This window comes from Mustela putorius, unplaced genomic scaffold (genome assembly GCF_011764305.1).
Source record: "Mustela putorius furo isolate JIRA1106 unplaced genomic scaffold, ASM1176430v1.1 tig00000430_pilon_pilon_pilon, whole genome shotgun sequence".
Lineage (NCBI taxonomy): Eukaryota > Metazoa > Chordata > Mammalia > Carnivora > Mustelidae > Mustela > Mustela putorius.
Window position 1 is genome coordinate 18,989,345 of NW_025421377.1, and position 133,810 is coordinate 19,123,154.

General features: G+C 36.2%; 2 protein-coding genes and 1 pseudogene across 2 annotated transcripts; 1 reads left to right on the plus strand and 2 right to left on the minus strand.

Annotated features, from left to right (window-relative positions):
• Positions 1–1,411: 1,411 nt before the first annotated feature.
• On the minus strand, positions 1,412–77,645 carry LOC101693146 (transmembrane serine protease 11F). The gene is made up of 10 exons (XM_013062354.2): positions 77,373–77,645; positions 37,616–37,767; positions 35,828–35,946; positions 19,106–19,170; positions 17,329–17,492; positions 15,356–15,394; positions 11,175–11,376; positions 9,144–9,403; positions 7,013–7,155; positions 1,412–2,853 (listed from the first exon to the last, which is right to left on the minus strand). The coding sequence occupies exons 1-10, from the start codon at positions 77,381–77,383 to the stop codon at positions 2,695–2,697; spliced, it is 1,314 nt and encodes a 437-aa protein (XP_012917808.1). The 5' UTR covers positions 77,384–77,645; the 3' UTR covers positions 1,412–2,694.
• Positions 27,703–28,814, plus strand: LOC106007016 (annotated as a pseudogene).
• A 26,554-nt stretch (positions 77,646–104,199) lies between the features above and the next one.
• Positions 104,200–123,256, minus strand: LOC101693414 (transmembrane protease serine 11B-like protein). Its single transcript, XM_013062356.2, has 10 exons — positions 123,070–123,256; positions 116,231–116,346; positions 114,456–114,574; positions 114,290–114,357; positions 111,231–111,391; positions 110,482–110,520; positions 109,785–109,959; positions 106,378–106,637; positions 105,795–105,937; positions 104,200–105,008 (listed from the first exon to the last, which is right to left on the minus strand). The coding sequence occupies exons 1-10, from the start codon at positions 123,075–123,077 to the stop codon at positions 104,847–104,849; spliced, it is 1,251 nt and encodes a 416-aa protein (XP_012917810.1). The 5' UTR covers positions 123,078–123,256; the 3' UTR covers positions 104,200–104,846.
• Positions 123,257–133,810: the final 10,554 nt, after the last annotated feature.

Here is a 133,810-nt window from a genome sequence, read left to right on the forward strand (position 1 = left end):
CAACAATGCCATGAGGTAGATCATTTAATGTCCCATTTGGTAGGTGGAAAACATGAGGTAAAAGACACCTGTGCAAGGACACGCAGTTCTTATGGGGCAGAACCAAAACATAGATAACATCACTCAACATGTCAGATATCAAACGAAAAATAGGACGTACAAATCATGTTTTAAAAATGTACTTTTCCAAAAATAAATCTACTTTTTCATTTTTCAGATTACTTATGGCCTTCTGTTTTTATTTGTGTTAAAATGTTATTGAATTGAATTGAGCATTGAATTATTTAAATCAGTGTACAGTTTCACAGGTACTTAGCAAAAAAGCTATCAGCCTTATGAAATGTAAATATAGTTACACAAAAGCACATATTCATTGTTATAGAACTTACATGGCAGAAATTTATTTTGTAGACAGATTTTTTTTTTTTTGTTTCTACCAAAGACTGTATTTACTTACCTTTTATATAAAAAGATCTGTCTTCAATCAGACACATCTTAAATTTGCTAAATATTGTCCAGAATACTTTGGATATTTTTCTGCATATAAAAGGAAGTGTAAACATTTGTTTTTTTTTTCTGATTTTTCTATTGATATTTAGTTAATAGTAGTCATCAATTCAGAAATTTGGTGACATTTTCTTTTTAATAGGAAAGTGTACATGGATGACATTTTTTATTATATCTTAATATTAAGGCATAAATAACAACTAGGAAATTTTTAAGGTTGTATTTATCTTATTTGCATATATTGCTGCTAAATTCACATACATAGAAATTAACAAAACTTTGTCATTAAAAAAACAGAAAGGTTAGATTTTTCTCTGATAAATCGGAACAAATCTAGCACTTGAGATCTCACATCTGCACCCTGAAGATGAATACTGCTGCTACATGTCTCTAGTCACAGCCCTGGTGACAGATGACCACGCAGCTGCAACTCACAGTCCCAAGTATACTGAGATATCAAAAATGATTCTGAAAATCTAGTAGATCATTTAAGGGTTTTTTTTTTTTTTTTTAAACAGTGTAATTTAAGCATTCTGAAACTACATGATTCTAAGGAAGGGACAGTTTTAAAAAAGTATATTGTTTTATGGAGTCGAAGGTACATTAATAATAATTCATAATAGCTAGTCCATATTGAGAGATTGTGTGCAGACACTGTTCCAAGTGCTTTACTTTCATGAATGCATTCAATCCTCATAACAACCATATGAGGTAGGTACTATTTTTATTCCTATTTTAGAGATGAGAGTGCTAATGCGCAGAGTTGTTAAGAAACCTGTGCAAGGGGGCTCCTGGGTGGCTCAGTGGGTTAAGCCTCTGTCTTTGGCTCAAGTCATGGTCTCAGGGTCCTGGGATCGAGTCCCACATCCAGGCTCTCTGCTCAGCAGGGAGCATACTTCCCCCTTTCTCTCTGCCTACCTCTCTACCTACTTGTGATCTCTCTCTCTCTGTCAAATAAATAAATAAAATCTTAAAAAAAAAAAAAAAGACACCTGTGCAAGGACACACAGTTCATATGGGGCAGAGCCAATATTTAAGTTTGGGCAGCCTGGTTCCAAAGCCTGTGCTCTCTACCACTAGACTCTGAGCTATATTTAAGCCCCAACGTCATTCACTCATTTGACAAATTAAATTAATTTATCTTAAAGCTCACAGAGGCTTTCCTTTCTTCCATATACAGGAAACATCCATGCTGTCCTTAATATATATGAGGTACTGTCCTAAGTGCTTATATAAATCAATTCTCCTGACATGATAGATATCTGACCTGTCAGAGAGCTAAAGACCTACAGAGGTACCAGTTATCATCTGCTGATGTAGTTATTTCTAAATAAATAATTGGATAGCTCATTCCACCAAAAATCTGAGGAGTGTTTTTCCTGCTGTTAATCTTTTGAAAGCAACTCTGCTAGCCTATGTCCCTTCTTTTTATCTTTCTCATACACATGGAAGAATGCTCCCAAGTTTCTTTTTTTTTTTCCTTCTTTCTGGTCTAACTTCAATTGATGTATGAATGGCAAGATGCTATTAAAGAATAAATCAGAAATGTTTCTTAACAATACAACATGCTTCCTGAAGCTAGTTTTTGCATATATAACAATATTAACAGTAAGTTCAGATATACTCAAATATGTTTTAAGTGGCAACTCTTCTTGTTAATGATAATCCTTTGTATTATTATTCACAAACCCAGGCTGGAGTTCAAGTTACATTGCAAATCCGTGTTTCTCCATTCTAGCCATTGAATGAATGTCCAGCTATCAGTCCCAGAATGTTGAAACTCTGAATTCTCAGGGAGTTATATTTTGCAACAAGAGTTACAGGTGCTCCAGGTACAGTGGGTTTTTGGCAGCCTCAGCAGCTCCTCATATCCTGTGAAAAGTGATGTTCTTTGTCTTCCATCGGGGGAAACCATTTGTAAATGCTGATCTTATTAATAAGTATCACAGTTTCTCTTGTGAGTGAGGAGTTGCTCTTATTGCCATTTGCTGTGGTCTTCCTCCCTCTGGGCAGAGAAAGAGTTCAGTCATTTGTATGCAAAGACCACCTTGTGATACTAGATTGGTCTTAGAGGATTTCTTGACATCCAGAAAAACCACTGATCCAAACCACATGGTTATAAATAATATACAATATGCAGGTGTTTCTGCTTCATGGGCCATGGATAGAGTTCATGGACAGTTCACACTAGATTCCAGTCTTGGAGGCAATCCATTCTCGATACTGAGTCACTCTGGTGTAAACCCCAGGTTTTTTGGGAAGAGCACATGATTGTCCCCAACTTACTATACCAACTAAGTACCAGATGTCATGATTATCATAAACCAGTGGTCCACCAGAATCACCCTTGAAAAAACAAAACAAAAATATATTTAAAATTATTAACTCTAATTTAATTTAGGAGGAAGGTCATTACAATCCTCTCTCTTCCACAGGGAGAAGAAAAAGGATATTAGTACATGGTATAGGCATCCAGATTAGAGATAGGTTATATAATGTTTCTCAGAATTGAGATGCAATTTTGTCCTAAACATTAAAGTGCATTGTTTCCCAGAAAGGCTAAACCCCATTCACATGGAATTTTTACGTTACTTCTGGTTTAACATTCTTAGATTTTTTTTTGTTAGTTTGACTAGACACTTCATGCATGGTTTAGTAAGTACGTATATAAAATATTAAATATGAAGTTAACATTTCCAAGAATAGGTGGAAAGTTTTGATGATCTCTGAATATTGACAGGTAGACTCTATATTATAGATTGATTCTTGGTCCCCTTTAATGCCCCTAATTCTAATTTATGCTTGCTTGCTTAATTTTATATAAGCCCCTTTAAATCTGTTTGGAACAAGGACAATTATGTAAATAAACAGATACATATGTAGAGGTTGAAAGAGTGGTCTTAGTAGTTGAACCGTCAAGTTTCAGGACTAGCTCTATTAATTATGGACTAAGTGACTTAGGATAAGATACTTAACTTCTCTGTGCCCCTTCTATCTCATTCATTTGTTCTTTTATCAACTATCTATTGAGTTCCAATTATGTGTCCCAGGCATTTTGAAGGGCATTCAGGATTCAATGATGACTGAAAGTGAATGGTCCCTATACTCATAAACTTGAAGTTTAGGTTATAAAAACATTAAACAAGCCCATAAATAAATGCAAAGTGACAGCTATGATAAATGCTAAGGAAATATACACAGGGGAATGTGACTGGTCAGGGAGGTCAAGAAAGCTTTTCTTGATGAGATGTAATTGAGTTGATATCTAAATGAGTTAACCATGAAAAGGAAGGTGGTGATATAACATGTTCTAGGCAGAGCAAACAACACTACAAATGCTCTGTAGTATGGAGGAGCCTGGTAAATGCAAAAGTCTGGGGAATAAAAAGGGGGACTGAAGAGAAGACAGCAAAGGGGCAAGTGGTGTGTGATGAAGCCGGAGAACTCAGGAGACTAGGTCTTGAGGAACCCTGTGGATCTTTCTTAAAAGTTATATTTTCTATCTTAAGAAAGAAAGTAAGTCCCTGAAGTGTTTTAAGGATTTTGACATGATCAGATTAGCACCTTATTAGAAATCATCCTGACTTTCATTTGACTAATGCAGTCAAGGAGCATAAGCATGAATATAAGGAAATTAGCTAGATGTCTAATTCCTTTAAGGGAGCGGTAAGGAAAAAGTAGGGAAAGGGAAGCAAGAGATGACAGAGATATTTAAGGAGGTAAAATCCTTGGGATTAGGTAATCAATTGGGTAAGGGGTAGGGAAAGAAAGCTAGAGTGCTCTCTGGGGCTTAACAGAGTTAAAGGAGATGTTGTTCCTAGAGACAAAGAAAGAAAATCAGGTGGGGAGGCAGAAAAGCAAAATTAGGTGTACCATTCTGAATTTGAGATACCTTTGAAATATCCAAGGGGAGTTGCCAAGTAGGAGTTGAATATGTAAGTCTGGAGATCAAAGGGGAGGTTGGGACTAAAAGTATAAATTTGTGAATCATCTGTCAAAGGATGGCATTTGAAGCGAAGGAAGAAAATTAGATCTTTTAGAGAGAAAGTATAGCATAAAAAGAGGAGCAGGGACAGAATAGATCAAAATTTAATGGCTAGGTTTAAGAGAATGAACTTGAAAGGAAAGGAAAGAGAAAAAGTAGAGATTCAAAATAAAAATCATTTCAAGCCAAGGAAGACAAGAAAGAGGGAGAGGCAATCATTATTAAACGGTGCTAAGAGGTGGGGGGGAAAGAAAAGAATAGGACAAAATTAACAAGACAGTAAACAACAAGTACTGGAGAGGGTGCGGAGGAAGGGGAACCCTCTTCCACTGTTGGTGGGAATGCAAAGAGAGTCAAGTATTGTATGGTTTTACTTACTTGTAGAGTGTAAGGAATAACATGGGGAACATGGGGAGATGGATAGGAGAAGTGAGTTGGGGGAAATCGGAGGGGGAGACAAATCATGAGACACTGTGGACTCTGAGAAACAAACTGAGGCTTTTGAAGGGGAGGGGGGTGGGGGGTTGGGTGAGCCTGGCGGTGAATATTATGGAGGGCATGTATTGCATGGAGCACTGAGTGTGGTGCATAAACAATGAATTTTGGAATACTGAAAAGAAATAAAATAAAATGAAATGGAAAAAATACATTTATTGGAGGTCATGGGGGGGGTCAGTGGAGACCTCAGGAAGAGCTATTTTGATGAACTGATAGGGCAGAAACCATATTGGGATGGTTTAAAGGGAGGTGAGAAAATTGAGATAATGGGTATGGACATTTCCCCCAATATTTCATAGTAAAGAGATACGATGTGGTGCTGATTGGAGGTGTTATGGGTCAAGAAAAAGTTTTTTTTTTTTTCCCCACCTAACTTACGAGAGATGAATAGAAAAGGATCTAGCTACAAGAGAAATGTTGACTATGAAAAGAGAGAAAATAATGTTAATGTAAACTTCCCCAAAAGGTCAAGAAGAACCTGAGCAGAGAAGGGATCAGCCTTAGAAAAGAGGTTACTTTTCTGTTGTGACCTAAGCTGAAGGTGGATGAAATGGGTTCAAATGAAGGTAGGTCTGCCTGCTTGGTGCTAGGAAGATGAGGAAATTCTCTGCTTATGACTTACATTTTTCTTTGAAAACTGAAAAAACAAAATCATCAGTTGAGAACAAAAAGGTAAAAAGAACCCACAGAAATTAGGGAAAATGGAAAATGTTGGGAACATTCAGAGAGAGGCGGATTTGAAAAAAACAAACAAAAAATAGTAGGATTGTCACTTTTATTGTCTAGAACCTACTAGAGTAGAACCAGTGTGTTCTGTTGTATTTTTTCCAGGAGCATTTGACTTCATAGGCAGAGAGAAAGAGAGATTAGATAATTAAGTTCTTCCAGCTTTGGAACTTTGTCAGACAGAAACACTGAAAAGAGAGATCACTAAGAGAACTTGAAATATTAGCAGAAGTGTTCAGAAAATGACTAATAGTGAAATCTAAGTTGGACAAATTGACACTGGAAGAAAGGATTAATGGAACATGATCAGGCAGAGAAGCAATGGTCTGTAGGTCCTTATGAAGTTGAAGATAAGTGATATTTTATTCAGCCAACAAATTTTTGTGCTAGGCACTGTGTTAGCTCTTGGTAATGCAGTAGTAAATCAAAGAGATACCCCCTCAAAATCTGTGCCTTCATGGAGTTTATATTCTAGTTTAGCAGGAGAAACAATCAACCATCTAAATAAAATATATTGTATATTGGATGATATGAAGACTAGAAGGTTGGGGTGTAACAGAGAGTGCGGCCTAGGGAGCAGTAAGTGTTTGAAATGCAAGCAGGAAGGATTGAAGATAATTGTTAAATAGGAAGATTTGGGGGAATTAGTATTTTTGGAGATGCAACAATTTTGGTGACAAGACTCAAGATCTGACCCTAGAAAGTGACTGAGAAGAAGTGAAGATCAAAGGGAGTTAGGAGGTCTAGTGCCTAATAGTCCAGCATTTCTACGGGTCTGTGTCAGTACTGCAGTCTGGGGATGGACAGGACGTGCTTCAGGTGTCAGGGTCATTGAAGAGTGGTAGGGACAAAGAGAGAGACTGAGAGGCCAGGGGATGAAAACAAGATGCAAGAGAGATGATGCCAAAGCTGAATAAAGTGGTCTTTAGAGGACAGGTTTCTCTGTCTTCTGTTTCCAATTTCATTTTTTAAAAAAAATAACAGAACAGAAGAGTAATTGTTTGAATCAGAAATAGGGAACAATAGACTTTAATCTCCTAATTTATAAAATAGGCATAACAGTACCTCTTCAATTTCCCTATAGTAAATGAAATAATATATATAATGTGCTTAGCACTTGGCTTGGCCTACAGAAGCACTCAATACAAGAATTTTTTAATATTATGATTATTAAATAAACTGAATTCTTAGTGAAATAAGTGATTTTTTTCCTCACCTAGGGGAAATACATGCCGAATTTAGAAATAGCTAATGGAAATTTTCTTTTCCCAGTTTTGACCTTGACTTTGGACTTACTTTACATGCATCTACTTTTCCTTCCATGAATCCAGCACACAGCATTCCCGACGTGATCAAGCCATCATATACATCCTTCCTATTACACACATCAGTGCTTATGGTTTCCACCCTGGCTTGCCGAAGTTTATTTTGTGTGGGTCCTATTACACAAGCAAACATACACATACAAACAAAACATGTATTCTTTGAATATAACTGTATCTAAAACATGGAAAACACATATGTTGTATATTCCTAGGAACAAAAACACAAAAACAAAAGAATGTAAACATTAATTATAATTACTTATTGCCTAATTTCTGTTCTGTATGATAAATGCCTAAATGCAAGGAACTATAAACATACATACCCCAATACTATATCATATTTGTGAATCTTCAAGTTATTAGAACCCCTACAATTATATGTAATAGTGTGTGTATACACTTTTTTCCGTGAGGAGATGGTTCATTCCACTCATCTTGACCAACTGGTACCCTTTTCTATATATGGAAATCAAGGCTAAGGGAAGTACATTTGTTTTCTGAGATAGTAAAAAAGAAACCAGTGCATGAGCTGCACAGAGTTATTTGCCCCATTCTGTGCTATGTGCATTATTTGGGGGTGCCTTGAAGCTTGGGAAACAACCACTGCCCAAGATATGCCAGCAATCTGATGCCAGTACAGAGCAAACCTAGTGGTTATGGGAAGGAAGGAAGTAGCTTAGGACTCCAGAACAAAACTGCTGGTGAGCAGTCCTAAACATGATAAGGGCAGAGAACATAAAAGGAGACTTTTAGCAATATCTCACAAAGTCCAGTTGGACATGCATGGGACATTTGGGAAATTTTACGTATAATAGAGTTTTGTCAAGAAAAGAAAAGCCAGGGGCACCTGGGTGGCTTTGTTGGTTAAGTGTCTGTCTTCAGCTTAGGTCATGATCTCAGGGTCCTGGGATCTAGCCCTGCATCTGGGTCCCTGCTCAGCACGGAGTCTGTTTCTCCTTCTTCCTCTTCACCAACCCCCAGCTTGTGCTCTCTCTCTCTCTCTCTCTCAAATAAATAAATAAATAAAATCTTTAAAAATAAAGAAAAGCAAAGGAAAAAAAGCCAGATTAAGATATATTAGCATTTGTCTCTTACTTTCTTCAGGATGATCTTTGATAGAACCTTAAACATTTCTTATTTCCCACTTTAAAACATTCAGCTAATCTCTCTCTTTAGAGTGGAATGAGCTAATAACTAAAAATTTTCAGTTCTGGTCTTTCATTTATAAAACTTGTTTCTTTCACCCACCCAGGAGCTGAGACCGATGAAAATAAATATATGTTAAATTAACTAATGCAAATGAAAATTCTCAAAACATTCACAACACACTTTTACATTTTTAATCATCAGAAATCCTCATTAAAATGAAGAAACATTTAGACAAAAGATAGAAAGAGAGAGAGAGAAGGAGAAAAAAAGAAAGAAAAGAAAGGAAAAAAAAAGAAAAGAAATGTAAAATGAAAAAAGCTATCAGTGGGTGCCTAGGTGGCTCAGCTGGTTAAGCTTCTGACTCAGGTTTCAGCTCAAGTCGCGGCCTCAGGGTTGTTAGATCGAACCCTGTGTTGCCCTCTGTGCTTAGTGTGGAATCTGCTTGAGATTCTCTCTCTCTCTTTTTCCTTCTCTCCCTCCGCTTCTGCCCCTCCTCCCACCTGTGTGCATACACTCTCTTTCCCTAAAATAAATAAATAAATAAACAAATAAATAAATAAATAAATCTTTTTTTAAGAAAGCTATCAGTAAGATCGTGATCTGAACTGTATGCTAATTAGGAGTTATACATCTGGGAAATGTACAATTTAGAATCATTTACTCCCCTGTAGCCCATAGTATTTTGTCCCTTCTTGTAGCACCTAAAACAGCCTGTTCTTTTCTTCTTTATTAGCTTCTGCCCTTTCTCACCGCTACTATAATTAATTGTGAATTCAACGAAAGAGACCTGATTCCTTTTCCTTTTTTAACCCCCAGATTCCAGTTCTACTCTGGGCCATATACACTGGAGACATCAACATTAATTTTATGAAGAGTTTGAAATGGATTTCCTAGGACAGATCGTTAGAGCTCAGGACAAATTTGCACTAAGTATATTAGGTTGAACTACTCACCATCATCTACAATGGATCCGAAACCTGTGACAAAAACACTTGTTTTAGGTGGCAACTTTATAGATGAATCTGGAAGGCAAACTCTCTGGACTATATTTGAAAACTCAACTCGAGTAGTAAGCTGAGCCAAAGCAATGTCATTTTCATTTGTTTCTCTGTGGTAGTTTTCGTGAACGATAATTTTCCCCAGGCTTCGCTGCACTGCAGGTGGTGTTATTGTTGTACCAAAAGTAGCAATCCATTGACTTGGGTCTTTATTTCTGCAAAAAATGAAAGGTCAGGTTTGTGATGTCTAAGGGCATCCTTTAAAAGAGACTGAGACTGTATTTCTCCCCACTATTGGGATTATGCTCCTGAAAAATCTCTAAACTCACAGTATCCCAGTCTTTCTTCCATTCTCTCTTGAATTTATTCCCATCCCCATCATACCACAGTACTGATTTCTCTTATGAAGGTCACCAGTTATCTCTACTTTATCACACTCAGTGGCTGGTTCCTGTTAGGTCTGTTGTTACACAAAGGCCACCCTGGACCTGCTGAGATGTGCACTTCAATCACTGCATCATATATTCCTCACTAGATATTAATAAATGGACATTCTGGGTTTATTTATGTTAAGTTTATGTAAATAAGTGTCTGTCATGAACTAAAATGGAAGTCACTCTTCAAAACAAGTACAAAGCTTGGAGGACTATGTTAACCCCCCAAATCAGAAAGCCTTTAATTAGTGGAACTCAAGTTCCCCCAAGGCATAATGCTAGTTATTCTGAGGACTGTAAATGTACATAAATGAATCTCTTTTTTCTTCTCTAGTGAGAGAGTGACAATCACATTAAATTCCTTAGGTCATTCTTATTACACCTCTACACATAAAGATAGGTGTAGCCACCTTGGAAAAATTTGGCTGTTACCCTTGGAAGAATGGTCAAGACTCTCCTCATATTACCAAGCACAGTTTTCTCTGAAAGGGAATGTGAACAGTGCCACTGGCCAGGGCTTTACTCAGAGCTTTTGTCTTTTGAGAATTTAAAAGAAACCTCAAGGGGGGCGCCTGGGTGGCTCAATGGGTTAAGCCTCTGCCTTCAGCTCAGGTCATGGTCTCAGGGTCCTGGGATCGAGCCCTGCATCGGGCTCTCTGCTCAGCAGGGAGCTTGCTTCCCCCTCTCTCTCTGCCTGCCCCTCTGCCTACTTGTGATCTCTCTCTCTGTGTCAAATAAATAAGTAAAAATTAAAAAAAAAAAAAAAAAAAAAAAAAGAAACCTCAGGGAGGAAAGATGACGTGTGCTTGACCTCCTGGGGCAACATGGTGCCCCAAGTGCATGCATGTAAATTAACACAGTTGAGTTTTAAAAACTATAGCTGTGAAAGCCTAAGCATCACACTCTTATCAGGTCATATAGGACTAGTCTTCAATACAGTGGGGACAGTGGGACAGGTGATAGGTCCCTCCAGTCATCCACACACCTTTCTGGACCACACAGCCCACATGGGTTCTTAAAGGAAGAGCTCCAAGAGTGATACCCTTTATTTTTTCTTATTTTTAAAGTGACGGTGGATGTTGACAGAGGGAGGCTAGCCCTCTGTTAGAGGCCCTCTACACCTCAAAACTTAAGCCTGCATCCAACTGTATATGTTACTCAGCAGAAAAGAATGATAACAGAAGCAGCTGAATTTTCTCCTTGAGCATGTGGAAGAGCTTATCCTTGTTATGTGTATAACCGTCAGTCCTTACACTAAAATAATTTATGATATAGTAGGAAAGATAACACCAGTGTCATGACAATATAGGAAAATATGTGCTAGGAACCATGAGAGTGATACACACCAAACTTCATAAATATTGAGAAAAGAGAGAGGGACGCGCGTGAAGGGAGTGTAGAGCAAGCGTCGCGCCTTCAGAGGACAGAGCAGGACCCATTCGGAATGGAGTAGACGGGAAACTGCTGAGCGGGACTCTTCCCAAGTGCTGAGTTGGTGACAGGCCACGACGGGGCAAGGAGGTGACAGGCGACAACCGCCCTGCCAACTTACTTGCGGAAGCAGTGAGCTGCTGTGAGCAGCCAGGTGTTACTGATGAGGCTGGCTCCGCACTGATGGCCTGCCCCTTTGAGCTGGAGGCTGACCTGCCACGGCCACTCCCCTTCCAGAGCTGTTTCCCTCCCTTGGACAACCCTTTCGGTAGAGGAGGACGCTGGCAAAGGCATATTTGAAGATGTCATCCTTATTCCACAGCCTGTCACAGAAATATATGTTAGCTCGTTTTCATGAAAAAGAGGAGGAGAAGAACGTATGCTGATTTGCGCTGGGTACCGATGCTTCGGCAGTCCACTGTACCTGCTGCTTTTAACCCCTTCCTAGGACTCAGCATCTGAGGTTAGTCTATAGGGGTCCACCTGATCCTGTTGAGGTTCAAAAGAAATACTAACAGGTCAAGGCCTCCAGCCCGGGAATTAGCTTCTCTATTAAGCATATATAGATGGATAAATAGATAAAACATTTATTGAACATTAAAAATACGTAGATCCTCTACTAAATGTTTTAGGTTAATTATAACAACACAAACGGAGCCTTGGAAAGAGAACTTAAATTAATAGAGGTCACCCAGCTGGTAAGTGACCTTAGAGTCAGAGGATCTACATCAAATTTGTGTGCTCTTGCCCCTGAGAGAGAGCCCAGTACTGAATACAGGTCATGCCTCTCCCTCGACATGAATTTATACATTGCCTTTGCAAGCCTGGACTTTAAATAGTCTTAATAATGGTATTTTTGGTTTTCTAAAACTTTAAAGTCTAGTTTCTAAAAAAAATCTGGTTCCCTGGCAACAAACTCTGAATTTGTTAGAGGTCAATCAACCTCAATAAGATCTGAAAAACATATTGATATATTTTATTAATGCGACTTTTATTTTTTTATTTATTTAAAGATTTTGTTTATTTATGCATTTATATATTTAGTTATCTATGAGAGAGAGAGAGAAAGTAGTGAGGGGGTTAGTGAGGGGAAGAGCAGAGGGGAGGAAGAGGGACAAGCAGACTCTGCTGAGCCCAGAGCTCAATCTGGGGCTCCAGCTTAGGACCCTGGCGGAGATCACGACCTGAGCCAAAATCAAGTCAGATACTTCTCTGACTGAGCCATACATGCACCTTTATTTTTATCTTTTTAAAATAAGCTCGATACCTCATGTGGGGCTCAAACTCATGACCCCACCTTCAATTTTAGTATATGTGCTGCCGAAGCGAGCACATGACCCCACATTCAAGAGTGGCATGCTCTACCGACTAGCCAGCTAGGAGCCCCTATTAATGGAACTTTTAATTATTTATATTTTTATTAAAAATACTAGTTTTTTCAAAAAGGAATTTTCTCAGAAACAGGTTAAAATATATGCCTGAAATCATATTTATAGATTCATCATAATTTTCTCAGAATTAAATAGCTCCAGTTTAAAGTGACCATAAAATTGAACAAATAGGATTTCTGGGTTAATATAATGTCATATTGGTAGTGCCCAGCTTCCTCTTAAAATAGGCATAGAAGTCACACTAATATAAATAATACCTACTAGTTTTGAGCCAGGCCCTATATGTCGTGTTACATATATTTTCTCCAATTTTCACAACAACTGTCTACGTTAGGTGTCATCCTCATATTGTAGATGAAAAATCTGAGTCTATGCTATTTTTCTAGGGCAAAAGGAGAAAATTCATGAAAACTTATGGAAAGATAAGAAAAAAAATTTACAAATTCTGGTAAAAACTGCAATATCCAAAGGCATTTGAAAGCAATTTCTTGGACTACGCAAGCTCTAACCTGGGAACCAGAATTGTGTGGGGAATCCTGGTAAGCCTGACAAAGCCTTTGGCTTCCTGCTGTTGTGATTCCTCGGCCCAGGAAATGAAGCTACACCGCACTTGTTCCTAGCCAAGCAGAAACTATAGTTTAAACCATCCCACTGTGACTCATGAACTCTTTTCTTTTTCTCTATGTAGGCAGAAACCACATTTCCTGGCACACCATCCTATCAGGACATACAGAAAAGATGAGAAGTTCTATGAAAATGCAGTTACCCCATGAACTGGTCTGAATGTGAACCCTTCACATTTATGTTAAAATCCCGACTCTTCGAGGTCATTGTATTAGCAGGTGAGGACTTTGGGAGATGCTTAACTCACCAGGGTGGAGCCCTGAATCCTACGAATGGGATTATGCCTTATTAAAAAGTCCAACTGCCTTATTAAAGAGTTTCCAGAGAGAGGGGCGCCTGGGTGGCTCAGTGGGTTAAGCCTCTGCCTTTGGCTCAGGTCATGGTCTCATGGTCCTGGGATCGAGCCCCACATCGGGCTCTCTGATCAGCGGGGAGCCTGCTTCCCCCTTTCTCTCTGCCTCTCTGCCTACTTGTGATCTCAATCTCTCCGTGTCAAATAAATAAATAAAATCTTAAAAAAAAAAAAAGAAGAAGAAGAGTTTCCAGAGAGATCCCTAGCCCCTTCTGCTCATGAAATCTGTGAGCTGGAAGAGGTGCCTCACCTAGCCATGCTGGCATCCTGATCTGACACTTTCAGCCTCCAGAACTGTTAGCAATTAATTTCTGCTATTTATAAACCACCCAGCCCATGATATTTGGTTATGGCACCAGGAATGGAATGAGATGCCCCATGAAAGCAATTTAAATAGTGAATGGAAGAGCACTGGCATCAGTGCTATATTTGGTGGTGCAAACTGGGAGGTTGATGTAGTTTTCATAAACTCTGCATCTAAGATCAAAAATCAAGCCTGCATCCAACTGTATAGCATGGTTAGGGCCCCCCAAATCAGATGATATATAAAATCAAAAGACAGACACATCTCTGAAAGTTATTTTCTACAAAAAAATTTTAGGGCATGTGTTTGGTATCAGGCAAGTTGTGCAAGAAAAACATGATCTTAACATAATAAAAGCAGCCAAACATAAGGGGAAAAATATACAGTAACGAGAGTACATATAACATAAGGGCTATCTGTAATTAAATAAAACTCAAGAAATCATAGACACATCATAGGAGATATAAAATTCACATGGAAGAAGACAAAACATGACACTAGACAACTGAGATAAGTGGTTTTGGGGAGTACATAATGGGTAAGATCTTTCTGAATGCAGAGGAAAGTCACCTGAACTGGAACTAGAAATAATGATCAACATGGAGGGCAAAAAATGGAACTCAAATAAATCACCTGTGTTCCTGAGGAACAGCAACAAAAATAGAACAATGGGAATGGAAATCATTCATCAAATTTATAATGGAAGAACATTTTTCCAGAACAAGAAAAAATATATATATACAGATTGAAAACATTCATAATATCTAGTCAAAATTCAGTGCAAAATATGATTACATCTCACTCTCTTGGCAAAAAGTTAAAGGGAAAAAGAATTCCTACATTCATCCCAGAACAAAAAAGGTAACCTATGTAAGAATAAAAAATGCAATAGTTTTAGATTTCTTCTCTACAACAAAACACTAGTAGAAAATGGAATAATGTGTATAGAATTTATAGTTAAAGTTTATGACCCAATAATCTTTAAGAAGTTGAGTTAAAGGAAATGGAAGCAGGAAGGCAGAAAATACACATGCCAGATATTTCAGCAAGAATACAAGAAAACTGAGAAATTGTAACAGAAGAAAACCTAACTAGTTACCACTATTAAAATACAACATTAGAAAGAAAGTTATAAAACTTATAGTATCAATAATATGTATTTTTTTTTTTTTACTACTTCCTGCAAGTCATAAAACTTGACATTGTATCTGGGGGGCTCAGTTGACTGAGCTACTGACTCTTGATTTTGGCTCAGGTCATGATCTCAGGGTCCTAGGATCAAGCCTTGCATTGGGATACATGCTCAGTGGGGAGTCTGCTGGAGATTCTCTCTTTCACCTCTCTCTCTGCCTCTCTCCACTCTACTCTCTGTCTCTCTCTGTGTCGCTCTAAAATAAATGTAAAAAAACTTAAAAAAAAATCCTTGATGTTGTATTTGGTATAAATTTTAAAATTTAAATGTTTTAAATATTAAAAATAAGCAGGAATAAAAACACCAAGTGTTTGGTTAAACAAATACATTAGGTGAGAAAAAAAAAAGGCTGTATAAATTCTGCTTCGAACTTTTCTGTGGCTTTTATTCATTATCTTTGTTATGAAACGGACAGTGAATTATGGGTTTTGGAACTTACGGCTGCTGAGAAGATTCCTCATCTTTTTACTGTCAATAGCTGGAATGAAGAAAACATTGAATTAGTTGGTAGAAGAATATGTTCCTGTTTTTGTGTGATTTTGTTCAAATGGTCACTGTAAGAAACGTTTATGATCCAAAGCATCCATATTTCAAGAGTATGATATTTTTCATAGCCAACTAATATATACATAATTCTTATTTGAATTGGTCCAAAATGTATACTTTTATCATAAAATGTAAATAGAGCATTTTTGTTTTCTGATTTTTGCTATGAGATCTAAAAAAGAATTAGGAAATTAGGAAAGAATGCTAAAGATAAATGTCCCTGATTGCCTTCTTTGGGAGCTCCAGTGTGACTCGAGGATGCAACTTCCAATTCCCATCACTGCTTGTGCTCAGTATATTAGATATATCAGCCAATGTGTGTCATGCGTATGCCTGATGGCCAGTGTGGAAAGGGCAGCTCCACGGAAATAAGGGCATCATAGGTCCCTCATAGCCCAATTTCCAGCCCTGGTCTACAAAGGATAGGAATTCACTCAGTGCAGGTTGGTGGCCTTCTCTTACTGAGGATTCTTCCTCAAGATGGATGTTGTAGAAGGTTGAAGCTCAGGCACCAGGAACCCACCCATACCACTTCATGCCTCCCTTCTCTGACATCTTTTTTCCCTTCAAAGTTCTCCTCTTGTTCATTTTAGTTTCCTTGTTTGTTTGTTTTGGTTTGGTGTTTTGTTTTACTCTGGAATATAATTAACACTTAAGGTAGGTACCATACTCTTCATTATTTCTAATTACTTCATGAAAGTTGTCATTAATATGTGTGATGTTTCTATCTCAAAATGGATTTTAAGGATTTTCCTGACTTCCAACAGAGAAATTACCTTTAGATAATCTTTTTCTTAAACTCATGGATGCTTAAGGGGAAAAGACTTTCCAGTCCAAAGGGCAAGCCTTATTTCTTGGTAATAGATCAGAAATAGCTGCCCTTGAAGTACTTAATCAGAACAGTGAACACAACTGGAACACCTGTCTATGAGACTTATGCTAGTGTTTGCGGGGAGGGGTAAGGAGCCAGAAAGGCACAGTAGGTACTGTGTACTGACCTTGAGACTTATCATTTGAAACACATTATTATGCCTTTCTGCTTGGATTCCAACTAGCTGTGAGGTACTTTCAATTTCTTAACATTTTGACCTCATTTTCTTCTACTTTTAGGGAAAACCAAAACTTTTCTGATTTTTTTTTTTTGCAAGGAATAAATGAGGAAATGAATGAAACATCATTTTAAATTGGAAATAATCTAGAGAACCTCTTCATAGATCATGTCAATGGTTTGTCCTCCAGGAGTAAACCTTCATAAAGATGTTTGTTTCCCTGATACTGTAGAAGATAACCCCTGGAAGTGACCTATAAAGACCTCGGGGAGTCAGAACACCTGTGCTTTAGTTTTGACCCTGGGGCTTGCTAATCCTTGAGTCTCAGCTTCTTTAAAATGGCAGAAAATAGGGGCACCTGGGTGGCTCAGTGGCTTAAAGCCTCTGCCTTCAGCTCAGGTCATGATCTCGGAGTCCTGGGATCAAGCCCCACATCGGGCTCTCTGTTCAGTGGGGAGCTGGCTTCCTCCTCTCCCTCTCTCTCTGCCTGCCTCTCTGCCTACTTGTGATCTTTGTCTGTCAAATAAATAAAATCTTTTAAAAAAGGCAGAAAATAATACTTACCTACTTATGCTTTTGAAAAGATTCAACACGGTATATTGGATAAAACTTAGAAATCTTAGCAAAAGCCCTATTCAAATATGAAAATAAATTTCTAAAATTAAAGTTTGCCTTATAGTGAGTTTTTATTTATTTTTATTCTACACTGATATATGTATATCAGTGATGAAGTCTTAAAATGTAAGACACTGACCTAAATTCTTATGAAAAACAGACAGGATTACAAAGGAACCACAAAGATAGTAAAAGGACTTACATGTGAGTGTAAAGGATGGTTTGTTTATAGTCAAAGGCAATTGTTTTGTCTTCAGACTTTGATATAAAATCCTTTCAATTTTTTTCTTGATTTGCTCAGCACTATCAGTAGACGGGTATCGAAACATGAGCACCATAAGAATTTTCACGCCGTGTTCATCTGGACTGAAGAGCAAAAAAGGAGATAAAGCCACCTCTCTAGTCATTAACTACTTTTACCTATTAAGATTCATACTGAATTTAAAAAAACAATGGATGAAATATGTGTATCTCAGATTTCTAAATTATCTCTAGAAATACAGGCTCAGTTTTGTAGCTGAAAAAATTGTTCTTGCTCTTTACTTAGCTCATCGTCTGCAGGGGAGTGGGAGAGAAGGAGATGTTCATGAAATCATGCTTTATATATAGTTAAACAATTTGCTTTTCAAGACATTCTGAGCCATCATCACCAACATCATTTTTCAGCAGTGACACGGGAGAGGCAATGTTCTGTGTTCATGAAACCCAGTTACCTTTGCCTCCTCAACACAGAGGTAGATTTCATTTGCTGGCCTCCTCTGCAGTTTATCAAAACTCTGGTGAATTGTGGGCAATGGAATGTGCGCAGAAAAGATGTACCCCACCTCTTGCCTGGCCCCTCCATGCTTTCACTCTTAGGACACCCTCCATGCTTAGGACACCCTCCATGCTTTCACTCTTCCTGTATTTGCCTACCAGACGCTCAAGTTCCAGTAGGCAATTTCCATTCCACATCTCTCCCAGCACCCATGTCCCTAGTGCCACTTTTGACTCTTTGGATTTTGCCTTGGAAATGAAGGAAACCTTTATTGTGTTAAACCATTTATTTGGGGGGATTTGATGGTCAGTTAATAAGTGTTGGGTAAGTGGATAATTAGAGAAAGCACTTATTAAAGGAAATCTTTTGATAAAGGGAACACATATTCTACTATAATGTAGAGGTCTAGAAAGCCTCCAGTTGCCCTTTGAGGATGATTTGAATCTTAAAACAGATAAAGAATCAAAGAAGGAAGGAAGGAGGAAGGGAGGAAGAAAGCAAAGTAAGGAAGGAACAAAAGTAGAGAGGGAGAGGGAAGAAAAGGCAGGGCCCCTAACCACATGCGTATTTACTCTACCATCAAGAAGTGAAGCAGACAAATAAGTATTAAAAATACTTATATTTGTATATTGATTGATAGCCACAGAAAGAGTTTAAAATTTTTTTTATCAAAATAGGTAGAAAATAAGATATATTATGCCAGCAAAAATGCCAAGCATTTTGGACATCATATAAAAAGTATATTTGAGATGGATTCTAATAATTTATTTGATTCTCTTACAACAAATATATGTTCAATTTATGCATATTGGCTTTTATCAGAACATAAAAATGAAAAGGTATTAAAAATAATAATAAAAATCTAGTGACATTAAAGAAAAACCTTATTGCAGAGAAAGTCATCATCTGTTGTTGTTGGCTAGGCTTAGGATGAGGATAATTGAAAAGAGCTGTTCTAAATTCCTCTTAGCCCTGAGCTGAAGGAACAGGTAAGTTACCAGGGCCATTCGTCCCCTTGCACTGTCTGATAACCGACACTGACTCTTCACATAGAGCACTTTACATCTTCCTATTGTAACTGGGAAATGTCTATGCAGGAGAAGCTGCACTGCTCAGGGTTTATGAAATCTCTGTCTTCCTGCAGAGATTTGCTTGGAGGAGCTGGGTAGTCCTGCTGATGGAGTACTTCTTACAGGTACAGGTACAAACTAAATTTACATACCTCAGTTTGATGACATGAGATTTGATAAACCGACTCCCTCCAGAACGTCGAAATATCCTAGACATCTGGTTAGACAAATCAAACAAGAGAAGTATTCGTGAAAAAAAAAAAAAAAAAAAAAAAAAAAAAAAAAAAGCTACTCCTTGTCTTTTCTAAAAAGAGTTGAGGCAAAGACAGTTTCAGTTTATTCCCAGATTGGAACTGGTTTATCATAGTGATGAGACTAAAAGAGGTTCTAATCCTTGCATAAACAAATAACTTTAACAAAATTGTGTAATTCTGTTAAGCCTCTGTAAAAACAGAGGATAAAAATAGTATCTACCTCATAGAGTTGTTTTGAAGATTAAATGAAATAATGTTTATCACGCATTTCACACTTGCCTGGTGTATAGTAAACTATTGATAATGTTCATTTTGATTAGTGTCAAATTAATTTAAGTATCTATGCTACTTTTAAAGGCAACATCCTCACTTTTAATTACTAATTTAATTTAATTTAACTTTTTGAGAGGAAGAGAGAGAGTGAGCACTTGCGGGGAGGGGAGGGGCAGAGGAAGAGGGAGAGAGAGATAATCCCAATCAGTCTCCACGTGCAGTGAGGAGCCTGATGTGGAGATGGATCTCACCACCCCGAGATCACCACCTGAGCTAAAATCAAGAATCGGACACTCTAGCGACTGAGCCACGCAGGCGCCCCAGCATCCTCACGTTTAAGAAAGCTCACCCTAAATTTGTCTTATTCCCAAATATGGAATCTAGCTCACTATTTGTATCAACTCATTGCTTTCTTAAATGATTACCCCATTACTAAAGCATTTGAAACAATGAGTAACAATGCGTGTCCTTTGACTCTGACGCCCCGTACTGCTTAGTCACCTTTGTGTCGCAGGCAGACTTTCACAATTGGGACCAACTTTGGGAATGAGTTTCACCACACTCCATACCATTAGCATTTTATTACTCAGCTTTTCCAGCCGGAGCTGTTGAAGGTTTGGAGGCTCAGTGAGCCGATTTCCTGGAACCTAATCCCCCAAACCTAATGCCCACTGTTGAGGTTTTGCCTCACAGTAAAAAGCACTGGACTGAGTCAGAAATCAGAAATTACAGGTCTGCAGAAGTTTACACAAGGCCCACCTCCCAGTAAATCTAGCCCCCCTATATGATGTTCTCTGGGAAACGGATAGAATATTGCCTCCCTCCTCACAAGATTTCTCCCTCTCTCTGACTCCTTTAAACTAGTAATAATGCTCAGTAGATTTTATCAACTAAATATTGAATCTTCCTCCCTTTCTCCAATTCCACTGCTGTGGTTTGAATTCAGCTCTTTCGAAACTCATGCCTGGGCCTCTGTAGTATCCCCTCACTGGCACGTTTCTGTGATTCCGCTGTCTTCTCTCTCAGTTGTTCCCCTACAAGGCTACCAACCAGGGTGACACTCCTAAAGTGCAAATCTGAGTATGTTATACTCCTGCTTCAAGCCCAGTATCTCCCTCCGTGTCAGCTCCACAGTCTTATGCCTTCATTAACCCTTGCCCCACCTCTACCTTCAAAGCCTATTTTCTTATCTACTGAATGACTAGCTCTTTCCCAATCCCACTGGGGTTTGGATCACTTTTGGGTTCTGTCACTTATGATTTCACTAAGCTTCTCTGAGCTTATTTTATTTCTATATTCCAGGGAACAGGGAGAAAAACCTGACGTTAAGGTCATCAGCACTTCATATAAATGTTCTCTGAAATTCTGAACTATGCACATGATGGCGTTTGGGGAAAAGATCAAGATTCTGATCATATCAGACTATAAGGAAGTGCTAAGAATCTATTCAAACTAAAATGTGATTATTAGCAAGATGATCGTTCCCTGAGGAGTTGACCTCTGTTTTAAAAATGGGTAGAGTCTGGTAGAGTACAGTATTGGTGTGACCACTAAGAATAGCTTACATACTAAGTCCATAGTACAGGGTATGCATTGAGCCAGTTCCTTTGTTCAAACCCCATGCCACCGTAGGAGTAAAATATTTCTAAAATTCTCATCAACCTCATTTTAAGATAAAGAAATTGTGTCAGGACACTTAAGTAAACGTGTCTACGGTGGCATTATAAGTGCTGGTTCTAGCATATGAACTTGGGGAATCTGGCACGAGATCTTGTGCTCGTTCTTAAGTATAGTAAGTGACACTGAAAACACTTATACTTAGATGACAGATGCTCAGGTTGGTGATGGGTAGAGAGTCCTGGGGAAGGAAACCCCAAAAGAAGACATCAGATACATCTTTTATTCCCAGAATAAAAACCTCATAAAATAACATCTCTTGAGAGATAATTTGTCCCCAGCTTCTGAAAGACTGTTCCTTTTTTGGACACCTAGTCATCATTGTCAGCAATTTCTGGAGAAAATTAATGTACTGCTTATACTTTTCTACTGAGAACTCAGTAACATGACATTTAGTCCAAATTACAAAAACTAATTGAATCCTTCCCTTTTAACAGTCCAAACCTAAGAATAGATTTTTTTTGAGAGATTACTCTGTTTAAAATAAGAGAGTCTAAGCTAAGATGGGGAAAAAGTTCACCATAAAATCAGATCCTACGTGGAGTCCTTGGTTTGAACTCCAGCATCAAAAAACAAAATGACATATTTGACAATACGTGTGACTCTAATAGTACATCCAGTTACTATCCTCCACAAGCTTGGGCTTGCACCTTCCCTCTGGCTGGGAACTACATGCAAATTAAGTCCTCATGAAAGATCAGTAGTTACTGGATGCCGGCTAGGGAATCCCTTTCTAGGTCCACCCATGAAAATAAGTCAGGCAAGTTCTGCAGATTTTCTGCTACTGTCAGGGGAATATGTAACAACAGAGGGTAAATACAGCAATAAAACAAATCCCTGTCCCTTTCTCTTCAAGAAAACTTCCTGCTAGTTCAAAGGGATTTTCCCTTCCTCTGAACTCCTAAAATACTTTTAGTTCATGTCATATATATCTGACAATTATATTCTGTACTATGAAAGCTCTCATATTGCCATATTGTCTTGTTATCCAATCTATCTACTGTATACTCTTTTCCATGCACCAACTTTTAAATTTATTTTTATTATTTATTTTTTTATAAACATATAATGAATTTTTATCCCCAGGGGTACAGGTCTGTGAATCACCAGGTTTACACACTTCACAGCACTCACCATAGCACATACCCTCCCCAATGTCCATAACCTCACCCCCCTCTCCCGACCCCCCCCCCAGCAACCCTCAGTTTGTTTTGTGAGATTAAGAGTCTCTTATGGTTTGTCTCCCTCCCAATCCCATCTTGTTTCATTTATTCTTCTCCTACCTCCAACCCCACACGTTTCATCTCCACTTCCTCATATCGGGGAGATCATATGATAGTTGTATTTCTCTGATTGACTTATTTCACTAAGCATGATACGCTCTAGTTCCATCCACGTCATCGCAGATGGCAAGATTTCATTTCTTTTGATGGCTGCATAGTATTCCATTGTATATATATACCACATCTTCTTTATCCATTCATCTATTGATGGACATCTAGGTTCTTTCCATAGTTTGGCTATTGTGGATATTGCTGCTATAAACATTCAGGCCATGCACCAATTTTTATATACAAACTATATTATAACTCCAATAAGTCAATAAGAGAAAGACAATTACCATATGGTTTCATTCATATGAGGAATACCAGAGAAACACAGTGGATCATAGGGAAAGGGAGGGAGAAATGGAATAGGAAGACATCAGAGAGGGAGACAAGCCATAAGAGATACTTAACTATAGGAAAGAAACTGAGGGTTTCTGGAAGGGAAGTAAGTGGGGGTATGGGGTAGCTGGGTCGGGCATTAAAGAGGGCACATGATGTGATGAACACTGGGTGTTATATGCAACTGATGAATTACTGAACTCTACATCTGAAACTAATGATGTTCTATATGTTGACTAACTGAATTTAAATTAAAAAATAAACTCCAGGGGCGCCTGGCTGGCTCAGTGGGTTAAAACCTCTGCCTTCGGCTCAGGTAATGATCCCGGGGTCCTAGGATTGAGCCCCATGTCGGGCTCTCTGCTCAGTGGCGAGCCCGTTTCATCCTCTCTCCCTGCCTGCCTTTCTGCCTACTTGTGATCTCTGTCTGTCTGATAAATAAATAAAATCTTAAAAAAAAATAAACTCCAATAAGGAAGAAACTGTACTATTTAGAACTTGGTGTCCTTCACAGTCTCACACAAAATAGGTGTACAATAACATTTTCATTAACCAATTGATTCTCCAGTTATGGTTAATTATAAACAACACTGTGAAGAAAAATATGCCCACTTATACATCTCTTCATAACTCTTTCATTATATTCTGTCTCCTTCCTTTTTTTTCTCATTTATTTATTCACTCAGTGCAATTGACTAAGAATATTCTATGTTTAAGGCACTGTGACAACACCGGATAAAAATTATTAAGGAAAAAGTTGTGGTCTCTAGATTCATAGAATAGAAGGATAGACAGTAGTCAACAAAAATACATTAATTATAAGATGTAACTACTAAGAGTAAAGTAACATAGGATAATGACTGGGGGTATATCATGACTAAGTGTTCTCCAAGGAGGGACATTTAAGTGATATCTGAAATATCAGAAGCAATAAGCAAAAGAACAAGATCATGGGATGATCTTCCAGGGGGAAGGAACAGAATGTGCAGAGCATCTGAAAAGAAGGCCAATATGGTTAGAGAACAGTGAGCAAGGAGGAGAGTGCAGAAATTGGAGGAACAGTCAGAACCAGAGCGTTAAATTCTTTGGAGGACTTCATAAAAGGTTTGGATTTTGTGCTAAGTACATTTGGAAGCCACTTATGAAATTTTATGCAAAATAATATATAATATGTTTTTAAAAGATCATCTGGTTGCTATGTAGGCAGGATAATAGAGAGAGCCTGAATGGAGGCAAAGATTGTGGTAAGCTGCCTGGATGAGGCAACACATTAGCTAGGTCCAGGATGGAGACAGTGAATTAGAAGTAGAAACATCATTTGTGAATGGATTAGACATGAGGAGAAGGGAAAATACTATTGTAGCAACTAGATGGACTGTGATGTAATTGGCTGAGTGGAAAAAATAGGAATCAGAGAGTGAGAAAGAGAACAACTTAAGAATTGGATTTAGCTGGTGATTCACAGACCTGTACCCCTGGGGATAAAAATACATTATATGTTTATTTTAAAAAATAAATAAATGAAAAAAAAGAATTGGATTTAGATATAACATCAAGATGCCTATGAGAGATCCAAGTGGGAAATGTCAAGTAGACCACTGAATGCACAAGTCTAGGGTTTAGCGATATCTGGTTAGAGATTAAAATTTTAGAATTAGAGTTATTGTATATTCATCAGTACTCCTCCCCCCCCTTTTTTTTTCCTGCTAAGAGAACCATTCTTTCCTATAGGAAACTCATTCCATATGGTCCAGACGGTGCTAAACTTGCCCCTTTTCCCATCTACCACAAAGGTGACACAGATTTATTCCCTTGGTCACACTGATTAATGTAGGATTGAGGAGATATTCCAACTTTGGCCAACTAGATTGGTTCTTCAAATTTTCCTCCAAGGACTATTATGGAAAATTGTCTTTATCTTTTCAATTAATACCTGGAAACATATGAATATAGAGTTGTAAGCTATATCATCTGCCACGTGGAGAAAGCCTGAAGACATAGTTTGGGCCTCTGAATCCCACCAGACCCGAAGTCAAATGAACCTCTAGATTTTCCCATCATCTCTCCTCCTTCCCTTCCTCCCTTCCTTCTTTCCTTCTTCTTTGACTTGTTCATTGGGTTTCTGCTACTTTCTACCCAAACTGTGCCATTTATTATGGGAATTTACAGAGCAATAGAAGAAAAAGAAGCAAAATCAGGATCATGTCTTGGATGATCTGGAGGCCTAGGCCAATAGGAATTATATTGTCTCTAATCACTTACAAACAAATAATTTTTTTCCTCTTAAGATATTTATTAAGAAGCTGAATTCACATACAGATGATGAATTGTGGTGAAAGAGGAATTGTAGCAAATATTTGTTTGGTAAAACTGCATTTACTGGGCAAACACACAAATGCTCCAACTTCTACAAGTGTTAATTGGTAACAGTTCATACCAACACTTCTCCAGAAGTGCTGTCTTTGTCTGCCCTTGTCTGACTCGAGTACCTTACTTATTGATGTCTGGGAGCTTGTGCTTCGCCTTCCCTGGACAGTCCTTGTTGTATAACAGAAACAGCCCAGCCCTCTCACCTCTGGGTGCAATAATCTTCTGGATTATTCTGAGCATTGATTTTTCAAAGTGATGCTAATGATTCATTGAGGATGTAAAAAATATTAGAACTTCTATTTATATTTACTGTTAAATTTAAAAAAAAGTTTTCAGAGCACTGTCCCCCATGTGGGGAATCCTACCAGGAGTGCACTAATTACCTAATGTCTCCAAGGGGAAATTAAGGATCAGTCTGTTAGAATGATATCTAGCTCAGTGATAGTTTTAGAATAAGTTCTCAGTAATTCCTTGCCATATTGCTTTGAATTAAATAGTCATACTTCACTCATTGATTTTAACATAATGAAATTAATAACTCCTAGTTTAAAAAAAACAATTGTTATCTTGTTTTATTAGGCATTTTTTAACTCTGCTAAAAACAATGGAGCACATATTAATAAATAAATCCATTATTCAAACAAAACCATTCTGTGCCAAACCGTACCACACATCTGGCTCTGAGACTTCAGATGGGCCTTGAGGAAGGGAATGATACCAGAGAAAATAACTATCTGTAATAAACTATTGCTGAACCTAACATTGGAGCACCTAAATATATAAAACAAATATTAACAGAAATGTAGGGAGAAGTAGACAGCAATAAGATAATAGTACAGAATTTTGGTACTCCACTTGAAACAATAAACAGATCATCTAGTCAGAAAATTAATGCAGAAACAGTGAATTTGAAAAATGCTATAAACGAAATGGCCCTAGTGGACATGAATAGAACAATCTACCTAAGAGCAGCAGAATACACATTTTTTCTCTCAAGTGTGCATGGAACATTCTTTAAGATAGATCATATGTTAGGCCACAAAATAAGTCTCAATAAACTTAAGAAGATTGAAGTTATATCAGTTATCTTTTCTGACCACAATGGTATAAAACTGGAAATCAAAAACAACAGAAAAGTAAGAAAATACACAAATGTGGAAATAAAACAGCACATTCCTGAATAACCAATAAGTCAAAGAAGAAATCAAAAACAAAAAATTCTTTAAAAAAATAAAAAGACAAAAAATCTTGAGACAAGTGAATGTGGGTACACAACATACCAAAACCTTGAGCATTGCAGAAAAAACAGTTCCAACAGGGAAGTTTAGAGTGATAAACACCTATATTAAGAAAAAAGAAAGATCAGGCACCTGGGTGGCTCAGTTGGTTAGGCGTCTGCCTTTGGCCCAGGTCATGATCCCAGCCCCACATCAGGCTCCCTGCTCAGTGAGTAGTAAATTTGCTTGACCCTCTCCCTGCCCCTGTCTGCTGGCTCATGCTCTCTTTCACTAGCTATCTCTGTCTTTCACTCTCAAATAAATAATCTTTTAATAAAAAAGAAAATCTCAAATAAAAAACCTAAATTTATACTTTAGGAAACTAGAAAAAAGAACCCTAAAAACTAAGCCCAAAGCTACCAGAAGGAAGGAAATAGCAGAGCAGAGCAGAAATAAATGAAATAGGGACTAGAAAAATAATAGAAAAGATCAATGAAACTAGGAGTTGGCTTTTGGAGAAGGTAAACAAAATTGACAAATCTTTAGTTAGACTAAGGAAAAAAAAAAGAGAAGATGCAAATAAAATCTAATCTCACAAAACAAACTGAGGGTTGCTGTGGGGAGGGGGTTTGGGAGAAGAGGGTGGGATTATGGACATTGGGGAGGGTATGTGCTTTGGTGAGTGCTGTGAAGTGTGTAAACCTGGTGATTCACAGACCTGTACCCCTGGGGATAAAAATATATGTTTATAAAAAATAAAAAATTTAATAAAAAAAAAGAATGAAAGAGGAAACATTACAACTGATACCACAGAGATAAAAAAAAGATGTTAGGAGACTTCTATGTCAATAAATCAGATAAAATAGAAAAAATGGGTACATTCATAGAAACATGCAATTTATCAAAACTAAGTTATGAAGATAGAGGAAAACTGAAGAGACTAAAAACAGAAAGGAAATTTGAATCAAGAATCAATAATCGTGCAACAAAGGAAAGTCCAAAATCAGATGGCTTTACTGGTGAACTCTACGAAACATTTCTTGAACTGATACCAATTATCTCAAACTCTTCCAAAAAATTGAAGAGGGAAGAAATACTTCTAAACTCATTTTATGAGGTCAGCATTACCCTGCTACCAGAGCCAGATAAGGAGACTACAAGAAAAGTACAGGCCAATATTCCTGATAGAAATTGATGCAAAAGTCCTAAAAAATACTAGCAAACCAAATTTAATAGCACATAAAAGGATCACACACCATAATCAAGTGAGATTTATCCCTGGAAGGCAGGGATGGTTCGGCGTAAGTACATTAATAAATGTAATACACTACATTAACAGAATGAAGAATAAAAATCATATGATCATCTTAATGGGGACAGAAGCATTTGATAAAATTCAACATCCTTTACTGATTAAAAACTCTTCATAAATTAGGCATGTGCCTTAACATAGTAAAGGCCATATACGGCAAGTCCACAGCTAACATACTCAATGGGAAAAAGCTGAATGAAAAGTTTTCCTTTAATCAGAAACAAGAAAAGGTGCATTCTCACCACTTCTACTTAACTCAGTTTTAAAAATCTCAGCCAGAGCAATCAGGTTAGAAAAACAAATAAAAGCCATCCAAATCATAAGGGAAGAAAGAACATTCATCTTCCTTTGAGATGGAGGACTTCACTGCGATTATGATGGCCTATGTGCTTGGCTTTGCCTACATTCCAAGGGGTGCAATAGAGCACATGATGCAGAAACTCTCATGGCAGTTCAGTGGTGCCAGGAAAAAAGAGAACCTGCCAACTCAGAGCTCTGAAGTCCACGGTCTGGTGCCTTTTTCCACATAGCCCCTGCAATGATCTGAAAAGCTCAAAGAAGAGGCTAGGGCTTCTCCTACATGGACAGCCAGGGTGAGGTAGCCAGTGCTGAGGAGGAGCTACTGTCAGGGTGCATGTACTCTTGGAGGTGTTCCCACCTTATTCAGTGGAGAAGACCCAGTGGGTGCTGGCCAAAGCTCAGGGAGACTTGGAAGAAGTTGTGCAAATGCTGGTAAAGGGGAAGGAGGAGGGGCCTCCAGCTTGGAATGGCCCCAACCAGGACCTGCCCAGATGCTTCAGAGGCCCTCGAAAAGATGAGCTAAAGTCCTTCATCCTGCAGAAGTACATGATGGTGGATAGGACAGAAGATCAGAAGATTTACAGCCCGTGCTCCCAAGGAGGTCCTCAAGAAGCTGATCCAATACATCAACAACCAGGTAATGAGCACCAAAGTGGTTTAAAGATGTGCAGAACCCTGAGGCCAAGGAGGTGAAGGTCACATACATCAACCTCAAACCAGTACCATTTCCACTGGAGGCATTCACCAGAATCTATCAAAGTCTCCCAGGGTCAGATCCTAGAGGAATATAGAAGCCCTATAACCCCACACAGGACCTGCCCTAACTCCTATCCCCCTTCTTTACCCTGCTTTCTATTCCTTGCCCCACAGCGTTAACTTCCTTTTGGAGCTGCCTGTGGAACAGTAAAGATGGCCCTGAGGATGGGTGGGGACAGGAGAAGTAAGGAATTTGGCTTCATAAAAGGAAAGTGAAAGAGAAAGAAAAAATTTACAGTTAAATAACATAAGAGAATCTTTCACATTTCTGAGAACGTATTACCTTAACAGTCTCTGATGATAAAAAAATAAAAGGTCAATAAATTGTTGTCATCATAAAAGATATTGGAACTAACCAGAAAACCCCTACTTGCTTATTATGTACAAATCCACATTGCATAAAATTTTAATTGTATTCATTGCCCTTTGAGAAATTTGAAGTAGAATGAGATATAGTGAAGAAAAAGGAAAATAAAATATTCAAGTATTTGGAGGTACTCTTATGGAAGGACATTTAGTTTTTTTTTTTTTTTTTTAAAGATTTTATTTATTTATTTGCCAGAGACAGAGGGAGAGAGAGCGAGCACAGGCAGACAAAGAGGCAAGCAGAGGCAGAGGGAGAAGCAGGCTCCCTGCCGAGCAAGGAGCCCGATGTGGGACTCGATCCGAGGACCCTGGGATCATGACCTGAGCTGAAGGCAGCTGCTTAACCAACTGAGCCACCCAGGCATCCCGGACATTTAGTTTTGATTCTAAAAACTAGTTGTTAATTTTGAAATGGTAAACTTTGATTATATGCAAAGATTTTTGTTCAAGATGGCCAATTGACTATATATTCTCTCTTTTTGTGAAAACCCATTAAAATTATATTAAAGGTATGAAAATGGAGGTAAATCTGTAACACTGACAAAAACCAATACGATTTCTTTAGTAGATGACAGATTTAATTATTTTCCTGAACTCAACAAGTGAAGTAAAAATAACTGATAAAATACGATGCAGGAAGTCACAGGCTGGAAGAAGATTTTTCACCCTCAGCAATATTGACATTTTGGGCCAGATAAGTCTTTGTTGTAGGGAGCTGTCCTGTGACTTGAAGGGTGTTTTTGTATCATTCCTGTCCTCTAGACACTAGAGGCCAGGAGCACTCCTTCCAGTGTGACAACCAAAAAATGTTTCCAGGAATTGCCAAATATCTTTTGGGAGACAAAACTGTGAACCCCTGGACCAGACTATGAGTCACAGAAACACAGCCAAGAAGAAAATCTATCTGCCCTAAAAACTTTAGGAGAAACTCAGCACTTAAAAATACCAAATACAAAAGAGAAGGGGCATGAAAAGAGATTACAAAAGCCAGAAATATTTCTATACACCAATAAAAACCAGTAAGAAAATGTTCTTTAAAAGATACTGATTAGGGGCGCCTGGGTGGCTCAGTGGGTTAAGCCGCTGCCTTCGGCTCAGGTCATGATCTCAGGGTCCTGGGATCGAGTCCCGCATCGGGCTCTCTGCTCAGCAGGAAGCCTGCTTCCTCCTCCTCTCTCTCTCTGCCTACTTGTGATCTCTCTCTGTCAAATAAATAAATAAAATCTTTAAAAAAAAAAAAAAAAGATACTGATTAATAATGATAAAAAAGAGCCTCTAATATTACATTTAACCAATGATGAACAAGGCCTTTAAGGAAAATATTTCAAAGTTTTAGTGAAATACAGTAAATATATATAAATAAATGAAGATGTCGATTATTTCTCTAGACCTCTAGATTTACTAATCTCATAATCCAATGTCCTTATTGGACTGGAGAAACACAAAGGTCAGGATGAAGACAAAGATTGCAGCTATGTAGCTATGTGCCAGGGAACACCTGAAGTTACCAGAAGCCGAAAGAGGCAATGAAAGATTCTTCCCTAGTGCCTTCCAAGGGAGCCAGCACTGTTGATACTTTGCTTTCATATTTCTGGTTTCCATATCTGTGAGAGAATAAATTTCTATTGTTGTCAGCCACTAGTTTATGGTAATTTGGTACAACAACACTAGGAAACTAATACAACAGGTAACAACACTTATTGTCAAACTATAGAGGATAAAACATTGTAGCATTGACACAGTGGAAAAAAGGCTGATCAACAGAACAGATGAGAGAGCAGAGCGATATCCTGATACACCCATGGAAACTTGACTAGTGGCAGAAATGGCATGGCAGATCAGGCAAGAAAAGACTGATTGTTCAACCAGTGGTGCTAAGAGAAATGCTTATTCATGTAAGGGGGGAAATGAAATTAAATTCTTAAGTCAAACACATATGCAAATATCAATTCTATGTAGAATAAAGAAGACTTAAATGCAAAAAGGAAAAATGATTTTTTTAAGACTGTGATATCAGTCACAGAAAGGATTTCTTACACAAACACAAAGAACACTAATAATAAAAGAAAAATGATGTATATAACTATACTAAGATTCAGAACACTGTTCATTAAAATGTATTATAAAGAAAATGAAAAGCCAAGCCACAAAATGGAAAAAGATTCATTTCTCAACAGGAAGCATTCATTTCCCAAAAAATGTTTCTCTTTTTCCCAAAAAATATTTCTGAGGATAAATTAAAAGACAAAATTATAAAAGGAAATGGACATATTACAGTGTATGTTCAGTAAAAAGATAAAGAAAAAAAAGAAATAGGCAAAAAATAAAGAGTACTATCTATAAAGGACAAATGGTTGATAACCACTGATGAACATTATTAATAATAGGGAAAATTAAATTAAATTAAATTAAATTCATACTGAGTTACTACTGTACATACATAAATACATACATACATGTATACATACCAACCAGTTTGGCAAAACTCAATTTTGTAGAAAATTTTGATGAGGAGGTAGGGCAACACGAATTCATTCCCTGCTGGTGGTGGTGCAAATGTCTACAAACCCCCTGGAAAACCACTGATCAGAATCTGCTAAAATGAGCAAAACCTATGACCCAGCAAATCATTTGCTTGGTTTATGACCTGGGAAGGCTCTTGCACATGGATAGGAGCGCATGCACTAATTTTCAAGGATGTTAATTAGCTGCATTATCATAATTATAAAAGTGAAAATAGCTGAAATATTTGTCCACCTTAGAATGAATTAATAAATAGTAGTATATTCTTTCTAGGACATTCTACACAGAAGTGAAAATAAATGATGTAGCTATAGTTGCATGCATCAGAATGGGAAAGCCTCAAAGAAATAATGTTGAGTGAAATAACAAAGTCACAGAAAGAAATAATATGATTATATTTACATAAATTTCAAATGAGGCAAAAGTATATAATATGCTATTTGAGTATGCATACCTTGGTAATAAAACAATAGAATGATTAATTCCGAATTCAAAACAGTTTTTAACTATGAAGAAGAGAGGAAAAAGAACATATAGCAGTTTCCTAGATATTGGTAAGGTTCTATTTCTGAAATTTGGTGGTGGGTTCTTAGATATTCACCTTAAAATGTTTTACGCTCTTTCTAAAGTCTAGTGATATCCCAACAAAAATGAATGAAAGAAAAAATACCAAATACCAAGACATATCATTACAAAATCTCAGAAAACAAAAAGGAGTGTACAAAGTTTCTGGAGAAAGAAGAGATTACTGAAAAAGAAACACAACTTCTCGTATAATGAGAAATAAATATAATGAGTAATAAAAGTGAACCAAAGCTTCAGGTGGTCTGAGGGAGAATGATTTTTAATTTAAAGGTTTACATTCAAACTGTCACTTGAGTGGACTGTAGAACAAAAGATTTATTCAACATAAAATAATGAAATGTTCTCTCCCATGCACTTTTTCTTTAGGAAGGTGCTCGCGGACATAACCCACCATTATCAAGGAAAATATGAGATGCAGGAAGCAATGGCTCACACACACTACAGCAATCCTGTTGGGACCCAGGTTACCTCTCTGAAGGGGACCTAGAAAGCAACCAGTTCAAATTGAAGCTGAAAGCATAAAGTTTTGAGAAAGAAGAATTAAAGAAACAGTAAGACTTTGGACATATCTGAGGATATAGTAAAATAACAGAGGACTTAAATGAATGAGTTCTATTCAAAATTGCTTTTGGGAACACTCTTGTGCAGCAACACTAAAAACACTGTTTTGTTAAAGGAAAAGCACTATTTAAATAGCTATGGAAATGAAAATACTATTCATTGCTTTTCTTTTTTTTTTTCAATTTATTTATTTTCAGAAAAACAGTATTCATTATTTTTTCACCACACCCAGTGCTCCATGCAATCTGTGCCCTCTATAATACCCACCACCTGGTACCACAACCTCCCACACCCCCGCCACTTCAAACCCCTCAGATTGTTTTTCAGAGTCCATAGTCTCTCATGATTAACCTCCCCTTCCAATTTCCCCCAACTCCCTTCTCCTCTCTAACTCCCCATGTCCTCCGTGTTATTTGTTATGCTCCACAAATAAGTGAAACCATATGATAATTGATTCTCTCTGCTTTTCAATATTTAGTATCAACCCATATGAAGATTAAATGAAGTACTTTGCTACATTGTTAATACGTCAAAGAAAGGAAAGTACAGTGAGTGGAGGGTTGAAGTGCTACAGTCATCTTTTAATTGAGCTAATAAATAATTATACTAATTCAGTCTTCTTTCTATACAGCTATTCCTTCATTGTTCCAGAATAACTCTTGGAAGCTTTAAGGAGTACACTCTAGGCTAATATACTGGGTTATGCTAAACAAATCTATGGTCTCCACAGACATGGTTTTCATGGGACAAAAATGGAAGACTATTTTATTTGACTTTCTGCTATGGTAGGTAAAGATTTAGTTTGCTAATATACTTTGAAAATTAGAAATGCCTTGATAGATGCACAGTTCTCAAGGGAAAACATGAGAGGCATAAGTAGATTTGAGATTGACATTAAAAATTTTAGATGCAGGCACCTGGGTGGCTCATTCAGTTAGCCATCTTTATCTTGATTTTGGCTCAGGTCATGATTTCAGGGTCATGAGATCCAGTCTGCACTGGGCCTGGAGCCTGCTTGTGAATCTCTCTCTTCCTCTCCCTCTACCCCTCCCTGCCCCAATCGCTCTTTCTCTTTCAAAAAAAAAAAAAATTACAGGTGCCTATCTTGTATGTGATGCTTTACATGCTTTTTTAAAACATAAGTAAGAAAATCATAAGGCAAACATGGAAATCATATATTATTTCTTAAAATTTTTTTTTATTTTTGAGTTTCAGAGCTCTTTATTAATCTTGGAAATAAGTACTATATGAGGTATACAATTTGCAAATATTTTTCTCAGTCTGTGGCTTGTCTTCTCATTCTCTTAAGAGTGCTTTGTAAGAGCAAAAGTTTTAAATTTTGACAAATTAAATTTGTCCCATGTGTCATTATTTTTCTTTTTTTTTAATTTATTTTTTATTTTCAGCATAACAGTATTCATTATTTTTGCACCACACCCAGTGCTCCATGCAATCCGTGCCCTCTATAATACCCACCTCCTGGTACCCCGACCTCCCACCCCCCGCCCTTTCAAAACCCTCAGATTGTTTTTCAGAGTCCATAGTCTCTCATGGTTCACCTCCCCTTCCAATTTCCCTCAACTCCCTTCTCCTCTCTAACTCCCCATGTCCTCCATGCTATTTATTATGCTCCACAAATAAGTGAAACCATATGATAATTGGCTCTCTCTGCTTGACTTATTTCACTCAGCATAATCTCTTCCAGTCCTGTCCATATTGCTACAAAAGTTGGGTATTCGTCCTTTCTCATGGAGACATAATACTCCATAGTGGAAAAAAGACAGTCTCTTCAATAAATGGTGCTGGGAAAATTGGACAGCTATATGTAGAAGAATGAAACTCGACCATTCTCTTACACCGTACACAAAGATAAACTAAAAATGGATAAAAGACCTCAACGTGAGACAGGAATCCATCAGAATCCTAGAGGAGAACATAGGCAGTAATCTCTTCGATATCTGCCACAGCAACTTCTTTCAAGATATGTCTCCAAAGGCAAAGGAAACAAAAGCGAAGATGAACTTTTGGGACTTCATCAAAATCAAAAGCTTCTGCACAGCCAAGGAAACAGTCAAGAAAACAAAGAGGCAACCCACGGAATGGGAGAAGATATTTGCAAATGACAGTACAGACAAAAGGTTGATATCCAGGATCTATAATGAACTCCTCAAACTCAACACACACAAAACAGACAATCATATCAAAAAATGGGCAGAAGATATAAACAGACACTTCTCCAATCAAGACATTCAAATGGCTATCAGACACATGAAAGAATGTTCATCATCACTAGCCATCAGGGAGATTCAAATTAAAACTACATTGAGATATCACCTTACACCAGTTAGAATGGCCAAAATTAGCAAGACAGGAAACAACATGTGTTGGAGTGGATGTGGAGAAAGGGGAACCCTCTTCCACTGTTGGTGGGAATGCAAGTTGGTGCAGCCTCTTTGGAGAACAGTGTGGAGAGTCCTGAAGAAATTAAAAATAGAACTTCCCTATGACCCTGCCATTGCACTCCTGGGTATTTACCCCAAAGATACAGATGTAGTGAAAAGAAGGGCCATCTATACCCCAATGTTTATAGCAGCAATGGCCACAGTCGCCAAACTGTGGAAAGAACCAAGATGCCCTTCAACGGACGAATGGATAAGGAAGATGTGGTCCATATACACTATGGAAATCATATATTCTTATGTTAAAAAAGTTGAAGGAAAATGAACCAGGACAGAAAATCAAGAATTAAAAGTAGGAAGCACATCTGTTTCAACCAACACTTTTCTTGGTTGCTAATTAGTAGCCTACTCTAATCTACATATGTTTAATGGTATATAACTTTAAATATTTTACATATATTAAGTTATTTAATCCTCACAACCATATGGCTTAGATAGTATCCACGTTTTTCATAAGAAGAGTTTGAGGGATGGAGAAACTAACTTCTTACAGCAACCACACTGAAAGTGAAATAGAAAAACATGTGAACTTTTAAAATTTCTATTAGCCTTACCATTCTCTCAATCTGATGACTCCTTTCTATAAACTCTCTTGAGCTTTTCATTCCATAATTTTCTTTGTATTTTATATTTGTGATTTTAAAAGAGGCAAGGTAATAGAATGACTTATCATCTGAAAGGCAAACATAAATAAAAGATCCATGCTTAAATATAATCAGTTTCTATTTTCCCAACCCCAGGAAATAGGTTTACTATAGTGCAATTTATTTCTTCTTGGTACAAAAGTTATTGTGGACATTTTTCAAACATTTTGTAATTGTATTATCGTATCCAGCTAAAATAGAAAATTCAGGCCTCCAAGTACACTTTAGAATATTTTTTTACAGTGTTTATGCATATCAAAATTTTCATACAATTGGACATGCAAAATGAAAAATAAATATTGAAAGCAATTGCTGAAAGTCATATAAAAATGATCAATTTCCTCAAAGAACTATACCACAGATTTATCTTAGGTAAGCTGTGTTGTGAAGATACATTGAACAGGCTATCAGTTTTCTCTATGCTGCTAATAAATATTAGTATTCATTGTTTTCACTTTTTGCCTATTCTTAATTCTCAGCAGTCTACTCTTGACATACCACTGAAAATTCCATTGTCAAGGACAACATTTGTAGTATGTAATAGCTACCTTTTTTAGGGTCTTTTTACTTTTCTTTTTTTAAAATCTTGATTGTTTTTCAGCCTTAATCATATTGCCTGAAACCCCATTTTAGGCTTTGTGGACCCATATTCTAACTTTCTTCCTCCCTGGCCAAACTTCAGTGACCTTGGAGAACTCTTTATTTCTACTGCTATCCTTAGCCACCCGCTGTTCAATCCTTGCTCAGGTCATGTAAATAACCCCTTCTGGGTGAGCCTAGTAGGGATGTCCTCAACCATCAACTATTTGTTGATGTTAAAAGATCAACTAGGTTGGTGTACCTGGGTGGCTCAATTGGTTAAGCCTCTGCCTTCAGCTCAGGTCATGATCCCAGGGTCCTGGGTTCCGGCTCCCTGCTCAGTGGGGAGTTCACTTCTTCTTCTCCCTCTGCTCACCCTGTCTCTCTCTCAAATAAATAAAATCTTCAAAAAAAAAAAAATCAACTGGAGCACATTCACATTTTCAGGAGTTAATGTGAACAAATAGTAATTCCAGTTGGGCAACAACAAACCAAAAGTGATTAGGACCCCTCCACCAACAGGAGTGAGGGGAGATTGGTAAAGAGAAGATGCAGAAGCAAATCAAGGAAATTATTTGATTGGCTATAGCTTAAGCAGCTGCTTTGTATTGGTTTTGGAACAAAAATATGAAACTGGGTACATGGTATGATTTGTCTTTAAAGATTAAGATTTTCACCCTTCTTATTTTAAAGCTTTATCACTTTTAAAAATTTTTATTTATTTGAGAGAGAGGGCAAGAGAGCAGAGAAAGGGAGCACTAGTGGGGCTGGGGGCAGAAGGAGAGAGAGAAGCAGAATCCCAGCTGAACAGTGATCTTGATCCTAGAGTCACGACCTAAACTGAAGGCAGATGCTTAACTGACAGAGCCACCCGGGTGCCCCAAAACTATATCGCTTTTAGATTTGTCTGTCCATGTAATGTTTGTTGCAAGTCTCACTGGCTGGAAATATGTAACACTGAACTCAATACTGGAGCAAACAATAATTTAACATCAGTAAGAGATTAGTAATTAAAATTTTAATATCATGCAAATAGTATTTTTTATACGAGAGAATTTCAAGATATTAAGTCATAGAGCACTTAGCATTAGGCAATAGAAATGTGACCTGGATACTTACCCTGAACAACAAAATGCGTAACAATACCAATTGCAATTCCTATGATTGCTACAATTGCCAAAGTGAAAAGAGCTAGACGTATAGGATCCCAAAACTGCTGTCTTCTTTGATATTCAACTCGTGGGTAATCAGCTTCTGAAAATTCAAGTGGTCTGTGATAATAGAAACAATAATAAAACAATAAGAAAGTCATTATGATTCCACTTTATGTCCACTTGTTACATTCCTCTAAAAAATAGTTTATACTGCTAACTAATAATAGGATACTTAGATCTTGAAAAGAACACAAGGATTTAATTTGTATACACTTTCCCAATACCCCAATCACAGTACAAATTTTGGTTAAAGTTCTACTGATACTGACATTCAAGTGAGAATATCTTCCTATGGCATTTTGTCTGACATATTAGCAATTTGATATTTGAATGGTGAAACACAAAGATTAAGTTATTAAAAAGGTAATTTATAAATAACATTTTCATATTTTAAAAAGGGAGTTTCTAGCAACAGATTTATACAATAATCTCATCAATTCTACTTGATTAAAAATTAAAAAAAAACCTTTATATGTACGAGAAGAATCAATGAAACAAGATGGGATTGGGAGGGAGACAAACCATAAGTGACTCTTAATCTCACAAAACAAACTGAGGGTTGCTGGGGGGAGGGGGTTTGGGAGAAGGGGGTGGGGTTATGGACATTGGGGAGGGTATGTGCTTTGGTGAGTGCTGTGAAGTGTGTAAACCTGGTGATTCACAGACCTGTACCCCTGGGGATAAAAATATATGTTTATAAAAAACAAAACAAAACAAAACAAAAAAACACCTTTATATGAATACTTTTTTAATGACCTTAGGAATTTTCTTAATAATTTCTTTTAAAAGTAGCAACATTACTTTTGAAGACCTGATTATGGTTCTTCATATTTTATTAGCACTCCCAGTGAAATCAGAAATTGTGAATTGTACTTGATAAGACTCCAGTCCCGAAGAAGACTATTTCCATTTGACTTTTACCTATACCTGCCCACATACTACCTCCCCACTCAAAATATCTTGTTATTAAGATTATCTATCTTTTGATTATTTATTAATCAAAATTTGTTAACTTTATTTTCCAAATAACAGAATAATATTCAGTGTTTAATATAATTCAAGTAAGATATTTTATATTTTTAATCTTATTTAACAATATTTATTATAAACTTATTAATTAAATGAGATAATAGCATTCTTAGGATGGTACCTACCACACAACAATGTTTCAGGAGCAGTTCTAGATGCCTAGAGATACAAAGATTTTAAGATATACCTTTTGCTTATTGGAAACTCCACTCTTTTATAAGAGGATACAGACGTAGAATCAAGTAATTAATATATAGTGTGAAATGTGCCAAAATAAAACTTGATGCAGGAATAGAAAGCAATTAACTTTTTGGAGGTCTGTGACAGGATGTTTTATCAGGTGACATGATTCAACTTTGAGTGTTAAAAGTTCTCCAGGCATAAAAAAGGAGAAAAGAACAGAAAAAAAATTAACATGTGCAAAAAAGGGGGAATACTAAGGATGTGAAATGGTATTCATTACTAATATAGTAGTCCCCTTTCATCCCCTGGGAATATGTTCTAAATCCCCAGTGGATGCCTGGAATTGTGAAGAGTGCCAAACCCTGTTTTTTTCCTATACATACGTATGTATGATAAAGTTTAATTTATAAATAAGGCATAGTAAGAGATTGACAATAATAATAAAATGAGCAATTATAACAATACACTGTAATAAAAGTTATATATATATATATGATCTCTCTCAAAACAGCTTACTACACCATGCTCATTCTTCTTCTTGTCATGATGCGAGATGAAAAAAATGCCTCTGTGATGAAATGAAGTAAGATGAATGATACAAGCACTGTGACTAGCATCAGGCTACTACTACTTTCTGACAAGTCAGAAGGAGGATCATCTGCTTCAGGTAGAACATAGGTAACTGAAACCACAGAAGGTGAAGTCTCTAATAAACAGAGGGTGTGGGGGGTGCTACTGTAATTAGCACTGGGAGTGAAAATATAAAATACTGCTTTTGCCCTTGAGGAATTTGTGGTCTCCAAAGTATGTGCATGATTGCATTCTTTCTCAGCACTACTGTACTAGAAAGAGGATATGCCAAGGCTGGTGGGCTGATTGGGTCATGAGGAGTCCCATAACCCAAAGTACAAAGTTTGAAATTGACTCTGCAGAAGACGGGGAGCCAATGTAATCAGACTGAGAATTTAGGATAATCGCAGGATGGGGATTAGAGCAGGAGTGCAGACAGGAAGGCCAGTTTAAAGGTTATTTTGAAGGTCCAGGAGAAAGATGGTGAGGACGATGCATGAGGACCTGAGCCAAGGCCGAAGCAGGGGGTGGAGAAGAGATCAATTTAGCTCCAATTCTTGACATTTGTTGGCTGTTTACTTAGTTGTGGGACAAGGAAAGGATTAATGGCTCCCTTGTTTTGATGTCTAGATAAGTGATTGTGCCTCTCGGCAAGATGAGAAACATTAAAGGAAAAGACAGTGATTTCAATTCAGACATCAATGTTGTTAATAATGACCAATGTGCTATCCTTACACTTGGGTCTGAGCCAAATGGAAAGTACCCATTTAATGCCTTTTTCTCTTTGACTTATTTTATTTCAGTTGTGTCACTGACTCTAATAAAAGAGTCAGTTTGCAGGACTCTAATAAAAGCAACTGTTAAAGTTGACACCACACAGCCCAGAACAAACAAAAATTTATTAGTATCCCCATATACAATACTTCCTTCCTCACCCTAATTGAAGTCTCCATCTACAAAATCTGTGGTATTAAGTATTCTTGATTATTTAGTTTGTGGATATTTTATCACTTTTTCTTTTCTCACTTCCTTTTTTTCCTAAGTTTTGGCGATTTGGTTGTTTTTATCTGAGCCCTTCAAGATGCAAAAAATGACAAGATTCAAATTCTGTCAAATTTGGGGGGTTATAAACACACAGTAAGTCATGATAACATTGCATCATGGTAAAGAAGATTTTTTATTCCTGACATAAATGTTGCTGTTCTTTGAATACATGAAAGATGAATGAGAGGAACACAGTCCAGATCCTACATCCGAATAATCATTTGCATACAAAAGCTAAATAATTCTGAGATGCAACTGTTGGTTCCAGTTCAAGATGGCGACCCAGGAAGATCCTGAGCTCATCTCCTCTCACTGACACACAGAACCTATAGCTACATATGGAACAATGGACTCTGAAAAAAACCTGAAAACTACTTCTCAGAAAGTGAGAAGGAAACCTCATGGAAGTGGCTAGGAGAAGCTGAGATATAATCTCACCATAAACCACAACCCTGGCAATGCATCCCACCACTGGGAGGGAATGCAAAACCTGGAGCTTTTTCTTGAGCAGCAAATGGTTTGAATCCCACACTGAGCATCCCAACTTTTAAAACCTGAGAGAGGAGTCCCCAAAACTTCTAGCTTTGAAAAACAGCCAGGCTCACCTTGGCAAGACTCATGAGTTTGTAACAAACAGATAATGGCTCTAAAAGAGCTCCCTGGGGACTTCTCCGCTCCAGAGACCAGCTATTTCATTCTCATGATTTAACTCCGGTATATACAGCAGACTAAATACATTATCCCAGACCGAAATGTTGTACATAAAAAAGTTCAATCTTATATCTTTCTCTGCAGACAGCCTCACAAATGGTCTGATGAAGAGAACAAACATAACCTCTAATACAGCCCCCTTACAACATGCCACTTGTGTAGAATTAACAATTAAGTCTCAGAGCTACGTCTTCTTTTAAAGGCAGTTTCTTTGATGATAAGCACTGTAGTCATACCTAAATAAATAGGTGAGAAAGCTTGCCTCCTCTCAATAACTAGTTGTACTTGGCTCTAAGATTATTGTATAGAAAATGGCTGACTTTTGGACATATGACACTTCTCAGAGAGTTCAGTCTTAAACTTTAAGGAAGTTTATTTAAGCAACTGGAATTGAGTTGCTTTTCCCCAGTTTCTTTTACAGAACTTTTATTAAAATAGAGACTTTTATAGCAGATAAATTGAGGTTCTAACTAGCATAATTTAAGCAGAAGTATGCAGAAGGAAGTAGACACCCTTTATTATATATCCGCACATTAAACGGCATGTGTGTTTTTTATGTTAAATTGTAAAAAATGAAGATAGTCTATTTGTGCCTAAATTATTATTATTATTTTTTAAAGATTTTATTTATTTATTTGACAGAGATCACAAGTAGGCAGAGAGGCAGGCAGAGAGAGAGGGGAAGCAGCCTTTCTGCTGAGCAGAGAGCCCGATGCGGGGCTCCATGCCAGGATCCTGAGATCATGACCTGAGCCGAAGGCAGAGGCTTAACTCACTGAGCCACCCAGGTGCCCCGGTGCCTAAATTATTCTTATTCCAGAATTCTCAAAGTTAATCCATTTGTATCCTTTTAAAGAGTTAAATTGAAATATATGTAAGCAGGGACACCTGGGTAGCTCAGTTGGTTAAGCATCTGCCTTTGGCTCAGGTCATGATCTCAGGGTCCTCGGATGAGTTCCATGTCAGGCTCCCCACTCAGGGGGAGCCTGCTTCTTCCTATCCCTTTGCCTGAAGCTCCTCCTGCTTGTACTCTCTCTCTCCTTCTCTACCAAAATAAACAAATAAAATATATACTTTTTTTTAAAAAGAAACATATGTAAGCATATATGGTTCAGGTGGACTGTACCAGTCACAGGAGGGCACTCACATGGTAAGAGATACCCCCAAGCTAGAGTAAAACTTCCTTAATCACCAAATACAGCTACTGGACATTATCGAGATGGAATAATTAAAAGAGTCAGATGGCAAAAGAATTAATTTTTAAGTTCATAATTGGGATTTATATTTATATTTATATTCTGCTTGATATAACTTAAGCCATTAATTTATTTATTGGACAGAGAGACAGAGAGAGAGCATGAGAGGGGAGAAGGTCAGAGGGAGAAGCAGACTCCTTGCTGAGCAGGGAGCCCAATTCAGGACTCGATCTCAGGACTCTGGGATCATGACCTGAGCCGAAGGCAGTCGCTTAACCAACTGAGTCACCCAGGCGCCCTACACTGTCTCTTTTTAAACTTTAATCTGTTTTAGTTAATTCAGTTATGAAATTGGGATTTAAAACAGTTCATTACTGAAATGCATTCACATTATTTTTCCCATTTCTAGACTTCATATTACAGAGGATGTGTGTGTGTGTGTGTGTGTGTATGCTTGATTCTCTAAGGTTATATCACTGGGAAGCATTTGTGCTATTATTGAATAATTATTTGTTGGTTTACCATTAGTGTTACTCTTTGTGTTAACACTGATAGACTAATTCTCAGCTTCTCTAATTACTAATTGTAATCTGCTTTTCAGGTCACATACATATATATGTAATAGGTATTTAACAATAACTAATAGAAATATTAAATAAATGAAATATCTCTATTATTTATACTATAGTATTTTATTGGTTGATGCAGAAGCAAAGCTTGATCTATTCCTTGTAAGCTCAGTTATTATCTATGTTCTCTGAACTCCACATAGACTAGAAGCTTTTCCAGTACTTTTTATCTCCCATAGTCTTACTATGTGACTATTGAGTTCATGGCTAAAGGTCCCAAAGTTACATTGTCACACTACCATAATAATTACAATTAGTTTATTGATGTAAAATATGTCAAGTATTTTTAGACAAAGCTCTGTTAGTACTGAGTTTGTACTGAGTACTTTAGTACTCAGTTTAGTTAGTTAGTACTGAGTTTGGAACATATCCAGACCCACAGGATGCATTATCTGGTCAGTAGGGTTGTTATATGTCCTTGTGCTATACTTAATTCTACTTAAGAAACTTTTATTATGTACCTAGTATATTCCTAGCAGTGGGGATAGTATATTCCTGAATAAGGTATTCAGGGAGATTATGGTAGAGTGGAAAGGTATAAAATAATAAAATCAATACAGTGTCATAGGAAAAATAACAGATTTACCAAGTACAGTGATAAGTATACATGGAGGATTGAATAACATAGGTTGTTTAGGAAAGGGACAAGAAGGCCTACAGGAAAGACTTCTTAGAAGATGTGATGACGATCAGGGCCCTTGAAGGTCAAGGGCGTTCTCCAGCACGTGATAGTGGTTAAACACATCCTACTCCTGTTTACTCCTTGCTTGCAAGTAGAACAACTTATCATTATCATAAAAGCACCTTTTAAATAGGAATATGACCACAGAATTTATTGGGAAGTCAAAAAAACAAAAACCAATGAAAAGTATTTTTCACCACCATGCTAATAAAAAACTGATAAAATCAACAGAAGAAAACAATTCATGCATTTTGGATAGAAGATGAGAAGTAAGAAGAGTTTAAGAGATTTTGGAAAACCATGTTAATGACTTAAATAGTCTAATTTAGTTCAGCTGATGGTAGTGTGGTTCTTTCTGAGAAATCTCTTTTTATGGGAAGACTTGCCAATGCTAGAAAATGTGAATCAAAACCTTGTCAGATTATGGGTAGTGAAGGAGAGGAACTCTCCTGTGTCTTCATTGTGGCTGCTGCAGCATTTCAAATAATACAGACATCTATGATGGACACATGGTCTGCTTCCACACTTTGGCTATTGTAAGCAATGTTACAGTAAGCATAGGGGTGCATATATCTTTTTGAATTAGAGTTTTTGTTTTGGGGTTTTTTTTTGGTGAATGAATATTCAGTAGTGGAATTACTGAATCACAATGTATTTCTATTTTTAATTTGAGGAGTATCCGTACTCTTTTCCACAGTGTCTGCACCAATTTACATTTCTTCCAGTAGTGCACGTGGGTTCCATTTTGACACATCCTTAGCAACACGTGTTATTTCTTGTCTCTTTGATTTTAGCCACTCTGACAGGTATAAGGTGATATCTCATTATCGTTTTGATTTGCGCTTCCATGATGATTAGGGATGATGTTGAGCATCTTTCATGTGTCTATTCATATGTCTTTGGAAGAATGTCTATTCAGATCCTCTGCCATTTTTAAATCAAATGGTGGGTGGTTTTTTTTTTTTTTTTTGGTGTTGAGTTGTACAGTTTTTTAATCTATTTTTTTAAACTCTTATCAGATATTTCTTTAGTGGACAAGGGATATATGGTGTGTGTCTATGTGTGTGTGTATGTATAATGGAATATTTTGCAGCCATAAAAAAGAATGAGGTCATGCCACTTGGGACAACATGGATGAACCTAAAAAATATTATGCTAAATAAAATAAGTCAGACTGGGAAAGACAAATACCATATGATTTTACTCATATGTGGCATGTGAAAAACAAAACAAGTGGGTAAACAGAGAAATAATAATCAGAATCATACCTATAAATATAGAGAACCAACTGAAGTTTGCCAGAGGGGAGAAGGGTGGGGCAAAATGGGTTAAGGGGAGTGCGAGACACAGGTGTCCAGTTACGGAATGAGTAAGTCATGAAAATACATTGAAATTGGGAATATAAACACTGCATTTTAAAAAACGCTGCACTGGGAATATAGTCAATGACACCGTTGTAAGAGTGTTTCATGGTGACAGATGGTAGCTACACTTGCGGTGAGCACAGCAAGACTTATAAAGAAGCTGACTCACTATACCGTGTATCTGAAATTACTGTAACATTGTATGTCAGCTATACTTAAGTAAAAAAATATTACAATCAATCAATCAGTAATACAGTCATTTAAATAGTGATGACACATACTTTCATGATGCTTTAGACGTGAGTTTTGAAGACTAGGAACAAAAATGAAAGGACTCTGACAAGAAATGCCCTTTTGTTCAAAAGGCCCATGAGAGCATATCCTAAAACTGTGATAGTAAATGACTATGGCAGCATAAAGAACGAGCAAAGTGGTGGGAAACTGGGGGAATTTCAAGTACGAGTTAGTCATCAAAATTTGGTTCTCTATCAGCTAGAGATTACTGGTTTGGCAGGTAATGGAGAAGGGCAAAGTTTCAGAGTGTGGGCAGAAATCAGATAGCACCCTGCTCCTTTATTGTAACATGTAATAAGTCTGTACATTGCAGGGGGGTGGGTATGTTAATTGCATTAAATCCTCTTTACATAATGTAATAGAATACAAAAGCATATTCTAGGATATTTGTGATAATTTCATGGTCTTTCCAAAACTTCCTTTAAAAAAATTTTTTAGACCTACGATTTCTAGATCCAGCATAAGATCTATTCCCCTTTATAGCTTATCTTCAAAGTCATGGTTGCCATCTTCTAATCACCCAATGCTATAATATCGGCAAGGTCAGCTCCACCTCTGTGAAAGCAGCTACATGAACAATAATATTTGGTAATTTTATTCTTACAAATATGGGAAACATTTCCATAGTTTTTGTGTGTCCTTCAAAAACACACCAGGCTCTTCATAATCTTTTATTTTCTGGATGACTAAAAAAATTGCATTAGAATGATCACATCTTCTGCCTGAAAAAGATTTTATGGTTATTATGGTTGCCAAACACACTGTTAATAAGACACCTTTGATTTAATTCATTCTGTCAACATATGTTCATTCAGCATCTACTTGTTTCAGGCACTATTTTAGGTAGCAGGGATATAGCAGGACTAAAGCTACATTCTCTACCCTCATGTCTCCTGGTTAGGAAGACAGACAGTGAACAACACAAAATCTATATATAAATATGGGGGTGGGGTGGGAGGAAGGTGATCAGAGGAGACGTCTCTGCAAAGATGACATCCAAGCAGACACTACAAAGTGAAGACGGAGTCATGCACATGTTTGAGGAAAAAGTACTATAAACAAAGGGAACAGTAAGTATGGGTATCCTGAAGTGGGAGCAGATTTGGTATGTTGACAGACGCGTGAGAAGGTCAATGTGACCAGGATGCAGTGAGCAAGCAGAGGAGAGAAGCCGAGGTCAGAGAGAGTCACCTAACAGTTCATAACCTAACCAGCCACTATAAGGACCCTTTAGTGTTATCCTGAGTGAGAAGGGAAACCATTATAGAGTTTTGATCAGTGGGCAGAAATCAGATAGCACCCTGCTCCTTTATTGTAATGGACAGATCTTTTTAAAAGCATCACTCTGTAGAGAATAGACAGTGGTAGAGGGAGAAGGTAGCATGAAGAGTAAAAGTAAGGAAGCTTGTTAGGGGACCACTGTAGAAGTTCAGGTGGGAGATGATGGTGGCTTGGACTAGGATGCTAACAGTGGGGAGATCAAAATATATAACTGGACCCAGAATATATTTTGAAGGCCTTGCTGACAGATGTTGCTGACGAATTGGTGCAGAATGTGAAAGAAAGTATTCAGGAGGATTCCAGCATGTTTAGCCTGAGCAGGGGAAAGAAAGATTTTAAGAGGCTGAAAACCCTTTCTCAAATTAGTGCTTCATGGAACTCTACTGTATAACACTGATTTAAAACAGAGCTGTTCTGTAACAGAAAGCATATATGGAACTCTACCAGTGTGTAATTTCCTCACTGAGACACATTCACAAGAATCAACTGCTAAATGTCGCACTGACGTATGAACTCTTTAACATAAGCCTGAAGATTCTGTATGATGAAGCCCCCAACAGCGGTCACACAGCCCCTAATCATCTCTCTCACTTTGGATTCTCCAGCCTTTACCTGCCAGGCACCCAAGGAGCACTTTTTCAAGTGGCACCTCTATAAAGTGTTTTCAACATAGGAAACTTTTGAGCAGGCTTTGACCTGTAAGGAAACAGGTGGTAGACATTGACCTGAGGCATTGATTCCCTTTCTGTCAGAGAGCCTCAGAAGAGATAAAGCAAAGCTGGGATTCTAGAGAATAAAGTCTTGATAAAGAGACCTGCTTCCTCTGAAACCGGTGGCAGATACAAATGTATTTTGGAAGGGACATGAAGGGACATGAAGACTCCTTTTTTGACTTTACCCAGGAATATGTAGATTCTCAGAATTCATGTTAAATATAACTTATTATTACTCCATTTCACTTACTAATGCTAAAGTCCCCTTTATCGTATGACTTCTCTACACCAACCTGTTCTTAAAACCCTTCCTTCTTGGGATACCTTGGTGGCTCAGTCATTAAGTGTCTGCCTTCAGCTCAGGTCATGATCCCAGGGTCCTGGGATCCAGCCCCACATCAGGCTCTCTGCTCAGCAGGAGGCCTGCTTCTCCCTTTCCCACTCTCCCTGTTTGTGTTCCCTCTCTCACTGCGTCTCTCTCTGTCAAATGAATAAATAGATCTTAAAAAACCAAAACCAAAACCCTTCCTTCTTAACTTCCTTGAGGAAGTTCCTCTCACCTTTAAGTAACCTGATGATGGTTTTTAGGAATGCATTCCTAAATATTACATCTATCACACTAGTGATATATCCTTAGGATTATATAAAATGGATCTAATCCTTCTGTTACACATAATTCATTCAACAGGTTCTTACTGAGCACCTACTGTATGCCCAGCACCTACTGTATGCTGAGCACCATTATAGGTCTGATTAAAAAACCTAATTCCCTGTTATCACGTAAATTAAAATTGGGTGAAGACTTCCAGTTTCTTCTACCAGTTCGCCAAACCAAAAGATTAAATGTCCTTACTGCCTAGGGAAGACAGTTAGGAATGGGCTGAGAAAGCATTTCCCAAACATCTTTTAAGAATTAAAAAAATATATATATATATTAATAGGAACTATATAATAAGTGAATATAAATGATGAAAGCACAGATCCCTGAGAACTTTATAACTTTATAAATATTCTTTTTTTCATTCTGACTTTAAGGCTTTGGCTTTGATTAAAATCAACCAAGTAAGTAATGCCTCTCAAAATTAGAAACAGAGCCAAGAATTTATGTTGAATAAGGTTAGTTTGACTCAGTAACATGAAGAAAAGGGGGAAGAGTTGGCTAAGGGCTTAAATAACAAAAGAGAAGTTATTTTGTGGGGATTATATAAACATCCTTTAACAGAATATGACCAATATTATTCAATCTTTTTTATCACTTTCACATAACTTCCTCATTGGGCATTATCTCTGTGTTTGTTCTTAATGTCATTAAATGTTACAAAGAAACCCTCTAAAATTAATTTGAAGTGGATGGAGTGACTCTATCAGATAGTTGATGCCATCAGAATGAGAATGTAAATCTCTGATTATCCTCGGTACTAAAGTAATGTAAATAAAAAGTTTAAGGTAAATGATGTACACTCCTCCATGTACAGCATACATATTTATGTGCTAATCAGGTGTTCTCGAAGCAGCAACCCTGAGGGGAAATTCTTTTTGTGTCTTACACATGTCTTAACGCATTTGTATTCAACCTGAAGCACAGATACACATTAGATATTTTGTTTGGGAACAGTTCTCTCTACTTCTTGCCAAAAAGCCTTCATTTCTGGTAATGCCCATGATTAATAATAACTCTTTAATGACATGGGTCAACTGAGGTTAATAACTTTCCTTAAAACACACACATAGTCAAGCAGAGAGAGTCAATTATCATATGGTTTCACTTATTTGTGGAGCATAACAAATAGCATGGAGGACATGGGGAGTTAGAGAGGAGAAGGGAGTTGAGGGAAATTGGAAGGGGAGGTGAACCATGAGAGACTATGGACTCTGAAAAACAATCTGAGGGTTTTGAAGGGGTGGGGGGTGGGAGGTTGGGGGAACCAGGTGGTGGGTATTAGAGAGGGCACAGATTGCATGGAGCACTGGGTGTGGGGCAAAAAATAATGAATACTGTTATGCTGAAAATAAAACACACACACACACACACACATAGTGAGGAACACTATTATTGGAGAGAAACAGCAACAGAAAATAATATAATATTCCTTTTAAATGCAATTTTGAGTACACAAAAGAACTTGTGAAACTCAGCAATATCCATAGACTTAGACTGCCTCTCTCTAGTGTTTGGCCATGGAGATAGGGCATTAAATCACCAACAATGGCCTGTCTTTCACTGTGGTCCACTCTATGGTCAATTAAAAAGCATAAAGTTTGTTTTGAGTGATTTGAGTTGAGATAAAATATTGTTCTTAGAAGCACCCTCTGGAGCCTGCTACCTCTAAATCCCCATTTTAATGCTTACTAGCTGTGTGACTTTAGCAAGATACTTAACTTTTCTGTGCTTCAGTTTTTTTTTTTTAAATCAGCAAAATGGGTATTATAATATCTACTTCCTTAAAAAAATACTACTTCATAAGTTTCTTGTGAAAGTAAATTGAGACTATATATGTAAAGTGCCATGAGTACTATAAATGTTTTTGCAATTATTAAAATGCCATTAACTTGCTGATTTTCATTTTTAGAAAGGACAACTTTTCCAGGTATAATTCAATCCAAGTGTCTTCCCTGCCTTTCAATATGGTCATTTTCATATGGTCAATTTTGATTCTCACTCCAGCAAAATGTTTTTCTGCATTCTTACCTGACTTTCTTGCTTTGAAAAATGAAATGATTCTAGTAAATTCTAAGGATGGGAATGGAGAGTAACAACAATTCAATTATTTTTCAAAGACAGTATTAAGTTCTCTCAAAAGAGCCATGGTCATCTTGCATTTTGATCCCATTTTTTTCTTTCATGCCTTATTTAGGTTGAAACTTAACAAGTAGAGGTGGTTTCTATATAAATCCTGTAGTATACTAAATGTTTTACTGTAATATAATTAAACCTCAGCACTGTATTTCTAGAATTAGAAATTAGTTATTTTCCCTTTCTTTCCCTTGTTTGCCTAGTCCACATTTTATAGTTGAAGCTTACACATCTACTATCACAATTTCCCTCATCTCAGTTAAGTGTTTCTGAGATCATTCCTTCTATCACATTGAATCTCTAATAAACACGTTTTCTTTCCAAAAATTTTAGGAATACTCAGAGAACAATTCAGACATTCTTGCCTGCTGTACTGAGAGACAATAAAACAGATTGCTTAATACTCGCGGATAGCAGATAACATTTTAATAATCTTTTGTCAAAGAGGTTGCTGCCTGGGTTCTCCTCTAGGATTCTTGAGGTCTCCCGTTTCACCTTTAGGGAGGCAGATTTGTGTGTTTCTTACTTTGCAACATCTCCCCTCTGTCAATCATGGTGTTGGGCAGTTGACACATTTTATCTAAAATTTGTCCAATAATTTACCATGTAGCTATTAATAGTTTCCTTAATGATGAATTAACTAATACTTAGATTAATTTGGACAAGAGAATTTTGGCAAAAATGGGGAAAAAATTTGAATTCAGGACTATGATTCCAACTCTCCAATTGTTTTTGTAATCTACACATTTACCTTTGATAATTAAACCCATAAATAATTAAACTCAGAGATTTGGTTTAAGTCTGTCTCACTATGTTCTTACTGAACAATCAGAATGGAGTGTAAGCTATTCTCTTTGATTTCACTTTTGCACTCTGGCAATTTATCCAACACTCTTGAACAGAAATATTTGAAAAGTGCTTTTCTGATGGTGTTTCTTCTGCTTATATGTCTTCTCCAGCTGCATATTCTCTACTGAGTTGAGAATAAAAGGATAGAAAATGATTATGTGTGTAGTTACATTTTCAAACATTTCATAATTCAAGCTGTCATATGTCCTCATTATTCTGGCTTTGTAATAGTTTATCCTGAAGCACTAAAAAGTTTTAAGTTTGCATCTTTGCACTGAAAGTGTTTTTTGTTTGTTTGTTTGTTTGTTTGTTTTTTGCTGGCAGAAAAATAGACACATAGTCAATGGAACAGAATAGGAACCCAGGAATAGACCCACAATTGCTATGCTCATCTAATCTTTAACAAAGCAGGAAAGAATATCTAATGGAAAAAAGACAGTCTCTTCAAAAAATGGTATTGGAAAAACTGGACAGCAACATTCAGAAGAATGAAAGTGGACCACTTTCATACATCATACATAAGAATAAATTTTAAATGGATGAAAGACCTAAATGTGAGATAGGACACCTCAAAATCATGGAGTAGAACACAAGCAGCAGCCTTTTTGATATCGGCAATAGTGACTTCTTACTGGATATGTATCTGGAGGTGAGGGAAACAAAAGAAAACATGAGGCAGAGGAGTCTAAGATGGCAGAGGAGTATGAGACTTTGGTTTCTTCTGGTCCCAGGAACTCAGCTAGATAGCTATCAAATCATTCTGAAGACCTGAGAATGCAACCAGAGATCTAAGAATAGCTGCAACACTACAAATAGAAAAGCAACCACTTTTTGCAAGGTAGGAGGTGTGGAGAAGTGAATTTTAGGTGATATATAGGAAGTTAAACTGCAGAGGAAGAGAGTTTCCATAAGCCAGGTATTGGAAAGTGATTAAGAGCAGAGTGCAATATCAGAACTGAGGAGTGACTGACAGCTTTTCCCAGAGGGTGCACTAAGGTGTGGGACCTTGAGGTTTTGGCTCTAGCACTGGAGATTGGGAGGCTGTCATTTTCATTCTCATTCTCTAATGCATCAGGGAACAAAAGCTACATAGAACAATCCAGAGTAGATTACTTAGCCTGGTCCCCTGGCAAAGGAGATGCAATTCCACCAGGGCAAAGACACTTGAGAATCAGCACAACAGGCCCCTTCCCCAGAAGATCAGCAAGAACATCCAACCAAGACCAAGTTTACTGATCAATGAGAATGGCACAACTTCAGTGCTAGGGGAATACAGTACATAGAATTTATGGCTTTTTTCCCCCATGATTGTTTTACTCTTTCAATTTTAATTTTTTCTTTCCTTTGTCAAACAATTTTCTATTTTATCAACTCTTTCCTTAAGTCTTTTTAAATTTTCATTTTTATGTTACATTCTATCCTTTCATTGTATTTAATTTTAGTGTGTGTGTGTGTGTGTGTGTGTGTGTATGTATGTTTTTCTTTATAGTTTTAGGATGTAGTTTCTTCTAAAAGACTAAAATACAACCAGAATATAGTATATTGCTCTGCTCTGTTCACCTGTCTTTTTCTTTCTTTTGCCATTCTTTCTTTTTTTTTCTGTCTTTTAATTTTCATTTTTACAGTCACATTCTATTGTTTCATTATATTTAACTTTATTTTTGTTTATATGTGTTTTTCTTTCTTTACAATTTTGGGATCTAGTTTTCTAACAAACAGACCAAAATACACACAGGATCCAGTTTACTGCTCTGTTCTTTTCACCGGTTTGATTATGTTCTCTTTTTTTCTTTTCTTTTCTTTTTTTCAGGTTTGGGTCTCTTTTGATTTGTTTAGTGTATATTTCTCTGGGGTCATTGTTGCCATTTTAGTATTTTGGTCTCTCATTCATCTGTTCTTTTCTGGACAGGATGACAGGACTGAAAAACTCACCTCAAAAAAGTGAACAGAGGCAATACTGACTGCCAGAGAATTAATCAATATGGGTATAGTAAGATGTCAAAACTAGAATACAGAATAATGATTATAAACATTCTAGCTGGGCTTGAAAAAAACATAGAAGATACTAGAGAATCCCTTTCTGGAGAAATAAAAGAATGAAAATCTAATCAAATCAGAATGAAAAAGGCAATTAATAGGATACCAAAAAATGGAAACTCTAACTTTTGGGATAAATGAAGCAGGAGAGAAAATTAGAGATATAGAAGACAAAATGATGGAGAATAAGGCTGAGAAAAAAGAGAGATAAATAACTACAGGATCACGAGGGGAGAATTTGAGGGCTAAGGGACACCATAAAGTGAAACAATGTTAGAATAATTGGGATCCCAGAAGAAGAGGAAAGAGAGAAGGTGGGGACAGATGGTATACTGGAGCAAATATAGTAAGAAATTCCCTAATCTGGGGAAGAAAACAGGCATTCAAGTCCTTCCCTAATCTGAGGAAGGAAACAGGCACAGAGACCTCCCTCAAAATCATGTAAATAGAGGCACCTGGATGGCTCAGTGGGTTAGGCCCCTGCCTCCAGCCCAGGTCATGATCTCAGGGTCCTGGGATCAAGCCCCCCATCATGCTCTCTGCTCAGCAGGGAGCCTGCTTCCCCCCCTGCCCCCCGCCTGCCTCTCTGACTACTTGTGATCTTTCTCTGTGAGTCAAATAAATAAATAAAATCTTCAAAAAAAAATCAATGTAAATAGATCAACACCTCAACATATAAAAATGAAACTTATAAATTTCAGAGACAAAGAGAAAATCCTGAAAGCAGCTCGGAACAAGAGGTCCATAATGAAGTTTGAAATATTAGGCTCGCATCAGACTTATCCAGAGTCCTGGCAAGCCAAAAACGACTGGCATGATACATTCAGCATGCTAAATGTCAAAAATATGGAGCCAAGAATACTTACCCATCAAAGGTTTCATTCAAAATAGAAGGAGAGATAAAGAGCTTCCAGGACAAACAGAAACTAAAAGAATTTGTGATCCCTAAATCAGACCTGCAAATAATATTAAAGGGTATCCTTTAAATGAAGAGAGAGTACAAAAGTAACATAGACCTGAAAGGAACAAAGACAATCTACAGAAATAGTGACATCATTGGTAATACAATAGCACTAACTTCATATCCTTCAATAGTTCCTATGAATGTAAATGTGCTTACTGCCCCAATCAAAAGACACAGGGTATCAGATTACATAAAAAAGCAGGACCCATTAATATGATGTCTACATTAAAAGAAATGGACATTAAAAGAAAGCTGGGGTGACAATTTTTGTATCAGACAAATTAGATTTTAAACCAAAGACTATAATAAGATATGGGGGAGAACAATATATCATAATTAAAGTGTCTATTCAACAAGAAGATCTAACAATTATAAATGTCTGTGCCCCTAATATGGGAGTAGCCAATTCTATAAACCCATAATAACAAAATTAAAGGAACACATTGATAATAATACAATAATAGTAGGAGACACTCACTGCAATGGGCAGATCATCTAAGCAGAAGATCAACAAGGAAATGAAGACTTTGAGTGATTTACTGGACTAAATTGGACTGGAACAGAATACACATTATTTCCAAGTGCACACTGAACATTCTCCAGAATAGATCACATACGGGGTTACAAATTAGGTCTCAACTGGTACCAAAAGACTGGGATCATTCCCTGCATATTTTCAGACCACAGTGCTTTGAAACTGGAACTCAATCACAAGAGGAATGTTGGAAAGAACTCAAATACATGTAGGCTAAAGAGTATCCTACTAAAGAATGAAGGGGTCAACCAGGAAATTAAAGAATAATTTAAAAATTCATGGAAACAAATGAAAATGAAAACAAACTGTTCAAAATCTGTGAGATACAGCAAAGGCAGTCCTAAAAAATAAGTATATAGCAATACAAGCCTTTCTTAAGAAACAAGAAAGATCTCAAATACACAAGCTAACCTTACATCTAAAGGAGCTGGATAAAGGACAGCAAATAAAGTCTAAACCCAGCAGGAGAAGAGCAGTAATAAAGATCAGAGCAGACATCCATGAAATAGAAACCAAAAGAACAAAACAGATCACTGAAACTAAGAATTGGTTCTTTGAAAGAATTAATAAGATCAATACCCCCCTGGCCAGATTTATCATAAAGAAAAGAGAAAGGACCCAAATAAATAAAATCATGAATGAAAGAGGAGAGATTGCAACCAATATCAAGGAAATACAACTAATTATAAGAACAAATTATGAGCAATTATATGCCAACAAATAGGGTGATAAAGAAGAAATGGATATATTAAACTACCAAAACTGAAACAGGAAGAAATAGAAAACCTGAACAGACCCATAACCAACAAGGAAATTGAAGCAGTAATCAAAATCTCCAAACAAACAATGAGTCCAGGGATGGATGGTTCCCAGGGAAATTCTACCAAACATTTAAAGAAGAACTTTCTTCTTTATACCTATTCTTCTGAAGCTGTGTCAAAAAATAGAAATGGAAGGAAAACTTTCCAAATCCTTTTACGAGGCCAGTTTTACCTTGATCCCCGAACCAGACAATACCCCACCAAAAAGGAGAATTACAGAAAAATATCCTTGATGAACTTGGATGCAAAAATTCTCATCCAGATACTAACCAATAGGATCCTACAGTATATTAAAAGAATTATTCACCATGACCGAATGGGATTTATTCTTGGGCTGCAAAGATGGTTCAACATCCTCAAATCAAACAATGTGATACAGTACCTTAACAAAAGAAAGGACAATATTATCCTCTCAACAGATGCTGAAAAAACATTTGACAAATATCAATTTTTGATTAAAACCCTTCACATTGTAGGGATAGAGGAAATACACCTCAATATCATAAAAGCCATATATAAAAGCATATCATGAAAAGTTCAAAGCAAATATCATTATCAATGAGGAAAAACTTTGAGCTTTTCCCCTAAGGTCAGGAACATGACAGGGATGACCACTCTTCCTACTATTGTTCAACATAGAACTAGAGGTCCTAGCCTCAGCAATCAACCAACAAAAAGAAACAAAAGTCATTCAAATTTGCAAAGAAGAAGTCAAACTCTCACTCTTTGCAGATGACATGATTCTCTATGTGAAAAACCCAAAAACTCCTCCCCCAAATTGCTAGAACTCATAGAAGAATTCAGCAATGTGGCAGGATATATAGTCAATATACAGAAATCAGTTGTATTTCTATACACTAACAATGAGACAGAAGAAAGAGAAATTAAGGAGTCAATCCCATTTATAATTGCACTAAAATCCATAAGATACCTATGAATAAAGCTAACCAAATAAGCAAAGAATCTGTACTCAGAAAACTATAACACACTCATGAAAGAAATTGAATATGTTCCATGCTCATGGACTGGAAGAACAAATATTGTTAAAGTGTCTATTCTACCTAGAGCAATCTACACATTCAATGTAATCCCTATCAAACGTGTGGATTAAACTGGAGGGTATTATGCTGAGTAAAATAAGTCAATCTGAGAAAGACAACTATCCTATGGTTTCACTCCCATGTGGAATGTTAGAAACAGTGCAGAGGATCATAGGGAAAGAGGAGGGAAATGGAATGGAAATTGGAGAGGGAGACAAACTATGAGAGACTCTTACCTATAGGAAACAAACTGAGGGGAGGTGGTGGGGGGATTGGGCAATTGAGTGATATGCATTAAAGAGGATAAGTGATGTGATGAGCACTGGGCATTACATGCAACCGATGAATTATTGAACTCTACATCTGAAACTAGTGATGTACTATGTGTTGGCTTAATGAATTTAAATAAAAATAATAAAAAAATAAAAAATAAAAAAATTTTGAAAATAGAGCTACACTACAACCCAGCAATTGCACTACTGAGTATCTACTTCAAAGATACAAATGTAGTGACCCAAACGGGCACCTCACCCTAATGTTTATAGTAGCAAAGTCCACAATGGCCAGACTATGGAAAGATGTCAGATGTCCATTGACAGATGAACGGATAAAGAAGATGTTGTATATATACAATGGAATATTACTCAGCCTTCAAAAAAACAAATCTTGCCATTTGCAATGATGTGATGGATCTAGAGGATATTATGCTAAGTAAAATAAGTCAATCAGAGAAAGACAATTATCATATGTTCTGACTCATATGTGGAATTTAAGAAACAAGACAGAAGATCAGAGGGGAAGGAAGGGAAAAATAAAACAAGACAAAACCAGAGAAGGAGACTCTTATCATAGGGAAAAAACTGAAGATTTTCAGAGGGGAGGGGAGGGGACACGGCAGGTGGGGAGAAGCGATAACTATGTGAGGAACATTAAGGAGGGCACAAGGTGTAATGAGCCCTGGGTGTTATATAAGACTGGTGAATCACTGAACTCTACCTCTGAAACTAATAATAAATTATATGTTAATTATTGAATTTAAATTAGAAATATGCTAAAAATAAATAAAATAAATGTATGTAGAAAGATTAAAAAAAAAAGCAGACATGAACTATTGGGACTTCATCAAGATAAAAAGCTTCTGATAATGAAGGAAACAATCAACAAAACTAAAAGGCAACCTATGGGATGGGAGAAGATATTTGCAAACAACATATCTGATAAAGGGTTAGTATCCAAAGTCTATAAAGAACTTACTAAACACAAAACCAGAAAAATAAATCATCCAATCATGAAATAGAAGATATGAATAGAGATTTTTCCAAAGAAGATATACAATGGTAACAGACAGACACATTAAAATATGCTCAAAATCATTTATCATCAGGAAAGTGCAAATCAAAACCACCTCACACCTGTCAGAATGGCTAAAATTAACAACTTAGGAAACAACAGATGTTGGTGAGAATTTGGAAAGGGAAACCCTCTTACACTGTTGGTGGGAATGCAAAGTAGTGCAGCCACCCTGGAAAACAGTATGAAGATGCCTCAAAAATTTAAAAATACAATTACCCTACAATCTAGCAATTGCACTACTAAGTATTTACCCAAAGGATGGAAAACACTGATTTGAAGGGGCATATTCACCCGAATGTTTACAGCAACATTATCAACAGTAGCTAAATTATAGAAAGAGCCCAAATGTCCATTGACTGATGGATGGATAAAGAAGAAATGGTATATATATACAATGCAGTATTACACAGCCACAAAAAATAATGATACCTTGTCATTTGCAGTGATGTGGATGGAGCTAGAGCTGAAATAAGGTGAAATAAGTAAGTCAGAGAAACAAATAAATATTATGATTTCACTCGTATGTGGAATTTAAGAAACAGAACAGGTGAATATAGTGAGAGGAAGAAAAAAAGGAAGGCAAACCATAAGGGATTATTAATAGTAGAGAACAATTGAGAGTTGCTAGAGGGGAGGTGAATGGGGGATGGGTTAATGGGTGGTGGATATTAAGGAGCACACTTGGTAGGATGAGCACTGGGTGTTTTATGTGCGTGATGAATTACTAAATTCTACTCCTAAAACCAGTAATACAGTATATATTAAGTAACTAAAATTAAAAAAAAAAACTTGAAACAAAAAAATTAAAAAAGAAAAGCCCTTTTGCTTGAAATATTCCTTCCCCAGACATCTCTTTGTCTCATGACATGATTTCATTCAGGTGACCATTTGAAAATCATTGCAGAGAGGATTTCTGATTAATTTAAAATAGCCCATATCAGTTTCTATCTTTTTATTCTTCTTTGTTGTTTTTGTTGTACTTATCATTATTCAAATTATGATGTATATTTACTTATTTTTGTCTCTTCCATTAAAATATATTAACTTAATTCCCGATACATGGTAACTATCAAGTAACCATCTGATGAATAAATGAACTTAACATTTAACTTAACATTTGCTTTCCTAAAAACAATTGCTGCTGTTTCAGTATTTTATTATACAAACCTCTATCAATTTGAGTTAAAAGGTTATATCAAAGGTTATTCAGTTGTTTTCATTATTTTTCAGATATACATACAGCTAAACAAGAGTTACAGCTGTATAGTGTAAATATCTCAAAGGAACAAGCTGTGTCTCATATTGATTTAATATAACATTTAATTTTTTTCTTGTTCACTGCAGTGAATCAGCATCTAAGGGAAATAAATGCCCTTCTAAATTCACCCAGAAAGAATCTGACTCAAAAATTTATTTATTTTTAAATATTTATTATTATTATTATTTTAATTTTAAATTTTTTTGAGAGAAAGAGTGGTGGGGGGAGAAACAGGGGAAGAGGGAAAGAGAGAATCTTAAGCAGTCTCCATACCCAGTGCAGAGCCCAATGCAGGACCCAGTCTCATGACCCAAGGTGAAATCAAGTCAGTTGCTTACCCAACTGAGCCACCCAGGAGCTCCTTTAATAGACCTGTACCCCTGGGGATAAAATATATATGTTTATAATAAACAAATAAATAAATAAATAAATAAATAAATAAAATATATATATATAAATTTTTTTAAAATTTTCCTTTAAAAATTTTAAAAATTTAACTGGAAGCAGTTTATGGAGTACCTGCATCACAACCTTTAGTTGGTATTAGAATATCCCAAGGAGAGAGGGTTATGACACATGGAACACTTTTCTTCACAGAGAAATTTCCCATCAGAGCTTTGTCACCATTAATTTGTATTTAAATATTTAAAATATATTGTAAAGGTTAGAAAGAATTAGTAATAAAACTCTTCCATCAATAAGCATTTTAGCAAAATTTTTGTTATAAATTAATAGTTTTAGTTTTACTTGATAGAACCACAGATGGAAATAGGTTAGTCACAGTAATATTAATACTGAAAACTCATCCTATCAAAAGCTGTTCAGTAGGCTTGTAATAACAAAGTGATATCATTTCAGTCTCTTAGATACACCTCCATTTCATTATTAAAAACAGAGTCATAGCAGTGTAATGACCAAATGTTCTGGTAGCCTCTGATATTGGAAAGAAATTTATTTAAAGATATTAGAAAGAAAATTAAATATGTAACAAGTACACACATTTGCATATTGACCAATAATCTAGTAAACACGTTTTTTAATGCTAACAATGTTCCATTAGTATTCATTCACCACTCTTTTTTACTGAACAAATAGAAACCTACTATATGGTATAAGCCTAAGGATATGTCAGTAAGTGAAACAATGTCACCCTCATGAAGCTTACAATGAAGGTTCTAACACAGTCAGAAAAATAAATGAGTAAAAACTACATAGCATATCAGATGGCAATAATTCCTATGGGAGAAAAATAGAGCAACTTTTGTGTAATAGTGAATTAGGTTGCAGGAGTAAAACATTTAATAGAGTGGTTAAGGAAACTCTCACTGTGAAGCTGGCCTTTGAGCAAGACTATATTGAAGTGAAGAAATAAGACATGCATATGGTAGGGAAAGGTTCTCTTAGGCAGAGGCAACATCTTGTGCAATGACTCTAAATCAGGAATGTGCCGGGTGTGCTTAAGAAGTAGCAAGTGGTAGACATAAAAAAAACTTTATTATTTTTAATTGCTTCAAAAGATAATTGATTGTATTAAGCAAAATTAGTAACAACATATTATGAGTTTTATACACTGTGGGATTTAGAACATGAAAAAAAAAAATGTTTTCCAGAAATAGCCCCAGGGATGGAAGAAAGAAACTGGAAGAATACAGCATAAACTTCTTATATCAGGTGAAGTGGTATAATATTATTTGAAAATAAACTGTAATAATATAAAGATATATATTGCGAATCATAAAGAGATACTTAAAACTTTTAAGAAAGAGTTATAACTAATAGTAGAGATAAAGTGTATAATAAAGTGGAAAAAAATATATAACTGACTAATCCAAAAGAAGGCAGAAAAGAGTGAAAGGTGAAAAAGAACAGATGAAACAAATACAAAGCAATTAGCAAAATGGTTTGATTTAAATACATTGTGATGAGCACTAGAGGTTGTATGTAAACGATGAATCACTAAAGTCTACTCCTGAAGCTAGTATTACATTATATGTTAATTAAGTTGAATTTAAATAAAAACTTAAAACAAAATACCTACATACATACATACAATCGTATCAGTAAGGACACTAAATGTAAATTATTTTTAAAACTCCAATTAAAAGGCAAAAATTACTAGATTGGTTATAGAGGTAAGACCCAACTAAATACTGTCTATAAAAAACCTACTATACTTATAAAGGTATAAATTAAAAATAAAAGGATAGAAAAGTTATGTATTTTACAAAACCAATTAAAAGGAAGCTATAGTGACTCTATTTATATTTGACAAAATTGGACCACAAAAAAAACCAGGGAATTATGGAGAACTAAAGATGATGCATAATAATAAAGGAGGTAATTTTACCAACATAGCAATGATAGAACGATCCTAAATGTGTGTGTAACGAATAACGGAGCTTCAAAGTACCTGAAGCAGATACCATTATAAGTCACAGCAGAAATCAACAAATCCACATTGATAGTTTGAAATATCAACACTCCTTAGTAGCTGATAGAACTGATAGACTGAAGAAAGGAAACAAAATATCTTAGGAACATTATCAACCATCATGCCCCAGCTGACATTTTTAGAACGCTCCATCTAACAACAGTGTAATACATACTGTTTTCCACAGCCTACGGAATGTTTACCAAGAAAAAACACAATCTGGTTCACACCCCAACAAATTAAAAATAAATAAAATCTTAACAGAAGAATCAACCTATAAATTGATAACAGAAAGATATCTGGAAAATCCCCCAAATACTGGAAAATTAAATAACAACTTTCTAAGTAACTGACTTATGGATTAAAAAGAAGTCACAGTTAGAAATACTTTGAAGGAAAAATTATCTAATGTATAAAAATGTGTGGGATGCACCCAAGACAATGTTTAAGAGAAAATTTTATAGCTTTTTAAATTTCTTTTTCCTCTTTTTTAAAGATTGTATTTATTTGTTTGTTGGGAGAGAGAGAGAGCACACAAGCAAGGGGAGTGGCAGGCAGAGGGAGAAGCTACTCAGCAAGGAGCCTGATATGGGGCTTGACCCCAGAACACGGGGATCATGACCCGAACTGAAGGCACGCGTTTAACTGACTGAGCCACCCAGGCATCCCAAAATTTTATAGTTTTAAATTCTTTCAGTATAAAATAAGAAAATGATAGTGTTACCTCTGCCTTAAGACACTAGAAAAAAGTAGCATAAAGTAAACCAAGACAAAGTAGAAGAAAGGAATAATAAAGATAAGAGCAAAAGCTAATAAAATTGAAAATAGAAAAACATAGAATCAATAATCACCAAAAACTTAAAATGACCCAAACACCCATCCACTACTAAATGGATAAATTGTAGTATAACCATGCAATGTACCCTTCCTCAGCCATAAAAGCCAACACGTTATACATGCAACAAGAATGCTAAATCTCTCAATGGTTTTATGATACATACAAAAAACTAAGAAAGAAGTTAGACACAAAAGGCTATATACAAGACTATATACTGTTTGACTCCATCTATATGACCTCTGAAAAAGGTAACATTTTAGGAGCAAAAATCAGAACAGTGATCCCTAGAAACTGGAGCAGGAGTAGAAGATTCACTATCAGTGGGCACAGGTAACTTTATAAGGTAATGGATAAAGTCTGTATCTTGATTGTATACATTTGTGAAAACTCACAGAACTGTACCACTAGAAGAATAAATTTACTATAAAGGAAAATTAGGAAGAAAATTCTCATGAATATAAAAGGCAAATCAATCCTCTGGAGCATCATGCATAATTATAGTGATTGCACTCAAGGAAAGTGCTAATGGACACAGAGTAGGTCCAAAGAAAGGAATTAAAATGATTAAGGGGCCCCTAGAATTGCCATATGAGTTTAGAGTAGAAATTCTAGACTCAAATCTGAAAAGAGTATAATGCTGAGTAGTGTCATTATCAAAAACTTGTTTAATGAATCCCCAAAAAGAAAGTGTTAAAAAGAGTGGTCATCCTTTAAAAATAAAATCATGTGAAACAGAAATTAGGACTTCTGAAAAGAACACTTTATGAAACTCCTTCTAAGAGGTTGTGCTGATGGGAAACATGGTGGAGAAAAAGAGAACTTGTGCATGTTCATAAGTATTGAAACCACAGGGGTGCTTGAGTGTGCAGTCAGTTAAATGGCTAACTCTTAGCTTTGACTCAGTTGTGATCTCAGGGTCCTGAGATCAAGGCCTGCTTCAGGCTCCATGGTCAGCATGGAGTCTGCTTCAGATTCTCTCTCCCTCTGCCCCTCCTACTTGAGCTCTCTCTCTCTCCCTAAAATGAATAAATAAATATTTAAAGAATATATATTGAAACTATCTATGGCAACTAGAAAATATTGTAGGGTATTTAATCTCTAGTGTTGATAACAGGAAAGCAATGCTGATTATTACATGATACACCGTGTCCTGAGGTTGTCACTGGCAACACATTGTTAAGCTGGATGGGCCCTTATAAGTGAAGTTCATGACCTTAAGGACATCCAACAAAAATGATTTATTTAGATGTAAGAAAAGAAGAACTCCTTTTCTTCTGTAACTAATATCTTGATGGGGTTCATGCATTTATGGCAAGTATTCTTGGAAAATCCTGTGTATATTTTGCTTGCTATTTTTTTTTTTTTTTTTTTTTTTTTTTTTTTTTTTTTTTTTTTTTTTTTTTTTTTTTTTTTTTTTTTTTATTTTTTTTTTATTTTTATAAACATATATTTTTATCCCCAGGGGTACAGGTCTGTGAATTTTTTTAATGTTAAGACTCTCTTAGTAAGTCTTAGTCCTTACTTAGGAAGATTACCCTCCTTCATAGTAAGATTATTACTAGGTACAAAGTTAAGCAAGGTTCAGGCCATTCCATCTCCACATGTTAAATTATAACAAGGTGGGGGGAGAAAAATCATAAAAAATACACTTCATTTAAACCTTACTCTATGGCATAAGAACTTTTTAGTGTTCATTACTTTGAAATGTCTGTTCTAGAGAGTAGAGGAAACCTATCACTTTCCCAAGTGGAGAATGGAAGTTTGTAGTTAGGAATTTTCATTTGTTAATTATCTGGAGTATCAGAAGGTATTCCTTAAAGATCCCCTGCAGTTACTCTCAAGGGAAAAGTATTCACATCATGTTCACAGACTGAATAGTCCAATCTCTTTTCGTATTCTTCAGTTAACATGGCAGTAGGTGAAGGTGCCTTCTCGAAATTTTAAACAAATATTTGTCACAATGAAAAGAAAAATTTCTCACTAAAAAAGAAATCTGAGTACCTAACACAGGTAATATTCAATGATTATTTAATGTTATCCTGAATAGAAAGTTGGGTGTCTTTACTGAAAAGCCTTTCTGGTTCATGTTTGCTTTTTTTTTTTTTAATATAATTTTTTCTTTTTTTTATTAACATATAATGTATTATTACCCCGGGGTACAGGTCTGTGAATCACCAGGTTTACACACTTCGCAGCACTCACCATAGCACATACCCTCCCCAATGTCCATAACCCTACCTCCCTCTCCCTATCCCCCTCCTGCCGGCAACCCTCATGTTTGCTTCTTAGAGTTCCCAATCTTCAACTCACTGGACTATAAAAAGAGCTACTAATTATCACTTATCCATGGGCAAAATTTTCTTAAAACACATCCCTACATTTATTTCACCCCCACATAATTAGTGTTAGCTAATCTTGGCCATTCCATACCCCTGGCCCATGGCTGTTCAAGAGTAGACAGACACTTTTTGGCCAATGATATAAGGTGGGGGGAGTTGGTTGGGGGATTTCTAGGAAAGATTTCCTTCCTTTAAAAAGAGTCAAACTCAGGGCCACCTGGGTGGCTCAGTCCATTAAGCATCTGCCTTCACCTCAGGTCATGATACCAGGGTCCTGTGATTAAGCCTCATGGCAGGCTCTCTGTTCAGAAGCCTTCTTCTCCCTCCCCCCTCTGCCCTCCTCTTGTTCATGCTCTCTCTATCTCTCAAATAAATAAATAAATAAATAAAATCATTAAAAATGGCTCCTTTTCTTTTCCTCCAGACACTATGTGTCACTATGTGACTCATGGGACTGCTACAGCTACCTTGCAAGTCTTGAGAAAAGCCAGCCTGGGGACAAAGCTGATTCACTAAAGAACAGCATAGGGGAGAGAGAGAAAGATCCTGGCTCTCATGTAATACAGTTGAGCTGCTAAATCAAATAGGACTAAGATCAGTCCTGTTTTTAGAAATACTGTTATATTAAGTAATTTTTCTTCTTGTGTAAGCCAGTTTGAGGCTGGGTTTTTAATTAATTGTAATTGAAAGCACCTAAACTAATACACATTTTTAAATGTTAATTCCACAGCTTTAACTACCTTCCAAGAATATGCAAAGGGTTTTTCTTTTCCTCCCTAGAATTAAAGATTCAGTTCAAGCCCTATTATAACTTTGATATAGTTTTGATAGTTCAGACACAGGCTTTTGTATTACATGCATATAAAATACTGAAAAAGAAAACTGTATAACCCAAACATTGTCTATATTTTATGCAGTTTGGATGCACCTATTAAAAATGCTTGATATGTTAATTACAAATATTTCTAGCAATTCTTTGAAATCAGGTCTTCAGGATTTTCCTTGGTAAAGAATTTTAATATTTATATATTCATTCAAAAAATAGTTATTGAAATTTTTTACTGGTTGGGGGTAGAATGGTTAACCAGATATATTCATAGAGTTCACAGCCCAGGGGGAAATGCAAACATTAAAAAATATTATAGGAATATCTATATTATTATCATAATGAAAACTGCTCAGGGAAATGCAAGGTGTTCTATGCATATAACATGAAAATTTTATCTAGTGTAGGGATTAGAGAAGATTCCCGGAGGACATTTAAACTAAAACCTGAAGGATTATCTAATTAGGTAGTTAGATGTGCTAATCAGGCAGAGGAAGCAGCACATGTTGGGTGAGTTGAAGTTTGACAAATTCAAATACTGAAATAAGATCGGGATGGATTAAACACTGTGAGTGTGAAAGAGAACAGCCTCAAGTCACTGCAAAAAGATAAACAAAATAATTCCACAAACATTTTTTGTGTATGAGTATTCAAAATTAGCTCTATAAATCTGGGCACTATTATATAAAGTTTATTAATGAATAATAAGAAAAATATACAAAGTTCATCACATTACTCTGAATATTTTTAAAATTTAGTTTTTGTAAAAATATGAGAAAAACAGCATTAACATGGATACCATAGACAAAAAGTATGCAAATTATAGAAATATTACCTGTGATCTTTATACATATAAACATCCTAGCATATTATTAACATTCTTCTGTTCTTTCTACCTATATTTCATATTACTTTATATTATTCTATTACTCTCTTCAGCCATTGATTACATGCTAATTTATTTTTGCTTGTGTGTGTAAAATTTTTCTCCAAAATTGTAAACTCCTAAAGAGCAGAGGTTTCTCTTCTACTTCCAAAAGGCCCTTGCATGGCAGTTATTTAGAAACTCTGGTTGACTTAGAAGATTTCAACTATGACTGAGTCACGATGAACTCCAGATACAGAACTTGCCAGTATTTCATGGAGATAAAGAGGACATAAATCAACATTTGACACACAACAATTAGGAACAACCATAATAACTTCCCAGAATCAAATCAAGAATTCCTGGTCTGACGTTTTATTCTGTTCCCTGAGGCTGCAGAAAAACAATGACACATGTCATCTAATCATAAGGAGAGCAGCAAGACTGTCCCATTAAAGTTTTAAACTTCAGATCAGGTAATAGGCAAGGCATTTACTTTTTTTCCTCAAGTATGATCCAGGAATCCTCTTTTAAAATATTGACATAAGAGAAATTGAAAAGAAAAATGCTAAATTACTAAGAAGCGCATATCACCTCCCCTTCTAAACAGCACGTCCAGCTGATCGGATCTCTACTGGATCTATACCTTCCATGTCCAGTCTCTTCTTTGTTTCATGAAATAGCCTTATGGTCTCTCAATAACTTTTCTTTTAAACTTAATTCCATTTCTTTCAACCAAAATAATTTTACTCAGCCTCATCCAACACAGCATAATATGCTTCTTGAGAAATCACAATCTGCCACTTGTGACCGAGTTTGGGAGAATTTTTTTTCTTTTTTAAAAGGAAGAGGGAAGGCGAGAGAAGCAGAGGCAGAGGGAGAGAGAATCTTAAGCAGGCTCCATTCCCTGCATAGAGCCCCATGTTGGACTCAATCTTACAACCCTGAGATGGTGACCTGAGCCTAAAACAAGAGTCAGATGCTCAACTGATTGAGCCACCGAGGCACCCCTGAGAGAACATCTTAAGGGACAGAATTAAAGTGCTATTAGTGACTGAAAAGCTAAGCATATACTCTCCTGACAAATATTTTGTGTATTTGTTTATGTAAAATACTTTTGGTATGCCAATCTTAAAAAATCTTCAATATTTTGTCTATTATTCAAAAAGACAAAATAGTTATAAAGAGTGCTATTAGTTACAATAAATTTGAACTGCTATATACTTTATTATATATATTTATATAGTATATACAAATTTATTTTACATATATGCTATATAAATATATATATTTATAGCTACTATATAAATATACTTTGCTATATACATATATCTGTATGTGTGTTTATCTGTATATACTGTTTGGTATCTGTGATATATATATATATATATATATATATATATATATATACACATATATGTACATACACACACCACACATTCTGTTTGGTATCTGTGATATATATATATATATATATATATATATATATATATCTGTGATAGATATATCATAGTGTCCTATTGTATTGTCCTATTGTATTGCTATGTAGTTTCTAGCAAATAGAATTGTTATGTAACAGTACATACTATACAATACAATACAAAACTATATAGCAAATAAATTGCTATGTAGTTTCTAGCAAACCAAATAATTAAATACATAAAATTGTTTTTTAAAACGCAGTTACTTTTAATAAGCAGCCAGTGTTCTTTACTTAGATTCCTGTATGACTGACTGATATAAAGGTTTGTATTTCAGTGGTATTTTGCAATCCAGTTCAGTGGGAGGAGGTATGATTAAGATATAAATGTCCTAGATATAGGAGATCAACAATGTTCTCATTTGCAATTAATATAATCTGCATGTTAAATAAACAAAATTAACATGTCCCAGAATCTTTCTGTCACATTTCTGAAGGGCCAAGTATGAAAGAGGTAATGAGTAGGTTGGAGTGCTAGATTGTATATAGAGAAGTTTAAGAGTTTCTCATTCTCATTTTCCCCTCAAATGCTCAATTGTCTTATCACTGATGAATTAACTAAAATATCATGCAACCCAAATGCTATTTCATTAGACTTACACTTCCTTCAAATAGTCATTTTTTATTTTTTGAAGGTCTGAGGATATATTAAGTGGTCATCTGGTAATTAACTAATTGCTATAGTAAAATTATCTAATTCCCAGTAGTTTAAAGAAAACCTATGTAGCTATGGAATCACATAAAATCATTGGATTTTAACTTCTGAACTTTTATTTATTTATTTGTTTATTTTTCTTAAAGATTTTATTTATTTATTTGACAGAGAGAGAGAGAGACAGAGAGGAAACACAAGCAGGGGGAGTGAGAGAGGGGGCAAGGAGCCCATCAAAGGGCCCGATCCCAGGACTCGGGAATCAGGACTGGAGCCGAAGGCAGATGTTTAACAACTGAGCCACCCAGGTGCCCCTAACTTCTGAATTTTTGAAGAAATCTTACAAACTGTATATATAGTTTAAACAGTGTAAATATTAAATTTTGTCTGTGTAAGCATACTTCAGATTCCATTATTGAATTTCATAATCTGATAGATTCTACTTCTATTTTTATGAATGGATCAATAGAAATTTACTACTATATTTACATGAACATCCATTAATCAACTTATAGTATTACATCTGCCTGCAGATAAAAACTCTAAAAAGGAATTACAGCCAGAGGGGAACTTGGGCAGCTCAGTTGGTTAACCGTTTGCCTTTGGCTCAGGTCATGATCCCAGGATCCTATGATCGAGTCCTGTATCTGGACCCTTGCTCAGTGGGTAAGCCTGCTTCTCCCTCTGCCTTATTCTCCCCACTGCTTGTGCTCCCTGTCTCTCTTTCTCTCTGACAAATAAATAAATAAAATCTTAAAAAAAAAACACAAAAAAACCCAGAATTACAACCAGAAAAAAACTTATTTCATAGCCATATGAATATTAATAGCCATATTTCATTAAGTACACTGCAGGATTTAGAATGCAATTCCCATATATTTTCTCCTATACAGTTAAACAGTTAAGTACCATAAATGCAACATTAGTATATGAATCAAAGAAAATGCAATTCTAATAGGTAGATTCCATTCTAAATGTTTATTTCATTTATGTTAATGAATAGGTAACACATAATTAAAGCAGATAATCCAGTTCTAGGCACCTAGAACAACTCCTTACACATTAACCTTGTATCAAAGTATATTTTATTTAAAATTTATTTAATCATTTCCAGAAAGACAGTCTTGAATATAGTATCCTTTATCCTCATTAGTTTAGAGATATGCATGTTCTCCCTGAGTTCCTGATCCACTTTAAAAAAAATTTTTTTTGAGGGAATGTAGCTTGATCTTTGAACCTGAATTCCAGTTTAAAAATATCACACATAGGAGATATGTAGATTAGTTTATTCTCATTGGGTACTAAGAATATAGTCAGTTGGCTTTACTATGTTCCTTGATAATAAATGGAACTCTTTGCAACTCTATTTCAGTCATGCAAATTTCAAACTAATGGAGAGCCCTGAGAGAGTCAGGACAAATCATACAATACAAATAGGTCTACACAACACTACTAAAAATTTGATTCAAAAGCCAGCAGTTTATGAACGAAGCCATTCTCAGTTAATAAGCTGTATCCTTCCATGTTGCCAGTTTCATTTAAGTAATGCTTAACATTTTTAAAAGCTGTTGTCAGCAAGAGAATAGTGACAGCTAATCAGTTAAATAAATAACAATAAAGAGAAATGAATGGTTTTGCCAATTTTAAAGAAGTATTAAATACTGACTAAATTCTTGCTGCTCTTGTTGGGCCAATGGGTAAGGAACACAGGAGCAGTCTTAAGCAAGAAATAGTTGCCCCAAAGAAGATGAATCATGAAAGGCAAGGATTCTAAGTTTATCTTTTCCTTGAAAGAGGGTAAATTTCTTAGGATGACTACTGATAATGCAAAAAAGGGAAGATATTTGTCTCAGCCATTTTATCTGGTAATATCCCAAGTACCCAATCACAATATTCCATGAGTTAATATGTTCTTAAAAGTGGCGAGGTATAAGCAATAGAAAAATAAATTAATCCTTCCTCTATCATGCCAGTAGCAGAAATGGTGGCCAGTAACACTAAAACAACTGAAGTCTGAGTTTAGAAATGAAGGTATAATCAGGGGATAGTAATCATCAAGAAGATGATTATGGAAAGATGAATGATAACAGGGAGAAGAAGATAGGTAGTAGGGCCATAATGGGACAGGAAATGCCTCACTGACTTAGTAGAGAGGAAAGCTAAAATGACAACACTGATGTAGTTTCAAGGTGGTGTCTATGTTATTATGTTCAACCCAGTCTGTAACAGGTCTCTACAACTTCTTCATGTCTACACATATGACCAAAATCATGAGTTCTGTGTGAAAGATGGGAGTAACATAACTGACCTGATTTTTACATTTATTTAATTGATTAATTAATTAACTTATTAATTAAGAGAGTGAAAGAGAGAGCATGAGCAGGGGGAGAGGCAGAGGGAGAAGCAGACCCCCAACTAAGCAGAGAGCCCAACGTTTGGCCTGATCCTATGATCCCAGGATCATGACCTGAGCAGAAGGTGGATGCCCAACTGACTGAGCCAACCAGGGACCCCTAGCGGACCTATTTTTAAATAACTTTTAAAACTTTAATCAAGATGAAGCCATAGAGCCTTACTTTGTATATCTTCTCTTATGATTTGACACTGCCACATTGTACTAAAGGTATCATTCATTCTAAGTCCTTTTACTTATTCAGGTTTATTTGATGAATTATGAAAAGAAGTGGTGCAGAGAATCTGTCAATGGGTATAAAAGGGGGAGATACAAGAGTTAAGGCAATTGTTGGATACCTTATAGATCAAATGATTAACTGGATTTTTTTCCCCCTTTTCTGCTTACAGTAGTTTACAGACACACCCTAAAATCTGTTTGGCACTAGATTTTTTTAAATTTTTTTTATTTTCAGGAGTTAATTTTTGCCAACTTGCTCTATCTTATCTCATCTTTTGATATGTGTGTCCAAGGTTGTTTGACATTCTTGTATCTAAGCCATCCAGTGTTTTTTAGATAGTATGAAGGATTTTTCAAATGTCCTGATAGTTTCCTTAAATCGTGTAATTTTTAAGTTGCATCAGTCATGCAACTTAAAAATTAGTAGATCACACTAATGTATATTTTCTATAGTTATATTTTAAAATAATTTATTTTTATTATATATGAAATACCTAAGTTGTGGGCTGCTATCTTTACCCCATGAGAATGTTACATAAATTACTGAATGCTATATAGTAGCCTGTTTTCAAATATTGAGCAGTAATAAATAATTAAATATAAAATCTTAAAAACTTTGCAAAATAATCAGAGACATTTAAATACATTTTACTACTGGCAACTAAAGGGAATCAGTGAAAAGTCAAAGTTTAGTCGTTTACACTATTGGAAGAAAATAAAAGGTACAGAATTGAAAATAGCAAATAGTCTCTCATATGTCTTTTTTTTTTAATATTTTATTTAATTATTTGACAGACAGAGATCACAAGCAGGCAGAGAGTCAGGAAGAGAGAGGGGGGCAAGCAGGCTCCCTATTGAGCAGAGAGCCCAATGCAGGGCTCGATCCCAGCACCCTGAGATCAGCACCCCGAGCTAAAGGCAGAGGTTTTAACCCACTGAGCCACCCAGGTACCCCTCATATGTCTTTGAATTGACTTCTCAACCTAAATTTCGAATGTGAATGTTCCTGAAAAGTTAAGGATTCAAACGTTTCATAAATAATTAAACCATATAATGAATATATGATTCAAGAGCATGAAAAATTTCTTTCTATTTTTCTCCAAATATCCATCCATTACGTTAACACATTGAACCCCATAGTACTCCAAAGACACAACATCCTTTTTAAAGACTACCACAAATAACTGGACACAGCAACACAGAAGTATTTTCTTGGTCAAGGTACTGGTTTTCATGTCTTCCTACAATTGTTAAATAGTGTTAAGAGGGTTAGATCCTATTTAGATCTTCAGAAGACTTTAGTGGGAAACTTTTTCAATATTTAACATTTTCAAATGCATTTCACAAATTTAGCTTTCATTTATCTGTGGACAAAAGTAGGCTGTAGAGTGTTATCATATAAACTGAAAGTCTATTTTTTAAAAAATGCCAGAAGTTATCACTACCAGGATTTTCACTGATTCCAGAAATTATCAAAAGAAATAAAGCTAAGTAGAAAAGATTTTTGGAAAAAAGCATAAAACCTTTACCTCATACTGATCACATTTTAAATTCATATCCATTTGTTTTAGTTGTTTACCATGTCTCCTCTAAATTGTAAACACCATAAAAGTAGAGAATGTTTCTTACACTCATATACATGTCTATGTGTATATTTATGTGCATGAAATATGTGTAAATATGCTCACATAATATAAACTCACTATAGATATGTGTATATATAGTACGTGTATACATGTATATATGTATATATATTATGTGTGTATGTAATGGGCTACTGGTATGCCATCAGTTAGAATAATAAGCATTAGTTGAATTAATGAATAAATAAAACTATAACATCTAGTCTATAGTCATTTATATGATGTTTTCATCTCTTCTACAATAAATTCCCATGGTAGAAGTTTACTTCAAATGAATTCTCTCCACTATTTAACTTTTTATTTACCTTCTGATTACTATCTTAAATTATCTCATAGGCCTTCTCAAATAGATTTGTAATGAAAGTAAACTCCGGGGTCTTGGGTGGCATAGTCGGTTGGACATTGGACTCTTGGTTTTGGCTCAGATTGTGATCTCAGGTTCATGAGATAGAGGCTCTTGTTGGGCTCCATGCTCAGTATGGAGTCTGCTTGAGAGTCCTGCTCCTTCTGCCATATGTACTCTCTCTCTCAAATAAATAAACAAATCCTTAAAAAAAAAAGTAAACTTGAAATTTTCATTTACTCCAACTTCTCTTTTCTTAGTCTCTGTTCTTCAGCTTTATGTTTATGTTTGGCATATGTTTCCATAAGTCAACAGACAAATGTTGAGGGTCTACATTGGGCCAGGAAATGTGTTTGGCCTGGGAATACAGAGAGCCGTCTGTTAAACTGTGGACTATAATTGTAAATAAATAGTTAACCATACAGAGAAGTGCCAACAGAAGTATTAATGTTTATTTGATTTTTCTTTTTCAGAGAGTGAGTGTGGGGGAAGAGTAGAGGGAGAGAGAGAAAATCTTAAGCAGCCTCCACGCCCAGTGCCCAATGTGTGGCTTCATCTATTAACCCTGAGATCATGACCTGACCTGAAATCAAGAGTTGGAGGCTTAACCAACTAAGTCCCCAGCACCCCTGTTTGTGTGATTTTTTTTTTTTTAACAGGATGGCTGTGCTTCAGGAATTATGAAGACATAATATGTGATGTAAGAGAAAATTTTCACAGTTATTTTGATTAGAATCTTCAAGGAAGATATGGGGTCTCATCAGCCATGAGAAGGAACCCTCATTTTAGGCAGAAGAAACAACTTGTACATAGGCAGTCTCCTTGCCATTCCCTTCATCTAGTTCTGCAACTGTACCAGGAAAGAGTAGAACCACCAGACTACTCTGGTCTACCCTAACTGTTCTCAATCACAAATTATATCATTTCTTCCTTGTGCTTAAATTTTTACTCAACTCTCTTAATAAAGTTCAGAGATTTTAATCTGATATAAAAGGCCCTTCATAGTCTGACTGATCATTCATTTCTTCTCATAATATCCAACCTCTGTTTGCCCATGTATGTTAAGCGTCATGACCTTTGCAAGGGCTGCGTTCTCCTAGCCCAGGATCCCTACTTCCTTCTCTTCCAATAATTCCAAATAGTTTTGGTTTTTTTTTTAGACAAAACTCAATCATTATATGTTCAGAGAAGGCTTTATGAGGTTGAGGAGTTATCCCTGTCACATTCTTTATACTTATTTTTTCATATTTTTCAGATTGTGCCATCAGGGTGTGGCCTCCTGCCACTAAAGTATCTATATTGCTGGTAACCATATCTCTTATTTCTGCCTCACCTGTGGGAGGCACCAAATTTAAGGACTAGTGGAAAAAAAATCTATACTTTGGGATAATTTAAATGGTTTTTAGAGTCTCAAGAAAGTTAATGTCCTCCATATTAACTAGCTATTAAGTTCTTTGAAATCATGGAATTTAAAAGGACTTTAAGGCTAATGCAGTGTTTTTAAAATATTTTGACCATGACCCACAGTAAGAAGTGTTCTATATCACAGCATAGAACATACACATAATCATATATCTAAAACAACAGTTCCACAATACAATACTTAGACTTACTAGTTATGATATAGTAAAAATATAACAAAGTTAATACCAGATATTACTTCACAGTTATTTAATTTAACAAAGAAAAAAACCCAAAATGAATAATACCCAGATAAACTAAGTAACAAATCAATAAAATAGCTTTGTGTTTACTCACAGAAATGACTTCAAGTCCCATTAATGGTGACAACTCCTCCTCCATTTACGTTAATGTAAACTCCCCACACTTTACATGTAGAAGAAGTGAAGTCTTGGAGGTAAGTGACTTGTCAAGACAAGTGAGCACAAAGCTGGATCCAGAACACATCTAAATCTCATGCTAGTACACTTTCCACTACACTACAGTGAGAAGAACGAACTTCTGAGAAGTTATAGCATCTAATTCATTCATTCTTTGAAACTGAGACTCTTTGCCCCTTGAGCAAAATGCCTTTACTAAGGAAGTCAGTGAACCCACTGCCTAACCTTTTAATCTCTATATCACAATCCATTTTTTTGACAGAGGATCTGTGTTAAAAATAATACCGTTCTAGAATCCAGTCAGAAGAGATACTTAATCATAAGAGATACAGAATTATAAACTCTAGATCCAACCTGTTGAGGCTTCAATATAGAAATTTCATGTGTTGGTAATAATACCTTTAGGGTGGGAAAGTGAGTGAATGGAGATGATACCAGAAGTTGGGAAGGGAAGAATTCCACTGATAGAAAAAGCATACCACAGGATTCTGAGCAAAATGAGAATGAGAGAACTTCAAGTTCTTCGCTAATTCTTTAAAACTGAAATTGTTAGGGTACTATAGTTATATGAATGTTTGTTATATATAAAAGTAATTTTTCTATCTGTACATTTTGTCTTACTCTGTCCTTATCTTTGTGAATTAGAAATGACACTTGCAGGGGTTTTTGGATGGATCAGTCAGTTAAAATGTTCTTGATTTTGGCTCAGGTTATGATCTCAGGGTCTTGAGATCAAGCCCCACATCAGGCTCTGCACTCAGTGGGGAATCTGCTTGAGATTCTTTCCCACTGACCCTCCCCCCTCACTCATGTTCTCTCTCTCTCTAATAAATAAATAAATCTTTAAAAAGAAGAAATAACACTTTCTCATATTTAATAAGAAGTATACCTCTTGTGGGACACCTGGGTGGCACAATTGGTTAAGTGTCTGACTCTTTTTTTTTTTTTTTTTTTTTAGATTTTACTTATTTATTTGACACACAGAGAGAGATCACAAGTAGGCAGAGAGGCAGGCAGAGAGAGAGGGGGAAGCAGGCTCCCTGCTGAGCAGAGAGCCCGATGTGGGGCTCAATCGATGTGGGGCTCAATCCCAGGACCCTGAGATAATGACCTGAGCCGAAGGCAGAGGCTTAATGCACTGAGCCACCCAGGTGACCCTAAGTGTCTGACTCTTGATTTCAGCTCAGGTCATGATCTCAGGAACATGAGATCGAGCTGCATGTCAGGTTCTGTGCTCAGTGTGGACTCACCTTGAGATTCTCTCTCTCCCTGCCACCCTGCCCCTCCCACTTGTTCTCCTCCCTCTCTAAAATAAATAAATAACTCATAAAAAAAGAAGTACACCTTTCATATTTAATAAGAGGTACCTATAATATGCTATATCAAGCTGTCCTGAAATGGCCTTTGGAGAGAAGCTCTCTCTATGTGTGAAATAGATCATCTTCCTCAGGCTCATGCTATTATTTCAGAGAGATTTAGGAAGGGCAAGAGCACTCATTATCTAAGAGTGCCGGAGCCTACAGGCTTAAAGTATTACTCTTCACTGAAGACAAAAATCAAATGACTGTACAATTATAATGATCACAGAAACATGACTAAGTTTGAAACCTCAGTCAGCAGACCACATGGGAAATTGGTGTCTATAGAGAAGTCAAGGATCTCTCTGAGAAGAAACAAGGTTAGACTAAGCAGGCACTTGAACGAAATCACTCATATCGAATATTAGTTATTCATTTATGAGTCTATAAAATGATAGCCTGAAATTACCTAAATGTATATACATATACAAATTTATTTACCATAAATTCATTACTTGATCAATTATTTTGGAGTTCAATTGTGAAAAATGTCACATACCTTGTAGATTTTTCTAACTCAATCATTATTTAGATATTTAGATATAAATATTTTAATTTTCATCCTTCATTCATGATACATATAATCTTAATGCTACCACACTTTTCATTATTTAGAACTAAAAATTGAAATTCCAATAAACTCTCCTTTTATATTTCAGGTTTTCCAGATATACTTCACAAAGCAATACAGACAGAAATTTGTACCAAGCTACTGATCATACCAAAGAAATTAAACTATTATAAATCGTTCTCTCGAAGCATAGGTTTTTCTAAATGTTTAAATAGAATATAGTTTGATATGTTACTGCACATCATTTCTATTTCTGTTATTTAGAAAGGAACACATTGGCTCCTTTTGTTTAAAAAATTATTGTGTGTAGAAATAGCAACAAAATAAAACTTTAACCCAAAATATAGTAACGCACATTAAAAAAAAAAAAAAACCCAAAACAAACCAAAAAAAACCATCTTATTTTTAAAGCACTCTTGACCAGCCAGCATTTGTCCTGCCTGTCTCAGGAGTTGTGTCTGTTGGTAACTCTGACTGAGAAAAGCTGAGTACTTACGCGTACATCATGGACCCAGGACTGGGGCAGCTTCTATTCAGTCACCATCTGATCTCTATCAGCCAGGTCAGGACTAGGAGGCTGGAAAAGAACGAGAGTCACTGGCAACAAGAAAGGAAACAAGTCCAACGTGTTTAGTGACTGAGATTTCGAGTCCTGATATAGCCCGATAAGAACATGATCAATTTTGTGCCAGCTAGTTCAACTCCGTGAAGTAATTATTAATACTTCATAGCACAGAGAAGCTCCAAGCGGTGGCTGGCACACAGAGTGCAACTGCTGATGATTCAGAAGACCACACTTTTCCAGTTGGGGAGGTATGATCGGCATTGAGGTGTGGCTCCAATTTGTTTAAAAAAAAAAAAAAAAAAAAAAACAACCAACAAAACATTAGAGTACATGGATGGTACTTCCTTCTTCATGAGAATTGTTATGTCTCTTCCCATGCGGTATGGTGGTGTGGTAAGAACCTGAGCTATGGGCCTGAGACAAGCACCCTGCCACCTTGCTGGTGCGACCCTGGGCAAGCTGCTTAGCTCACTGGGACTTATTTTGCTCAAAAGTAAAATGGCAGGACTGTATTAGCTTTTCTACTGCTGTCCATTTTAGTTCTAAAGATTACAGATTTTATTGAAAGAATTTATTTACCCCCAAAACACAAAAGAAGAATGTGATTGTTTTATTTTTTACTTTTCAATTTTTTTTTAAAGAATAGCTTAGGGGTGCCTGGCTTAGTCAGTTAAGTGTCTGACTCTTGATTTTGGCTCGGGTCATGAGCTCAGGGTCCTGATATTGAGCCCTTGCCCTAGGCTCCACACGCAGGGAGTCTACTGCTTGGGATTCTCTCTTTCCCTTGCCTTCTGCCCCTCCCCCCACTCATGCACCCTCTCTGTCTCCTCTCTTTCTAAAATAAATAAAACTATTTTTTTAAAAATAGTATATTTCATCTTAATGGTGTGTGAATACCTCAGTATTTATAAACAGTCGTTTTAGATAATTGAATTTTTTCAGAGATCTTGGTCTGAATATATGAACTTCTAGTGAAGATAGTAAAGTTTCAGCATGAATATTACAATTTTAAGAGCTGCTTTTAAAGGCTTAGAGCCAGGATATATTAAAGAAAAGAAAGCTTTACATGTGAGTCTTCATTGTTCTTACAGAAAACCTTTATTTAAAATACTATAAGCTATATGAATGTAATATTAACATTTTAATTATAATATTCAACAAAGTCATTAATATGAAATATATTTCCCAAGACATTTTACAAATGGAAAAACCGAGCCAGATTTTCAGTTAGTGTAATCATTGATAATATGACAAAAAAATATAACAATATAATTTTGAAAAGGAATAAAAATTTCTGAGTAAATAGTTCACAAAACTTACTGAAACACTTTACCTATGTTGAAAATTATAACTTAATTTAGTAAAAAATAATTTTATTCTTTGGAGATTTGATTTTTTTTCCAAAAGTAAAAAATCATTAAAAAAATCTAATAAAAAAGTGCTAGAAAAATTACATTAATTTTAATATGCCTATAACACACTATTATTTCTATATTATAATACTGTGCTAACTTGAAATCAGCATCATATACATATGCTTTTAAAATGTTTTTAATGTTTAAATTAAAATATTCTTCATTAATAAATTAATATTATATTTGTATACATTAATATTGTAATTAATGAAAAATTAATTAATGAAAAATTTCTTTCTATTTTTCTCCAAACATCCATCCATTACGTTAACACATTGAACCCCATAGTACTCCAAAGACAGCTCTTTATGTTAGTAAATAATAATACAGAGAAAATAAACTCTTGGCTCTAGTGGAGAAAATTATGCTATACAAGAATCACGTGAGTACAAGAAGCAGCTTTGAGGTCTGGAATGAGATGTGATTTGCATATATTTCTCATATTCATAAATATTCAAAAAAAGCAGCTCAACTCTTTCTCTCAGGAATCTTTCTTCTTATGCCATTCTCTCAAGTTATCTTCTAACTGATGTCAAATTTTCTATTTCTTTCCTTATTTTTGTTTTTTTCCTCTTCTGATTTCAGCGAATATGTAAAATAACTCCTCTTTATTCTCTGAGGTAATATCTTTACCATGGTGGGGTGGCAGCACCCTAGGGCCCTGCGTAAGATGACTGGGTTCACTTACTGGTGCTATTGTCTACTGACTATGTAACGTTTAGGAAAATTCTTAACCTTTCTACATCTTAGTTTCTTTCTCTGTAAAATGAGGATACTACTTGGGCAAAGTTTAAATGAAAGAAAAATGTAAAGAAGTTAAAATAGTGTCTGGTTCATAATAAAGCCCACAAAAATATTAGGTCTTTTAGTCTCTCCAACTCTCATTTTTTTCTAAGAGTAGTGTTACGTTGCTAATTACTTTCAATGAGCTTCAAAAGGGGAATTTCCAAATTCCCATTTATATGGTTTCCCTTTTCAGCTATTTAGTATGTCTGCACAACTTTTAAATTTTTTTAAAAAGATTTTATTTATTTATTTGACAGACAGAGATCACAAGCAGGCAGATAGGCAGGCAGAGAGAGAGGAAGGGAAACAGGCTCCCTGCCGAGCAGAGAGCCAGATGCTGGGCTTGATCCCAGGATCCTGGGATCATGACCTGAGCCGAAGGCAGAGGCTTTAACCCACTGAGCCACCCAGGTGCCCCACAACTTTTAAAATTTTAATTAAATTAATGTTAATTGTAATCTACAATTAAGGATATTGATGGATTAAGGTCCAATTAATGTAGCATTTTTTCATTTTTTAAAAGAATATTCCTTATAAGGCTGAGTAACTATCAGCTAATTCTGAAGGTTGGCAGGCACTAGTTATTTATACTATAGAAGAGAAATTACTACATGTGAATTTTATTTCATTGGTTCTTAGTACCTTCAGCACACCTTGCTCCATGTGTACAGGAACAATACTGGTTTCTATTGCTGCCTTGTTGATTGATTTATTATCAGTCAAAAGACAATAAGTGTATGTTGCAAAATGTCAATAGGGAAAGTCACTAATAAGATGACATTACATTATGACATCAAGCGGAAAGTTAAGATACTCCCAAACTGATCACATTTCTTCAGTTTCCAAAATGAAAGGAAGGAATAGGAAAAAGATAACTTTTAGAATAGAATCTAAAAGGTTTATATACATTTCCCTGTAATTTCAGAATTTATAATAAATTAGTTAAGCTTATGAACTTAATAGAGTTATAACAAAGAAATAGCTTAGCCTCATACTTAGTAATGGCCCAAGGTCTGAGAAGTGGCCTTAGATTTTTATCTTGCATTTATTAAGTCAGTCAGCATACTATTTTGCCATTGAAGAGAAAACATAAGGGGATTTAGTGGAGTTTTATACCTTCCCAAGTATGAGGACTGCCAAAGGGTGATTACACGGAAGGAAGAGACTAACCTCAAAGGTGCCAATGAATTCTATGGACTAGAATGAATGTATCATTGACTTATGGAAAAGGAAACCAAATTGAAGGCCTCCCTTTAATAGATTATAAGAACAAATAGATATTATTTGCCCAGAAAACTGAGGTAATAAAAATTAGAGACACTTACTCTAATATCAACTCATTTACATGTATCATTTCCTTGTGTTTATTAAATTATGGAAACGAGAAGATCAAAAGATGGTAAATGTGCCTTTTTTTTTTCATCTCAAGAAGTAGATTTTGGAGGTTTTCAGCTAGTGTGCAAGCCAATAGGTTTTTTTTTCCCCCTCAGATCCTAATTGTTTCCTTTAGAAAAGTTTTATTTGGAAGCAAAATATATATTTTACATGTAAGGGAAATTATTTTTTTCAATATAAATAGCTCAATTACTTCATTATAACCACCTTCAATGACATAGAAATATTCTATTATGATTTCAATATGACATATTAAGTGATTTCCTTGCTGATAAATATCTGTATTATCTAAGTCCATAAATCTAAGATAATTTATCAGTCTCTACATTTTTTTTTTAAAGATTTTATTTATTTATTTGACAGAGAGAGATCACAGTAGGAGAGAGGAAGAAGAGATCACAGTAGGAGAGAGGAAGGGAAGTAGGCCCCCTGCTGAGCAGAGAGCCCGATGTGGGACTCGATCCCAGGACCCTGAGATCATGACCTGAGCCGAAGGCAGCGGCTTAACCCACTGAGCCACCCAGGCGCCCCTCAGTCTCTACATTTAAAAATATTTCTGCTCAAATTATTTTACAAGTAATTATAAAATATATTTCTGCATCCTTATATGTAGAGTTCACTTTTTTATGCTTTGTGATCCCTCTATCATCGAACTAAATGTTGGGAAACAGAAGAAATGCACGTGGTTATACCGAATTGACTAATAGTAGTAGCACTGAGATTCTGTTTCTAATAATCAGTCATTTATTTTCATTCTTTGGGTGACAGTTTTGGAAAATATTTTATGTACAAACTGTTTAACTCTTCTGAAAAAAAATAGTAGGTTCTGTTGTTCTAGAACATTATATGAACTTCAACTCAAATTTTGGAAATTAAAAAGTATTTTACGTGACAACTGTTTAACTTTTGGGAAAAAATTGGTAGGTTCTGTTGGGATAAAACACTACATCAATTTCAACTCAAATTTTGGAAACTTTTATGTTACACTTTCAGTATATGTATAGTTTACAGATATCCTCTTTCATGATACTTTTAATTCTGGCCTTCTAAAAAGAATAGGACTTCTATGTATAAAAATGGCTTTATAACATCTGTAAGAGCATTTTTACATGGTTGAGGAAGTCTAACAATATGTGTTCCTGAGTTGTAGAGTAGTAGTCCCTAACTACTGATTAACTAAAACCTGTCAGCTTTAGAAAGAAAAAAACTTGAGCCTGATCTCCAACTTGAGTGCTAGATGCTAGGGTAGTCAATTAGGGAAAAGTTGAACAACCTCAAACTTCTTAATACCAAGGATCCTTTCACCAAAAGAGTCTTTCTTTAAAAAATCTGTGTGGCTGTCTGGGTGGCTCAGTGGTAAAGCATCTGCCTTCGGCTCAGGTCATGATCCCAGGGTCCTGGGATGGAGCTCTACATCAGGCTCCCTGCTCTGCAACAAGCCTGCTTCTCCCTCTCCTATTTCCCCTCTCTTGCTTTGTCTTTCTCTGTCAAAAAATAGATATAAAATATTTAAAAAAATTCTTTGAGCATAGGTATAGCATCAGAATCAAATGGCAAATTCCAAAATGGCCATAAATACTATGCCAAAGGAAGAGTTTCCCTGGGTCTTCACAAAGAACGTGCATGCTTCTCTGTCATCAGGAAGATCGGATAATTAATGCCCTGGATCAGTGAAATGGCCAATGAGCAAGGAATGGCTAAATTCATGAATAGCAACAGAAAAAAACTCATGTTGAAAAGCTTTCTAGAAGATATGTTGGACATCATTGTGCAAAACAATGAAGAGCATAGCTCGTGACTATGAGTAAGATTCTGTTTCTTCCGTACTGGTTTCCCAACATCAAGCTGCTGAACTGGGAACTCCACATCTAGGTTTTTGCTTCATCTCTTAAGTGGATGGATCCAGTTGCCCAGGAAACTCTTCCCCCAAAACTGATGCATTTCCTGGCCTCAAAGAGACATAATTGCCTTTCATTCTCTTTATTGGAATTCATTCTGTCTTAGGGCCATGATATGTTTTCTTGATATGTGTGTTCGTGCACAATTAATTGTCTAGAGGACAGCTGGCAGCTTGCTGGCCACAAGTGGCAGTTTCATTCCGACCATTGCCAAAAGGCTGCTGCCCAATTTAACCTGTTTCTTTCCCAGAAGACGATACTTTTAACCTTTGCTAGCAGCACAATGCTGTTTGGTTGACTAGAGTATTTTCTTACTTAGAAACATGATGAGGTTAATAGTTGGAAGTAGAGAAGCTGATACTTTTTCCTCTAGGAGAGTAGCAAAGATATGGAAAGAACAATAAGAAATAACCACAGGAATTCTATAGCAGTGATTCAATACATCTTAAGATTTCTTTACCAGATGTGTGAATGAAGCAATCTTTCATAGACACATATCTAGACTCGTTTTTAGAGTAAAGGGAAAAAATAGAATAGAGAGAAGTAACCTTTTTTTTTTGAGATTTATTCCCTTTTTTTAAATTTTTAAAAAAAAATTTTTATTTTTTATAAACATATATTTTTATCCCCAGGGGTACAGGTCTGTGAATCACCAGGTTTACACACTTCACAGCACTAAAGACAATATAATATAATGTATTATATATATAATATAATATAATATAATATAATATAATATAATCTTTTCAAGATGAGGAGTAGAATAAAAACATGATCAGGCTAGGGGTTCAGTTGACAGGGGCACTGACATTTATTGTTTTGGCTTCCATCATATTTTTATATTCTGCAATTTCACATATTTGGTTAGGTGAATTGTTTATGAATAAAATTATCTAGTTTTAGATAAACACTTCATAGAATGGAACAGGTTGAGTATAGGTAATAAAGAAACAAACAGAAGTTAGACCTATTGAGAAGTGTTAGGTCTTTCAGAGAAGCATGGGAGAAAGTGCATGCTCTTGTTTCTAATACCTTTAATTAATAAACTACATCCAGCCTCTTTCTAAAATGTAATTCTTTATTAAAGTATCACTGAAGTCTCTTTGGATTAATATCTGCTCTTCTGGTCTCTTTTGTCTCCCCATACCACTGCCATAGTTTTGGTGTACAGCATTCCTACATGTTAAAACATGAGCTATTAATATGATCTAATATTTTCTGGTATGCACTTTCAAAAAATAATTAGGTATTTCTCACTTGGAATTAAGCAGACTGAGATAGTCTCATCTTCATCAAATGATACTGGATCTGAGTAAGATGGATGAATGCATTCTACATTCTTACATATTAGCTATATATGTCAGTGACTTTGCAAGGAAAAATGTGTCAAGCTGATCAGCACCCCATAAGCTCCCCCAGCAGGGTTAAATGCAAAGAGACTGTTCTGTGACACAAGTACTAAATAAGCATTTATTTTTCTTCATAATTTTTGAATTGAAAGAAATCCTTTAAGACCTCAAGTAGGAGGTTTTTATTACAGCTCCTCCAGATTTTTTTTTTCAAAACAAATTTCTCTTTCATGAATTAATTAATCCTCATGGCTCTTTAAGACTGTCCTCTATCAGACAATTCCTCAAACTGTATACCCACTTTACTCCCTCATTAAACTGTAGTCCTATAGATGCCTGTTGAGTTCTTGTTTCACTGTCTTATCATAACTATATTTAATCATATATTTAAAAATATTTTCTTCACCACTTATTATGTGCCAGGCATCTTCAGAAACATTTTCTTGGCCATCCACTATGTGCCAGGCATTGTGTCTCTCATATGGCTAAGGCTAAACTGGTAAATGTGACACCATCCTGCTCTCGGAGAATTTTACAGTCTAATCCCTTATCTCAAAGTTAACAAATTTTTGTGCCTCCAGGTTTCTATGTCATTGACGGTGATGCCACCTAATGTCTTAATCACCTACACTCAAAATTTGAAAGGTATCTTTGACTCAGTACTCACTTTAATTCTCTGTGTCTAGCCAATGATTTTGGTAATTATTCCCTCAAATTATTTTTTTGGTCCATATACTCTTTTCTCATCTTAATCTAGCTTACACTATTTTAACACCTTGCCAGCTGAATTCTATGACTCTTGCTCTTTTTTCCTTCCATGTCACCTTCATGCTTATTAAAGACTAATTGTCCATAAACATGACTTTCATCATGTGACTATTTTAGAAAGCTTATAATGGCGCCCATATTTTCTACCTCATCAAGAATGTGCTCAATGAAATTCTAAAATCCTCTGAGAATCAAATTCATCCCAGCTCTATCTCCCATGATACATTGTATCATGAACTTCAAGCCTAATTAAGCATTGTTATTCTTAAAACATGTAATATTCATTCTAACTTTTAATTTCTGTTATTATAACCTCCTTCTCATTGAAGTGTTCTATTATTTTCTCTCACTTAAATATGATACTTCGTAAAAGCTCAACCCAATTATCACCCGCTTAATGAAATCTTTGATAGTTTAGGGTAACACAAAGTGCAGTTCCTGGGTGCAGGTTGAGGCTGCACGGCTCAGTCAGTTAAGTGTCTGCTTTTGGCTTAGGTCATGATCTCGGGGTCCTGGGATGGAGCCTGACATCTGGCTCCCTGCTCAGCAGGGATTCTGCTTTGCCCTCTGTCCCTCCCCCTTTGTGTGTGTGTGTTCTTTCTCTCAAATAAATTAAATAAAATCTTTTAAAAAAATAAAAATAAAATAAAGTGCAATTCTTGGGTATTGACTGCTTTCATTCAAATTCTTGTCCTGCCACTGATTCTGTGATCTTGGTTAAGTCATTTAATCTCTTTGTGCCTCAATTTCTTCACTTGTAAGAGAAAAATGAAAATTGCATCTATCCTTTAGAATAGTTGTGCATAGCAAATGAAATTATGAATGTAGATGACCTGGAAGAGAATCTAACAAGAGTAGTTACTCAATAAACATTACATCATTCTTATAATCAATAATTTAGTTAATAGTGGTATATTGTTCTAGAACTTGTAGCTTCTTCACTGGTAGACTCCTCAAACACTTACAATGTATGATACAGTTCCGTGTTTTTGCTATTATGTGTTCTAGTTTTGTCTCTTCAACTTTATTTGAAATCCAAAAGACCAGAATGTGGATCTTTTCCTTCTGAAGTATCTTCTGATATCTGATATAGACCCATAGTAGATGGACAGTTAACACACATGGGCTAATTTATCTTATTCCATTTCAAACTACAATTAGTATTTATTTTTTACATAACTTCTGAAAATTGGAAATATGATCTTTTTCTCTCTTTTTAATTTTGAAAGTAAAAAAAAAACCTTCATAAAAATTGCAGTTAGCTTTTCAGAACTCTTTATGAACTCCATCTTTCTTGGATGCTAAGTAAAAGGAATCTTCTAATAAATTACACTTGAGAGAAAAATAGGATAGCCATTTCCTCTAAACATTTTCTTTCCTTTATTGGTGGCTGATTTTAGGTATTGCAGTGGCTTATAACTTATTTATAGATGGCTTATAGTCTTCATTGATAACTTGATAATAGAGATTGACTCTGGTATGTAATAACTTGGAATTTCCATTGCCACTCTGAAGCAGTGTCACCCCATGTCTGAAGTCAGGGGTTATAGAAGCAGTCTATTCTGCATGCAGGAAAATAGGAGGGTACTATGTCTGTAAAGAATTTAAAAACAAAAGGAAAGTTACTGAAGTTGGCATGGTCTATTGTGAATGAAGCTGATAGGTACAGTTGTGTACAAGTTTGAGGGTGGATATATATTTTCATTTCTCTGATAAATAACTAAGAGTGGAATGGTTGATTTGTATTGTAAGTATATATGTAACTTTGTCAGAAACTGCCAAATCACTTCTCAAATTGGTTGTTTAATTTTACATTCCCACCAGGAATTTATGGGCATTCCATTGTTCCCAAATGTCCACCAACCGATGAACGGGTAATTGTTGCACGCCAGGTAACAGACTGCTATTTAGCAACAAGAAGGGAACTACTGATACCCTCAACATCACGGAAATAATATCAGAAACACTCTAGTGAGTGAAAAAAGTCAAACATAAAAAGTACTTATTGAATGAGTACATTTATATGAAACCGTAGGAAAGGCAAGTCTAATTGATAGTGACAGAAAGCACATCAGTGGGCGTATGTGGCACAGAGCTGAACATTTAAGGATTAAGTGGATTAAGTGGGAAGGGCAATCTATAATTGATCGTGGTAGGGTGCCACGATATATAACTTTGTGAACACTCACTGAATTTTTATGTAAATTATATTTTGATGAAGTAGATCTTTAAAATTATTTATGTGGTTTAGGGCATGAACTTCAATTTTGTGTATGTCAGTGTCCTGAAAAGAAATGCAATAAAGAACGGTCTTCATTTGAAAAAAAAAAAAAAAGTTGGTGCGGTCATTTTTGTCACCATGCACCAGCAATTCTAAACAACAGTAATTGATAAAATATTCCTCCCTGCTGGGGGTGGACTAGTCCCACTTATTCTCCACCCCCACCTTACCTCCTATATCATGCTCTAAAGTTATCCTTGTGGGCATTAGATTTTTCCTGGTCAGTATTGAGAGTTCTGATACATCTTGGTACAGCTTTTTTCCCTCAAAAATTTTTATTATGTTCTACAGTAAAAATGCATTTTATATCACACATCATACACATATCGATACATATATATGTTTCACAAAACAGCCTTTTGTACTAGCAGATAATAGCACTGATTTTGAAAAATATTGCTCTAATTTGTTCCTTAACCATCCGAACCAAAACTACAAAGACTGTTCTGGAATGAATTAAGTAGTTCCCCTAGGGTCCCATGAACTATTGAAAATTAGATTTCTGATATTGAGAGGTGAAAATAGAAATGGAAGAGCGGATTTACTCTTTTTGGCCTCTTTACTAGACAACAGAGAAAATTGTACATCAAAGTCAATACCCAGGCGGAGAGGTGGGAATCACCCAAAGACCTCCCATCCTTGCTCTTTGGAATTTCCATTTTCAAGTCTGTACCTGACCTGAGTACCATCTTTCAACTTTTCCTCCAAATGTACTTCCTGTCTGAAAACATACTATTATTCTCATTGAATTCTGGCCAATTTCTAATTTCATCCCCAATTCACATAACACTGAAGTTCACTAGTCTCCATCCCTTTTTACACTGTGTGCCTTGTTTCATTCATATCCATTGAGTGTACTAATTCCTTAGGTATTTCTATCGCCATCTATGCATAATTCAAATACTTCTCACCGGGGGTGTTATTTTATGCCCATAATTCATTAATGAAACCAGTCATGATGCAATGCTCGCTGGCCAGGATTTCCTCATGAAGCTGTAGTTAGATTCCTAATCAACAGCAAGATGAGAAGTCTATACTTAAGGATACATCTCAAATATTATGAATTATTCTCTCTTATATACTCTTTAGTTTATGATAGAGACCAATTGTAAACAGGGACTTAATCATTGTTATATAATTTCCAAAAATGTATTATACACAGCTAAAGTTTTATGAAATATATTTAAGTAAAAATTTTAAAGGGGGTGATTTATTCTGAGTTCTACAAAAATAACCATTCAGTTATTTTATACCAAGTGAGAAAGGGACCTTAAATCTGTTTCAGTAAGGATCGTAGGAAGTGATTACAGATTAATATGCATACTTTTTCTAGCTAATTTTAATATAGGCTATCATTTCTCCTGAGTCATGGTTTTTCCCATTGTTAAAATGAGGGATTTCAACATTATATGCTCAGATATATGATTTTATATGTTCACGATAACGTGATATATCAGGAATTGTAAAAAGACATTTAACCATTGAAAGGCTGGTAGGAAAATTACTCTTTGCAGACAACATGATTTTCTAAATAGAAAATCTAATCCTGGGGATAAAAATATATGTTTATAAAAAAATAAAAAATTAAAAATAAAAAATTAAAAAACAAAAAGAAAATCCAATTTAGTTAAGGATTAATCAGCTAAACTAACAAAAGAATTCAAAGTGGCTTGATTCAAAAAGTGAATATAGCAAGGAATAACTTTGTCAGTATTAACCAATTGTGAATAATAAAATCTGAGGCAGGTGGATGGCTCAGTCAGTTAAGCAGTGGCCTTTAGCTCTGGTCATGATCCCAGGATCCTGGGATTGAGCCCCGCATAGGTGTCCCTGCTCAGCGGAGAGCCTGCTTCTCCCTCTCCCTCTGCCTGCAACTCCAGCCTACTTGTGCTATCTCTCTGTCAACAACAACAACTTAATATAAAAATAATAATAAAATAATAATAAAAATAATAATAAAATCTTTTCACAAAAGCAAAAGTGATACCATGTAACTAGTAATAGCCTTAAGAAATGTGCAATAACCACATACAAAAAGCTATACACATTTTAAAGAGAAGAAAAAAACAACAAAGATGTGCAGAAAAAAAATTCCAAAAAGCTAAATGGATGATTTTTATATGTGAAAACTGTTAACACACCTCCTATTGATTAAATGGAATATTTTTTAAAATGTGAAAATTCATATTAGATTTGGAGATGGGGAAGAGGAGAAGTAGAGAAGAGAGAGAAGAAAATGGGCAGGAAACAATTAAAAAAATGAGAGAAGAAACAAAATTCTGAAGATTTTAATGTTCCTTTAGGTATAAACCGCAAGATGGTCTCAGATTGTAGCTCTTCTCATGCTTTTTATCTACATTTCTCAGAGACTTCCATTTAGCCTTCCAATTTCACCCAGATAATCACAGTAAAAATTGTATGGTTTTTACAAAGCAGATATGGCAGCAGCTAGGACAGTACAAGCTGGAGAATTAGGCTTATGTTCCAAATCTGATTTTCAACATTGACTCTTTCCATGTCTAGATTAATACCTCAAAACATTAACTTAATAAAATAGAGCACTCTTAGTGGACTGAGGGAGTGGGTGAAAGTTTCAAAGATCACCAGCTCAAAAAAAATCAGTAATATTGTAAGTCAATATTTTGCATTTAAGATTAAAGATTTCACATATCAGAAAACAGAGAATAAATAGCAGTATACTGAAAAGAATATTTGACTAGGAAACCAGATTCCAGTTCCAGAATTAATCACATACTGACCTTGTATTTTATCTACTTCTCTCTGGGCTTCTGATTTTGTTTCTGCCAAAAGAAATTTTGGACTACCTCATCCCCTGTCTTTTCTATTCTAAAATAATTATACTTCCATGATTTTAATCCTATAACCTATGACAAACCCAAGACCATTTGCAGTAGGGTCAAAGTTCTGATCATCAAAAATGTATCTTGTTCAAGATCCTCAATGTGATTGTGGAATTGATTATGTTAGGTGCTGGGGGCCAGGAGATAAGCATTAATTAGACAAACAAAATATATCACCCAGAGCACTAGCATTATATATTTCAAAGCGTCTGATCTGCACAGTCATCAGATGCATAATCACTATGTTAAATATGTCATGGACTGAGTCACTGAATGAAAAAACAGCAGGTAGTATTTTTTTGTGGGCTTATATATTTTTAAACTCTAGCTTTAAAGCTAATGAATTAGCATTCTATCATTACATAGGTCTGTTATGCTTGACTTCTCCTTTGGAAAGAATTAAATCAGTGGTCCTCAAATGTTTGGGTCTCAAGACACAAACCTTAAAAATTACCAAAGACCTTAAATATAGTTTATGTGGACTACCTATCAATCATTACTATATTAGAAATTAAAACTAAGAAATTTAAAATATTTATTTAAAATAAAAATAAGTCATTTAAAAATATCATTTTTATTTTTAAAAAGCTGAGTTCTAAAAAAATGTGAATCTTATTTTAGGTCTAGGTCTACTTGCTCTCAAACTTACTGTATTGCCATGTGTTGTTTTGACTGAAATATTTTAGGAAAATTCTGTCTCACACAGAGATATAATTAGAAAGAAAGAGTATTTTGATAGGCTTTCAAATAATTATGGATATTCTTTGATTTTACACTAAACATGAAAGAGGTGAGTTGTTGCCATGTAGAATCTGAGAACGTATCAATTAAATTTTTGTACTTTGTTATGTTAAAATCCATCAGTCTTTGTCACACTTGATGGGATCTTTAAATGTGTATGATTTTGTAACATCAGGCATTGGGTCTTTATAAAGTACTGATTCACTTAATTCACATAATCCCCCGTATTCCCAAGTGTTAATACATTTCATTATATAATATCAAGAAACCCATGTTTCTTAACATCAACATCAACCTCATTATAAAAAGTAAGTATGTTGGAAAGCTGTAAAATTTACAGGGGTTATGCAAGTTTTAAAAAATTCTAATTTTCTTTTCTTTTTTTTTTTTTTTAAAGATTTTATTTATTTGACAGAGAGAGAGATCACAAGTAGACGGAGAAGCAGGCAGAGAGAGAGAGGGAGGAAGCAGGCTCCCTGCTGAGCAGAGAGCCCGATGTGGGGCTCGATCCCAGGACCCTGAGATCATGTCCTGAGCCGAAGGCAGCGGCTTAACCCACTGAGCCACCCAGGCGCCCCCAAAATTCTAATTTTCACTTGTGAGTTTGAATTTGATCACAAACAACAAATGATTAGTTTTCTTTGAAGTCACAAACTGACTTTATTAATTTTTTATAAGCTGCCTGTCAAAAAAACTAAATCTAAGTAAATGATGCTGTATGTTAAATAGTAGCTTTTCAGCTTTTTTCAAATATCTAAGAACTTTCCTCAAAACCATTGCACTTCAGCTTGCAGCAGAAATGTTGATGTACGGCTTTCATTTTGTCACCAGGAGTATTAATAAAAAAGCTTGACCATTACACAATGGTCAAGCTTTAATAAAGTTAATACATCAGTAACTTGATGATAACTTCTTCATCAATAACATTCTTAAGTGAAACTGGAATTCTTTTTTTTTTTTTTTTTTTCTGGAATGCTTGAAAACAAAAAATGTAAAGGCAATGTGGTACAGTTTGGTTCCACTGCCTTGATTCATACTAAGGTGCAGCAGTTTTAATCATCATTGTTATTGCTTCAATCAGTACAAATATCAACATGGCAAAACCACTAATGATACTTCAATTTTGATGTCAACAGTCCATGAGAGTCTCAGGGATATCCCAGGAGTCCTTAGTACACACTGATCTAAAGTCTTCGAACAAATAAATGCCATTATAAACCTCCCAAGATATTTTTAAAGTTGACTTTAAAAAAACATTTTTATGCAATAAATTGAAATGCCTCATAATTCAAGGTTCAAGGAGAGAGAATAAAATTTGAACAAGACAGATTTAGAATGCCAGCAAAAGAAGTAAATTTTTAAAAGTCATGTCATAGTAAACTATAATAGGGCATAAGGAGGACAGCAAATGGACTTTAGAAATATGTGTTTATTCCTTTTAACCATTGCTTGCATACCTTGTAGTTTATAGTCTTGAAATGGTTCCGTCATTAGACAGTTTCTACTTCTTTGGCTGGCAGCGGTTGGAAATGGTCCAAAATGCAACTCTGGAATCCTGTCTCTGGCATCCAGAATACATAAAAGTAATGTAGAGTTAACCTCCTTCTCCCAGAACTTCACCTTTAAATCTGAGTCAGACAAGGTCCTGGTTTCAAAAAGGTTCTTGCCAATTTGAAACTAGTCACATGCCATCTTTTTTAGCCAATCACAGGGCCATGCTAAAAACAACAGCTGGTCGATTGAGACATCATTCCAACACACCTGTAATCACCACTATCATTTTCGCTGACTCTCTACCAGAAAGTTCTGAGGATGGCACATAATCCCATCAAATCTTACAGCACCCAACATGTAGAAAGAAAAAATTATGTTCACTCTACATAAGGATTACCCAGTTTGATCCAAGCCTCACAGTGAGTCAAAAGTTAAAATACTGATGTAAGAATTTGGATATGGGATCTTTATTTCAAGAAATGCCTTTTTTTTTTCTTATTCATATTCTTTATGTGGCTGAAGGAAATGAATAGGAAATAACCTCTACAATTACCATTTTTAGAGTGTTTTTCGCCAGTACATAAAATGGCTTTGTGCTATTAACTATCTGTCAGTGAAACATTACAGTATGGAACTAATATTTATTCAGCTCTTATTTCTGTAAGACACGCTTTTAGGCACAAAAGCTTTGAAGGGTTTGGTAGACATTGTTATTACATAAATTAAATTACAGTACTTTTAGCATTTGGTTAAAATATCTAATTCAAAACGTTGGTGTAAAAATACCCAAGAAAAAAAATCTGTAGCTACCGTTTGGCTTTAAATTATTCCTAATTAACAAAGGAAATATGTTCCAGCTACTACACACGATGCTCTTAGTATATCTGAGGCAGTAGTAGATTGTATCTAATACTTGAAACATGAATCAACTAGGAGTTACATGACTCCTCAGCAGCTGCTAATTACAGGGCAATGACTGAAAACTACTTGCTGAATCCTTTACTCTTTCCAACAAGTCAGGATTCTAGTTCTCAGGGCTCAGCCTTCAGATATTTCTCTACCACCTTTACTCCTGACTTGCATGAACTTCCTTTGTGTCAAATACGCTCTCGATATATGCATGATTCCCAGACTCACATTTCCAGTCCGGACCCCTTCTCTGAACCCCAGACTGGCATATCCAAATCTCTGCTCAACATACTCATGTTTCACCAAACATCTTATATTTTTTAAATAGATTTTTTTTTTTTTAGATTTTATTTATCTATTTGACAGAGAGAGATCACAAGTAGGCATAGAGGCAGTCAGAGAGAGAGAGAGAGAGGAGGAAGCAGGCTCCCTGCCAAGCAGAGAGCCCGATGCGGGACTCGATCCCAGAACACTGAGATCATGACCTGAGCCGTAGGCAGCGGCTTAACCCACTGAGCCACCCAGGTGCCCCACCAAATATCTTATATTTAACGTGTTCTAACCTTAAATCAGTTTGCCCTAACCTTCTGGACTGCTTCTTCCCACTCAGTCTCAATTGCAGTAAACTGCACCACTCCTCATCCAGTTGGTCACGACAAAAATCTTGAAGCCATGCTAGACTGTTTTCCACATCCAGTCCATTAGAATATCCTCGTCTCTATCTTCAGAATTCAGATCTCACCCCTTGTCACCATCTCTACCTATACCACACTAATTAATAACCTGATCATCAGTCATCTGAAATATTGCATTTCCTCCTAAGCATCACTGCTTCTGTGATTAGCCCCGTTGAGCAGTCTACCCTGTATACAACAATTAGAGTGATCTCATTGAAATACTAGTCAGATTATGCTGCTGCCTTGCATTAACCCCTCACATGTCTTTTCAGCACAGTTCGAATAACATTGCTTTATCTTGGCATACAAAACCATATTTGATCGTGCCCTACTACTTCTCTGTTCTTTCCAACCTAATTTTCACTCGGTTCCAGCCATGCTGTCCTCAGCCTTGGCAGTTTCTATACTCTCCCCTTTGAAACTTTTCCTGGAGATACTTACAAGTCTCACTCCTTCATTTCTTTCACATCTCCACTCAAATGTCACCTCATCAAAGGCGCTTCTCTGACCATGTTCTCTAAAATAGTGGCTCCAACACTCTCTATCCTCAACCTCTGATTACTTGTTTTTCTTAGCATTTGTAGCTTGTTATCTCTGTCTCTGTCTACATATGTATCACACACATATATGTATATATATATATCCATTTATTATTCAGTAGAGTGAAAACACAGATCATTGCCCTTTTAATGCTTACAACAGTGCTTAGCACATAGTTGTAAATATTGATGAAGTAACAAATGAATCAAGTACTCATTCATAAGGACTTTGTACAGAAACAGTATACATAATATCTAATTTCTGAGATATCTTCACTAGCTGTACCTAATGGCCAGTTCTTTAATAATAAAGTGCTAGAAATTAATGCTGGAACCACATATATAACACCAATGAATTATATATATATATATATATATAATATATAATATACACTCATTATTTCTAGAAACACACACACACACACACACACAGACAAGCCAAGTGAGAACAAGTAGAGGCTATTTATTCAGAGTTTTTATAAGAAGGGAGTCAGAAATTAACATTTATTTGTGTTTGGTTGGCTCAAGGACAGGCAGAGCAGGGAGAAATTGTAGAAAGGTTAAATTAAAAGTAAGGCAGCCTATTTGATTGGATAAGGGTGCATATTTAGTTATCTGTGATTGGTCCTATGTTGAAAGTAGAGGAAAATATTAAAGAAGTTCTCAGCTATTAATCATATTATTAATCAAGTCCTGGTCATCTGGGGCTAATTGCTTATTTGGCCTCTTAGATGGTCATTGTACATAGTGAGTTGGCTTTCTGGGCTGGTTGTTGAAGGGAATGTGTAAGAGTTGTATATAATCTGCCCATTGCTTACTTGTATATTCAGCCTATAATCTGCCCATTGCTTACTTGTATATTCAACCTATAAGCAGGTAACTTTCAAAAAGATACATATAATACATTATATATTTGAAAAATATTTTTATAATTATATTTTTAATCCCCTTTAATATTTTTGTTATCTTTTAAGTGTCTGTAGTTAAAGAACAACTCTAGGTATTGCTGCTAGTGACAAATATCTAGAACAAATAGGCTCATTTAGCAATGGTAGTTAAAATTCTGTGTTCAAGAATTTCTTATTTAAAATTTCTTATTTAAAAATATCTATAACAACAAAAATAAGATGAAAAACATATTCTATAGAAGCTTATAAGGATATAATAGAGTGAGACAAGATTAGAAGAAATAATAGTCAAGAATTTCCAAAAACTGAGGGCATAAATCTTCATATTGGAGAACCTAAACAATTGAAAGCAAGATAAAGTGCTTTTATAAGTTCTCATCTATAGAATATTTCTTAAGTAAAACTTAAGAATGCTAAAATATTAAAGAACTTGTAAAACTCAACACCCCCAAAATGAAAAATCTAATTTAAAAAATGGGTGGAAGATGTGAATAGACATTTTTCGAAAGAAGACATACAGGTGACACATGCTCAGCATCACTGGTCATCAGGAACTACAAATCAAAATTACAATGCAATATCCCCTCACACCTGTCTGAATGGCTAAAACTCACAGTATGAGAAATAACAGGTGTTGGCAAGGATGTGGAGAAACATTCTTCATTTTTTTTATTCTCCTAATTCAAGGGAATGCTCTTGCACTGTTGGTGGGAATGCAAAGTGGTACAGCCAGGCTGAAAAACAGTGTGGAGTTTCCTCAGAAAGTTAAAAATAGTACCACTCTAACACTCAGCAATTACATTACTAGGTATTTACTCAAAGAACACAAAATACAGATTCAAAGGGATATATGCACCCCATATTTATGGCAGCATTATCTACAATAGCTAAATTATGGAAAGAGCCCAAATGTCTATTGACTAATGAATGGATGATGGAGAGGTAGTTTATCTACTCAATGGAATACTACTCAGCCATAAAAGGGATGAAATCTTTCCTCTACTTTCAACATAGGACCATTTGCAACAACGTGGTTGGAGCCAGAGAGTATTATGCTAAGTGAAAGGTCAGTCAGAGAAAGACAAATACCATATGATTACACTCAGATGTAGAATTTAAGAAACAAAACAGAGGAACAAAGAGAAAAAGAGAGTCAGGCAAACCAGGAAACAGACTCTTAATTTGTGGAGAACAAACTGATGGTCACCAGAGGGGACGTGAGTAGGGGGATGGGTGAAATGTGTGAAATGCGTGAAGGAGCGTACCTGCCGTAATGAGTGCCTCGTGATGTATGGAATTGTTGAATCACTATATGGTACACCTGAAACAAATACTACACTATATATTAGCTAATGGGAATTTAAATACAAATTAAAAATAAAAATTAAAATTCAAAAAGAATAAAAAATAGAACTACCCTAGGATCCAGTAATCACACTACTGGGTATTATCCAAAGAATTCAAAAAACAGTAGTTCAAAGGGATACATGCACCCCTATGTTTATAGCAGCTTCTTTACAATATCCAAAATATGGAAGCAGGCCATGTGTCTATCAATTGATGAACAGATAAAGATGTGATATATATACAACAGAATATTACTCAGCCATAGAAAAGAATAAAATCTTGACATTTGCAATGACATGGATGGAGCTAGAGTGTATCATGCTAAGTGAAATAAGTCAGTCAGAGAAAGAAAAATACCATGATTTCACTCATATGTGGAATGTAAGAGACTAAACAAATGAGAAAGGGGGAACAGAGAGAGACAAATCAAGAAACAGACTCTTAATTAGAGAGAACAAATTGGTGATTACCAGACACGAGGTGGGGAATGGCATGGGTTAATTAGATGTTGGGATTAAGGAGGGCACGTGTTGTGATGAGCACCAGGTGATGTATGGAATTGTTGAATTACAATATCATACATCTGAAACCAATAATGACGCTATCAGTTAACTAACTGAAAGTAAAATAAAAAAAGAATCCAAACAACCGGTGTCATGTAACTGGTGGAAAACACTGGCATACATATTTGCATGTGAGTAAATATTTGAGGAAATAAGGGTGTGACAAAATATAGTTCCAGAGCAGTTCCTAATTTAACCAAGATTTGCTGATTTCCTGTTGCTGTCCTGAGCATTTTCAGTACTTTTTTCCCTTAATCCTAACAATGCTGTGAAGTATACACTATTATTCCCATCAATCTGGAAAGAAAACTAAGATCGGGGAGATTGAGTAAATTTCTCAAGCCACAATATAACTAACAGAATTGGAATTGAAATACAATTTTTCTCATTGGATAGTTGGGGATCCTAAGATCCTCTCCCATTAGACTTTCTTCCTGAAGTCAAATCCTCATCACCATATTAAAGAAGATCATCAAAGGCTTTAAACTGTAAAAACAGAATCTTTGTGGACTTGGTTATAGTTATTTGATTGAGAGGCCAAAGAGGAACAGAAGAGAAAAATCATATATAACTGGGGAACTTGGGTGGCTCAGTGGGTTAAAGCCTCTGCGTTTGGCTCATGATGATCCCAGGGTCCTGGGATTGAGCCCCTCATCGGGCTCTCTGCTCAGCGGGGAGCTTGCTTCCTCCTCTCTCTCTGCCTACCTCTCTGGCCTACTTGTGATCTCTGTCCATCAAATAAATAAATAAATTCTTAAAAAAAAAAAAAAAAAAAGAAAATCATATTTACTGGGCTCCAGATAAAAATGGAAGTTGCCCTAGGAGAACTGTGACAAATTTCCTGATTCTGACTTCTGCATTTCATAAGCATGGTGGGTAGAAGGGAGTTAAATATGTACCTACTGAGGTCATTTGCACTGAAAGTATCTTACTTGATTTGCAAGAGGGTAGGGTTTAAGATTTTTTAGAAACAGACAAATCAGAAATAGTTCTGATGTAGCAATAGGTCAGTATATGGATAAACAGGTTGCCCCATAAGTAATTGTTTGTTTGCTTACTATTATAATTTATATTAATCATACTATTCATTCACGGTCAATATCCAGAGAAAATCTGCTAATACACTGTTTAAAGAATAACAGCCAGTCATGAGAGAAGAAAGGAGAGAAGTATGACCCCCATTTCCATTCCTGTTATAGGACGAAAATGAAGTGGACCCTATCAAACTCTTGGGAGAAGGAAGTTCAGACACACAAAATACTTTAGGGGAGCCGTCAACTTTTCCCCTATAATTTGTGATAACCTAACTGATGTGTGTGTGCAAATGTCAGAATAAAGGTCAGAGAACCTAAAAAATATGACAGGGATTCAAGTAATGTAACACATATTAAAAACTCAGATATCTCCTGACATAATACTATATATTGAGCACTTCGGGTCATACCAAATTTCTCATCAAATAGTCAGTGTATCTTTTGATAACCTGCTTGCTTTATACATAAACACAGATCTTGTTTCCTGCTGTACTGAGCATTTAAGCAATCTCACAACATGTATTCATTGTCTTATGATGACTGAGGTTGCAGGAGTTCAAAATGTGTTGTCACTTGGGTGACTCAGCTTCCAAGTGACAATACATATTACCTCATTTTAGATAACGTCTTAGAGGTTTAACCTGTCTTGGGTTAGAAGAGGCTCTGATTAACGTCTATATCATTTGAGCACTGGAACAAATAGCTATGCTGTGTACTTATTTCTCAAAAGCAGGGTTCTTTCATATGTTTAAGCTGCATGCTTCTAGAACAGAGACTTATTTCCCTCCTATGTGTTTCATACTTTGGGACAATTCTTCTGCGGCAACTCTTATATTAATAAGACATTCTCGTTTCAGGCAAAGAGCTAATGATAACTATAAAGAAGAAGTGAAGGGTCTTCTGGTGGTATTTTAATTTGAGTTATTCATGAAAATGAATGCTTATAACATAATCAATTAATTTGTCTTGTGGTATGTGCTTGAAACTAGGACTTTGCAGATGTGTTTATTTATTCAGCAAATATTTACCTAAAGCCCACCATGTAGAGATACTGTTCTAAATGTTGGAGTGATAGTAGTGAATACAATAGAGTTCTTGTCTCTATGGGAGCTTATAGTCAAAAAAAGGAGACCGAGGCCCACCAAGGCCTTGCTTCTGTAACAATAGATCACCTCTCCTTGTGGAGGAAGGTGGTTTACTACATGCTAGGTGCTATGTTAAATGCCTTATATTTGTTAGGTTATGTACAAGACTTGGTACCATTATCATTTCTACTTTGTAGACAAAGACATGAGGGCCTGGGAAATTTAAGAAACTTGGCAAAGTTCTACAGCTGGACAGTGGCAGGGACAGAAATACAACGCAGGTCTAATGATTGCTAGGTCCACGCTTTAAACCATTTCTCCAGTGTGCCTGTACTGCGTTCAGTGTGCTGTTCCACTTTAAACTTGGTGAATATGACGTAATATACAGGAACGGTAATGCCATTAAATAATGGATGAGCAGAGGATGGGGAACTCATATGTGAGTCAGACAATGAAGTGTGCTGATGTTAAGTTTATGGGGCCTTAAATTGTTTGGAGTGGTCAAAGAAGCAACTGGAGATTTGAAACAGTCTCCAGGTCTAAGCCTGGAAGTTATTACTGCTGTCATGTACTTGAATTTACTGTGTATTTACACTTTCCCTCCACTAGATCATGTGGTTTTTAGAGCAGAATCCATTTGTAAATACGTATACCTTTATTTATCATGAAACTTGATATTGTCATTTGCAAGAACGTTCTTGACACTTTCCTTTAAAATGAAACTTAATCTGTGCTCTTCCCCAAATCATATTTAACCTCTTCTAATGTGTGTGATGGCACCTTTATAAAAATTGTGCCCTCTGGGCTGTTAGCTATCTTCATTTATTTGATACTTGGTACAAATTGATAAGACCATGCGCAAATCATCTCTATTTGTATTTTTTGATTACCAGAAAAAAGGACTGGAAGGGAGGTTTTTACTTTGTCTTCTTTCACCTCCTCATGGGACTATACTTTGTCCATTTATGAAAGGTGTCAAGTAAGTATGAAAGTTTGACATATATGGAAGCCATGTGAAGTGGGCTACTTGGGTTGTAGTGCCCTCTGCTGGGAGAAGTGCTAGAACATACGTGTTCTTTTCTAATAAGCCCGGGTTTCAGAGGTAAAATTTGAAAGCTTATTCATTCCTTAAGCAAATATATTTGGGATACTATATAGAAAAATAATTCAAAATAATATACTTATTTAAATACCAGGCTATTTTACAGAATTTAAAATATAATTCAGCTTATAAAATTGAATTAACACAAATTTTAATGACACATCTGTGGAAAGCAAATGCATATATCTACCTGTTTTTTTTCCCCTCTTCTACCCACGTAAGGAAAAAATTTAGCTTTCCAAGATGAGACTGAACTTTTGATCATTATACTGTAAAGAATCTCTTGCTTACTATCTAAGCCCTCCAGCTCTATTTCTACTTCTTTTTGACCTGAAACTTCAGTATGAACCTGTCTACTAGTCATCATTCAGCAGTCATTCGGGCTGATTAACAGAGCACTTTACTGTTTATCTGTAGAAACTGTCCATTCTTTGTAGTAGCAGAAATTAGTGCCAGGGGTCTGTTTTACAGAACTAGGTTAGGCCAATTTAATTTATGCCTCTCCAAATATCCAAGAGCTCTCTCGCATTTCTTAGACCCCTTCAAGTTTAAGGGGCCATTTGAGTTCCATCTAATCATCTAAGACCCTTAGTGAATATATTTTCAGTTCCATTAGTAGATCTGTTAGCAGCTTTCTCTTTCCCTGCCATGGAGATTGTGGAGGCTACATGTTCACATGGCGTAGCTGTAAGGACCTGTTTAGCCAGAGCGCTTCCATCCAGTTAAACAATAACTTTGTTGTTTAAAACTTAAACTGTCCCTGCCCCCCTTCCCCCAGGGGACTTACTTAAAAACAAGTTCTGGAAACCAGTCTCAGGTAACAAAGCCCAAATACAAGGGTGGGTCAGGCCAGGTGGAGGTATTCAATCAGTGGGAGCACATACTGTCTCCCTAGTTACCAAGAAGTATGGGCCCTGCCCTTTGGGTGCCTTTTGGGTGCCAATTCTGACCAAGGTGGTAGGCTAGTTCAAATATCTACTAGGGTAAATTGTAATTCAATTGGTCACCTAGCAGGACTGTGAAGTTTTCTCTGTGTGTTACAATTTCATTGGCCACCTGTGTGTGGCCAGGCCCAACCATATAACCTCTGCCCTTAAAAGCTAATCTGAAGCAGAGAGAGGTTGCCCTCTCTGTAAGAGGCGCGGCCCTGAACGTTCGGTTTGATTCTTGATGCTTGGCGAGAAATAAAGCTTTGCTTGACCTTCGCTTTGTATTAATTAGTCTTGCTCCTTTGACAATGGACCCATTATTGGGGGACCCACTATTGGGGACCCAACAGTTTAAGGGGCGATTTGAGTTCCGTCTAATCCTTAGTGAATATATTTCAGTTTCGTTAGTAGATCTGTTAGCAGCTTTCTTTTTCTCTGCCATGGAGATTGTGGAGGCTACGTGTTCACATGGCATAGCCCAGATAAAAGCAGCCTGAACTGCTGATCGAGCTGTCTTGATGAGTCATCCTACTGACAATAGTCTAAGATCGAGAAATAAATTGTGACGCATTAAGCTATGGAGATTTAGGTGTGTGTTACAACAATATGATCTAGACCATCCTAATAAATGATGCTGCATTCAGTCATGGGATTTGAGAGTGTTTCCTCTGCTTTCGGTGCCCTACCCAAGTACCTCCACCTCTTCACTGAGAAGTCTTTTTTTGATTTCTTCCTGTTCATCTTATATGGCTCATCTCACCTTCCATTGCCCTCATCCCTCTTCCTAGTTCGCTGCCTCTTCAACATGCTTCTTTTGTGCCTGTGTATGGATGAATGACTCCTGGTTATTTATGGATGGACAAAGTTATTTTGTGGTTGCTATAGATACTTTCTTTAGAAAGATTAGCATGGTTCAGTGGTTTCAAAAGTTTGGTCTGCATACCCCAGCTGGTGTCTGAGACCCGTTCAAGAGGTCTGTGAAACCAAACCAGTGGTTCAAAGCCAATAGTGGTTAAAACTGCTGACACCTTAGTAAATCGAGGTGTTGATTTACTAGTAAATCAGGAGTCATCCTATCTCTGCATTCTTCACTGCCACACATTCACAGAGAGGAAAAAAAAATCTAACTTATTTAAGCATTCCCTGGATGAAACATTGAGAATTATATGAGAATGACATTAAGAATTCCCTGGAAGAAACACTAAAAATTATGAAATCTTGAGGCTGAGTGTGTCTTTGTAATATTCTGAATGACCAAAAGAGAAGTATACAGAAGCCTTGCCACTGTCAAGTTAAGGTTGTTTTTCCCTCTAACAAAGCATTAAACATGAAGATAGTTGGGAAGTTTCTGAAGGAACATTACATGCCCCCCATCCCTTCATTTCAAGTATCTGTCAATGGGCTGCAGATTATAAGGACAATTAATTGAATCTATATTCTCTTCTGGAAGCTTGGCCATTGATAGAAATGGTTTGTTCTTGTAAATTGCTAAGACATTTGTAAAACTGAGGGAGAATCATGTCTTGCAGGATTGTGATCTCCTTAAGTTAACTATTTGTTTTTCCTTTAGGGCAGTTGGGAGTGGAGGTGGGGGGTGTCAGCTCCTGTTTGTCCTCAGTTTGCCTTCTGTTCCCTCATCATTTTCATACGAGAAAATCTGCAAATACTTGAAAACATTATTAACATTCTCCTCCCTTTTTCAACTACATACCTGTGTAATGCTAGATTTTTTTTCATATACTTCAACAACAACAACAACAACAACAACAACAAAACAGATTGAATGAAGAAGCAGAGATGAAAATCCAGCCATCTTCTATTCAGCCAGATATTAAAGATAGTGCCATATTTCTCATTTTTTTCTCTTGGAGAATATCACTATTTTTAAATAAAAATTCTGTGATTTATGTTAACATGTAATGAGTTTAATACTGCTATTTTTAGTGGATTAAATATTTTGAATGATTTTCAGTTTAATTCTTAGTATGATAAATATCAATAGATACAGGCTATATATAAACAAAGATTCTTTGAGGATCTCAGTAAGTTTGAAGAATGTAAAGGGACCCCAAGAGCTCAGGGTTTGAGAACCACTGATATAATCTAAGATCTAGGATATGGACTTGGTAAAGCTAGCATAGCAGATTTAGCTATATGACTCTATTATTTTTAAAAAATCCACAAATTTATCCATTTTTAAATAGTGCATGAGAGGATGTGATGCTAATTGGCAGTACTTGATTTTCTAAAAATGGTCAATAAAATTTTATAGAAAACGTCTGCCTTTGCATTGCTACTCCTCATCCAAAAGACCAGCAACCACCTGACCAAACGTCTCAGCCTGGCAGGCCTCAACCCTGGCTGGACTGGCCTCATCCTCAGGCATGACTGGGAGCCTTCTGGATCTAGTTATGAGAGACCCACATGCTGCATCCCCACTGGCCTGCCTGAGCCTCTCCCTCTAGCCTGAAGGTCAATTTCTAACTACCTTCCAGCCTTCTCTCAACCCATAGACCAAGTGGAAACAAGAACAGAAAAAGAGGGGGAAAAAAAGAGCAAAAAATAAAACAAGGAAACCACATACACACAAAAAGAAATTTGTCATTGTACAAAGACAGTCTGCTTTCAAATGTATTTTAATTAAAATACATTATACATTTTCATGGTTCATAGCTACTTCTTTTTATATGTGTTACAGAAGAAGAATTTCCACAAAAACCTGTATCAACACTGAAGAATTACTGTACCTGGTCTCTGGAGGTCTAAAATGTGTTTTGCAGAGTTTTGCTGATGGTGAGATTGTTTCACAGTGATTTCAAAAGTCGATCAAGCTCCCCATACAAACAAGAGACTAGAATTCAGTGCCTGATTCTGGTCAGCGTCAGTTTACAATCATCCTCCTTCCTCAAATGCTATGGCATGAGGCAGATAGAGCATATTTCAACCCAACCCTCAGAAAGTGTTGGTTCCAGTCTCTCACAGTGCTGCCAGATAACTTGCAATGAAATTTCATAATTCCAGAAAGTCTGAGTGACTCAAACCAATAGCTTTATGCCACATCAAGGCATGACGCTGGTTCATACAAGAGAGAAATAGTAATTGTCCTTTTTTAATAGGAGCACTTTCTTTGCTCAGGTCTTCTTGACTAAACATGAGATTTACTTTGTAAGTCTGCTTAAAATTCAAGTTCATAAATATTCCCTCAGGACCACAATTCTTTCAAAACAGCCATTGTACACACTAATTTAAAATGCATGCTAAATAAGGTTGGGAGTAACCTTAGGCAAAAGTGACTTCAGAGAGTTGCTACAAGATGCTTTTCTCTTAGATACCGGTCTTGGAGGCAATCCAGTTGCGGTAGGCAGTCACTCGCATATAGACCCCTGGCTTATTGACTTCACCACATTCTTCTCCCCAGCTCACGATTCCAACGAGGTACCAGATATTTCGAGAATTGGGATGAACTAGTGGACCTCCAGAGTCACCCTAAATAAAACAAAGAACAGTGATCATTATGAGAATTAACTTTTTGTGATTCATGCCTCATACAGACCAGAGGAAAATGTATGGTGTAAATCCCTGCATCACCCTTTACCCCTTCTGTGGCTGGAGTATAGTCTCGGGAGCTCTTTGGTGTTAACTTGAATCTTGAAAGCATGAACTGATAAGTTATAAGGTCTAGTTCTATAAGAAAGCCTTTGGGAGACAAATATTATAGATGTACTTTCAGAACAGGGCTTTATATCTGAGAAAAGTAGCTAAAACCCTGGCCACGGAGAGGCCAAGAAGGTAAGAGATAGGGGCTGGAAGTAGTTGAAAATTCTCGGAGACTAACCCTTTACTGAAATACGGTTAAGACTGTGGACTGTGATGCTAGAAGCCCTTGTGTGCCAGCTTTTCCACTTGCTATGTGCTCTTGTGCAGTTCTGTTTACCTTCTTGTGACTCAGTTTTCTCATCTGTAAAATGGTAATGGTAGTATCTACATCACAAGGTTGTGATGAGGATTAAATGAAGTGTTTGTAGAAGACTCAGTCCATGCTTGGCTCAGAGTAATTCCAACTTAAGTATTTGTTAAACACTTACAAACATACATTGCATGTAGTGGAAAATTACTTTAGCACCAAAACTAGAGGGGGTTTAATAGAATTGTTAAAGGACAAATTAACAGAAGCATACAATTGTCTCCATGTTGATAATTTTCATAAAATAAGAGCAATTATTTATACACTCTTATATACTCTTGGTCAGTATGACTAGTGTCCAGACTTACCTGGCAGGCATCTATATTTCCTTCCAAGTACCCAGCACATAGCATTGTGTCGGATACCAAACCATCATATCCTTCCCTAGAATTACAAGTGTTTGTGTCAATGATCTTCACAGGTGCCTTCTGAAGTACCTCTGGGTATTTACCTAAAGGGAGTAAACATCACCAGTAAAAGAGCTGCTCTGAAACAGAGCAGGGTGGAAAGCTTCTTTTGTCCTCTGTGCATAAAACCTACATTTGACTTTTGCCTATTCTTAAGTTTAAATAGAAACTTTCAAAGAATAGTTTGAGGTCTTTTAAATGCTGTCTTTCCATGTCCTTTTCTCTTGTCTTATATATTTAAACCAGAACTTTCTCAGCTAGTTACTCCAGGTTGGGGAGTTTCTACAACCAACTGGTCTCCACAGAATTTTCCAAACCAAGGCAATTTGAGAAGCCATAACTCCATAAGCATTATTTCCTGAGACATGGCCTGGGAGAACTAGGCATCCTGAAGTAATTGATGCCTTTCACTCTGTACCTTGGTCACCATTTCTTCTTGATGCTTTTGTATTCAAACACTATGGTAAACCTTCACTGAACTTACCATTATATGAAAGTGCTCCCCATCCTGTAACAACAACTCCTTCACCTGGTGGAAAAACCTGTGTGGCTTCAGGAAGGCAAACTCGATGTACATCATTCTGAAACAAGACTTTTGTAGTGAGCTGTATAACTGCAATATCATCATGATGTTCACCCTGGATGTAGTCTTCATGAACAATAATTTGTTGAACATAATGTTGCATATAGGGGGGATTTACTCTGGTGCCAAAGCTGACAGTATAGTTTTTTGGATTGTTTGTCCTAAAGAAAGAAAAATTATGTATTCTGTATTTATCTCAAAATAATAACATAAACAATGAATTTTGGAACACCAAAAAATTAAGTTAAATTAAATTTTAAAAAATAGAAATACAGACTGCGTCTACTGTATTCTTTTCATTACATTAATATTTCTTTGCTGTATAGCTCATTAGCAGTGATAGTCTGATTTTTAAAATTCATTTAAAAATCTTGTTTGAGTTCCTATACCATATGCTATGTAAAGTAATGGGAATATGGAAATAAAAATTAATAGTCATACCTTCAAGAAATGGGCATAAAATGAAAGATGGGCATAAACACAGACATTTGTAATTGCTTAGTGCTTTGTATCTAATTAGTGGGAGGACAAACAGGTGGACTTAAATCTGCATGCTCTAGGGAAGAGATTTCTTAGGGAAAGTAGCATTTTGAGTCACAGTTACCTAAAATATCAGAGAAGGGGATAGGCATGTGCAGAAGGGGAGGGAGCTATGACATAAGATGATATGTTTTAGCAACTATGAGTCGTTAGGGATGTCTAGACTATAAAGTGATGAGAGATAAGAATCATATGAGAAAAAAAATGTAGTATCAAGAATGAATGACTCTTAGCGTTTTTATTCATATGAGAAAAAAAATGTAGTATCAAGAATGAATGACTCTACCTAGGAATAAACCTAACCAAAGAGACACAGAATCTATACTCAGAAAACTATAAAGTACTCATGAAAGAAATTGAGGAAGACACAAAGAAATGGAAAAATGTTCCATGCTCCTGGATTGGAAGAATAAATATTGTGAAAATGTCTATGCTACCTAAAGCAATCTACACATTTAATGCAATTCCTATCAAAGTACCATCCATCTTTTTCAAAGAAATGGAACAAATAATGCTAAAATTTATATGGAACCAGAAAAGACCTCGAATAGCCAAAGGGATATTGAAAAAGAAAGCCAACGTTGGTGGCATCACAATTCCGGACTTCAGGCTCTATTACAAAGCTGTCATCATCAAGACAGCATGGTACTGGCACAAAAACAGACACATAGATCAATGGAACAGAATAGAGAGCCCAGGAATAGACCCTCAAATCTACGGTCAACTAATCTTCGACAAAGCAGGAAAGAATGTCCAATGGAAAAAAGACAGCCTTTTCAATAAATGGTGCTGGGAAAATTGGACAGCCACATGCAGAAAAATGAAATTGGACCATTCCCTTACACCACACACAAAAATAGACTCAAAATGGATGAAGGACCTCAATGTACGAAAGGAATCCATCAAAATCCTTGAGGAGAACACAGGCAGCAACCTCTTCGACCTCTGCCGCAGCAACATCTTCCTAGGAACAACGCAAAAGGCAAGGGAAGCAAGGGAAAAAATGAACTACTGGGATTTCATCAAGATCAAAAGCTTTTGCACAGCAAAGGAAACAGTTAACAAAATCAAAAGACAACTGACAGAATGGGAGAAGATATTTGCAAACGACATATCAGATAAAGGACTAGTGTCCAGAATCTATAAAGAACTTAGCAAACTCAACACCCAAAGAACAAATAATCCAATCAAGAAATGGGCAGAGGACATGAACAGACATTTCTGCAAAGAAGACATCCAGATGGCCAACAGACACATGAAAAAGTGCTCCATATCACTCGGCATCAGGGAAATACAAATCAAAACCACAATGAGATATCACCTCACACCAGTCAGAATGGCTAAAATCAACAAGTCAGGAAATGACAGATGCTGGCGAGGATGCGGAGAAAGGGGAACCCTCCTACACTGTTGGTGGGAATGCAAGCTGGTGCAGCCACTCTGGAAAACAGCATGGAGGTTCCTCAAAATGTTGAAAATAGAACTGCCCTATGACCCAGCAATTGCACTATTGGGTATTTACCCTAAAGATACAAATGTAGTGATCCAAAGGGGCACATGCACCCGAATGTTTATAGCAGCAATGTCCACAATAGCCAAACTATGGAAAGAACCTAGATGTCCATCAACAGATGAATGGATCAAGAAGATGTGGTATATATACACAATGGAATACTATGCAGCCATCAAAAGAAATGAAATCTTGCCATTTTGCAACAACATGGATGGAACTAGAGCGTATCATGCTTAGCGAAATAAGTCAAGCAGAGAAAGACAACTATCATATGATCTCCCTGATATGAGGAAGTGGTGATACAACATGGAGGCTTAAGTGGGTAGAAGAAGAATAAATGAAACAAGATGGGATTGGGAGGGAGACAAACCATAAGTGACTCTTAATATCACAAAACAAACTGAGGGTTGCCGGGGGGAGGGGGTTTGGGAGAAGGGGGTGGGATTATGGACATTGGGGAGGGTATGTGATTTGGTGAGTGCTGTGAAGTGTGTAAACCTGGTGATTCACAGACCTGTACCCCTGGGGATAAAAATATATGTTTATAAAAAATAAAAAATTAAAAAAAAAAAAGAAATGTATAAACAATGCTGTAATAAACACAGGGGTGCATGTAAAAAAAAAAAAAAACAAAAAAAAAACTCATCACTCTCATACCCATGCCATCCAGGTTTGATTCTGTCACCAAATAATCCATGCTGCCAGAGAGAACCTGATGAAGTTCTAGTTTGATAGCAAATCGACAGGCTACTCCTGGCAACACAATGCATTAGCTTCAAGGATTAAGTGTGAACACTGAATTTAAAGATATAGTTTCTATGTATATGGGATGCAATTTTGGGCCTTGCAGACTTTTTGTGAAATCTCTTCAATCATATTACCAAAGTATTCCTATATCTCAACTGAGACACAATTAAACTCAGAGGAAGACAGAAGAACAGTCTTATAATAATACATATATATATATATATATATATATATATATGGTACATACCCTATCTATTAAGATGCTATATATTTACATATAAAAATAAATATATATTTAAAAAGTTAAAAAAAAAAAGAATGAATGACTCTTAGCGTTTTTATAGGTAATGCAGAAAAATCTTAGATTGGCTTCCTATATAAACTGTCTTCCAAGCCAGGACACTTGAAATGAGAGTGCTACTGATAATAAAGCTGGGAAAACAGGTAAGAACCGCAACTGTTCCAGGGTCTTTGGTCTCCCTATCCCTGGGCAACACGAAGAACTTACTTTTGAAAGCAGTGAGCTGCAGTCACCAAATATCTTTCACTGATCAAAGATGCCCCGCAGTGGTGTTGGCCGTTTTTTTTGAGAGTTGCTTGCCATGGCCATTCTCCTCTCTCAGCATTGGAACCTCCCCTGATTCTGTCATATGTAGCTGACATCCTTGCTCGTGTCCCACAGCCTGTCAGAGTCAGTTTTGTTCCATTGAGAGTAGGAAGATGATGTTTATTTGATTATAAAGCAGAGAGTAAACTGAATTATTCTTGTATGGTTCTATCTGACAATATCTTGCACTGAAGAGGATAGGTTATAATTTGCACAAGAATCACTAGCAGACCTTGGATCACCTCCATACCCAGCATAGGATCTCCAAGATTCTTCAGCACTTGGAGAATATGAGAGGTATGGAAGGCAGATAAAGTCACAATTAAGTTCATGGGCTCTGCCACCCTGTCTGAATTCTGACCATATCATTCACAAGCTGGATGACCTTGGGCAGATTGTTTCACTTCTTTGTGCTTCAGTTTCCCCATACTCAAATGGGATGATAATAATAATATCTACCTTTGGGATTGATGTGAGGACTAAATGATTTGTATGTCAAGTGCCTGATTAGAATTGTGCCTAGTTAACAGTAACAAGTCTTGACTGTTATGTCTTAGATCATCTCACACATTTAATTAGGAAAAGTATCTGAACTTACGGTTGTTGATAATCTTTTCAGCATCAACCTTACTGATTTCTGAAACAGAACAAAAGCTCATGGTAAACATAGTACCTAACATTAATCTATTGACCCTAGGGCCGATGAAGTAAGATGCTTAGTTCAGCAGAGCAGGAGGGGTCCAGAAAATAATTTTGAATCTCAGGATAAAATGTCAGTAGAAAAGAGAGAGTATGGGTTTATTTGAATTGTTCTTCTACTTTATGTGAAGGTATGATATGGAAATACCACCTTCATAGTTCCACATGAGAGACTTCTTTTTTATTTGATTGGAACTGTATTCTTTATCAAGTAAGTGGAAAATTGCTGGTAACTTTTCTCGGGGGAACAGGAAGACCGGCAAGTGAATCTGATTCCTGTCAGTGCACAAAAATAATTTTTAGAAGTGACCTGTCTTATAATGGCAGATTGTATGCTATTTTTGAATGTTATAGGAGATCATGAAAAAATACACAAGACACACCATTACTTTTAAGGACTGTTCAGAGCTTTACTATTTGCTTTATAATGAAAAGCAGTTTTCCCCCCAGAACTGCTTTCAGTTATGCTATTATTGTGATTTGAATATTATGTTCTCAATAAGAGAGAACACAAATTATTGCTCTGATATAAAATAATGACATAGTCATTGAAAAAATTGAATATCAGCTTTGTGCATGGTACTTGTGATGTATGTTAGAAATAAAAAGATGAGAGTAACACTGCTCCTATTTAATACATTAGCTTACCCATGAGCCTGAGAGAATTAGGATCTGTGGTCAGAGAGCCTGCATGGTTCCTCAGCATCTGACGTAAGATGCTTTCAATTCTTCTTCTTGTGTTTTCCTTCATTGACCTGGAAGCCTTGAATACTAGCCATATATGTGCAGTGACACTGTTGTCATGAGGACTAGAAACAAGATAAGTATGTTTCAACAAGATAAACATATTTCATATATTGTTTAAAAATAGCATTTCCGGGGCACCTGGGTGGCTCAACGGGTTAAGCCTCTGCCTTCAGCTCAGGTCATGATCTCAGGGTCCTGGGATCGAGCCCCACATCAGGCTCTCTGCTCAGCAGGGAGCCTGCTTCCCCCCTCTCTCTGCCTGCTTCTCTGCCTACTTGTGATCTCTCTCTCTCTGTGTCAAATAAATAAATAAATAAATAAATAAATAAATAAAATCTTTAGAAAAAATAGCATTTCCTTCCTCATTCCCTGTTCTTTTATATTTTTATTTCTTCTGCTTTGTTATGGGTTTGTGTAGTAACTTCATTTTTGGTTAAACACAGGATCATCCATCTGCCTACACTTATTTGGTGACAGTAAGCATGCAGCTCTAGTATTCATCTTAGAGGACAAGTAGTTCTATAAATCTGAAAAATAGGAAAGGTTTGAGCATAAGGTAGAATTACCACAGAAGAGGGATTGAGCCCTGAATCAGGCTTTTTGCTTAGTGTGGAGTCTACCTGGGTCTCTCTCTCCCTCTCTGCCTGCATCTTCCACTCATGATTGCTCGCTCTCTCTCTCTCATGCTCTCACTCTCTATATATAAAATAAATAATTTTTTTTTAAAGAAGTACCACGTAAGAACTGGGCTCACTTATTCTTGTATTCACCAAACATTTACTGAGCAACTTGCTATAGACAAGTGACTGGAATAGGTACTACTAGGTCTTGCAAGGGTGATTAACACATGGTTCCTATCCTCCAGGTATTTCCAGATTTCTAGGGGATAAGACATGTACACAAATTACTACAATAAATTAGGCAGAAGCAATGATATTTATTTTATCTTATCTTCAATAGAAGGGTAACTCATTTTTTGCTTAAAGAATCAGAGAAATTTTCATGGAAGAGGTGACATTTACACTGGACCTTAAATTATTGTTTCACTATTTCATTATCAAACAAAATTTCATCAGGCAGAGAAGAGGAAGAGTACTACTCCCGACTAACTGGAGAGCCGTAATTAATTAGCATCTACTGGGCATCTACTATATTTTCACATTTATTATCACACTTAAACTTTGCAACAACCTTGCAACATAGGTGTCATTATCTTCGTTTTATAGACGGGGAAGAATGGAAGCTCTGAGCTGCTACCCAATATGCTTGAGATTACACAGCTACTGAATCAAACCAGATTCAGTACGATTGACTCTATAACCCAGGATTTTCAAACTGTACTGTCTCTTTATGCCCAGTCACAGAGACAACAATGTCTAGGAGATTGGGCTCAGATGGAAGAGGACATTTAAGGCTAGTCAAGCAGTAGCAGTAATGAGAAGCTGTCGAATAAAACCGTACTTGAGGAAGATGAACCTGACCCTGGTGTTCAAGCAAGATTGGTTTGGAATTCAGAAAGGGGTGAGCAACCCCAGAGGTTGAGCAGCAGACATGTAGGAATTGTAAGCAGCTTTGAGGCCAGTGTCTGAAGTGGCACTATTATGCTTTGACTCTTTCTCATGGATGACTAATGTTTTGGCATATAAATCAGTAACTTGTGCTAAGAAGCACTCAGTACACACAGGTTTGATTATCATAGGAGGGTGTACCAAAATGAAAATCTCTGTCCTGCAGCCTCTCCATCACTTCCTTTGGGCCTGTCCTTCCCATAGATAAGTAACGTTACATGCATGGGAAGAAAAGCAGAAGCTCTCCAGTGGTCGCGATGATCTCTGAAAGATGCCTGGGCCCTTCCACTTTAGCCTTCCATCTCTTTCCAATACTAAAATCAACCCTCCAGGTTAATTCTAACTGAGATCTTTGATGTGTTCTGCAAGTCCAGAAGTCCCATGAGTTTCAGGAGCAGAGGAAGAAGACAGGCATATTGTCTGGTGCCAATGATGAAGGTAAAAGCAAAACATATTTCATTGGAAATATGTTTATTTGCAAATATTCCAATACATTTCTTCTTTGATCCCAAGTCTAGTTTTATGAGAGGCAGTGACTGTGCTATTTCATGGATTGATGAGAAGAATCAAAGTGATATAGTAACTCACCCAAAGCTCTGGGGCTGCTATGTGACAAAGGCTGGGCTCAGGTTGACTAACTCCTGTTCTTGGGCTCCTCTGCTATCTCATGTACTCTAAACCCCCATAAAGAGGACACATAGCATGTTTTACGTATAGACTAGAAGGACCTCCTTGTTATCAAATCTTGGTGTAGATAACTACCTGTAAGAATTCTAGGGTAGTTCCACAAGGTATTTAGCTGACTTGCAAGTGAAAAGACATGAGAAAACAGGGTCTGTATTTACACTACTGCTAAAATGTTTTACTATCAGACATTGGTCAAAGGGATCATCTGCTATTTGCTGGACATAAAAACTCAAGAAACTTGAGTTATGAGGGGTTTAATGAATAATAAGTTCTCAATAGATCTAATGAATAAATAGAGAGCCCAATCTTTTGTGTTTTTTTTTAATTAAGATTTTATTTATTTATTTGAGAGTTGGAGAGAGAACACAAGTAAGCAGAGCAGCAGGCAGAGGAGCAGGCAGAGGGAGAAGGAGAAGCAGGCTTCCCTTCAAGCAGGAAGCCCGATGTGGGGCTCGATCCCAGGACTCTGGGATCATGACCTGAGCTGAAGGTAGCTGCTTAACCAACTGAGGCACCCAGGGGCCCCCCTTTGCTTTGGTTTTATATTGAACAATTATTCTGACATTTAACTTAGGGTGATACTGTTTATTAGTAATTTATTGACTCATGATTATTATATTTCAAAATTCTTCTTACAGAGGTACTTGAAATACATGTCTACAAATGGGTTGATCTCTTTTCTAACTGCTATTATTAGTTACTTACACCAGTGTGATGACTTGAGAATTGATATATTGTCTGTAAATACTAGAACTTTGAAATGCATCAACCATCTGTTAAAGAGAACATAGAGCCAAACATCAAATTCCAATAATATATTTATATTTTACAGAACTAACAATGAAATAAATATACGAAAAGACTAACTTACCTTAGTCTCAAGAATTTTGCTAAGATAGTTATTTTCCAGTGACGTCTCTCTTTGATAATTACTGTTATATGGAATATCCAAAACTGTAAATCTACCTTGGTAGTAGTAGGTTGTATTTTCTGTAAGTTAAAGTGAACCAAGAATTATTTAAGTGAAATGGATTTCAAATGCAAATAGAGATTACCTAGTAATACCAACTAGTAAATATTGTGCTTGTATTTTACACTGATATAGCCCATGAATCCTCCTGTCACAGTCGATTCGATATCCTGGGCATTGTGAAAAGTGTATACTGGACCCGTAATGCAGCAAATATAGATATAGACAAAGGTAAGAAAAAAGAGTAGTATCTTTTTTTTTTTTTTTTTTTTTTTTTTTTTAAAGATTTTATTTATTTATTTGACAGAGAGAAATCACAAGTAGGCAGAGAGGCAGGCAGAGAGAGAGAGGAGGAAGCAGGCTCCCTGCTGAGCAGAGAGCCTGATGTGGGACTCGATCCCAGGACCCTGAGATCATGACCTGAGCCGAAGGCAGCGGCTTAACCCACTGAGCCACCCAGGCGCCCAAAAGAGTAGTATCTTGATTGAGACAGATAGGACTATATAAAGAAATGAGATTTATGTCCCATAACCATCAGACTATGAATAAAAATAGTTATCATTTATTATGTACCATGGGAAGATAACTTTATAAAACACATATGAAGTATATATATATATATATATATATATATATTTTTTTTTTTTTTTTTTTCAGGAGAAATGTGGTCTCAGAGATATCCAGTAACTTATCTAGCATATAGCTACTAAGAGACAAGGATCAAATTTGATTTGACTACTGAGTCCACACCTAACCAATTATATTTCCTTCCCAAATTTTCATGGACACTAAGCCATTTGGTATATGATACATCTTGCCCCTAAATGTGATAGATATTAAGCTGTTATATAGCACCTAGCATATAGTAAGCACTAAATCAATATTAATACTATTTTGCAATATGATCATTGCTTTTGAAGACTGTGATGAAAGAGACAAGCTCAATATGGATACAATCATTACATGAGGCAATAATAAGGATATAATTTTAAATGAGAATGTTAATTGTTTCTCTACAGTTTCTATCTGAATGCAGAGAATTAAAACACTGTAATTAAAATAAAATATGACTTACTATTATAAATATGGTGAAAATATTTCATATTGAGAAAGGTAATAGAAAAGGAAGTCAGAAAGTTCTAAAGAAATGCTGGAAATGGTTTGTTTATGAACAATAATTTGTGAACCAACATTGTTAATTGTAGTTAGTCTGTCTGGGGGTCATGGATCTTTTACTATAGAGACCAAACTTTGCAATGGTAGGTTATTTGACTTTACCATAAGTAGTTAAAAAAAAAAAAAATCTTGAAACTATTCAGCTTTCTTTTTAATTCAGAGTTCACAGTGCACCCTTTAGTTCTTTATTTAGATTCTTTTATCTTAATATTCTAATTATAAAGTCATATAATACCATCTTGGTAGGTTACTTTTTCTGACTATCAATTATCTATCTGTACATTCATATCTGTATATTGTATACATTCTTTTACTTGTGTATATTCAAAAGATGTCTACAATACAGTGCTTGGTAAATGCATGTTTCTGGGATCTTGGGTCATTGATGGCCATTTTAAAGGAAGATAGATAATTTCCTGTTTGCAATATCTTGTATTTGGTAGAAATGGAAATAAAGTTTACAACAAACTGAAATAACTAAAAATGTATTCTTTACCAACCTACTGCCAGAAAATGAACCAGGAGACCAATAGTTATTCCCAGGATTGCCAACACTCCAAACACAATGAGGGCAATCATCCATACTGGCAAAGATGGACGGGAAGCTGTGACCGGTCTGCAAGTAAAGGATCAAAATACAAGAGGTATATCAGAAATTCAGAAATAAATCGCAGGCATTCCAAATCTTTATTTCTTTCCTCTTGCTCACTCCCAGAAGCTCAGTTTAGACATCACAGTAGCAAAAAGTATATGAAGAAAATAAAGAAAATGAAGAAAGGAAGAAAGGAAGAACACAAAAGAAAGAAAGGAAGGAAGGAGAAGAAAGAGAAAAGTTTAAAATCGAACCTCTCTGGATTTATGCTATGAAATTATTTTTCAGGAGTAGGATGTGTCTAGTTCCCTCCCACCAGAGACAGAGTTAGTATCAATAAATGAACAACTTGCCAAGTTAGGGAGGAAGGAGGGAGGAAAACAGAATGTCTTAGAAGTTCTTTATGGGGGCGCCTGGGTGGCTCAGTGGGTTAAAGCCTCTGCCCTCAGCTCAGGTCATGATCCCAGGGTCCTGGGATCGAGCCCCGCATCGGGCTCTCTGTTCAGCAGGGAGCCTGCTTCCTCCTCTCTCTCTCTGCCTGCCTCTCTGCCTACTTGTGATTCCTGTCTGTCAAATAAATAAATAAAATCTTTAAAAAAAAAAAAAAGAAGTTCTTTATGCCAAAGCCTATCATAATTTTTGAAGTATGATCATGATTCTCTTTTATTTGCTATGCCCTTATGTACAAAGAACACACACAAATATGAATTACTATATTGGGTGAGAGCAGGGTCCATCTTTCTTACTAGCTTATTTATGGCTGTAGTTCCAAGAGATATTTTGTAGAAAAGCATGCTGTTCAACCTATTAGTAAGTATTCTTACTGTGTTTCATTTAGACAACAAATAGGTATTGCTTAAATTGAAGTAGGGATTTGGGGTAAATTTCCAGATGAAGAGGCATGAGAAGATAGTCTAGGAAGAGGGAACAACAAGCAGTGCTTAAAGAATGGCCACCAATTCAATTTTATTGCAGCAAACTCTGTGTCATGGATTGGCCAAAGATGAAACTGGGCAGTATAATGGCTAATTTTAAGTGTCAACTTTGGCTAGGCTATATTGCCAAGTTGTTTAGTTTAACACAAGTCTACACATTGTTGTGAAGTATTCTGTAGCTCTAATCAACATTTATAATCAGTTGACTTTAAGATATAAGTGGGTGGGCTTCAACCAATCATTTGAAGGACTTAAGAGCTAAAACTGAGCTTTTAATGAGAAGAAAAAAATTCTGCCTTGGGAGTAGAAATCCTACCTGAGTTTCCAGCTTTATCAACCATAAAATTGTGTGAAGCAATTCTGTTAAATAAAATCTATCTTAGATACATAGATCCCATGGTTTTATATCTATCTATATATTTATACGCCTAGCTAGCTAGCTATCCATTGGGAGAGAAAGGAGAAAAATAGACAGGGGAGGATTAAGAGGAAATAGAAAGAGAAAGAGGTATCCTATTGTTTGTTTCCCTGGAAAATCCTCTTCCTCTGTTGTTACACAAAGGTGTTTATATTTTGTCTTAAATATTGAGGCTCCTCCAAGTATGACTGGAGGACAGACTTTTTCAAAATCACCTGGAAGTGCTTACTAAATATGCAGAAAATTATATCCTACAATCCTACAATCTCAGATCTAGTTAATTCAAACTCCTGAAAGCGTCTGTGAATTTGCAGTTTAACACTTAGTGATGAAAATTTTTGCTAAACTATAGGCTATCTTCACAACAAAATTGGAAAACTTTAATCTAGCCAGGCCTATCGCCAGGGCATTCAGATTAGAAGTGGCTTTGAAGGGGTGCCTGGGTGGCTCAGTCAGTGAACCATCTGCCTTCAGGTCATGATCCCAGGGTCCTGGGATGGAGCCCTGCTTTGGGCTCCCTGCTCTGCTGTGGGAGCCTGCTTCTGCTTCTCCCTCTTCCTCTGTCCCTCCGCACAGCTCACGCTTGCATGCTCTCCCTCTGTCTCTCTAGTGTGTTCACTCTCAAATAAAAAAAATGAAATCTGGGGCGCCTGGGTGGCTCAGTGGGTTAAAGCCTCTACCTTCAGCTCAGATCATGATCCCAGGGTCCTGGGGTCAAGCCCCGCATCAGGCTCTCTGCTTAGCAGGGAGCCTGCTTCCTCCTCTCAATCTGTTTGCCTCTCTGCCTGCTTGTGATCTCTCTCTCTGTCAAATCAGTAAATAAAATCTTTAAGAAAATGAAATCTTAGAAAAAAGAAAGAAGGGACATTGGAGAGGAATCTATTTGATATATTGGATCTCAGATAAAAATAAATTGGATTGATGCTTTCAGGAAAACAAGTTTTTGTATCTGATTTTTTTTTTTTTAAATACATCCCCTGTTGATTTTTTTTTCCTTTCTCTTTGAAAACTATTTCATACTTCTCTTTTCCTCAAACCTCCAGCACCTTTTATCCCATCCTCAATCTGAGCTGACCGGGTCCACTGAGAAAATTAAAGGTGTCAGAAGAGAATATTTACTACTCCATCATCACATTTGTAAACTTCTCATCTGTACCCCACACTCTGCTTTTTCCTTCACGTTTCTGTAGGTAAACTGTACCCCCGTCTTAAGGCAACCTCTCCATCATCTCGTCTCACTCTCCAACCTGCTTCTTTTTTTTTTTTTGAAGATTTTATTTATTTATTTGACAGACAGAAATCACAAGTAGGCAAAGAAGCAGGCAGAGAGAGAGAAGGGGAAACAGGCTCCTGTTGAGCAGAGAGCCCTATGCGGGGCTCGATCACAGGACCCTGAGACCCTGACCTGAGCTGAAGGCAGAGACTTAATCCACTGAGCCACCCAGGCGCCCCTCCAACCTGCTTCTAATCTATGTTCCAGCCATTTCATACTAACCAGACTTCCATGGACAACCAAACTCCTTCACACCTCCATGTCCTCACGCACACTCTGATTCTTCTGCCTAAAGGGTCCACCTCAAGTCTACCCGGTGAGCTCCCACTCAGACTTTATCACTAAACTCTGTCATCTCCTCCTTATTGAGGTCTCCCATGGCTCACCCGAATATGATCTACACTGAGAGTATTTTGTATTTTCACATGGCAATCTATTCACCTCTAATGGAGGCCATGCTATTGTCTGGTCCAAGTCATTAATTATTGTTGATGTTGTTACTGTTTTATACCTAAAAGCCATATTGTGGGGTCTAGTACATCATAGACAGTGTTTGTTGAAGCAGAGAATAAATGAAGCCAAGGGCTATTGAGGACAAGTAGGTTATGAAGGATATATAGATCAGAAGGATACAAATTACGGAAAGCCTTCAGTGCTAATCAAAAGAGTTTTTGACTTTATCTGAAATGACAACATAAGTATATGCAGTGCTTAGGGAGATGAATCTGCAGTCTACGTAATGATGGTTTAAAGAAGGGAGAAAAATAAAAAGAGGACCAATGAGCACAGAGGCATATATAATCAATGGGAATGGAGGGATGGATTGTGGTAGTAAGAAAAGAAACAAAGTCATGAATTTGAGAACATTTACAGTAGGATATTTGTCAGAATGTGGTAATTAATTAGCTGTCATGGTAAAGGATAGGGATAGGTCAAAGATGACACAAGATTTTATCTTGAGAAGTAAAAAAAAGTCAAATGAAGTGTAGGAGAGGTAACTCGGGGAAAAAATGTTAAATATTTTACATCTGAAATTTAAGAGACCTTTAAATTTCCAGTAAACAAATGGAGATGTTGGACTGGTAGTTCACTGAGTGAGGCACCATAGTTGGGGTTAACTTAGGAGTCACCCCAGAACAGGGAACAAACAAAGCTGTGAAACTGGATCAGTAAATTCAGTGCTTGTTATATAAAATAGAGTACAAAACTGACATTTCTCTTCCTGAGGCAAACGTTGGTTTTCATTCTAACTACAACTAATTTATCTCCATTTTTTCATGCCTTACCTGATTTTCATAGTCTCATTGTTTGACATCACTCAAAGACTTTAAATTTTCAACATGTGTTTCTTAAGTATAAAAATTTAAGACTTGTCCACCTTTCGGGGATGGGTAGTATTTACTTCACCTTCTAGGCGTTCAGCTCCACCAAGACGACTTTGTTGTCCACTTGGTTCTTTAATCTTTGCTCCATATCCTTTCCTTACTTTTCTGCTCCCATTAATTGGCATTGATTACTTTTCTTTTCTTAAAAGTCTCTTAACTGGGGATATATTTATATATTTCTTGTTTTGTCTAGTTTTGTTTTTTAAATTTTTAGATCAGGACAGGACTTCATATAGATTTGGGCAAAGTTTTTTCTTTTATCTTTACAGTTTGTTTTAGGGCTGGTATTCTTAGAAGAACAGAAATAAATCTAAATCTATTAAAATCTGATCAAGTAAGATATCTTAGAATTCATCCAGACACTATAGCTTTAAAGAAGACTGAAATATCTTCCTAATTTTCATTTGTCTTTCATCAAAAATGCAGTAGAATTTTATAGTTACATTCCCTATCCTCTTTTTCCATTTTGATTATTGCTTGTCAGCAGCTCAGATGTTTCTCTCAGATGCAGCTACCCTTAACTGATAACCTAAAGATCTTACACACCATTACACAGATTAAATATCTCTTTAAAAATGACAGACTTCCCACAGAGAAAAATCACTCAATGATTTACCCAATATTTCTGGTACTCCATACCATAAATTCATTTGAGAAACCACATAAGGGAGATTACTAGAAGATAATGTAGAATATCTATTGTATCTTGCCATAAAAAATAATAACAAAAAACAACAACAAACTCTTGCCCATGAAATCTTAATGCCAGCTTGGCAAGGATCTAAAACACCACTTTCTCCTGAGAATTTTTCCATTTTGTCCTAGAGAACTACTCTAAGAAAACAATTGAAATTGATAAAATATGGCATTGAAGTCTTTACTTCTACTTCTAGTGTACCTTTTCTTCTCTTGTCCATTCATTATTTAGCCACTCATATGCAACCACAAGATTGCCCAAGGTCTCCTCAAAAGCACCTGCAGAAACAACTAGGTTTCCAAATACCCCCAAGCTCTTCCGGCAAAATAATGCCTCAGTCTGTGGGAAGTTAACCACGAAATTATGGTTGAACCTTTCCTAGGTGATTAGGAGTACTTGGAAACAATGGATTAATCCTTTGAAATATTTCAGGTGAAGACTTTACACAAGTGTTAAAATGTCGAAGGAGAAGAAGATGCCCTATTTAAAAAACAAAACAAAAAAAAGCACATCCATCCAGCATAAAAATGATGTCTATCTTATAAGTAAAACAACAAAATAATCATCTGTTTACTTTCCACTTACTGAATGTGTATGATCACCCTTTCCTTTACTGATAGATCAGAAATGCAGCTAATAAGAAAACACTGGAATTATAAATAATATAACATATCTAATAAAGAATTTGCACAACAGTAAATTACTTTAGTTCAAAAAAGTGTCCTTAGTATATTCTATCACAGAGAGTATGCTCTTTCTAATCACATTTTTACATGAATAGTGATATTGTAAATTATATGTGTGTGTGTATGTCATAAAGGGTTAATCAATTGACCAAAGATGCAAATTTTTAGAGAAATATTTGTATGAAGCCTGCATTTATATTTTACAGTTATCTGAACATTAAATATTTCATAACTGGTTCACTTTATTTTGTATATTTTGATGAAAATGTCTTGTAGGTTGAAACTGTCTTTTTTTATAAATGGTATTGGGGTGCCTGGGTGGCTCAGTGAGTTAAGCCTTTGGCTCAGATCATGATCCCAAGGTCCTGGGATGGGGCCCCGCACCAGGCTCCCTGCTCAGTGAGGAGTCTGCTTCTCCCTCGCCTGCTGCTCCAACCCCTGCTCGTGCCTCTCTCTCTCTGTCTCAAATAAATAAATAAAACCTTTAAAAATATAAGTAAATAATGGGGCGCCTGGGTGGCTCAGTGGGTTAAGCCTCTGCCTTCGGCTCAGGTCGTGATCTCAGGGTCCTGGGATCGAGTCCCACATTGGACTCTCTGCTCAGCAGGGAGCCTGCTTCCTCCTCTCTCTCTCTCTCTCTCTGCCTGCCTCTCTGCCTACGTGTGGTCTCTGTCTGTCAAATAAATAAATAGATAAAATCTTTAAAAAAAAATATAAGTAAATAAAATGGCATTAATAATCACTGTTCACTTAATGTAATAATTATCTAGTTCGATACTTGAAAAATAAATAGCACATGTCCATACATGATTTTCTTCTAGTTCATGAACATTTTACAGATAAAAATGCATGGTTTATAAATGATTCTATAAGGAACGCCTATGAAGCAATGGTACTGTGAGATTCAAGACAGTATTTATGAAAGCAGTTTAGAAAGTACAAGATATTAAACAAATACAAAGGAGTCATCATCATTATCACCACCAATAATAATTTAACATTTAACAATTTAACAGTTTAACATTTGATTTATGAGAGAATTTTTCCCTCTGCTTCCTCCTTTGTATTTTACACCAGTCACACAGTCATTTTTCATTCACAGGATGTTAAGCTGCTTGTCACCCTTCTGAAGCATTCTCTAAAGAATGACATAAAACTACAGATCCAGACTCAAAAGCATACGTGTTACAGGGGTGTCTCCATGCAGAAAATCCAAAATGCTGTAGAAAAAATTACAAATCCCCCTCTGAACTCAGTTACTTTACTGCAACCCTTGGGTGGGAATCATATTGGGGAAACAGTTAATTCTAATTATGTCTAATTAGAATTTTGGGCAAGGTAATGTCCACTTACCTATACATAATATGCTGATATAAATTAGGCTGTTGGTGTTAGTAAGATAAAGGAAACTTCTGTACTTCTTTTGTCCTGGTCAGTGGTTCTCAGGTAAATGTGCTAACCACAATGATACTTGGGATTTTAAGGGTTGGGTGCAATAGCATCAAGCAATTAAAAGGAAACTCGTTTAACAAGTGTTGATGACATCTATGGAACTGTGGTTTAAAGGAAGAAATGAAAATTCCCTTTGAGTTGAATATTTAGAAAAAGAATAGATACAACTTGGATTGGTTGCCTGAGAGGTCCACCCAGGAAATACCACCGCAGATTGGTGAATCAGTGCTCTGACTCAGATCCCATCCGGCCCTTTCACGGAGAAGAACTCCTCCTCAGTGAAACCCGCTGAATCCACCAGAGCAGTCTCTGACAAATGACTTAAATATACAATATTTTTTTAGTATGAAAATTCTGCTATAGCATTACTCATTTGAAATGTGCTTAGTCTAAAAATTCTCACTGGGAATAAATACATAGTATTGTAAAAAAATGGATTTACACTATATGTAATTAACTGAGTTTAAATTTAAAAAAAAAACAAAAAAATGAAGTGTTAAACTATGTTAACATATTACCTACTTAAAAATACATTTGCATTTTTTAAAAAAATAGATAGGTCATCATGATCGAAAAAGAAAAAAAGAAATGGATTTATAGGTGGAGATAGGTTTTAGAGTAAGGAATACCAGTTCTCTTTTGCTAATTGTTCATGGGAAATGGTACTAATTAATATAGTCAAGAGTTGTTTTACTGGGGGCACCTGGGTGGCTCAGAAGTTAAGCCTCTGCCTTTGGCTCAGGTCATGATCTCAGGGTCTTGGGATCAAGCCCCACAACGGGCTCTCTGCTCTGCAGGGAGCGGGCTTCCCCCTCTCTCTCTGCCTGCCTCTCTGCCTACTTGTGATCTCTTTCTCTCTGTCAAGTAAATAAATCTTTAAAAAAAAAAGAGTTGTTTTACTGGGACACCTGTGTGGCTCAGGTCATGATCCCAGGGTCCTGGGATTGAGTTCCACATGGGTGAGGGAGGGGGGATGGTCCTTGCTCAGCAGGGAGCCTACTTCTCTCTCTGCCTCTGCCTGCCTCTCTGCCTGCTTGTGCTGGCTCTCTCTCTCTCTCTCTGACAAATAAATAAATACAATCTTTAAAAAAAAAAGCCTTTTAAAAAAAAGAGTTTTTTTACCTAATGAATATGAATTAAGTTTTTAGGTGACATCAAATTCTCATAAAAACAAAAAATCAGGAGGTTGCTAAGATATTTTGGATACAAATATCTGGATCTTTAGCGCCATCTTTCTTATATTTAACTATCTATTCATTCCATTTATTCATTTGATAAATATTTGTGGTAAACTTCCTGAGATTTACATTATTGTTCCTAGTAGTGGAAATACAAAAAGGGACATAATAAAGTCCCTGCCTTCACGGTGTTAATACTTTAAAGAGAAAAACAGGCAAACACTCAAGAAAATAGTAAATGCATAATTTAATATGAGACATGTCATAATGAAAATGAGGCAGAGTAATTGGGTAGAGATTGGCGAGTGTGTTGAGAGGGTAGAGAGTGGACATGAAGGGCCTCTCAGAGGAGGAGGCTGTTGGACAGAGAAATGGATTATAATATTAATTAGCACGACTCATCTTCCTAAAATAGATATTCATGACATTTCTCTATTTAAAATCTTCAAAACTTTCAATCGCTTTCAGAATAAAATATAAAGTTCTCTGATTGATATTCAAGGATCTTCAGGACGTCATCTCTTTTTATTTATGTTGTTCCATGGTAGTTTGGTGAAACAAAGGGCTTAAAATGATCTGAACTTCAGCTTTCTTACAGGTAAAAATGCAAGCTAAAGATGTCCTTCTTGTTAGGTGCTATATCATCTGGGCCATGTATACCAAGTGCTCAGCACAATATCCAGGACACTGTATTATCTTAACGATGACTTTGCCTAAAGTATGACTTTGGTTGAGCCATTTCTCACGGTTCCGTTCCTTGCATGGCAAGTGCTTTCCTACATTCCTGCTTTTATTCATGCTGTTTAATACTCTCAGAATTTGTCATTTCTACCCATTCAATGTTTATTCATGCTTCATGGTCCAAATTAATTGCCACTTTCTTTATGAAGCTTTCCCTGTAAAGCATTCTCTTTGATCTCTTTTTTCTGGTTTCTAATATTTACAGTCATTAGTACTTTTATAAATTATAAAATTAGTAATTTTAGATTTAATTATCTGCTATGTTGTATTGATTTCTATTTCAATATATCCTGCAGATGGTAAGATTTGGTAACATATGGGCTCCCATATGTTCATGGTAGGAGTTAGAATCAAGGCAGAAACTTTAGAGGGAGCATCTGTTTAATTTTACAGCTATATACCCTGTAATTAACAGTTTCACTTCTAGGTATCCACCTAGATTTCTATAGGTGGATTAGGTAATTAAACAGGAGTATATGAATATGAATATGTTTATTACAAAATTTACAATAGCAAAAAAAAATGGAAACAAATTATTAATTGGTAGAGGAATGGTTAAATAAACTATGGCATATCAATATTCTGAAATGTTATTCAGGTGTTAAATGAGATTATAGTAAATATGGTGGATTGACTTAATCATGCTTCATTCTAGGTCCCTTTTTCTGCTGCAGAGTTTGGAAAACTAAAAATGACATTTTCCAGGCTCCTTTGCAGTTAGAATTCTGGCTGCAGTTTAAGTTCTGTCAGCTAGATGCACTCTGGAAAATAGTATTGAGGTTCCTTAAAATGTTAAAAACAGAGCCACCCTATGACCCAACAATTGCACTACTGGATATTTACCCCAAAGATACAGATTTAGTGAAAAGAAGGGGCACCTGCACCCTGATGTTCATAGCAGCAATGTAAAGAGCCTTCAGCAGATGAATGGATGAAGAAAATGTGGTTTATCTATACAGTGGAATATTACTCAGCCATCGAAAAAGATGAATATCTATCATTTTACATTAACATGGAAAGAACCGGAAGGTATTGTGCTAAGTGAAATAAGTTAATCAGAGAAAGATGATTATATGGTTTCAGTCATATATGGAACATAAGGAATAGTTCAGAGGACAACAATGGAAGCGAGGGGAAAATGGTAGGGGAAGAAACCAGAGAGGGAGACAAGCTGTATGAGACTCTTGACTCTGGGAAACAGATGGTTGCTGGAGGGGAGGTGGGCAGGGCAGATGGGGTACTGGGTGATGGGCATTAGGGAGGGCACATGATGTGATGAGCTCTGGGTGTTATATGCAACTAGTGAATCATTGAACATTATACCAAAAACTAATGATGTAAAAGAAAAAAAAAAAAAAAGAAGAGAGAAGCATGTCAGATGCCTTCTAAAGCAGAAATGAGGCCACTTGTGGATTTATGCTGGTTAAAGTTCATGGATATATGATATTTCCTCTAGCAGAATTTCACTGTCCACTCTTCAGATTTGGGGGAGCTAAGAAACAATTTTCGAGTAGGCAGAGACCCGACCAGCTTGTGTGTGTCAGGAGGCTACAGTGATGTTATCAATGTTTGTGCTCTTTTCTTTTCCTTCCTTCCTTCTCTCCTTCTTCCCTTCTTTCTTTCCTCCCTTCCTACTGCCTGCCTGCCTTTTTTTTCTATATTCATGAGTTTAATTAGTTGGTATAAGAAAACACACATGTATCTGCTATCTCTGTTAAAAAATGGAAATTTGTCTGTCACGCTAAAAGCTCCCCCAATACCCTATCACAGCCTTAGTCTTCCACATTCCTCCAAAAGTAACCTCTGCCCTGAATTTTTTCTTTCTTTTTTTTTAGTTGAAATATAATTAAAATACAGTGTTATATTAATTTGAAGCGTACAATATAGTGATTAAACAGTTCTACACATTACTCAGTACTCATCATGGTAAGTGCACTCTTGATCCCCTTCACCTGTTTCACTTTTTTCCCACCCATCTCCCCTCTTGCAATCACCAGGTTGTTCTCTGAATTTGAGTACTTTTTTGTTTATTGTGTTTCTTAAATTCCGCATGTGAGTGGAATTGTGTGGTATTTCTCTTTCTCTGACTAACTCATTTCACTTAGTGTAATACCCTCTAGCTCTGTCAATGTTGTTGCAAATGGCAACATTTCATTCTTTTGGGGGGCTGAGTAATATTCCATTTTTTTAAATTGTATCTTCTTCCTTTTCCATTCATCTAAGGAAACGGGTTTCTTCCATATCTTGGTTATCATAAATAATGCTGCAATAAACACAGGGTTTCATACATCTTTTTGAATTAGTGTTTTTTTATTCTTTGGGGAAATATTCAGTAGTGGTATTATTGGATCATATGATAGTTCTATTTTTAAGTTTTTTAGAAACTTTCATACTGTTTTTCACAATAGGTGCACCAATTTGCATTCCCACCAGCAATGCATGAGAGCGCTTTTTTCTCCACATCCTCACCAACACTTTCTTATTTCTTGTGTTTTTGATTCTAGCCATTCTGACAGGTGTAAGGTAATATTTTATTGTGGTTTTTATTTACATTTCCCTAGTGATTAGTAAGTTGAACATCTTTTCATGTGTGTGTTGGCCATCTGTCTGTCCTCCTCAGAAAAATGTTTATTCAGATTCCTTGCCCATTTTTAAATTGGATCTTTGTTTTTTTGGTGTTGAGTTGCATAAGTTATTTGTGTATTTTGGATATTAACCCCTTACCAACTATATTATTTGCAAATATCTTCTCCCATTCAGTAGGTTGCCTTTTGGTTTTGTTGATGGTTTCCTTTGTTATGCAGAAGACCCTAAAAAGCCAAATCAATTTTGAGAAAAAAGAATGGGACTGAAGGTATCACAATTCCAGATTTCGAGATAAACTACAAATCTGTGGCAATCAAGACATTATGGTACTGGCACAAAAGTAGACACATAGTTCAATGAATAGAGAGCCCAGAAATACAGCCATGATTATATGGTCAATTAATCTACAACAAAGGAGACAAAAATATACAATGGGAAAATGACAGTCCCTTCAACACATGGTGCTGGGAAATTTGAATGGCTACAATGCAAAAGAAAGAATGAAACTGGACCACTTTCTTACACCATAAACAAAATTAACTCAAAATGGATATAAACCTAAATGTGAGACCAGAAACCTATAACTCCTAGAAGAAACAGGCAGTAATTTTTTTTTGACATGAGCTATAGAAATACTTCTCTAGATATGTCCCTTCAGGCAAGGAACAAAAAAAATCAAAATTAAACTGAGACCACAACAAAATAAAAAGCTTTGGAATTGAAGGATACCATCAACAAAACAAAAAGTTGTGGTGCTTTCTGATCTCTGGATCTTATCTATTAAATTCAGAAATGCCAGTTACAGTCCCTTCCTCTGGCAGCAGTTCTCTAGTATTCTGTGAATTATCCTTGAGGCTTAGCCTAGAGTCTGGATCCTCAGTTGTTCTGACAATTTTTGAAGTTTGCAGTTTTCTGCTTCAAACTTCTGTTTAACAAGCCTTTCCTAATCTGAACTCTGGTACAATTTTAGATCAATATAGAAAGATTTCAAGAAATATTGAGTGAAGGGTGTCTGGGTGGCTCAGATGGTAAAGCATCTGCCTTTGGCTCAAGTCATGGTCTCGAGGTCCTGGGATGGAGTTCCACATCAGGGTCCCAGCTCAGTGGGGAGTCAGCTTCTCCCTCTGTCTCTCCCCCTGCTCATGCTTTCTTTCTGTATCTTTCTATCTCAAATGAATAAATAAAATCTTAAAAAAATATATTGAGTGAAAATATGAAATTCAGAATGATAATTCAATTATGATATGATAATTAATTAATACTTAAAAGAAATAGTAACTAATACTTCACATTTTAACTGGGTTTTAATAGATGTACTTAAATCCATGTGTTTATTTATGAAATGTTAAATAAATATATGAAAAGATCTGGAAGAATTCACAAATCAATGACTACTCCTGAGGAGAAGGATACAGACCAGAATTTAAAATAGCAATTAAAGCAATTTTAGCTTGATCTATAATGGGTTTATTTTTTCACAAAGATAATGTGTTAATACGTTGGTTATGTAATTAATTTTTTTTAAAAATGAACTTGCTGAAGTGAAATCAGTTTGTCCTCAATACGATCTGAGTAGAGGAAAAGGTAGAATTAGCAATAAAATACAACTTCTCAGGTAGTCAGGGCCAAGCAAATATTGGCTAAAAAATAAATTATATTTTTTGGCTTTGTAGGACTTTCCAGGATAAGATGATAGCTTGATGATAATAAGCTCCAAATCCATGAGAACACAGGACATAAAAATCTCACGAAGGTGTGAGCTATTTTTAATTTATTTTTTATTTTTATTTTTTTTAAAGATATTTTTTATTTATTTGACAGAGAGAGAGAGGTCGCAAGTAGACAGAGAGGCAGGCAGAGAGAGAGGAGGAAGCGGACTCCCTGCTGAGCAGGGAGCCCGATGCGGGGCTCAATCCCAGGAGCCTGGGATCATGACCCAAGCCGAAGGCCAAGGCTTTAACCCACTGAGCCACCCAGTTGCCCCTGTGAGCTATTTTTTAAAGAATGGAAGGAGTTTATGGGGGGCGGGGGGAGTCAGAGAAAGACATTCCAGGCAAAGAGTACATTTGGAAAGGTCCAGGATAGCATGTTTCAGAAATCTCAGGTAATGGTGTGATTGGAGAAAAAATGAAATTTAAGGGCACAATGGGAAATAAAAAGATGTCTCTAACAGCCAGATCCCAATAGTGCATTTCAGCATCATTCCTTTGGACATAGTGATTACCTCCGTTGAACCAACCACAGGTCTAGGAACATAGAGATGGAAAAAAGGCCTTTGAGAAGTTCATGGTCTAGTAGGATATTCAGATGCACACACAGAAGTTTTACAGCTTGTGGAATGTGTTGTGACCAGGTGTATGCCTGGGTCAATCTGGAGCACCAATCTGGAGTATGTCAGGAATACTTTCTCGTGGGAGGCAACAGCTGAGCTCTGTCTTGACTAAGGAATAGGAAGAGCGAATCAAGCTTCTTAGGGTTTTGCAAGTTATAATAAAGAGTTTAGGTTTTATTCTCTGAGGGTGTTAAGACCAGGATGGAGTAGGATGTTAAGCAGGAGAGGGAGGAGCTCCTAGACTAATTCTCCCTGATTACTAAGGCTTTGTCCCTGCTCTGATTGTGGCTTGGTTTGATTCCTCCTAATTCTCTTTCATCAAATGACATGGGAGGAAAATGTAGGCACAATCTCTCATTACCCTGGCTCGTAATTCCTGCCTTGCTGAATCACTTTTTTGGAGATAAATGTGACTTAAAAAGCAATAACATAGGCTTATAAAACCAGAGATGGTTATTTATTATTTTTTTTAGAGTTTATTTATTTATTTGACAGAGATCACAAGTAGGCGGAGAGAGAGAGAGGAGGAAGCAGGTTCTCTGCTGAGCCCAGAGCCCGACATGGGACTCGATCCCAGGACCCTGAGATCACGACCTGAGCTCAAGGCAGAGGCTTAACCACTGAGCCACCCAGGCACCCCCAGAGATGGCTATTTAATTTAATTCTTACATAATATGTACTCCCATGTTTAGTGAAAATAAAGTTTACAAATTTTAAATGAAGATAATTAAATTTTTTGAAGAAACAACATATGAAAACATGACAGGATTATTTTCTTTTCATAATTAAATATAATAGCTGTAGAGAACACAACATATTATAATAATATATAATTGTCTTTTCCAGAATCCTTTAATTATTTACTATAAGTGGCAAATCTGAAATGTCCTTTAAATATCACTATGAAATGTTTCAAAAATAGCTTTTGATGCTTTCTCTTTCATTAAAATTATAAAAAAATGAAAACCAGTATCAAACCTTATTATTATTATCATCAAACCAATATCAAACCTCAGTCATGAGCAGACATTACTTAAGACACTCAACAAAACATCTGACACAAGGGCCAAAAAACTAAGTTGTAATGTCAAGGAAGAGAAATTGTACTTCAGTTGCACTATCTGATGACAATTTCTTTTAAAAGCATAAATGGAGAATGTAACTATTGTGGTGTGCTAGTAAGTATTTAAAAAGTAAGTATTTAAAAATTAAGTCTCAGGACCAGGGGTTTGGAGCTCATATGTAGCATTGGTCAGTTTCTATGGTGTAACTAACAACACCACGGCCAATTCAGAACTACCCACATTACATACCAAACATTAATTTGGGAAGGGGTGAGAAGTAGTACTCTATGTATTTTTACCACACAGATACAATAGAGTAAATAACTTCAAGACCCAAAGTACTAGTAAAATGTAAAGTAACTAGGAGATGATAAAACTGAGTTTTGGGTATTTTGTACTCTTAAGTTTTCAACTGTGGTGTGTTTCACAAATGACTAACATAGTTCCTGAAAATTTAACATTAAACTTGTATATCAGTGCAAGCTAGTTTCAGCTCACTACTGCTGCACTTCTAAATATTGAAATTTGCAAAGATTTCACAAGTTTGGATATTTAAAAGGAATCATAAGATTCCATGGGGAAAATACCTACATAAAGTTTACATAATGTACTCCATAGGGAATACTTACATAACATAAGCAAAGGATAATGTATAGAAAGAGCTCAGGCTAGCAGGGGAGACCAAGAAATATTCAGGTGCAAGCTCCACTGACCTTATTTACATATATAGATATTTCGTATTCATATTGAACCACCAAAATTCAATAATTTCAAGATCCAGCAGGGTCTTGGATCAGGAAACAAACTGGCCCAGAGTTTGCAAGGAGGGTTTCTGATTTTAAACCTCATATAAACCTCACATAATCCTTTGGCCTTATGTTAGCCAAGAATCAAACCACATATCCAGGCATTTCCAAAGATAAAGATAGACTTTTCCCAGTCCAGTTGTAAATTCTACACAAAATCCAGTAATTGAAATTACAAAGGATAGTATTTCAAATATATCTTACTCTGGATGACCAAGGTCTTTTTTTTTTTTTTTTTTTTTTGGTAGATGTAGAAGACTGAGGAAATATGAAGAATTCTGCTTTGAAATGCTAATGCAAGTTGCCCATTAGAGGAGTTCTCAGCCAGTAGTTAGTATTAAAAGGATGGGCCTGGATAGGATAATCTTGAGTATGAGTGTAAGTAAAGAAGAGCAGAGAGCTGAGGACTGAGCCCGGGGGCACACCAACATTCAGCGTTGAGGAAGAGGTAGAAGATCCAGCAGCAGAGACTGAGAAGGAATAGCTGATGACATAGAAAAATTACAAAAGAGTATTCTTATTTTTTTTTTTCTGGAATCCAAGCAAAGAAAATGTTTTAAAGGGGTGCCTGAGTGGCTCAGTGGTTAAAGCCTCCGCCTTCAGCTCAGGTCATGATTTCAGGGTCCTGGGATTGAGCCCCGCATTGGACTCTCTGCTCAATGGCGAGCTTGCTTCCTCCTCTCTCCCTCTCTGCCTGACTCTCTGCCTACTTGTGATCTCTGTCAAAGAAATAAATAAAATCTTTAAAAAAAATAAAATGTTTTAAAAATTAGACAGAGAAGGACAAATGCCATGCGGTTTTAATTATGTGAAATCTAAGAAACATAACAATAAGCAAACAAAAAAACCAGAAACAGACTCATAAATACAGAAAACAAACCGGTGGTTGCTGGAGAGGAGAAGGGTATGGGGAAAAGCAAAATAGTAGAAAAGGATTAAGAGGTACAAACTTCCATTTATAGAATAAATGTCACAGAGATGAAAGATACAGGATAGGGAATATAGTCAAAATATTGTCATTACTTTTTATATGGTGATAGGTGGTAACATTGTGGTAAGCATTTTATAATATATTTATAATTATAAATTATATACATTTATACATAATAAATTTATACATATATATATACATAATATAGATTTAAAATATATTTATTATTCTTCTACCCACTTAAGCCTCCATGTTGCATCACCACTTCCTCATATCAGGGAGATCATATGATAGTTGTCTTTCTCTGCTTGACTTATTTCGCTAAGCATGATACGCTCTAGTTCCATCCATGTTGTTGCAAATGGCAAGATTTCGGGAGAAGGGGGTGGGATTATGGACATTGGGGAGGGTATGTGATTTGGTGAGTGCTGTGAAGTGTGTAAACCTGGTGATTCACAGACCTGTACCCCTGGGGATAAAAATATATGTTTATAAAATATATTTATTATATAAGTACTATAGCACTTATATATTTCATATATATCTCATATATATCCATATATCTCATTATATATCTCATATAATCTCATATATAACTGTCAAATCAATACATTATATTCCTAACCTAATATAAAATTATATGTCAACTATACTTCAATGAAAAAATAAAGCAAAAAAAGTGTTTTACTAGGGCATGATCGAGAGTACTAAATGCTATTGATAGGTTAAATAAGAGGAGGATTGATAATTGAGCCTTGAAGCTGGCAACATGGAATATACTGATGACCTTGAGAGATATGGTTTTAAAGCAGTGTCTGAGTCAATATCTTGACTGGAATGAGTTTGAGAAACTAGAAGAAAAAGAGATGAAACAATACTTTCAACCATATTTGCAGAGAAATATGGCAGGAAAGAAATGTAGGGTTTAAAAAAAATTTTTGTTTTTGTCTGGGAAATATTATAGAATTGCTGTGTTTATGGAAATGATCCAGTACAGAGGGTAA

Coding starts and splice junctions, on each gene's coding strand:
- LOC101693146 (XM_013062354.2), bottom strand. Junction 35,947..37,615: donor TACGCATTTTGTTGTTCAGG/GTAAGTATCCAG, acceptor TTTGCCTTTCAG/ATGATAAGTCATTCTATTAC. Junction 11,377..15,355: donor GAGGAATCTTCTCAGCAGCC/GTAAGTTCCAAA, acceptor TTTCTGTGACAG/GCTGTGGAATAAGGATGACA.
- LOC101693414 (XM_013062356.2), bottom strand. Junction 111,392..114,289: donor TCTCAAGTCATCACACTGGT/GTAAGTAACTAA, acceptor TCTTGTTTCTAG/TCCTCATGACAACAGTGTCA. Junction 105,938..106,377: donor GGGAGCACTTTCATATAATG/GTAAGTTCAGTG, acceptor TACTCCCTTTAG/GTAAATACCCAGAGGTACTT.